The sequence below is a fragment of the Scyliorhinus torazame genome, chromosome 5 (assembly GCF_047496885.1).
Source record: "Scyliorhinus torazame isolate Kashiwa2021f chromosome 5, sScyTor2.1, whole genome shotgun sequence".
In the NCBI taxonomy this organism is placed as follows: Eukaryota; Metazoa; Chordata; class Chondrichthyes; order Carcharhiniformes; family Scyliorhinidae; genus Scyliorhinus; species Scyliorhinus torazame.
The window spans coordinates 187302236-187446414 of NC_092711.1; the positions used below are offsets into that span (position 1 = coordinate 187302236).

Sequence of the window (144179 nt, forward strand, 5' to 3'; positions counted from 1 at the left end):
GTATGCAACTGAGGGCTTTTGCGAGGCAACAGGTGAGGGAATTCCCGCAGCTCCCGACACAAGAGATGCAGGACAGAGTGATCTCAAAGACATGGGTGGGGGATGGTAAGGTGTCAGATATATATAGGGAAATGAGGGACGAAGGGGAGACTATGGTAGATGAACTAAAAGGGAAATGGGAAGAAGAGCTGGGGGAGGAGATCGAGGAGGGGCTGTGGGCAGATGCCCTAAGCAGGGTAAACTCGTCGTCCTCGTGTGCCAGGCTAAGCCTGATTCAGTTTAAGGTATTACACAGGGTGCATATGACTGGAGGGGGAGGGTGGAGGAGGGGGAGCGAGGGGGGAAGGGAGGGGGAGGGGGGGAAGGGAGGGGGAGGGGAGGGGAAGGGAGGGGGAGGGGAGGGGAAGGGAGGGGGAGGGGAGGGGAAGGGAGGGGGAGGGGAGAGGAGAGGGGAGGAGAGGGGGAGGGGAGGGGAGGGGGGGGGAACCAGAAGGACTCTCAGGGATGTTAGTGTACAAGTATAATATGTATAGGTTGTTGTTATCGGTAATTGTATACTGGACGGCTGAATTGTATTTTTTGGAGGGTATTTATTTGGGACAAGGCAGTTGCCATTTAGTTTTGTTTTTTTTAATTTTGATGTTGTTTATATATTAGTTATTTCTTGTTTAAAAAAACTGGCCATTGTTATTTATATTGTTATATTACTGTGTGAAAGATACACAATGTACTGTTATGGTTGGCCAAAAATTTTGAATAAAATATATTTTAAAAAAAGAAAAGCACCCTTCCATTGCTACTCTCTGCCTTCTATGTCCTAGCCAGTTCTGTATCCACCTTGCCAGCTCACCCCTGATCCCGTGTGACTTCACCTTTTGTCCCAGTCTACCATGAGGGACCTTGTCAAAGGCCTTACTGAAGTCCATAGACAAAATCCACTGCCCGACCTGCATCAATCATCTGTGACCTCTTTGAAAAACTCGATCAAGTTAGTGAGATACGGCCTCCCCTTCACAAAACCATGCTGCCTCTCACTAATACGTCCATTTGCTTCCAAATGGAAGTCCTTCCTGTCTCGAAGAATTCTCTCCAGTAATTTCCCTACCACTGACGTAAGGCTCACCGGCCTGTAGTTCCCTGGATTATCCTTGCTACCCTTCTTAAACAAAGGAACAACATTGGCTATTCTCCAGTCCTCCGGGACATCACCTGAAGACCGTGGGGATCCAAAGATTTCTGTCAAGGCCTCAGCAATTTCCTCTCTAGCCTCCTTCAGTATTCTGGGGTAGATCCCCTCCAGCCCTGGGGACTTATCTACCTTAATATTTTTCAAGACGCCCAACATCTCGTCTTTTTGGATCTCAATGTGACCTAGGCCATCTACACACCCTTCTCCAGACTCAACATCCACCAATTCCTTCTCCTTGGTGAATACTGATGCAAAGTATTCATTTAGTACCTCGCCCATTTCCTCTGGCTCTACACAGATTCCCTTACCTATCCTTCAGTGGGCCAACCCTTTCCCTGGCTACCCTCTTGCTTTTTATGCATATGTAAAAAGCCTTGGGATTTTCCTCAACCCTATTTGCCAATGACTTTTCGTGACCTCTTCTAGCCCTCCTGACTCCTTGCTTAAGTTCCTTCCTACTTTTCTTATCTTCCACACAGGCTTCGTCTGTTCCCAGCCTTCTAGCCCTGACAAATGCCTCCTTTTTCTTTTTGACGATGCCTCCAATATCTCTTGTTATCCAAGGTTCCCGAAATTTGCCGTATTTATCCTTCCGCACAGGAAAATGCCGGTTCTGAATTCCTTTCAACTGACACTTGAAAGCCTCCCACATGTCAGATGTTGATTTACCCTCAAACATCCTCCCCCAATCTATGTTCTTCAGTTCTCGCCTAATATTCTTATAATTAGCCTTCCCCCAATTTAGCACGTTCACCCTAGGTCCACTCTTATCCTTGTCCACCAGCACTTTAAAACTTACTGAATTGTGGTCACTGTTCCCGAAATGCTCCCCTACTGAAACCTCTACCACCTGGCCGGGCTCATTCCCCAATACCAGGTCCAGTACCGCCCCTTCACTAGTTGGACTGTCTACATATTGTTTTAAGAAGCCCTCCTGGATGCTCCTTACAAACGCTGCCCCGTCCAGGCCCCTAGCACTAAGTGAGTCCCAGTCAATATTGGGGAAGTTGAAGTCTCCCATCACCACAATCCTGTTGTTTTTGCTCGTTTCCAAAATCTGTCTCCCTACCTGCTCCTCTATCTCCCGCTGGCTCTTGGGAGGCCTGTAGTAAACCCCCAACATTGTGACTGCACCCTTCTTATTCCTGATCTCTACCCATATAGCCTCGCAGCCCTCTGAGGTGTCCTCCCGTAGTACAGCTGTGATATTCTCCCTAACCAGTAGCGCAACTCCGCCACCCTTTTACATCCCCCTCTATCCCGCCTGAAACATCTAAATCCTAGAACGTTTAGCTGCCAATCCTGTCCTTCCCTCAACCAGGTCTCTGTAATGGCAACAACATCATAGTTCCAAGTACTAATCCAAGCTCTAAGTTCATCTGCCTTACCCGTAATACTTCTTGCATTAAGGCCACCAGACCCCCTGTTTTAAGCACCATCTTCCTGTCTGCTCTTCCTCAGAGCCATACTGGCCCTATTCCCTAGTTCTCACTCAATGCTTTCACCTTCTGACATATTGCTCCCGTGCCCACCCCCCTGCCATACTAGTTTAAACCCTCCCGTGTGACACTAGCAAACCTCACGGCCAGGATATTTATGCCTCTCCAGTTTAGATGCAACCCGTCCTTCTTATACAGGTCACACCTGCCCCGGATGAGCTCCCAGTGGTCCAGATAACGGAAACCCTCTCTCCTACACCAGCTGTTTAGCCATGTGTTTAGCTGTTCTATCTTCCTATTTCTAGCCTCACTGGCACGTGGCACAGGGAGTAATCCCGAGATTACAACCCAAGAGGCCCTGTCTTTTAACTTTCTGCCTAGCTCCCTGAACTCCTGCTGCAGGACCTCATGCCCCTTCCTGCCTATGTCATTAGTACCAATATGTACAATGACCTCTGCCTGTTTGCCCCCCCCCCCCTTTCAGGATGCCCGCTACCCGGTCGGAGACATCCTGGACCCTGGCACCAGGGAGGCATCATATCTTCCTGGAGTCTCTTTCATGTCCACAGAAGCACCTATCTGTGTCCCTGACTATAGAGTCCCCTAAGACTATTGCTCTTCTGCGCTTTGACCCTCCCTGCTGAACATCAGAGCCAGCCGTGGTGCCACTGCTCTGGCTGCTGCTGTTTTCCCCTGATAGGCTATCCCCGCCCCCCCCGACAGTATCCAAAGGGGTATACCTGTTCGAGAGGGGGACAACCACAGAGGATTCCTGCATTGACTGCCCGCCCCTTCTGGTGGTCACCCATTTCTCTGCCTGCACCTTGGGTGTGACCACATTTATATAACTGCTATCCGCGTCCTCCATTCGCCTAGGTGCATCCAACTGCTGCTCCAACCGAACCATGCAGTCTGTGAGGAGCTCCAGTTGGGTGTACTTTCTGCAGATGAAGCCATCCGGGACGCTGGAAGCCTCCCGGACCTGCCACATCTCAGAGTCAGAGCACTGCACCCCTCTAACTGACATTGTGTCAATTAATTAGTAAATTAAATTTTAAAAGTTTTTTTTTTAAAGTTACTGTTAACTATATATTTTCTAGCACTAGATTTCACTATAAATGTGAAAGCTAAATACAGTGCACTCCGATCTCTGGCTTAGATACCCCTCTAAATTATAATTAAATAATTATGATTAATTAGTTCAACAATGCTTAATTTTTAAATTTAGTGTAGATTCCCAACCAGCCAATCAGGTCACAGATTTACTGTGATGTCACTTCAATTTCCCCCACACACAATTTGAAAAGGTAATAAAAATAAATAAAAATCACTTACCTTCCCAGGTTCTCAGATGCTCTCTGGTTCTCTCCCTGCAGATTAAAAGTTACAGGCCAGAAGGAGAGAACAAAACAGTCGGGAAAAAGCACCTTCTCCCACACTGCACCGAATTACCTCACTGCACCAAATTCCAAATTCCCACTCTGGATGTGTCTCACTCCGGCTGTGTCTCCTTCACTTGTGCAAAGCTTACTGAGTGCGCTTTCTGTCCGTCTTTTATACAGACCTCAGCTAGCCAGGGTGACTCACACTACTTCAGCTTCAAAGAGTCAGCACAAAGATTTTAAAAGAGCTGGATCCAAGAGTAAGAGCAGAGATTTAAAAAGAATGGGAGTGCTGAGACAATGCAAAGATTTAATAAGAGTGGGAGCAAAGAGTCAGTGCAGCGATTTTAGAAGAGAGCTGAAAGTCAGAGCAGTGATGTAAAAAGAGTGGGAGCTGAGTCAGCAAAGCGAGTTTAAAAGAGCACGAGCTGTGAGTCGGAACAGAGATTTAAAAAGAGCAGGAGCTATCAGCACAGTGATTTAAAAAGAGTGTGAGCCGAGAGTCAGCAAAGTGATTTTAAAAGAGCAGGAGCTGAGAGTCAGAGCGAATATTTAAAAAGAATGGGATCAGAGAGGGGGAGCAGGGCGGCACGGTGGCACAGTGGTTAGTACTGCTGCCTCACGGTGCTGACGTCCCAGGTTCGATCCCGGCCCCGGGTCACTGTCCGTATGGAGTTTGCACTTGCTTGCGTGGGTTTCACCCCCTCAACCCATAGATGTGCAGGGTAGATGGATTGGCCCCTTAATTTGAAAAAAATAATTGGGTACTCTAAAATGTTAAGAACAAAAAAGAGGGGGAGCAATGAATCAGAGCGGATAGTTAAAAGAGTGGGAGCCGAGAATCAGAGCGGTGATTTAAAAAGAGCAGGAGCTGATATTCAGCACAGAGATTTAAGAAGAGTGTGTGCTGAGTCAGAATGGAGATTTTGAAAGAGTGGGAGCCCAGAGTCAGAGTGGACATTTAAAAAGATCTGAGCAGCACGGTGGCGCAATGAGTAGCACTGCTGCCTCATGGCGCCAAGGTCCCAGGTTCGATCTCGGCTCTTGGGCACTGTCCATGTGGAGTTTGCATTCTCCCCGTGTTTGCGTGGGTTTTGCTCCCACAATCCAAAGATGTGCAGGGTAGGTGGATTGGCCACGGTAAATTGCCCCTTAATTGGAAAAAAATAATTGGGTACTCTAAATTTAAAAAAAGAAGAGCAGGAGCTGAGAGCCATCACAGAGGTTTAAAAAGAGTGCATGCTGAGTCAGAACAGAGATTTAGAAAGAGTGGGGGCCAGAGTCAGAGTGGACATTTGAAAAGAGCGGGAGCTGAGAGCCAGCACAGCCATTGAAAAAAAGTGGGCGCCGAAAGTAAGAGCGGAGATTTAAAAAAGAGCGCAAGCTGAGAGTCAGAGATAAATTTAAAAAGAGTGGGAGCTGAGAGTAAGCGCAGCGATTTTAGAAGACTGGGAGTGGAGAGTCAGATCAGAGATTGAAAAAGAGCTGGAGCCAAGAGTCAGCACAGAGATTTAAAAAGGCCACATCCTGGAGTCAGAGCGGAGATATAAGAAGAGTGGAAGGCCAGAGTCAGAGCGGAGATTTAAAATGAGTGGCAGCTGTGAGTCAATGCAAAGATTTAATAAGAGTGGGGCTCAGAGTCAGAGCAAAGATTTAAAAAGAGAGCCGAGAGACAGAGCAGAGATTTTAGAAGACTAGGAGCGGAGCGTCAGATCTCCGATTGAAAAAGAGCTGGAGCCGAGAGTCAGCAGCCATTGAAAAAAAGTGGGTGCCGAAAGTAAGAGCGGAGATTTTAAAAAGGGCGGGAGCGGAGACTTGAAAACGAGCGCGAGCTGAGAGTCAGAGATAAATTTAAAAAGAGTGGGAGCTGAGAGTAAGCGCAGCGATTTTAGAAGACTGGGAGTGGAGAGTCAGATCAGAGATTGAAAAAGAGCTGGAGCCAAGAGTCAGCACAGAGATTTAAAAAGGGCGCATGCTGGGAGTCATAGCGGAAATTTAAAAATTATGGGAGGCCAGAGTCAGAGCAGAGGCTTAAAAGAGCATAGCTGAGAGTCAGAGTCAGAGAGATTATTTAAAAAGGGCGGTTGCTGAGTGTCAATGCAGAGATTTGAAAAGAGCGGGTGCTGAGTGAGCGGTGATTTAAAAAGAGCAGGAGCTGAAAGTCAACGCGAAGATTTAAAAAGAGTGGGAGCAGTGAGTCAGCACAGGGATTTTAAAGACCGTGAGTTGAGAGTCAGAACAGAGATTTTAAAAGAGCGGGAGCTATCAGTCAGCACAGTGATTTAAAAAGAGCCGAGAGTCAGAGCGGGAGCTTAGCCAAGAGTCAGAGAGACGATTTAAAAAGACTGGGTGCTGAGAGTCAGAGCAGTGATTTAAAAAGACTGGGTGCTGAGAGTCAGAGCAGTGATTTAAAAAGAGTGGGGGCTGAGAGTCAGCAAAGTGATTTTAAAAGAGCGTGAGCTGAAAGTCAGAGCAGAAATTTAAAACAGCAGGAGTGGAGAGTCAGCAGTGAATTAAAGAGAGTGGAAGCCAAATGTCAGAGTGGATTAGGAAGGTGGTCCTGCAGAGTGGGTGACAGGTGGGCGGAGCTGGAACTCCCAAACTTAATATATTATTACTGGGCAGCGAATGTGGAGAAGGTGCATGGTTGGGCCTTGGGGAATGGGTGGTGGGGGAGTCCTGGTGGGTCAGGGTGGAAGAAGGCTCGCGCAGGGGGTCAGGGTTGAGGGCGCTGGCAACGGCACCGCTCCCGATGGCCCCAGGCAGGTATTCAGGGAATCCGGTTGTGGTGGCTATTTTGAAGATCTGGAGGCAGTGGAGACAGCACTCTAAACTGGGGGCTAGGTCAGGGGGATGCTGCTTAGGGGGAATCATAGGTTCGAGCCAGGGAGGCTGGATGTGAGGTTTCGGAGTGTGAGGAGAGTGGGATTAAGGTAATGACAGATTTGTTCCTGGGAGGACGTTTTGCGAGGCTGGAGGAGCTGGGGGAGAAGTACGGGTTGGCGCAAGAGGAAGGGTTTAGGTACCTGCAAGTCTGAGACATTGCGAGGAAGGAGTTCTCAAGCTTCCCGAAAGCGTCGCCGGCCCCTCTTTGTTTGAGATGATACTGTCAGCAGGGGATTTGGAGAAGGGGGTGGTGTCGGCGATTTATGGGAAGATTTTGGAGGATACGGGATCAAGGCTAAATGGGAGGAAGAGTTGGAGGTAATGGAAGGATTGTGGTGCGAGGTGCTGGGAAGGGTGAATGCTTCAATCTCATGCGCGAGGTTTGGGCTGATACAATTGAAGGTTGTATGTAGGATGCACCTCACAAAAGTGAGGATGAACCGCCTTTTGAGGGGATGGAAAATGTTGCGAGCAGTGTGTGAGGGGCCCCGCAAATCATGTACATTTGTTTTGGTCCTGCCTGACGCTGTAAATATATTAGAGGGAGGTTCGCAACATCATCTCGGGGGGGATTACATGTGGACTTGGAGCCGAGGTCCCCAAGGCCATTTTCGGGGTATCGGACCGGCCCAAGCTGCAGCCGGGTGTGGGTGCAGCTGTTTTAGCCTTCACCTCGCCGATTGCTCACAGGCGGGTCCTGCTGGGGTGGAGGTCAGCTTCTCCACCCTGTGTCTCAGCGTTGCGGGGGACCTGCTGGCCTTGGCCTTGGAGAAGGTGAAATTTGAGCTAAGGAGGGCAACAGAGGGGATCTACAATTCATGGGGTTTGTTTATCATGCACTTTTCGGAACTTGTTGCCATTGAACATTAAGGGGAGAGGGAGGGGGGGGTCTGGTTTTTTTCTTCTATTTTTTAAAAACTTATTGTTTGCGATTTGCGAGTCGAAGTTTCAGGCCGTGTATTGATGAACAACATTTTTGCTGTTGTTTCTTTGTTTGTTTTTCTTTTGTGTTCTGTATGATGAAAATTTGGCCAATAAAACTATTTTTTTTTAAATAAAAAGATTGAGAGCCGAGAGTCAGAGTGTGGATTTAAAAAGAGGGGGAACTGAGTTAGAAAAGCGATTTAAAAAGAGTGGGAGCTGAGAGTCGAAGCAGAAATTTAAAAAGAGCAGCGGCTGAAAGTCCGATCGAGCGCAGATATTTTAAAAGAGCGAGAGCTGACAGTCAGGGCAGCTTTAAAAAGAGCGGAGCCGAGAGTCAGGGAGGCGATTTAAAAAGAGCATGGAGCTGAGTGTCAACGCAGAGAGTTAAAAAGAGCGGGAGTGGAGCATCAGAAGAGATTTTAAAAGTTCGGGAGCGGAGAGTCTTTTTCCTAAAATTTTCTATTTAGGGCAATTTAGTGTGGCCAATCCACCTACCCTGCACATATTTGGATTGTGGAGTGAGACCCACGCAGACACGGAAGGAATGTGCAACCTCCATACGGACAGTGACCCGGGGCCTCGGTACCGTGAGGTAGCATTGCTAGCCACTGTGCCGCCTTGGGAGCGGAGTCTGAGCGGTGATTTAAAAAGAGCGTGAGCTCCCTGCTAGAGGCAGAAAGCGGGTTAGCGTTACCAAATCTGCTGTAGTACTAATGGGTGGCGAATGCAGAGGTGAGGTGTAGCTGGGAAGGAGAAGGGTCAGATTCTGTTAGAATGGAGGAGTCCTGTAGGGAGGGGGGGTCCAGCCTGAGGACCATGGTGACAGCAACACTTCCGCTGGCACTGAGGGGTACATGGAGAGCCCAGTGGTACAGTGGAAACCCGGTGGAACCAGTTTGAGGATACACTTTTTGGTGATGGGGACGTCGGTGCTAACACCAATGTGGGAACCATGGGTTTAAGCCAGGGGAAATGGATGGCATGTAGAGGAGGTGGAGAGAGGTGAGGCTGGTGAGGAATTTATATCTGGAGGAGAGGTTTGCCAGTCTGGAAGAGCTGCGGGAGGGAGTGGAGCTGCCGAAGGAAATCAAGTTCAGGTATATGCAAGTGAGGGACTTTGCGCGGAAGGAATGGAGAGTATACCTTATTGGAGCAGTTCCTGCTCCCGGAAGTAATTTAAAAAGAGCCGGAACTGAAAATCAGAACGGTGATTTAAAAAGAGCGGGAGCAGTCAGTGGGGATTTAAAAGGAGCGGGAGCGGAGAGTCAGCACAGCGATTTCAAAAGAGTGGGAGCCTAGAGTCAGAGTGGTGATTTTAAAACAGCATGATCTGAGAGTCAGTGCAGAGATTTAAAAAGACCAGAGGCTGAGTCAGATCTAGTGCAGAGATTTAAAAAGAGAGGGAGCGGACAGTCAGAGCGCTGATTTTAAAAAGAGCAGGAGCTGACAGTCAGAGCAAAGATTTAAAAAGAGCGGAGGCTGAGAGTCAGAGCGATGATTTAAAAAGAGCAGGAACAGCAGCACCGTCCAAAGCTGCTGTCCGACCTATTGGAATCTCTCCAAATGGAGAAAATCAAATTCACCACCCGAGGGTCAGACGACGGCTTCCACAGAACGTGATAGGTGAACAAGACTTGTGGGGGGGGGGGTGGTGGGGGGGGGGGTGGGGGGGGGGGGTGGTGGGGGGTGGGGGGTGGGGGGTGGGGTGGTGGGGGGGGGGGGGTGGTGGGGGTGGGGTGGGGGGGTGTGGGGCGGGGGGGGTGGGGGGCGGGGGGGGGTGGGGGGCGGGGGGGGTGGGGGGCGGGGGGGAGGTGGGGGGGGGTGGGGGCGGGATGGACCGGGAGAGGGGACAGTTAAGCCTACGAGGAAAGAAAGGCGAACCACGGGAGGGGAGAGGGAAGAGACAAGGAACAAGAGAGGAGAATCAGGGAGGTGGGGGGGAGGCAGGGAAATGAGAGCCGGAAGGAAGGCACGGGATACAATAACAAACAGGGCATTTCCAGGAGTAGGGAACGAGGAGAATAAAGACAGGAGGAACGGCAGAAGTGGTGGCGAGCACGAGACGGCAGCGAGATCCGTCCGGGAGAAGCGACAACACCAAACCCATTCGAGTATTGCCCACTGTAATTGTCTCTCCGGCACCTGAATGTATATTTACCTCCTCGGTCTCCACCCCCCCCCCCCCCCCCCCCCCGCAGTCGTCTATTTATGTGTTGTAAATAATTTTGCCAGTTGTACAGAGTTGCTGCTGTTGAGCTGGTGCACAACACCCCACCAGTTATCCTATTTTACTTTTTATATTGTATTTTTTTTAAACTATTTTTCTTTTCTTTGGTATGTTTGGGTGTGCCCTTCTCTTCTATATGTGTGTGTATATATGTTTCTTATCCTGTGTACATAACGGTAAATATACTTTGTTCAAAAACCCAATAAAAATCATTTATAAAAAAATAAATAAAAAGAGCAGGAGATCCCTGCTGCAGACGCAAAGGGGTTTGGCGTTACTAAATCTGCTGCACGTCTAATGGGCGGTGAAGGTGAGGCGGTGGTGGGAAGGAGAGGGATCAGAGTGGATTAGAATGGAGGGGTTCTGTAGGGGACCCAGCCTGAGAACCATGGTAACAGCTACACCTCCACTGGCACCGAGTAGGTACACGGAGAGCCCGGCGGTACAGTCCACAATTAGGGTGTGGAACCAGTTGAGGAGGCACTTTAGGATGGAGGGGATGTCGGTGCTGACACCGTTGTGTGGGAACCATGGGTTTAAGCCGGGAGCGACGGATGGCATGTAGAGGACGTGGAGAGAGGTGGGGCTTGTGAGGGTGAGGGATTTATATCTGGAGGAGAGGTTTGCAAGTCTGGAAGAGCTGCAGGAGAGGATGGAGCTGCCGTAGGGAATCGAGTTCAGGTATATGCCAGTGAGGGACTTTGCGCAGAAGGAATGGAGAGGAGTATACCTTATTGGAGTGGTTGCTGCTCCAGAATGTGGAAGGCGAGGGTAGAACTGGGGATATATACGGGTGGCTGGGGAAGCAGGGGAGACCTCAGGTGGTGAGGATTGAGGAGAACTGGGAGGACCGAGAGAGAGATAGGATGGGGAGCGTGGAGCGAAACCCAAAAGATATGCAGTGTAGGTGGATTGGCCATGCTAAATTGCCCCTTAATTGGAAAAAAAATTAATTGGATACTCTAAATTTAATTTTTAAAAGATGTGGTTAGGTTGTTTGGCTATGCTAAATTGCCCGTTTGTGTCCAACGATTAGGTGGCGTTACAGGGGTGGGGTGCTCCTTTGGCAGCTGGGTACAGACATATCTCTGAAGAGACTTTTTGATTATGTACTCTGGAACCCATGTGAAACACATTTGTTCTCTGTGATTTCTGCACTGTAAACCTTTCATTTCTCTTGTCTTTTAGAATGAAAAGGAAGTTGAGACCCTCTTACCTAGTTTTGAGTGTGTGTAAACAAACTGATCCTTTTGAGTTCTTCCTCTCTCAAGGGATTGGGAAATAGTCCACTGCTTATAAAGGAGTCAAATCAAAACCATCTTTTGGTTTACAGGATGGTGAGCGAAGAAGTCAGTGTGGTTAAATTAACACCTCTCCTGTCCCTAACATATCCCAGTAACATTGCTCAACATGACCCTGTCTTAGGGCGGCACGTGGTGCAGTGGTTAGCACTGGACCACGATACTGAGGACCCGGGTTCAAATCCGGGCCCTGGGTCACTGTCGGTGTGGAGTTTGCACATTCTCCCTGTGTCTGCGTGGGTTTCAACCCCACAACCCAAAGATGTTGAGGTAAGGTGGATTGGACACGCTAAATTGCCCCTTAATTGGAAAAAAAATAATTGGGTACTCTAAATTTTTAAATAAAACATGACCGTCTTAGCTCATGCTTCTGAATATTTCATGCACTTTTTAAAATTTAGAGTATCCAATTTTCTTTTTCCAATTAAGGGGCAATTTAGCGTGGCCAGTTGGGTTGTGGTGGTGAGACCAGTAGACACAGGGAGAATGTGCAAACTCCACACGGATAGTGAACCGTGATCGAACCCTGGTCCTCAGCACCATGAGACAGCAGCAGTGCTAACCACTGCGCCATTGTGCTGCCCCGACTTTCATGCATTTAATGCTTATGCGCAACAAGTCTTGTTCACCTATCACCCCTGTGCTCATGGACCTACAAAGACTCCTGGTTCAGAAGCACAAATTTTTTTTAATTCTCATCTTTGTTTTCCTCCAAGGTTGTGACATCCTTCTCTGTAATCTCCTCCAGTCACACACTCTCCGAGATCTCTTCACTCATCTAATTCTGGCCTCTTGACCATTCCTGATTTTAATCGCTTGTGTTGCCCTATTATGTATTTTCTTTTTATTTTATTTTCATGTCAATGTTTGAGCTACTCGCAGAAAAATACTTTTCACTGTACCTTGGTACACGTGACAATAAACAAATCCATCCATCGCTTAACCATTAGTGACTGTTCTTTTGTTTGTCTTTGCCTCAAACTCTGGAAGTCAGAAACTTTGGGAATGCATAACTACATGTCTGTATCTCACTTGCTGTACCCTGACCAGGTGCTGGAAAATGAGATTAAAATGAGCGTCAAGTTTCTCCCTTTTGAATGGTGCAGAAATGATAGGCTCAATGGCCTCTTTCTGAACCGTAAGTTACCCCAAATAAACATGGCCGCTACGCATGCGCATTACCGCATATTGCTCCAACAAAACTGGCCGCCATGCATGTGCCCTACTGCTTATTGGCCATTGGAAACATGGTGGCTGCTAATTCCAGTCTGGAAACAGGAAATAAAACTGCGGCTCCGCCCAGTGTAGATGGCAGACCGGACAGTTCTTTTTGGGATTCATGGTTTACACCAAGTTTACAAAGAACAAAGAACAAAGAAATGTACAGCACAGGAACAGGCCCTTCGGCCCTCCAAGCCCGTGCCGACCATACTGCCCGACTAAACTACAATCTTCTACACTTCCTGGGTCCGTATCCTTCTATTCCCATCCTATTCATATATTTGTCAAGATGCCCCTTAAATGTCCCTATCGTCCCTGCCACCACTACCTCCTCCGGTAGTGAGTTCCAGGCACCCACTACCCTCTGCGTAAAAAACTTGCCTCGTACATCTACTCTAAACCTTGCCCCTCTCACCTTAAACCTATGCCCCCTAGTAATTGACCCCTCTACCCTGGGGAAAAGCCTCTGACTATCCACTCTGTCTATGCCCCTCATAATTTTGTATACCTCTATCAGGTCGCCCCTCAACCTCCTTCGTTCCAGTGAGAACAAACCGAGTTTATTCAATCGCTCCTCATAGCTTATGCCCTCCATACCAGGCAACATTCTGGTAAATCTCTTCTGCACCCTCTCTAAAGCCTCCACATCCTTCTGGTAGTGTGGCGACCAGAATTGAACACTATACTCCAAGTGTGGCCTAACTAAGGTTCTATACAGCTGCAACATGACTTGCCAATTCTTATACTCAATGCCCCGGCCAATGAAGGCAAGCATGCCGTATGCCTTCTTGACTACCTTCTCCACCTGTGTAGCCCCTTTCAGTGATCTGTGGACCTGTACTCCTAGATCTCTTTGACTTTCAATACTCTTGAGGGTTCTACCATTCACTGTATATTCCCTACCTGCATTAGCCCTTCCAAAATGCATTACCTCACATTTGTCCAGGTTAAACTCCATCTGCCATCTCTCCGCCCAAGTCTCCAGACAATCTAAATCCTGCTGTATCCTCAGACAGTCCTCATCGCTATCCGCAATTCCACCAACCTTTGTGTCGTCTGCAAACTTACTAATCAGACCAGTTACATTTTCCTCCAAATCATTTATATATACTACAAAGAGCAAAGGTCCCAGCACTGATCCCTGTGGAACACCACTGGTCACAGCCCTCCAATTAGAAAAGCATCCCTCCATTGCTACCCTCTGCCTTCTATGGCCTAGCCAGTTCTGTATCCACCTTGCCAGTTCACCCCTGATCCCGTGTGACTTCACCTTTTGTACTAGTCTACCATGAGGGACCTTGTCAAAGGCCTTACTGAAGTCCATATAGACAACGTCTACTGCCCTACCTGCATCAATCATCTTAGTGACCTCCTCGAAAAACTCTATCAAGTTAGTGAGACACGACCTCCCCTTCACAAAACCGTGCTGCCTCTCACTAATACGTCCATTTGCTTCCAAATGGGAGTAGATCCTGTCTCGAAGAATTCTCTCCAGTAATTTCCCTACCACTGAAGTAAGGCTCACCGGCCTGTAGTTCCCGGGATTATCCCTGCCACCCTTCTTAAACAGAGGAACAACATTGGCTATTCTCCAGTCCTCCGGGACATCCCCTGAAGACAGCGAGGATCCAAAGATTTCTGTCAAGGCCTCAGCAATTTCCTCTCCAGCCTCCTTCAGTATTCTGGGGTAGATCCCATCCGGCCCTGGGGACTTATCTACCTTAATATTTTTTAAGACACCCAACACCTCGTCTTTTTGGATCACAATGTGACCCAGGCTATCTACACCCCCTTCTCCAGACTCAACATCTACCAATTCCTTCTCTTTGGTGAATACTGATGCAAAGTATTCATTTAGTACCTCGCCCATTTCCTCTGGCTCCACACATAGATTCCCTTGCCTATCCTTCAGTGGGCCAACCCTTTCCCTGGCTACCCTCTTGCTTTTTATGTAAGTGTAAAAAGCCTTGGGATTTTCCTTAACCCTATTTGCCAATGACTTTTCATGACCCCTTCTAGCCCTCCTGACTCCCTGCTTAAGTTCCTTCCTACTTTACGAAGTCTCTCCGCCCACTGGCTGGATCCATCGCTCCCTCCATTTCACCCAGTTACCGATTCCCCATCATGATGTGGAGACGGCGGCGTTGGACTGGGGTGGGCACAGTAAGAAGTCTTATAACACCAGGTTAAAGTCTAACAGGTGCATTTGGAATCACGAGCTTTCGGAGTGCAGCTCCATCATCATGTGACTCACCTGATGAAGGAACTACGCTCTGAAAGCTCATGATTCCAAATAAACCTGTTGGACTTTAACCTGGTGTTGTAAGACTTCTTATTGATTCCCCATCAGATCAGCGTCTCCCCATCGCCATATTCACACTGCGCATGCTCCATTCACAGCCCAGCACCTCATTCACTCCAATTGTTGAGAGGACTAGCCATTCCCGCTCAGTCCTCCATCCAGCCCCCTCTCTTCCTAATGGTCCAGAGCTGCCGTCAATCAGCCTGACATTGTGACACTCAGGCTGACTTGCTCATTATTGGCAACATTTTCTGTTTGGTAATTAGAGCTGGAGATGGATGGTCAGTTGCCCTCTATCCGGGGTGGGGGGATTCACACTCATTTCCCCAGGGCACTGATTATCACTTTTACTGTACGCGAGAAAGTCCCCACCTCAAACCGACTTGGAAACTTTGCGTTTCAAAATTAATCAAACTGGAAAAAAATTAAGAGATTTAGTGAGACAGGAAGATATCAGGTAAAGTTTAACACAAAAACATACGGTGATGCATTTCATTAGTTAATAAACTAAAATGGTCAACAAAGTGATCACTGGCTTCATTTGGGCGGGCAAGACCCCGCGAGTAAGGAAGGTAATGCTTGAGCGGAGTCGGGGAGGGCAGGCGGGCGGGCTTGCGCTGACATCAGGAAGTGGGTGGTGGGGGAGGGGTCGGCATAGGAGGGTATGGAGGCGGCTTCATGCAAGGGCAGCAGTCTGGGGGCGTCTCTGCCGTTTCCGCCGACACGGTACTCCGCCAGCCCCGAGAATCTGGGGGAAATGGAGGATACATGTGGGAGCAGAGGGAGCACCGGTCTGGTCCCCAATCTGTAATATTCACCGGTTTGCCCCGGTAAGCATGGATGGGGGGTTCCAGCTATGGCGGAGAGCGGGATTGAGAGGATGGGGGATATGTTAATAGAGGGGAGCTTTCCGAGTACGAGGGAGCTGGAGGAGAAGTTTGGGTTGGCGAGGGGAAACAAAATCAGGTATCCACAGGTGCGGGACTTCCTACGTAAACAGATGTCAACCTTCCCGCTCCTACCGCTAAGGGGGATTCAGGACAGGGTAGTTTCCAGAGGGTGCGTAGGAGAAGGCAGCGTCTCTGACATTTACAAGGAACCTATGGGGTCAGAGGAGACACAGACCGAGGAGCTGAAGCGCAAGTGGGAGGAGGAGCTGGGAGGAGAGATAGAGGATGGTCTATGGGCGGATGCGTTGAGTAGTCAACGCGTCCGCAACATGTGCCAGGCTCAGCGTAATACAATTCAAGGTCGTTCATCGGGCTCACATGACAGTGGCCCGGATGAGCAGATTCTTTGGGGTGGAAGACAGGTGTGCAAAATGTGCGGGAGGACCAGTGAGCCATGTCCACATGTTCTGGACATGTCCGAAGCTTAGGGGATTTTGGCAGGGGTTTGCAGATGTCATGTCCACGGTGTTAAAAACAAGGGTGGAGTCCAGAGGTAGCGATTTTTGGGGTGTTGGAAGGAGAAAGAGGCAGACGTTCTAGCCTTGGCTTCCCTGATAGCCCGGAGACGGATACTATTAGCTTGGAAGGACTCAAAGCCCCCGAAGTCGGAGACCTGGCTATCGGACATGGCTAGCTTTCTGTTTGGAGAAAATCAAGTTCGCTTTGAGAGGGTCACTGTTAGGGTTCGCCCGGAGGTGGCAATCGTCGGCAGAAGAGGGAGGGGAGGGGGTTAGCTTAGAGTAGGGGATTAATAAAGGTGGAACCTATAAGGGAGGGAGACGGCTTTTGCACTATGTTTATAGTTTCATGTACATTGTTTATTTTGTTGTCGTTACAATACCAAAAATACCTCAATTAAATGTTTATTTTTTTTTAAATAAACTAAATGGTGAAGGTTTATAAGTTGCAGAGGAAAGAGATGGAATATTCTAGTTAACATCTTATCTTATTAATCAAAAGGTTCAAGTTGCAGGTTGAAGATCAGCAACTTTAAAACTTCATTGAGATGTATCAGCTGATCAAGGAGGAGGATTATTGGGGACTTGAGTAATGTCATAAAGCTGTCCCTTTAAAAGGTGGAAAACTGGGATATTCTGTTTCCAAAAACATCCCAACCTATTCACATTGAGAATCCCAAGAAGTAGGCAGCTGATCAAATTGTCAAAGTCTCTGACGAAGTAGCTCCATGAGCTCCTCAAACATATTCTTGGAAGTGATGAGGAGAGGGAGAGTCCTTCAAAAGGAGCTAACTTGCAAGAGATATTTAAATGCTCAGCAGTGTGGGCTCAACACAAAGTTGATTTATTTGATTTTGAGGCAGAATATTAACACATTCTGGGCTGGGCGTTATTAACAGCAGAAATAAACACCAATGAACAAGGTTCATTCCTGGATGTGGTCAGCAGCAAAATTCTTGTGAACTTTCTGGTGTGTCAGGAGGGTGGATGAATCACTGAATATCATCCCACACTCTGAGCAGGTGACTGATCCTCCCCAGTGTGAACTCGCTGGTGTGCACTGAGTTGAGATGACCACCTGAACTCAGTCCCACAGTCAGAGCACCTGTACGGTTTCTCATCAGTGTGAACGCGTTGATGAGACATCAGATCCCAGGAGCTTTTATACCACTGCCCACAGACCGGGCATTTAAAAGATCTCTCCCCAGTGTGAACGCGCTGGTGTCTCAGGAGCTTGGATGAGTCAGCAAATCCTTTCCCACACTCGGAGCAGGTGAACGGTGTCTCCCCAGTGTGACTGCGTTGATGAGTTTTCAGCTCAGATGGATATCTGAAACCTTTCCCACAGTCCCCACATTTCCACGGCATCTCCCCACTATGACTGCGCTTGTGTCTTGACAGGCCAGATGACTGGCTGAAGCCCCGTCCACATACAGAGCACTTGTACGGTTTCTCCCCACTGTGAACAGTGCTTCTTCCTTCCATGTTCAAAGTACAATGATATTCAGGTTATGATAATTTGGCAAATCTGTGGGATCCTGATTTGATGTTTGGTTTAAACTTCCGACAGCAATTTCTCCCCTAATATCCTGTAAAATTGATTTAAAACAGAATAAAACAGTGAAAGAACGCACAAAAACACAAAGGCAGGTTTTGAAATTGAGCTGAATGAATCTGGTCATTTGTGGGACCGGCACAAGGAAAAAGTGATCATAAAAGCTGCTGGATTGTCATTAGAAACCCACTGGTTCACTAATGTCCTTCAGGGAAGGGAACCTGCCACCCAGTCTGGACCTATAAGACTCTGGCCTCTATAACAGGAGAGATAGAGGTGGAGAAGTAGAGGGATTTAAATACCTTCAGCTTGGCCAGAATCTCCAAACTCCTCAACCTCCACCATCTAGAAGGACCGGGGAGCAGGAGTATGTGAACTGAAAGTTCCCCTCGAAGTCCCACATTGTTCTGACTCATCGAGCAAACAGCACCAGATCAGTAGAAATTTCCTTTCAAATATTTTGAAGATATTAGCTCTGACTCCATTCCTCTCCCTGATAAATGTGTGATGTTGAAACAGACTGTTCACAACCAGGGTGAAATATTTCACCTCAAGATGATCATCTAACCACATATACACATCACAAAGACCACCTATTTCCTCCCCCAGTCACAGCTCATTTGTTGGCGAAACTCTCAGCCATTCCTTTATTACCGTTAGACTTTGCTATCCTTTCGAAAAAAAAGTTTCTAAATTTAGAGTACCCAATTAATTTTTTCCAATTGAGGGTCAATTTAGTAGTGTGGCCAATCCACCTACCCTGCACATATTTGGGCTGTGGGGGTGAAACCCACGTAAACACAGGGAGAATGCGTGCAAACCCCACAGTCTGTGACCCAGAGCCGGGGTCGAACCTGGGATCTCAACGCCGTGAGTCAGCAGTGCTAACCCTGACTTGACTATCCGAATGCACTCTGGGCTGGCCTCCCACATTCAACCTCCCTGTGATTCTGAGGTTATCCAAGACTGTGCTGTCCATGTGTTTACTCACACTAAGTCTTATTCACACATCACCCCTGGACTAATTGACCAAAAAGAGGCCCCAAGTTAAGATGCGCTAACTTTTTTAATTTGTTATACTCTCAAATCCCTCCATGGTCTCGTACATCCCCAACTCTGTAACCTCACCCAGCCTCACAATCTTCAAGATACTTTGACTTCCTCCAATTCCGGATTCCTAACAATTCACACTTTTAATTCCTACGTTGCTCCGAGAAAGTTGGCCGTCACGCATGCGTACTACTGCACATTGTTCCCGGTAAAAATGGCGACCGTTAATCCGGGATGTCATCCGGGAAAAAGGCCGCAGTCGTCAAATAGGTGAAAACTTTGAACGGAAACTTAATATTCGTATTTTTCTGCCAACAAAAAATGTTTAGGCAACCTTCCTGCCCACTTTCCGGTTCCATTCTCCCTCACCCACCGGCTACCTCATTTCCTCTTCTGCTCTCCTCGCTCATCCGACACAACCACTCGTCTGTCCTTCCAACATCGAGACTGCGCATGCTCCAGTCAGAGCTCCGGCTGCGCATGCCCGAAGAACTCCAGCCGTGAGGATGGAGCATATTCTGGTTCTCCGGTTCCTCACTGCCATTGAGGGATGATATTGCTGAACTAAATATGATATTCTGTCGTTCCGTTACGATTGGTGCCAAATATATTAAATTATTAAGTTAATTTATACAACCCTTCAAGTAAAATAAGGACGTAAACTCGCATAGTTCCAGGTGACCACAGGCTGCTTTCTCCTTTGACATAGACATAGAATTTACAGTGCAGTAAGAGGCCATTCGGCCCATCGAGTCTGCACCGGCCCAAAGAAAGATTATCCTACCTAAGCCATGTATCCCATCTAACCTTTTTGGACATTGGCAATTAAGCATAGCCAATCCACCTAACCTGCCCATCTTTGGAATGGGGAGGAAACCAGAGCACCCAGAAGAAATCTACGCAGACACAGGGAGAATATGCGCATGTGTGCACAGACAGTGACCCAAGCCAGGAATTGAACCTGGAGCTCTGAAGCAACTGTGCTACCAACTAGTGGTGGGAGGGGGAGAGCTGCCTAGCTGACTGGTGGTGATTTAACCTGAGGATCACCACACCTCAGAGTTAATGTTTCGGATCTAAATGACCCGAGTTCTGGAGAAGAATGATTTAGATCCGAGACAATAACTGTTTCTCTCCACAGATTCTGCCAGAACAGCTGAGTTTATTCAGCATTTATTGATTTTATTTCTGACTTCCAGCAATTTGCAGTATTTTGCTTTTGTGTTAGTTTAACACGATTTGTGGTAACAAATCTGTGTTGAACTTCCTTCATCAGCCCACATTTGTCCAAGTGACCAGGGAGTGCGCTGGGATTGTACAAAATAAAAATACCATATAAAAGCAAATTACTGCGGATGCTGGAATCTGAAACGAAAGAGAAAATGCTGGAAAATCTCAGCAGGTCTGGCAGCATCTGTAGGGAGAGAAAAGAGCTAACGTTTCGAGTCCAATGACTTTGACAAAGAGTCATTGGACTCGACACGTTAGCTCTTTTCTCTCCCTGCAGATGCTGCCAGACCTGAGATTTTCCGCCATTTTCTCTTTCGATAAAAATACCGTGTTGTCTGTAAAACTTCAGACACTTCAACGAGCATATTAATCAAAAGTTTTACCCAGATTTTATTGACGAGGCGAACAAACGACAACACAAGTATAAAATTCAACTAAATTTTCAACACAGTAACAGTAATCCTTAGATTATCCCCAAAATACATCATAATACTACCTGTGCTGAGGACTCAGTCGTGCCATGGGTTCGATTCTGGTGCCTGAATGGGGAGCACATGGCCGTTGCCACACATAGCTAGCCCTGCTTGGTGGGGAGCTCTGCTCGGCGGATCTCTGCAATGTAGCAAGAGATCAAGATGCCATTTTTAAATGGCATCCTGATTTCCGAGGCCCCAAAATGATCCCCAGCCTTCCCCCAGCCCAAACGCACTATGGAAGGGTGCCCGGCCCACGACCCCCCCCAACACCGGGCACCCCTGGACCAATCACACAAGGACACAAAATGCCAGCTTGGCAATTCCAACCTGGCATGCTGGCAGTACCAATGGCAGTTCCACCTGAGCGGTGCCAGTCTGGCACCCAGGCAGCACTGCTAAGGTGCCAGCTGACACCAGTAGAGCCAGGGCACCACCCTGCCCAAAGGGCAAGCTGTTGGGAGCCTTTGATCCCCTGAGAGACCCCCATGAGTGTTGTTCCGTCTGGTCCCTGTGACAAATATAAATTTCTTTACCCGTCAGTCTGGCCTCAATAAAAGTCAAGATGGATTTGCAGGTACAGCATTAGTTATTTTATTTGACTTGCAAGTCTGATTCATTTCACAGAGGCACGGGACACAGAACTAGTCTCCTAGACCCTTGGAAAACGAATGAAGGAGACAAAGGGATTTCTGCAAATACATTCAAATGGCATCAAGTTTCACATACACGATTCCCATAGGTCATCCTATACCCCTCCTGACCTGGCCATACATCCTAATTGGCTCACTTCCAATCCCTTCCTCTGGCCCCCTATGACCCAGCATCCTTTTCTCCTCCTTTGCTGGACACTCCTCCCCCTTGCTTTGCCATGCGTTCTGAAATCCTTTGTCTGTGAACTCACCAGAATGAGACTGGCCTATCTCTACATTACAGTAACTAATATCTCTAAAACAGTTATTTTATATCACATTCGTCACCTGTTTGTGGAGACCAGTGCTGAATGGCGCTCACCCGAGGTTTCCGAGGCAAAGGGGTGTTGCTAACGTTTGGTGGCTCTTAATGTTGCTCGTTGTGTCTTTACTTAATTTGCTCTGTTTCTATAACCTTTGCTCTAGAGTCGGCAGGTATCTTTATGATACCACAATGAGGTTCAAGTTCAAGTGCTGATCAATAACTCAATACACCAGTTAGTACGTTTCAAATCAAAACACATTTATTATACACAGTCAATCACTACTCATGTATAAAACTCTACTTACTAGATTATCTCTAACACTAAAAGGCCTATACTTAGCTTTGGAACTGGCCCACCAGGTCAGGGGAACAAATGGCCTTTCGTTCGATTCTGATTCTGCAGGCTTCAAAGCTGGTATAGACTGGTAGCTAGGAGCGTCTATCTCGTAGCGTGCATTGACTGGAGACTTACTTGGTTGGTGCAGCTACTAGGCAGGTCACTGTCAAGGATTGTGATGCACAATCAATACTCTCGAGACAAAGAGGAGTCATATCTAATCGGCTTTAATCAGCTAGAACTGTACCCAGCAGCGGTGATACAGAAAGTGAAGGCTGCTGGGACGGCATCGGTTCTTATAGCCCGCCTCTCAGGGCGGGGCTATGTACATTATCCAATGGTAGACCCCTCGGTCTAGCCAATGGTCATTCACCTCTCAGGTACTCCAATACCTGGTATTACCACAGGTTATTTCGAGCTGCTGAGAGACCCTGCCAAGAAGGACAAATTGAACTTTGGGACTCTATTTTATAGTCCGCAGAGGCTCCGTGCCCTTTTGCGCGGACCCCGTACCTGTTTCCAAGTGATTGGACTAAGTTCTGATCACTTGGATCGATTTCTCCAATACTGGAGCTGTTCCCTGATCGCTGGGCGGTTCCTAAGTGTCCGTTGGCCTTCCTTTGTCTTGGCCCCTGCTGGCGCCGAGGAGGTCTGGCTTAGCCTTGTTTACTTAACTGTTTCCAATTGTTCCCGGGGATCGCTCATCAATATGTAGATGGTTGTTAGTTTCAGTGCTGTCTGGGTTCCTGCAAGTTCTGATACACAGGAAACTTTGCACCTGCTTGATTTTCCTGCGTTTGACTGAATGTCCCTGCATTCTTAGCGGATCTCCATTTTAAAGTCGGGAAGTGGCCAACCCAGGTGGCTACAGTGGATGAATCCCAAAGCCTCAGGTACCTCGGGAATCTGCACATTAGAGTGAGGCTAACTACCTCGCTCTAATATGCAGATTTGCCAAAAAGTGATTGTGGGCGGGATTCACATTGCAACTTTTTGCAAGATCGTGTTGGATTTCATGAGGCCTGGTGAGTCGGGTAGATTCCAGGAGTGAGGTCTCCCCCACTTTCATCAGCCACAATGCGCTGTGGCGAGCTGCTTTTCTGGCACAGCGTGGCCATTGGATTGTGCTCTTGGTGTTCACACAAGGAATCGGGTGTGCGGTACAGGACACTGGACCTGTACATGTCAGTGAGGCTCCCCAAGATCCATTAGCCATCTGCATGTAGTGTTTAGATGGCTCTGGGGAACAGGAGGAAGGAACCATTTGGGACACAGCACAAGATGGGAGGTCACCCCTACCCCATTCCCCTAGTCACCCAAACCACTCACCTTGGATTGTCCCCCACCTGGGGGCAGGGCTGGGTCAAGATGCAGGAAGCTGCAAGCGGGTAGTTTATCTGTGAACTGGGCAAGGTTGGCGGTGAAGTCTGAGTGACGGGTCTGGGCTAGTATCAGAGCAGACACAGTCACTGCTTTCCTCCGTTTCTTTGTGCATGTTTAACTGGAGTTGTGTTGGTGAAGTTTTCTAAACTCTGCCTCACTATCCCAGGAATGGACGTGGATTGAAGGTTGCTGCGAGTGTTCTTGTTTCTTAGATGACCTGAGGCAGAAGTGAAGTTAGACAAAGTTACTGAGGTAACTGGTACTGAACCCCGAATCTAAGAAAGGATGTGTTGGCCTTGGAGGAGGTCCAGGGGACGTTCACAAATATGATCCTGGGAACGAAGGAACGGTTGAGGACTCTGGGTCTGTACTCGTTGGAGTTTAGAAGGCTGTGGGGGGAATCTCATTGAAACTTAAGAATACTGAGAGGTCTAGATAGAGTGGACATGGAGAAGATGTTTTCACTAGTAGGAGAGACGAGAACCCGAGGACTCAGACTCAGACTGAAGGGACAATCCTTTAAAACTGACATGATGAGAAACTTCTTCAGCCAGACGGTGGTGATTCTGTGGAACTCATTGCCACAGAAGGCTGTGGAGGCCAAATCACTGAGTGTCATTAAGACAGCTTGTAGCCATCTGGGATGGCCAATTTCAGAATACAAAATGGACACTCACAGAGACTATAGGGAAATGTGGACAATACTAAGCAACAAGCAGGCACACAGCCTGAATGTATATCTGGGAAGCAGTCAGCAGACGGAATCGAAACTCTGGGTCGATTAACATATTGATGGCCCATCTCCGAGGAACAAAGGACTAATACTCAGGTAGCCGATACTGTCACAGACATCCCGGCGCCAGTACCCCAACCGAAAGACACAAACAAAGCAAGGCCAATGGCCACCTAGGACACGCCCAGCCATCAGGGCACCCACCCCTTTATTGATTTAGATCGATGACAATGATCAAGAAGCTGCCCAATTAATTGGGACCAAGTTTAAGGCCCGCCTAAAAGCGTTCGAAGCCCCTCCAAGTATAAGAAGGAACCCCCACCAGAGATTCAGCCTCTTGGATTCGGCTCTCAAGCGGAGAGACCCTTCCACCAGCATCACCAGAATCAAGTAAGTTCAAGGTCAACGCTCGCTACCAGACGGACGATCTTAGCTGTACTCCTGTTACCTCAGATCCGAACAACGGCCATTGTTCCTCTGGCCTAAGAGGGCACCCGAAGTTAAGTATAGGTGTTAGTGATAGAGATAGTTTAGCTTATAGTGTTATTGTGCATGAGTAAATCATACTGTGTGTAAATAAATACCATTGACTTAGAACTAACTAACTGGTGTATTGACTCTTTGATCGGTATTCGGGTTGAACCTTGTGGCGGTATCGAGAGATACCTGGCGACTCTGAAAGTATACTCATAATTAGGATTAAGAAAGGTGACCATATTGACCGCCATATTTATAAACAAATAAGTATAGCAACAAGCTAGATAGGTTCTTGATTAATAGGGGGATCGGGGTTATGGAGAGAAGGCAGGAGAATGGGGATGAGAAACATATCAGCCATGATTGAATCATGGAGCAGACTCGATGGACTGAATGGCCTAACTGCTCCAATTGGGCGCGATTATCCCAAACAATTTCTAAGTTAGTTTGTGGCGGGTTTTTCAGAGAGTTTCCCGCCGGCTCTGCCAGTGTGTTCCCCACCGCTATTCAATGACACAATCACTTTTATGGGCCCTGGGGAGTTTCTCACCGGTTTAGGACACACTTAAAATTTTTTTTTACCACTCGGGAGCTGAACTCAGAGATCAGCCCGCTATTTTGAAAGTGTGCCCTGATCTCCAAGTGAGCTTGTGGGTCCACACATCCCACCGATGAGCAATGTCACCCCTCCACACATATGGACTCTACCCTACACCCCCAAGTGAAGACACCCTGCTATGACATCCCTGGGGGTCCCCCCTTATCAGGCCCCCCAAGTCCCCTTACAGCACCCTCTCCCTTCTAGGTACCCCACCCATCACCCACGCAACCTTCCGGATACCTGTACTTACCTGCTCTGCACTCCCCCACCCTTCAAATCCGCCCCCCCACCCTCAATTCATGGGCATGGCCCCTTGGCAGTGTCACCCTGGCAGTTGGGCACCCTTGCAATGCCACCCTGGCACCCGGGCAATGCTGTTACTGGCTTGGCAGTGTCATCTGGGCACCTTGGCAGTGCTAGGGTAGCAGTGCCAACGTGCCAGCCGGGCAGTTCCAAGGTGCCCATATTCCCAGGGGAATTCCTGAACTTACCCTGACAATCCTGGGTCTCCGGTGATCCGGGAGACCCCCCCTGGGTGTCGATCCGCAATGTGGACAGCACTGATAAGTGCCTGGCTGCAGGAACCCTCATGCGTAGGTCGTAAGTAGGTTTATGACCTACTTCTGCGAACATCTTTCGGTCCCGCCCATTTGGTGCAGGTTCGACTCCAACGTTTTGCGGGACTCCGGAGAATCCCAGGAGACACGGAGCCTGTCGGGTGGCTCGCTACAAGCCTCTCCTGGCAATCACCAGCCGTGTTGCGCTCAAGCGAGAGCACAATGCGGCCGGAGAATCACACCATATATCTTATTACGGTCTTATTCGGTGGCAATAGGCGGCCTTACTAATATGCAATAAAACCTCAGCTTGGGGTGAAATATGACACCAAGATTGTGAACAGTATGGTTCAGCCTCAAAGTGAGATGGATGGTATTGAAGTTTAGGGAGTGGAGTTTGTAGCCAATATTAAAGACAATGAGCTCATTCTTACCAATTTTGAAGGAAATGTCTGTTCATCCAGTACTGGATGTCAGACAAGTCAGGATTGTGTGTGACTTGGAACGGAACTTGGAAGTGATGGTTTTCACATATAGCTGCTACCCTGGTCTTTCTAGGTGGTGGAGGTTGAGGGTTTGGGCAATTCTGGTTCAGTTGTAGCTACATAACATTACTCTCTTTCATCCCTGCCTCTCCTATTTTTCTCTCTCACTCCTTCTATAGATGCTGGAATTTTACATAGGCCCTGACTAGTTGGCAGGTTCCCTTCCCCGAATGTCAACAGTGGAGCAGTTACGTTTTTTGATCATTTAACATTTTTAACGGTAAGTGTCTTTTTAATGTCTTTGCATCAGTATTCACCAAAGAGAAGGAATTGGTGGATGTTGAGTCTGGAGAAGGGTGTGTAGATAGCCTGGATCACATTGAGATCCAAAAAGACGAGGTGTTGGGCGTCTTGAAAAATTTTACGGTAGATAAATTCCCAGGGCCTGATGGAATCTACCCCAGAATACTGAAGGAGGCAAGAAAGGAAATTGCTGAGGCCTTGACAGAAATCTTTGGATCCTCACTGTCTTCAGGTGATGTCCCGGAGGACTGGAGAATAGCCAATGTTGTTCCTTTGTTTATGAAGGGTAGCAAGGATAATCCAGGAAACTACAGGCCGGTGAGCCTTACATCAGTGGAAGGGAAATTTCTGGAGAATTCTTCGAGACAGGAGATGGACGTATTAGCGAGAGGCAGCACGGTTTTAAGAAGGGGAGGTCGTATCTCACTAACTTGATAGTTTTTTAGGAGGTTACAAAGATGATTGATGCAGGTAGGGCAGTGGATGGTGTCTATATGGACTTCAGTAAAGCCATTGACAAGGTCCCTCATGGCAGACTGGTACAAAAGGTGAAGTCACACGGGATCAGGTGTGAGTTGGCAAGATGGATACGGAACTGGCTCGGTCATAGAAGGCAGAGAGTAGCAATGGCAGAGTGCTTTTCTGATTGGAGGACTGTGACGAGTGGTGTTCCACAGGGATCAGTGCTGGGACCTTTGCTGTTCGGAATGATTTGGAGGAAAATGTAACGGGTCTGATTAGTAAGTTTGCAGACGACAGATAGGTTGGTGGAATTGCGGATAGCGATGAGGTCTGTCTGAGGATACAGCAGGATTTAGATCGTTTGGAGACTTGGGCGGAGAGATGGCAGATGGAGTTTAATCCGGACAAATGTGAGGGAATGCATTTTGGAAGGTCTAATGCAAGTAGGGAATATACAGTGAATGGTAGAACCCTCAAGAGTATTGACAGTCAGAGAGATCTAGGTATACAGGTCCTGAGAGGGGCAACACAGTTGGAGAAGGTAGTCAAGAAAGGCATACGGCATGCTTGCCTTCATTGGCTGGGGCATTGAGTATAAAAATTGGCAAGTCATGTTGCAGCTGTATAGAACATTAGTTAGGCCACACTTGGAGTATAGTGTTCAATTCTGGTCGTCACACTACCAGAAGGATGTGGAGGCTTTAGAGAGGATGCAGAAGACATTTACCAGGATGTTGCCTGGTATGGAGGGCATTAGCTATGAGGAAAGGTTGAATAAACTCAGTTTGTTCTCACTGGAACGACAGAGGTTGTGGGGCGACCCGATAGAGGTCTACAAAATTACGATTGGCATAGACAGAGTAGATAGTCAGAGGCTTTTTCCCAGGGTAGAGGGGTCAATTACTAGGGGGCATAGGTTTAAGGTGCGAGGGGCAAGATTTAGAGTAGATGTACGAGGCAAGTTTTATACACAGAGGGTAGTGGGTGCTGGAACACGCTGCCGGAGGAGGTGGTGGAAGCAGGGACGATAGTGACGTTTAAGGGACATCTTGACAAATACATGAATAGGATGGGAATAGAGGGATACGGACCCTGGAAGTGCGGAAGATTTTAGTTTAGACGGGCAGCATGGTCGGCATAGGCTTGGAGGGCCGAAGGGCCTGTTCCTGTGCTGTACTTTTCTTTGTGCTTTGTTATTTTTACCACAAATTACCAGAAACATTCAGTTCAATCTTAGAATCCGCCTTTGTGAGTCCTCTTTCATTCCTTTCTTCTGTGTCAAAAGGATTTGCAATTGCAAAACATCACGCCCAACTCAGTAGCTTGATCCTGCCTTCCCCACATTTCCTTTGATCACCTTTTCCCCATGTGCAATATCTAACTGCTTCTTGAAAAAATACAATGTTTTGGCTTCAGCTACTTTCTGTGGTAACCAATTCCACAGGCCGACCACTCTCTGGTGAAGAAATTTGTTCTCATCTCTGTCCTAATTGCTCTACCCCGTACCCTTAGTCTATGACCCCTGATTCTGGACACCCACCATCGGGAATTCTGTTATTGCATCTACCTGTCTAGTCCTCTTAGAATTTTATAGGTTTCTATGAGTTCCCCCCTCATTCTTCTGAACGCCAGTGAATGCAATCGTAACCAACACAATCTCTCCTCAGTTCTACCATCCCAGGAATCAGACTGGTATACCTTTGCTGCACTCCCTCTAGAGCAAGAACATCCTTCCTCAGATAAGGAGACCAAAACTGCACACAGTATTTCAGACATGGGGCAGCACAGCGGCACAGTGGTTGGCACTGCTGCCTCACAGCGCTGAGGACCTGGGTTTGATCCTGGCCCCGGGTCACAGTCATGTGGAGTTTGCACATTCTCCCCATGTCTGCGTGGGTCTCACTCCCCACAACCCAAAGACGTGCAGGGTAGGTGAATTGGTCCTGCTAAATTGCCCCTTAATTGGAAAAAAAGTAATTGGGTAGTCTAAATAGGGCAGCATGGTAGCACAAGTGGATAGCACTGTGACTTCACAGTGCCAGGGTCCCAGGTTCGATCCCCCCGCTGGGTCACTGTCTGTGCGGGTCTGCACGTTCTCCGTGGGTCTGCGTGGGTTTCCTCCGGGTGCTCCGGTTTCCTCCCACAGTCCAAAGACGTGCATGTTAGGTGGATTGGCTATGATAAATTGCCCTTAGTGACCAAAAAGGTTAGGAGGGGTTATTGGGTTACGGGGATAGGGTGAAATTGAGAGCTTAAGTGGGTCGGTGCAGACTCGATGGGCCGAATGGCCTCCTTTTGCACTGTATGTTCTATGTCTATGTAAATTTTTTAAAGTATTTCAGACGTGACTGCACCAAGGCCCTGTATAATTGAAGCAAGACATTCCTGCTCCTGTTCTCAAATCCTCTTGCAATGAAGACCACATAGCATTTGCCTTCTTTACCGCCTGCTGCATCCGCATACTTACCTTCAGCGACAGGTGTACGAGAACACCCAGGTCTCATACATTCTCCTCTCCTAATTTATGGCCATTCAGATAATAGTCTGCCTTCTTCTTTTTGTTGCCAAAATGGATAACATCACATTTATCCAAATAATACCACACCTGCCATTCATTTTCCCACTCACTCAACTTGTGCAAATCACACTGAAGCATCTCTGCATCCTCCTCACAGCTCACCCTCCCACCCAACATTGCATAATCTGCACATGTCGAGATTTTACATTTTGTTTACTCATCTAAATCATTAATATATATTGTGAATAGCTGGAGCCACAGCACCAATCCCTGCGCTACCCACAGTAGCACAGCGGTTAGCACGGTTGATTCACAGTGCCAGGCTCCCAGGTTCGATTCCCAGCTTGGGTCACTGTTTGTGTGGAGCCTGCACGTTCTCCTTGTGGCTGCGTGGGTTTCCCCTGGGTGCTTCGATGCCCTCCCACAGTCCAAAGATGTGCAGGTTAGTGGATTGGCCGTGCTAAACTACCCTTAGTGTCCAAAAAAGGTAGGTGGGTTTACGGGCTTAGGGTGGAGGTGTAGGGCTTAAGTGGGCTTTTCCCCAGGGTAGAGGGGTCAATTACTAGGGGGCATAGGTTTAAGGTGAGAGGGGCAAAGTTTAGAGTAGATGTACGAGGCAAGTTTTTTACGCAGAGGGTAGTGGGTGCCTGGAACTCACTACCGGAGGAGGTAGTGGAGGCAGGGACGATAGGGACATTTAAGGGGCATCTTGACAAATATATGAATAGGATGGGAATAGAAGGATACGGACCCAGGAAGTGTAGAAGATTGTAGTTTAGTCGGGCAGTATGGTCGGCACGGGCTTGGAGGGCCGAAGGGCCTGTTCCTGTGCTGTACATTTCTTTGTTCTTTGTTTGTTCTTTGGGGTGCTCTTTCCAAGGGCCGGTACAGACTCGATGGGCTGAATGGCCTCCTTCTGCACTGTAAATTCTATGTTCTATGTTCTAGTCACTGCTTACCATTTGGAAAAAGACCTGTTAATTCCTATTCTTTGTTTCCTGTCTGCCAACCAGTTTTCCATCTCAAGACGTGACCTCTAATGTCTCGTGCTTTCATTTTACATGCTAATCTGTTACGTGAGACTTTGTTGAAAGCCTTCTAAAAGTCCAAATAAACCACATCCACTGGTTCCCCCTCATCAACTCTACTTGTAACATCCTCAAAGAATTCCAGTTGATTTGTCAAGCATGATTTCCCCTTCATAAATCCATGCTGACTCAGTCCAATTCTGCCATTATTTTCTAAGTGCTCTGCCATACAATCTTTGATAACAGATCCTAAAATCTTCACCTCAGGCTTACTGGTCTATAATTCTGTGTTTTCTCTCTACCTCCCTTTTGAAATAGTGGAGTTACACTGGCTCCCCTCCAGTCAGTAGGCACTGTTCCAGAGTCCATAGAATTCTGGAAGATGACCACCAATGCATCCACTATTTCTACAGCCACTTCCTTAAGTACTATGGGACGTAGATTCTCAGGCCCTGGGGATTAATCAGCCTTCAATCCCATCAATTTCCCCAACACCATTTCTCTCCTAATATAAAACATAGAATCATAGATTTTACAGTGCAGAAGGAGGCCATTCGGCCCATCAAGTCTGCACCGGCTCTTGGAAAGAGCACCCTACTTAATCCCACACCTCCACCCTATCCCCATAACCCTGCAACCCCATCCAAGCTAAGTGCAACTTAGCATGGCCAATCCATCCAACCTGCACATCTTTGGACCGTGGGAGGAAACCGAAGCACCCGGAGGAAACCCACGCAAACATTGATCTCCTTCAGTTCCTCCCTCTCACTAAACTCTGCGTTCCTCAACATTTCTGGTCTATTATTAGTGTCCTCATTTGTGAAGACAGAACCAATGTACATATTTAGTTGCTTGGCCATTTCTTTGTTGTCCTATTTTACATTTCCCTATTTACCTGCATTTGTCTTCACCAATCTTTTTCTCTTCATGTACATATAGAAACTTTAACAGTCAGTTTTTATGTTCTCGTATTCTATTTTCCCCTTCTTAATCAATTCCTTGGACCGCCTTTGTTCAATTCCAAACTGCTCCCAATCTTTTTTTTCAAATGTAATGTATTACAAACATGTATCAAAACAGTAACATATACACCAACATATTCCACAACCTCACAATCCATAGTTGTACAATTTTTCCCCCTATTTACTCGCGATCCCTCTCCCCATCCACCGCGACAAACAGTTCCTCCAACGTTGTCATGAACAATGCCCACCATATCTCGAAGCCCTCCTCCAACCCTCTGAAATCAAATTTGATCTTTGCCAACCGGATAAAGTCACACAGGTCCCCAGCCAGACCGCCACCCAGGGCGGCATATCCGACCTTCAATTCAGGAAGATCCTCCGCCAGGCAATTAGAGAAACAAAGGCCACAACATCAGAAGGGAAGATTGACTAGGTTGGGATTGTTCTCAGAAGAATGAGGGGGGATCTCATAGAGACTTATAAAATTCTAACAGGAGTATGATGTGTTAAGTAAGTTGGTTCAACGTTGACTGCAACTGGAATCAGTGAAACTAGAAACAGGCTTCTGACACAGGAGATGGTCCATTGATAGTTTTATTGAACTTCCTGATTGCTGTATATAGTCTGCTGTGAGTTGACACTCTATCAATCTAACATAACCTCCTACTGGCTTGACCAGATTAACTCTCTACCTGATGGTGATAGTGCTCACTGGCTTGTGCACTCTTACTATCTCAGTATCTGTGTCCTGTAGAGAGAGAGAGAGAGTCTTAATGCCCTGTGTGCTTTATAGTGGTGGTGTCCTGTCTGGTGAATGGTTGTTATGTGTCGTGTGTGTTCATTGGTTATCCTGTGTGTCAATCACTGCCTGTCTGCATCTCATTATATACATGAGTGGCTATTATGACATCGCCCCTTTTTGAGGCAAATTTTGGAACGTGGCGATATATATACATGCATGATTATATACAAGTGGTGAGTGAATGAATAGTTGTACATGGGAAGGTGTCTATCATGCAGATACAGAGCAAACTGAACAAAATTTACAATGTTTAAGTCGAATTCTTGTCGATCGCCTCAGAGGTGGAGGGGGGGACGCCGGCACTTGGACAGGCGGGATTGCTGCCATGTCGGTGGCCTCATGGAGAGGCGGGATCACTGCCAGATTGGTGGCCTCGTGTTGCGAGATGTCCGGAGGAGGCATGATGACATGCGGAGAAGTGCAGCCAGGCAGTGGGCAGGGAACTTTTCGTAGCGTCCTCCTGTTGCGCCGTAGAATGGAGCCATCAGCCATTTGGACAACGAAGGACCTGGGGACAGCCTGCCTGACGACAATAGCTGGGGCTGACCATCCTCCCTCAGGCAACTGAACAGGAACAACATCGTCTGGAGCCAGCGCAGGTAGATCCTTGGCATGAGCATCATACGTGATCTTCTGCTGGTCCCTGGATCGCTGCACTTTCTGCCGCACCTTGAAGCGGTCAAGGTCTGGAAGATGGATGGCTGGAACAGTCGTCCTCAGGTTGTGGTTCATGAGCAGCTGCACCAGAGACAAACCAGTCGACAGAGGGCTTGCCCTGTATGCCAACAGCGCCAGGTTGAAGTCCGAGGTTGAGTTTGCAGACTTGCACAGCAACCGCTTGACAATATGGACCCCTTTTTCGGCCTTCCCGTTTGATTGCGGGTAATGGGGACAGGATGTGATGTGACTGAAGTGGTAGGATCATGCAAAGTCGGATCACTCTTGGCTGTAGAAACATGGGCCGTTGTCACTCATTACTGTGAGTGGTATGCCGTGCCTGGCAAATGTCTCTGCAGGCATTAATCACTGACTTGGACGTGAGGTCCGACAGTTTCACCACTTCCGGGTAGCTGGAGAAATAGTCGACCAAGAACACGTAATCACACCCATTTGCGTGAAAGAGGTCTATCCCCACCTTGGACCACTGAGAAGTCATCATCTCGTGCTTTGCAGTGTTTCCTTGGGCTGAGCTGGTTGAAACTTCTGGCATGTTGTGCAGTTGAGGACCGTGTTGGCAATGCCCTGGGTGATGCCAGGCCACTAGACTGCCTGCCGAGCTCTGCGTCGACATTTATCGACCCCGAGGTGACCCTCATGGATCTGTCTGAGTACCATGGCTTGCATGCTTTGGGGAATGACGATTCTATCTAGTTTAAGAAGGATCCCCTCGACAACCGTTAACTCGTCCTTAACGTTGAAGGACTGGGGGCACTGCCCCTTTTGCCAGCCATGGGCAAGGTGTTGCATCACGCACTGCAGATCTTTAGCAGTTTCTTCACGTATCTGGACAACTCGTTCATCAGTGGCTGGGAGGTTGCTGGCACACAACTGCACCTGTGCCTCGATGTGGCGAATGAAGTTGCCCGGTTCACATGGCATGGTGATGGATGGGGTTAGCGCATGCATGCCGATCAGCTTCTTGCCCAGTGTATAGACGAATTCAAAGCCATATCGGCGGAGACGAAGAAGAATTCGCTGCAGCCGAGGTGTCATCTTATTTAAATCCTTCTGGATTATGTGGACTAAAGGCCTGTGGTCTGTTTCCACCGTGAACTTCGGCAGACCGTATACGTAGTCATGAAACATTCCTGTCAGGAGACCCAGACACTCCTTTTCGATCTGGGCATACCGTTGTTCGGTCGAAGTCATGGCCCTGGAGGCATATGCCACTGGAGCCCAGGACGAGGAATCGTCTCGCTGGAGGAGCACCGCCCCAATGCCGTCCTGGCTTGCGTCTGTGGATATCTTGGTATCCTTGGTTGGGTCAAAGAACGCCAGTACTGGGGCTGTGGTGAGCTTCGCCTTCAGCTCAAGCCACTCCGCTTGATGTGCGGGAAGCCACTGGAACACTTTTTAACGAGATGCCGGAGGGCCGTGGTGTGGGATGCCATGTTGGGAATGAATTTTCCGAGAAACGTTATCATCCCGATGAAGCGGAGGACCGCCTTTTTGTCCTCTAGTGTCTTCTTGGCATTGGTGCCAGCACCTTGTCGGCGTCAGGTTGCACACCTTGCTGTGAAATGTGGTCACCGAAAAACTTGATAGCGGACCGCCCAAACGAGCATTTGGCCCTGTTGAGCTGGAGGCCATTTTCATGAATCCTCTGGAAAACCTGTTTGAGGCGAGCGATGTGATCATCGGGCGTCGTGGACCAGATGATCATGTCGTCCACATAGACTCGCACCCCCTTGATGCCCTCCATCATTTGCTCCATTATGCGATGAAATACTTCAGAAGCTGATATGATACCAAAAGGCATGCGGTTGTAGCAATACCTGCCGAACGGAATGTTAAAAGTGCACAGCTTCCGACTGGACTCGTCCAGCTGAATTTGCCAGAAGCCACGGGAGGCATCCAGCTTGGTAAAGAATTTGGCGTGAGCCATCTCACAGGTCAATTCTTCACACTTCGGGATCGGGTAATGCTCTCGCATGATGTTGCGATTCAGGTCTTTAGTATCAATGCAAAGGCGGAGTTCGCCAGAGGGTTTCTTGACGCAGACCATAGAGCTGACCCAGTCTGTGGGTTCCGTGACCTTTGAGATGATGCCCTGGTCTTGGAGCTCTCGTAGCTGCGTTTTCAGATGATCCTTGAGAGGAGCCGGCACCCGGCGTGGTGCATGCGTGGCATTCGGTTTTAGCAATATTTTGTAGCGATATGGGAGCCTGCCCATCCCATCAAACACACTGTGGTATTGTGTGAGAATGTCGTCTATCTCAGCCTGGAGATTCGCATTGGGCGAGGCCGTCGCCGGTGTCGAGGACATGGCATGAACTCGCTGTACCAGATTTAGGAGTTTGCATGCGTGAGCACCGAGCAGGGATGCCTTGTCAGGCCGGACGATTTTGAATCTTAACGTCGCCTTGATTTCCTTGTGAGAGACACCTAGCTGATACGACCCACTGGCAGCTATGGCATTACCATTGTAGTCAAGGAGCTGGCAGGCTGTTGGAAGAATGCTAGGTTGGTGTTGGATGCTGTTGAGGTCCGACTGTGATATGAGGTTCGCAGACGCGCCAGTGTCCAATTTAAATCGGATGCGAGACTGGTTGACCGTGATGACGGCACACCACTCATCTTCAGGATCCACACTGAGGATCGGAAGGCGGTTGGCAGGCACGGTAGAGACCAACTCGCGTGTGGTGATGATGTCCACCCGATATGGAGACTCGAGGCAGTCAGCATCGGGGTCCGTTGGACTGTCTGGATCAGAATCCTGCATGCCTTGTTGTACGCAGCGGACACGCCTGCGCTGCAGCTGGGATTGCTGGCTGTTGTTCGGTGGAGCAGACCTGCAGAAGGCCGCTCCACCAGTGGCCAGGCTTTCCACACTGTAGACATCGCCTGCCTTTGGCTGGACATTGCCACTTTAAATGGGCGGAGCCACAATTCGGACACGTCATGACGCTGACGTCAGCACGTTCTGTGCGCCATCGTGCATGCGCAGTGCGGTCGGCTGACATTCGCGCATGCACCTCAGGGTCTTTGGCCTCATCGTCCACCCGGTCGTGGCGCGCATGCGTGTGACCCGAGAAAAGCGCACGAAGCGGCCACTCTCCTCGATGCTCAGGCCTTGCATTTTCGCTATGGCCTGCACACGTTCTGCCTCGTGGGAGGCCAGTTTTATAGTTTCTGCCTCCCTGATGCGGGAGTAGCAATTTCTGGCATGCTCATGGACAACCCACATTTCGATGGCGACGAAGAGGGTCAACTGTGTGATTTTGAGGAGCTGCTCCCGCAGGGAGTCGGACCGGACCCCGAATACGACCTGATCCCGGATCATGGAATCAGTCGTCGAATCATAATTACGTGACTGCGCTAGGTTGCAGAGATGGGTCAAGAAGGACTGAAAAGGTTCATCTTTACCCTGAAGCCTCTGTTGGAAGATGTACCGTTCAAAGCTCTCATTCACCTCAATGTCGCAGTGGCTGTCGAATTTCAGCAGAACTGTCTTGAGCTTTGTCTTGTCTTCGCCATCGGCAAACGTAAGCGAGTTATAGATGTGGATGGCATGATCCTCCACAGTCGACAGGAACAGCGCAATCTTTCTGGCATCCGATGCTGCCTCGAGGTCGGAGGCCTCGATGTACAGGAGGAACTTTTGTTTGAAGACTTTCCAGTTGGCGCCGACGTTGCCGGAGATCCGGAGTTGCGAAGGAGGCTGGATCCTTTCCATGCCGCTGGGTAGCTGCTTGCTGGTCATTGCAGATGCACTTGAGGTAGGTTCGTTCGGATTAATAGCACTCTGGTACCATGATGTGTTAAGTAAGTTGGTTCAACGTTGACTGCAGCTGGATGCAGTGAAACTAGAAACAGACTTCTGACACAGGAGATGGTCCAACACTGTTTTATTGAACTTCCTGATTGCTGTACATAGTCTGCTGTGAGTTGACACCCTGTCAATCTAACTGATAACCTCCTACTGGTTTGACCAGACTAACTCTCTACCTCATGGTGATAGTGCTCACTGGCTTGTGCACTCTTACTAGCTAAGTAGCTGTGTCCTGTACACAGAGAGAGAGTCTTAATGCCCTGTGTGCTTTATAGTGGTGGTGTCCTGTCTGGTGATTGGTTGTTATGTGTCGTGTGTGTTCATTGGTTATCCTATGTGTCAATCACTGCCTGTCTGCATCTCATTATATACATGAGTGGATATTATGACAGACTAGACAAGGTAGATACAGTCAAGATGTTACCAATGATAGGTGTGTCCAGAACCAGGGGCCACAGCCTGAGGATTCAGGGTAAACCATTTCGGACAGAGATGAGGAGACATTTCTTCACCCAGAGTGATGAGCCTGTGGAATTCATTACCACAGGAAGTAGTTGATGCTAAAACTTTGAATATATTCAAAAGGTTGCTGGATATAGCACTTGGGGAGAATGGGATTAAAGGCTATGGGGAGAAAGCAGGATTAGGCTATTGAGTTGGATGATCAGACATGATCGCGATGAATGGCGGTGCAGGCTCAAAGGGCCAAAAAGCCTCCTCCTTCTCCTATCTTCTGTGTATCTATGTATCGGCTCCGGCTTTTCCGATACCCCAAAGATTGCCACCATTGGATCCGTCCTGACCTCCACACCCACAATCTTAGACAACGCCCCAGTACCTCTCCAACACATCACAACCCCAGAAAATGTGTGCATGATTACCCAGCCCGCACTTCTTGCACTCACCAGCCACTGCTTGAAAGAACCAGCTCATCCTCTCCCGAGTCATGTACACCTTGTGCACTAACTTGAACTGAATCAAGCTCATCCTCGCGCAAGAGGAGGTTGAATTTAACCTACCCACCACCTCACACCACTCACCCAACTCCTCCTACCACTTGCTCCTAATCCTCACCACTTGCACGCACCCCGCCCCCAGTCCACCAACCACCATATATGTCCCCAATCATACCCTCTCCCAACTTGACCGGAAGCAGCAGTTACTCCAATAGAGTATATCCCTGCAACCTCCACTTTTTCTTACAGTGTCTCGCACTTGCATAAACCTAAATTCACTCCCTCTAGCAACTCAAACCTCTCCCACATCTCATCCAGACCCGCAAGCTGCCCTTCCAGATATAAGTCCCTCACCCTCTCCAGTCCTGCCTCCCTCCACTTCCCATACATCCCATCCATCTCCCTGCCTCAAACTTGTGGTTCCCGCACAATGTCAACACCGACATAACCACCAACTTAACATTTAACTTTATCCGGAGAAGACCACAAATCTCTCCAATATTCCCGTGATCCTACACTTACTCTCCAGTGGGTCCGACACAAACAACAACAGATCGTCGGGTACAATGATACCAAGTGCTCCCTACTTCTCACAATCCCCTACCATTCCGCTGACCCCTGAGGGCCATCGCCAAGGGCTCAATCACCAGCACAAACGGCAGCAGCAACAGCAGACACCCCTGTCACATATCTCTGTGCAGACCAGAACTCGGTGAACTCGCCCCATTTGTACACACACTTACCACCAGAGATATGTGTAACAAGCACACCCACGCCACAGACTTCGGGCCAAACCCAAACCTACGCAGGACCTCAAATAAATACCTCAACGCCACCTGATTGAAAGCCCTCTCTGCGTCCATAGAGACAATGACCTCCAGCACCCGCACCAGTGATGGCATCATAACCACATTTAACAAACTCCTGATGTTGCTGGAGAGCTGCCTGCCTTTACAAAATCCGTATTGTCCTCTGCCGCCACCCCTGGCACACATCCCTCAATCCTTCCCGCCACCAACCTAGCCAGCACCTTCGCGTCTGTGTTCAGCAAGAAAATGTGCCGATATGACCCACACGCTAACGGATCCTTCCCCTTCTTCGGGATTAGCGTGATCGACGCCTGCGTCAGTGTCTCTGGCAGTTCCCCTTCTCCAATGCCTCACGAAACATCCCCAACAAATGTGGTGCCAACTCCATTGCAAACGCCTTATAGAACTCTGCCGAAAAGCCATCTGGCCCCAGGACATTCCCCGACTTCATGTCCCTAATGTTATCAATCACCTCCCTCAGCCCCAGCGGCTCCTCCAATACCTGCTTCCTTTCTTCATCCGATTTTAGAAACTCCAATCCATCCAGCAACTGCCCCGTGTCTCCTTCGCTCCACCCAGCTCCACTCCGTATAGATTCTCATAGTACCCCTGAAACATCTCATTTATAAGACCATAAGACATAGGAGCAGAATTAGACCACTTGGCCCATCGAGTCTGCTCTGCCATTCAATCATGGCTGATATTTTTCTCATCCCCATTCTCCTGCCTTCTCCCCATAACCCCTGATCCCCTTATTAATCAAGAACCTATCTATCTCTGTCTTAAACACACTCAGTGAATTGGCCTCCACAGCCTTCTGCGGCCAAGAGTTCCACAGATTCACCACCGTCTGGCTGAAGAAATTCCTCCTCATCTCTGTTTTAAAGGATCGTCCCTTTAGTCTGAGATTGTGTCCTCTGGTTCTAGTTTTTCCTACAAGGGGAAACATCCTCTCCATATCCAGGCCTTGCAGTATCCTGTAAGCTTCAATAAGATCCCCCCTCATCCTTCTAAACTCCAACGAGCATAGACCCAGAGTCCTCAGCCGTTCCTCATATGACAAGCTGTTCATTCCAGGGTTCATTCTTGTGAACCTCCTCTGGACCCTTTCTAAGTCCAGCACATCGTTCCTTAGATAAGGGGCCCAAAACTTCTCACAGTACTCCAAATGGGGTCTGACCAGAGCCTTATACAGTCTCAGAAGTACATCCCTTGTCTTGTATTCTAGCCTACTTGACATGAATGCTAATATTGCATTTGCCTTCCTAACTGCCAACTGAACCTGCACGTTACTCTTCAGAGCAAGGACTCCCAAGTCCCTTTGTGGTTCTGATTTCCGAAGCATTTCCCCATTTAGAAAATAGTCGATGCCTCCATTTCTCCTTCCAAAGTGCATAACCTCACACTTTTCCACATTGTATTTCATCTGCCACTTCATTGCCCACTCTCATAGCTTGTCCAAATCCTTCTGCAGCCCCCCTGTTTCCTCAACACTACTTGTCCCTCTACAGATCTTTGTCTCATCTGCAAACTTACCAACAGTGCCTTTGGTTCCTTCTTCCAGATCAGTAATGTATATTGTGAAAAGTTATGGTTCCAGCACAGACCCCTGAGGCACACCACTAGTCACCAGCTGCCATCTTGAAAAAGACCCCTTTATCCCCACTCTCTGCCTTCTGCTAGTCAGCCAACCCTTTATCCATGCCAGGATTTTACCCTTAACACCATGGGCTCTTAACTTATTTAACAGTCTCCTATGTGGCACCTTGTCAAAGGCCTTCTGGAAATCTAAATAATTCATGTCCTCTGGTTCTCCTTTGTCTAACTTCCTTGTTACCTACTCAATGAACTCTTCCAGATTTGTCAGACATGACCTCCCTTTGACAAAGCCATGCTTACTCAGTCCTATTTTATCATGCACTTCCAAGGACTCGGCAATCTCATCTTTAATAATGGACTCTAAAAGACGGCTGTTGAATGTGTCGATGAATCTGATACCGGAGGTGGTGGTGGCCATGGACGCGGAGAAGGCATTTGATCAGGTGGAGTCGCGGTACGTGTTCGAGGTTTTGGGAAGGTTTGGGTTTGGGCCGAGATTTGTGGCATGGGTACGGTTGTTGTATGTGGCACCAAGGGCGAGGGTGAGGACGAATGATATGAGCTCACAAAGCTTTGACTTACACAGGGGTATGAGGCAGGGGTGCCCGCTGTCACCGCTGCTGTTTGCGCTGGCCATAGAGCCATTGGCGATGGCTCTCAGGGGGTCGGCAGAGTGGCAGGGGATTGTAAGAGGTCAAAGGGAGCATCGGGTGTCGCTCTCTGCCGATGACCTGTTGCTGTATGTTTCGGATCCCCTGGAGAGTCTGGGAAGGATTATGGGCCTGCTGGGGAGGTTTGGAGGGTTCTCGGGTACAAGCTGAATGTAGGGAAAAGCGAGGTATTCCCGCTGAGTGAGCTGGCATAGCGGGCTAATTTAGGGGGGATGCCATTTACGGTAGCGAGGGATAGGTTTAGGTATTTGGGGATTCAAGTAGCGAGGGAATGGACGGGGCTTCATAAGTGGAACTTAACGAAGCTGGTGGAGGAGGCTAGAGAGGATACACTGTACTTAACGCTGGCAAGGAGGATCCATGGTGAAAATGAATATTCTGCCGAGTTTCTTGTTTATCTTTCAAGCTCTCCCAATCTTTATACCAAAGGCCATTTTTCGGAAAGTGGACACGATCATTTCTGACTTTGTATGGGCGGGGAAGGTGCTGAGGGTGGGGAGAACTCTGCTACAGAGGCAGTAGTTGACATTGCCGAACTTGCTTCATTATCATTGGGCGGCGAATGTGGACAAGGTGCGGCAGTGGTGGGAAGGAGAAGGGGTAGAGTGGGTTAGGATGGAGGTGGAATAGTGTAAGGGGTCTAGTTTGAGGGCTATGGTGACGGTAGCATTGCCAATGGCTCCAAGTAGGTATTCAAGGAGCCGGTGGTGCAGTCGACATTGAAGATATGGAATCAGTTGAGGAGGCATTTTAGGGTGAAAGGGATGTCGGCGATAACGCCGCTGTGCGAGAATCATGGGTTTGAGCTGGGGGGGGAGGGTGGGGGGGGGGGGGCGCGGGGGGGGGGGGGGGGAGAAGCAGGGAGGTGAGCGGGTGGTGAAGATCAAGGAGAAATGGGAAGCGGAGTTGTGAGGGGAGATCAATTGGGGAGTATGGAGTGAGGCACTGTGTAGGGTAAATGGGTCCACCTCCTGTGCAAGGATGAGCCTGATACAGTTTAAGGTGGTACACAGGGTGCATATGACTCGGGCGAGAATGAGTGGGTTCTTTCAGGGGGTAGCAGATGAGTGTGAGAGGTGTGGGCGGGGGCCAGCAAATAATACGCACATGTTTTGGGATTGCGAAAAATTGGGAAGGTTATTGGCGGGTGTGTTAGCCAGAATAGTGCAGGAGGAGGTGGACCAGACCCTTTGGTGGCAATACTTGGAGTCTCAGAGAAGCCGGAGCTCATGGAGAGGAGGAAGGCCGATGTCTTGGCCTTCGCCTTTCTGATTGCTCGGCGGCGTGTTTTGCTGGAAGGATAGCGGCTTGGTTGGGTGACCTGTACGACTTCCTGCGATTAGAGAAGATAAAATATGAGTTAAGGCGCTCTTCGGGGAGGTTGAGGAAGGGTGGCGGATGCTTGTGACCGTGTTTGAGGAGCTGTTCGCCTTGTGGGTGAAAGAGGAAAAATCTGTACAGACTGTATAGTTGATTGGAGGGAAGCATGTTTCCCGGGGTGTTTGTTTGTTCGCTGTAACCTGTTTTCATACATGTTTGTAATAAAATATGTTAAAACAAAATAATGGACTCTAAAATCTTCCCAATGAATGAAGTCAGGCTAACCAGCCTATGTGTCGAACATAGAACATACAGTGCAGAAGGAGGCCATTTGGCCCATCGAGTCTGCACTGACCCACTTAAGCCCTCACTTCCACCCGATCCCCATAACCCAATAACTCCTCCTAACATTTTTGGTCACTAAAGGCAATTTATCATGGCCAATCTACCTAACCTGCATGTCTTTAGACTGTGGAAGGAAACTGGAGCACCCGGAGGAAACCCACGCACACACACGGGGAGAACATGCAGACTCCGCACAGACAGTGACCCAGCGGGAAATCGAACCTGGGACTCTGGCGCTGTGAAGCCACAGTGCTACCAACTTGTGCTACCGTGCTGCCCACACTATGGCCTGTACTACGACCACTGGCTGTTCATCCTCCCCCTTCAGGATGTCCTGTGTTCGTTCAGAGACATAGTATCTTCTCCAGCTCTTACACTTCCTCCCCCTTCTCCTTTAAAATTTCCCTGGACGCAGCCTGCCTCCTCAGCTGGTGAGCCGCCATGTGACATGCCTTCTACCCATATTCGTATTGCACCCCCTCACCCTCCTTAGCTGCCCGACTGCTTTCCCTGTCGTCAAACTGCACCTGCAACCTCTTCCTCTCTGCCAGCAACTCTTTGGTTGGGGCCTCCACGTACCTCCTGCCCACCTCAACTATCTCATCCAGCAGCCGTCCATACTCCTCCCTCCTCCTCCTGTCCCTGTGTGCCTTGAACAAGATAATCTCCCATCAGTCCACTGCCTTTAACGACTTTGAGAATGTGGCCGACGACACCTCCCCATTCCGATTGATTTCCGCATACTCCCCGATCACCGACCTCATCTTTTCACAAAACACCTTGGGCGGGATTCTCCACTCCCACGCCGAAGTGGCTGCGCCGTCGTGAACACCGTCGAGGTTCACGACGGCGCGGAACGGCCCCGGGCCCAACCGATTCAGGCCCTGACAATGGGCCAGGATCGGGGCCGGTGCCAACCCGCGCATGCGTGATTGCCGTCCTCTCTAAGTCCGCCCCGCAAGAAGATGGGGGACGGATCTTGCGGGGCCGCGGAAGGAAGGAGGTCCTCCTTCAGAGAGGACGGCCCGACGATCGGTGGGCACCGATCGCGGGCCACCCCACATTCCAGGTGAAGCCCGGTGCAGGATCCCCCCTCGCCTCCCCACAGGCCGCCCCCCCCAGCGTTCACGCACCGCCCACAACTGCAGCGACCAGGTGTGGACGGCGCCGGGGGGAACCCGCCGTTTTGGCCTGGCCGCTCGGGCCATCCGGGCCTCAGAATAGCGGGGGAGCCGGAGAATCGCCATTTTGGGTGTCTCCGGCGATTATCCGGCCTGCGGCCCGCGAAACTCGACCGGGCCATTCCCGCCGCTTGGGAGGGCGTCGGACCGGCGTCCCCGGAAATGTTGGCGGCCCAGGCGATTCTCCCAACCGGCGTGGGAGTGGAGAATCGCGCCCACCATCTGCCATTAAACTCAAATCCAGCCTCCATCCCAGCCTCTGAACCTGCCGCTCATTGAGCCTCACCTCCAGCCAATGCAGCGCATGATCAGATATCACAATTCCCGCATATTTCGCTCTCAACAGCATCGCCCAGCTCACTACAAAGAAATCAATTCTCGAGTACGCCTTATACACGTGTGAGATGAAGAAGTACTCCCTCCCCATCGAGGTCTTAAACCTCCACAGGTCAATCATTCCTATCCGCTCCATAAATCCTCCCAACTCCTTCACCATCTTCAACCTCCCCATTGACTTGGGGCTTAACTTGTCCACCCTCGGTTCCAACACGCAATTAAAATCTCCACCCAGAATCAATTGGTGCGTGTCCAGATCCGGGATTGCTCTCAGCAGACCTCTCACAAATCCCACATCATCCCAATTTGGCGCATATACATTGACTAGCTCCTCCGGCATCCCCTCCAGCACACCAGTCACTATCACATATCTTCCCCCTGGGTGCCGTACTTACTTGGCCCTGACAAACCCCATTCGTTTGTTCAACAAAATGGTCACTCCCCGCGACTTTGAGTCAAACCCTGAGTGGAATACCTGTCCCACCCATCCCTTCCTCAACCTAATCTGGTCCTTCACTCGGAGGTTCATCTCCTGTCAAAAGACCACCTCTGCCTTTGCACTCCTCAGCTGCACAAAACCCAGGACATCTTAATCGGCCCATTTAGCCCCCGAACGTTCCACATTACAATTCTTACTGGAGGCTTCACCTCCACTCCCCTCTACCGTCCGCCATCATTCCCCTCCGGTTCTGCCTCCCCTAACACCACCCTATATTAGGGCCCCCCTCTGTCCATGACCAGAGTCTCCAACTCTGGCACATTGCAACCCCCCTCGCCCCACCTCTTTGGCCTCCTCCCCCACCTCACCTCCATTCACCAACATTACCTGCCAGCATGGTAGCTCCCACTCGAAGGCCCCCCATGCACACCATTCCACCTCTCCCCACCCGCAGAAAAAAAACAAAGTCACAACCCACCCCTCCAAAAGAAAAACACCACAGATGACGGGGCGGGGGAGGGGGTGCAGTTACCCCCATACAAAATTAGAAACTTATAACTCCCAAAATATAATCACATGAACAAACAAAAGAACCCTCCCCCACGTCAGCAACATACAACAACCCTAATCTCCAATCTTTACAGATGCAGCTCCTCCATCTATTGCCAACTCTCAGTTTCCCCCCAGTTTTTGTTTCCTTATAAAGTCATTAGCCTCTTCTGGCCTTTCAAAATAGAGCTCCCAATAGTACCCACTTCAAAAGTGACCCACAGTTTTTCAGGGTACAGCACCCCAAACTGGATCTGCCTTCGGTACAACACCCCCTTGGACCTGTTAAATCTTGTTCACATCTTTGCCAGCTCCGCACCAATATCCTTCCCATTCACAGTGTTGTTTTTCCCTGTCCCTTTTGTTGCTAACTTTTGGTTGGTTCAATTGGCTCTGTTTTATAACCTTTGCTCGCGAGTCGCCAGGTATTCTTATGATACCGCCACGAGGTTCAAGTTCAAGTACTGATCAATAACTCAATACACCGATTAGTAAGTTTCAAATCAAAGCACATTTATTATACACAGTAATTGCTACTCGTGCACAAATTCTACTTCTACAACTAACAGGCCTATACTTAGCTTCGGACTGGCCCACCAGGTCGGGGGAACAAATGGCCTTTCTTCGGGTTCTGAGTCTGCGGGATTCGAAGTTGTTACGGACTGGTAGCTAGGAGCACCTATCTCGTAGCGAGCGTTGACTTAAGACTTACTGGATTTCGGCTGGTTTGCGTTGCTGAGTGACCCGGTCAAGAAGATCGATTTGAACTTGGGGGCTTAACTTTATAGTCCCCAGGGGCTTCCCGCCTTTCGGGGCGGACCCTGTACCTGGTTCCAAGTGATTGGACTTTGTTCCAAACGCTTGGTTCGATTTCTCCAATACTGGAGCGGTTCCCTGATCGATGGGCGGTCTTGAGGTATCCATTAACCTCTTTTGTGTTGGCCCCTGCTGACGCCGGGGAGTCTGACTTGGCTTTGTTTATCCCAAATGTTTCGATTGTACCTGGGGATCGCTCATTAGTATATAGATGGCTGCTACATTATTATGCAGATGGCTGCTTGTATCGATGCTGTCTGGGCTTTTGCAGAGTTTAATACACAGTAAACTTGCACCTGCTTGTTTCTGCCTGTGTTGGCTGAATTTCCCTGCAGCCTTTGCTGTTCTCCATTTTACATCGGGAGTTGGCCAACCCAGGTGGCTACACCTTGTAGGATCTTCTCCTCTGTGAATTTGTGGATCCACATGATCACCACCTGCAGCTGCTCCCCCCACTCTCGGCCTCTGCTTTAAAGACCTGTGGGTTCTGTCCACCTCTGGGGCCTTGTTCAGCACTCCCTGTTCCACTAGCCCGATTAACATCCTTGGTACATATTTTGTGGAGCTTGTTCCGTCCATACCTTCTGGCAGCCCAACAATCCATAGGTTCTGCCGCCTGGGCCTGTTTCCTTGCTCCTCCACCTTTCAAAAATATATTTTTTAGAGTACTCAATTATTCAAAGTACTCTTGCACCTTTGACTTTGTCTCTATATATGTTTCTGGAACTTACCTCTTCATTCACCTGAGGAAGGAGCTGTGCTCTGAAAGCTAGTGATTTGAATCAAACCTGTTGGACTTTAACCTGGTCTTGTAAGACTTCTTCATGTAATTTAGTCAGAGTTAATTTGTCCACACTGTGCATGGACACTGAAGAAGCTCCTGCTACTCTTTCAATATTGTTTTTCTTAACTCAGAGTTTTCAAAAGAAAATTGAACAAAATCTGAAATGCAAATGTGGGTGTTGATGAAAGGGGAAGATATTGGGCTGGATTCTCTGTTCCTGTGTCTATGTGCTGTTGCCAAAGGAGGATCCGTGAAGTTCCACGTCAGAAAAATCGGCGCCACACCCGCACCAATTCTGCTACGGGTGAGGGGCTAGCACCAGCGCTGCGTGGAACACCAGCAGAACACATGAAAAATGGTGCGGGGATCACTGAGTCGGTGATGGACACGCACAGGGCTGACAAGCTGCAGCCGTGCGTACACTTACATCCCCCACACACACATCTGGTTGAAAAGATGGCAGTGGTTGTGCTGGACCGCATCCCCGACCACCCGACTTCACAGTCCAGCTCCTAGCCACCCCCCACTACTACCCCCGGCCCTGGCAGAAGCCCCCCGGTCAGCGGCACGACTGTCAGCGAAGTATGGCGGTGCTGGACATGGTCCGTACGCCCTCTCTCACTCACTCTGCAACCACCACGCCGAGGTTCACAACTGTTGAGAGCACACGTGACGGACCGCACCGGGGGGGGAGGGGGGGGGCGCCGGCCGGGGGGCGCATAGCGTACCACTGGAATGGACAGTGCCAGCTAACGGTACACCTGGCAGCAGGGCTGGGCTTCAGGGCCAGAGGCTCCCACGGTGCCAGGCCAGGGGTGCGGGGATGGGGGAGTGGGGAGGAACATAAGCGGCCAGAGTCCGCAGTGCCAACCGGGTCACTGTGTAGCCCTGCGGACCTAGTTGGGCAAGGGTACGCACATGCTAGCATGTTGGCCTTTCACCCCCTGCAGACAATGGATTTTGGAATTCAACCACCAATAGTGGCCTTACTCCTAGTCGCCGCACCCCTGTGGGATACACTGAGGCTGTATGAGCTGGAGCTGTTGGAGGAGGAAGATGCAGCAGCCTCCACTGAGGATGGAGAGCCAGCCACCCAACAGGCCGAGGAGTAGGAGGTTCAAAGGAGGCGCTGCATGAGGCCTTGAGAGTACCGACAACATCTGTCATTCAAAGGCCTGCCAGACTGGGCATGCTGTCGAAGACTCTGACTGAGCAGAGTGGCAGTGCGATATATCTGGCAGATCATGGCACACCTGGCACCTTGGGGGAAAGGGGGAGTGCACCCGCTTCCAGTGGCTGCCAAGGAGTCCTTCCAGGCAACGAGTGGGGACCTGTCAGAGGTCTCAAAGACATCGGTGCACAGGTGCATCCAGGCCATCACGAAGGCCCTATATGCGCAGTCAGCACAGTACATCCATTTCAATGTGGACCGAGCCCATCAGGATACCCCGGCAGCGGGGTTCGTCATCATTGCCAAGATGCCCCCGAGTCCAAGGGGTGATTGACGGGATGCATGTCGCCCTATGAGCACCTTCAGATGAAAGACCACTCTACACAAACTGAAAGGGGTTCCACTTAATGAACGTGCAGCTGGTGTGTGTGACCATCAGACGAACATCATGCATGTCTGTGTCTGATACCCAGGCAATATGCATGACGCCTTCATCCTGGCACACTCTATGATTCCCAGCCTCGTTGAGGCGCACTCCTGGCTTGGGTGTTGGCTCCTGGGTGGCAGGGGTTATCCGCTATGGTCATGGCTGATGACACCTATCCGGAGACCACAGACCGATGCATAGACCCACTACTATAATGCACATGCAGCGACCAGGGGCATGATCGAGCAGTGCATTAGCATCCTGAAGATACGGTTCAGGTGTCTGGGCCGCTGTGGAGGGGCCCTCAAGTATGGCACTGGGAGGGCTGCCTGCATCATGGTGGCCTGCTGCATTCTCCAGCACATTGCGCAGCAGAGAGGTAACATGCTGGAGGAGGAGGATGAATGCCAGGCCTCGCCCAACAAGAAGGATGTGGGTGAGAGGGAGGATGGCCAGGGCATGTGACCCAAGCAGGCACAGGAGACCGCACAATGCATGCTCCAGGACCAAAGTGCACTGGACGCTCTGATCGCCTCCAGGTTCATAGACTAAGGGGGGACTGGCCAGGGACATGGATACAACATCACCGCCCCCCCCCCCCCCCCCCCCCCCCCCGCCAACTGCAACCTCCTCCATGATACAAAGAACAAAGAACAAAGAAAAGTACAGCACAGGAACAGGCCCTTCGGTCCTCCAAGCCCGGGCCGACCATGCTGCCCATCTAAACTAAAATCTTGGACACTTTCGGGGTCCGTATCACTCTACTCCCATCCTATCCATGTATTTACATATATATACATATATATGCTGCACTATGGAGTGCGGGACCTGCTTTTAAAAATAAATTTAGAGTACCCAATTATTGTTTTTTTCCAAGTAAGGGGCAATTTAGTGTGGCCAATCCACCTAACCTGCACATCTTTGGGTTGTGGGGGTGAAACCCACGCAGACAGGGGGAGAATGTGCAAACCCCACACGGACAGTGACCCAGGGCGGGATTCGAACACGGGTCCTCAGCGCCGCAGCCCCAGTGCTATCCACTGCGCCACATGCCGCCCGGGACCTGGGTTGACAGTAACACCGGGTATGGCCCATGGGATGGAGGATGATGACAACCTGCTCTGCGTTGAGTTCTGGTGCTCCTCATTGTTTAACATTGTCTGACTCCTGCCCACGGTTGTACTTTCCACTCTCCACCTGGGTGATCCTCGCATGCGACAGGGCAATTCCATCACACAGCCCATTGATTCCTTGGGGTGGTAGAAGTGAGGACGGTGGTGGGGTGGGGGGATGGTGGTGGGACACCGGATCGGTGAGTGCTGGGTGATCCACGGTTCCCGAGCCAAGCCCACCCTCAATGTCTGCCCATTCCCTGCCACTGCACCCACTCTGCGGCCAGCTCAGACCAGCGCGTCCTTCATACCCTTCTGACAAACCATCGAGGCAGATTGTACCATTGTGCACAGGTGTTTAATGTGAAAACATATATACAGATTTGTGCCCTAGCCCCTGGCACTAAACTGTGCCCTGAAGCGATGCTAACTTAACTGGTGTCTACATTCAGGCCTTACAGGCCCTAACTCTACATCTAGGTGGGTCACCAGGCAATACATCCTGCTGTGATTCCCGCCCAGCGACGTGGGTCCCTTTGGCGGCCGTCTTCTGGGACAACTGGGTCTGGATGGGCCCGGTTGCTGTTCAGTTGTCTGAGGTGGCAGGGGGGGCCATGTGCTACCATTATTGATTTAGGCATTTTATATCTTATCCCTATGTCTCCGATTATAGTCGGATGATATAAACTAATTAAATATCTATTAAATATATTTCCATTGAATGGAGGAGCTGTTACCCAGTATTCGCGGCAAATCATGGCAGGGCAGCATGGTAGCACAGTGGGTAGCACTTGCTTCAGAACACCAGGGTCCCAGGTTCGAATCCCGGCTTGGGTCACTGTCTGTGTGGAGTCTGCACGTTCTCCCCATGCCTGCGTGGGTTTCCTCTGGGTACTCCGGTTTCCTCCCACAAGTCCCGAAAGACGTGCTTGTTCGATGAATTGAACATTCTGAATTCTCCCTCAGTGTACCTGAACAGGTGCTGGAATGTGGCGACTAGGGGATTTTCAAAGTAACTTCATTACAATTTAATGTAAGCCTATTTGTGACAATAAATATTGTTATTTATTTTATTTAAAAATCAGAATGTTCCCTGTCCTCACTGCAGGATCCTCTTGCGCACGCGTACCGGCGCATTGTGGAATGAGCATACGCATGCGCAATGTATGTACGGTTGCTGCAGGATGGGGAGTATCTCGGCTGCACAACTCGAGTGAAATACAGGATTTTAGGAGGGTAATGAAGTAGGTGTCGTGGATGGACAAACTTTCTAAACACCCAGTGGTGGACTGAATACTCAAATAAGATCCGATCGGTGCCCCGTACGCACCAAACGGGACACCGGCAACAGCTGCCTGAGTTGGAGGCCCCGAGTTAACGGCCGCCATCTTTATAGGGGGCAATGTGTAGTAGGGCGCATGCGCAGTCATACAGGCAGCCGGAGAAGAGGGTGTTGTGAATTTCTATCTTGGACTGACCGATTTTGTAATATTCAATGGCAGGATATTAGGAGAGGGGGACTGACAGTCAAACCAAAATCACATCAAAATCTGATGGAGTTACTAGATTAATCAAAACCTGGATATGATCTGTCTCTGAGTGTAAGTATAAGTTTCCAGGTCATTACCACTCTGTAAAATGTCTTCCTCGCATTCACCCCTGTGGACCTTGCTCAAAATTTTAATTCTATGTCACTACAGGAAACAACTTTTCTTTACTAACCTTATATAAAATTCAGGACCGTCCCATCCTCCATGATGTTCACCCAGTGTTCACTGCCGTCAGGGCAGCATGGTAGCACAAGTGATTATTAGCACTGTGGCTTCACAGCACCAGGGTCCCAGGTTCAATTCCCCGCTGGGTCACTGTCTGTGCGAAGTCTGCACGTTCTCCCCATGTCTGCGTGGGTTTCCTCCGGGTGTTCCGGTTTCCTCCCACAGTCCGAAGATGTGCAGGTTAGGTGGATTGGCCATGCTAAATTGCCCTATGTTACCAAAAAAGGTTAGGAGGGGTTATTGAGTTACAGGGATAGGGTGGAAGTGAGGCCTTAAAGTGGGTCGGTGCAGACTCGATGGGCCAAATGGCCTCCTTCTGCATTGTATGTTCTATGTTGTTCACTGGTTTGCACAGACATCATCACACACCGCCAATTGCACAGTGACCTCAAAGACGATACTTTGAGTCTGCTTTCTTACATCTTTGTAGAAACTTAATGTCAGTGTCTATATGCGCGATCTTCTTGGTCTCCACTTTGAACCGGCAGTTTGCGGTTTTGATGGTAGCATCGTCATGCATCTTTGACTTTGTCTATATATATGTTTCTGGAACCTACCTCTTCATTCACCTGAGGAAGGAGCAGTGCTCCGAAAGCTAGTGATCTGAAACAAACCTATTGGACTTTAACCTGGTGTTACAAACAGACAATGAACAAAGAAATGTACAGCACAGGAACAGGCCCTTCGGCCCTCCAAGCCCGTGCCGACCATGCTGCCCGACTAAACTACAATCTTCTACACTTCCTGGGTCCGTATCCCTCTAATCCCATCCTATTCATGTATTTGTCAAGATGCCCCTTAAATGTCACTATCGTCCCTGCTTCCACCACCTCCTCCGGTAGCGGGTTCCAGGCACCCACTACCCTCTGCGTAAAAAACTTGCCTCGTACATCTACTCTAAACCTTGCCCCTCTCCCCTTAAACCTATGCCCCCTAGTAATTGACCCCTCTACCCCGGGGAAAAGCCTCTGACTATCCACTCTGTCTATGCCCCATATAATTTTGTAGACCTCTATCAGGCCCCTCAACCTCCTTCGTTCCAGTGAGAACAAACCAAGTTTATTCAACCGCTCCTCATAGCTAATGCCCTCCATACCAGGCAACATTCTGGTAAATCTCTTCTGCACCCTCTCTAAAGCCTCCACATCCTTCTGGTAGTGTGGCGACCAGAATTGAACACTATACTCCAAGTGTGGCCTAACTAAGGTTCTATTCAGCTGCAACATGACTTGCCAATTCTTATACTCAATGCCCCGGCCAATGAAGGCAAGCATGCAGTATGCCTTCTTTACTACCTTCTCCACCTGTGTTGCCCCTTTCAGTGACCTGTGGACCTGTACTAGATCTCTTTGACTTTCAATACTCTTGAGGGTTCTACCATTCACTGTATATTCCCTACTTGCATTAGACCTTCCAAAATGCATTACCTCACATTTGTCCGGATTAAACTCCATCTGCCATCTCTCCGCCCAAGTCTCCAAACAATCTAAATCCTGCTGTATCCTCTGACTATCCGCAATTCCACCAACCTTTGTGTCGTCTGCAAACTTACTAATCAGACCAGTTACATTTTCCTCCAAATCATTTATATATACTACAAACAGCAAAGGTCCCAGCACTGATCCATGTGGAACACCACTGGTCACAGCCCTCCAATTAGAAAAGCATCCTTCCATTGCTACTCTCTGCCTTCCATGACCTAGCCAGTTCTGTGTCCACCTTGCCAGCTCACCTCTGATCCTGTGTGACTTCACCTTTTGTTCTAGTCTACCATGAGGGACCTTGTCAAAGGCCTTACTGAAGTCCATATAGACATCCACTGCCCTACCTGCATCAATCATCTTAGTGACCTCCTCGAAAAACTCTATCAAGTTAGTGAGACACGACCTCCCCTTCACAAAACCATGCTGCCTCTCACTAATGCGTCCATTTGCTTCCAAATGGGAGTAGATCCTGTCTCGAAGAATTCTCTCCAGTAATTTCCCTACCACTGAAGTAAGGCTCACCGGCCTGTAGTTCCCTGGATTATCCTTGCTACCCTTCTTAAACAGAGGAACAACATTGGCTATTCTCCAGTCCTCCGGGACATCACCTGAAGACAGTGAGGATCCAAAGATTTCTGTCAAGGCCTCAGCAATTTCCTCTCCAGCCTCCTTCAGTATTCTGGGGTAGATCCCATCAGGCCCTGGGGACTTATCTCCCTTAATATTTTTTAAGACACCCAACACCTCGTCGTTTTGGATCTCAATGTGACCCAGGCTATCTACACACCCTTCTCCAGACTCAACATCTACCAATTTCTTCTCTTTGGTGAATACTGATGCAAAGTATTCATTTAGTACCTCGCCCATTTCTTCTGGCTCCACACATAGATTCCCTTGCCTATCCTTCAGTGGGACAACCCTTTCCCTGGCTACCCTCTTGCTTTTTATGTACGTGTAAAAAGCCTTGGGATTTTCCTTAACCCTATTTGCCAATGACTTTTCGTGACCCCTTCTAGCCCTCCTGACTCCTTGCTTAAGTTCCTTCCTACTTTCCTTATATTCCACACAGGCTTCGTCTGTTCCCAGCCTTTTAGCCCTGACAAATGCCTCCTTTTTCTTTTTGACGAGGCCTACAATATCTCTCGTTATCCAAGGTTCCCGAAAATTGCCGTATTTATCCTTCTTCCTCACAGGAACATGCCGTTCCTGAATTCCTTTCATCTGACACTTGAAAGCCTCCCACATGTCAGATGTTGATTTGCCCTCAAACATCCGCCCCCAATCTATGTTCTTCAGTTCCCGCCTAATATTGTTATAACTAGCCTTCCCCCAATTTAGCACATTCATCCTAGGACCACTCTTATCCTTGTCCACCAGCACTTTAAAACTTACTGAATTGTGGTCACTGTTCCCGAAAGAACAGTTGTAAGACTTCCTACTGTGATCAAATTCTGTATCATTTTAATTCATTTTGAGCAATGTGATTGTTAACTTTGTTTTTGTTTCCACAGATACAAGCAATATATTGACAAACCCCAGTTTCCTGTGGAGAAGATATTTGACCTATTGTACTGCTGCAGTCCATGTGATGAAGGTGCTCCCACAATGCTGTTAGGTACCGAGTTACAGGTTATTCGCCCAGCAATGGTGAAGGAACAGTGATAATATTTCCAAATCAACATATCGTACATATGTTGCATATCGTACTCTTAATGCAAGATAATGGTCCAAGGCCTTACAGAAAGGCTGCAAAGTGAGGTTTGACAGAAAACTGAGAGATTAACCACTGACATTAGAGCAATTGAAATCAGGAATGTTTAGGGGGTCAGAATTAGATGCACAGGTATCTCGGAGGGATGTGAGGCTGGAAGAGATTACAGAGATAGGAAGGGGTGAGACCTTGGAGAAATCTGAAAGGATAAGAAATTTAAAATGTTAATATTGCTTCAGCTGGGACCTCTGTAGGCCGGTGATGGGTGAACATGACTCCACAGGCAGACTCCCGCTGGCAGTACTGCCTCCAGCAGGAAAACCTACCTTGCAAAGTCCTGCACCTACATATACCTAATCCCTTCTCCCCGCGCCAACCTATACTTCCTCTCCCAGCTCCTCTAAACTCGCAAATCATTCCCCTAGAAAGAAATCCTTAATTTCCTTGATCCCTCTTCTCCCTTCCCCAAAATCTTGCATCCCTGGCTCGCACCCATGATTCCCCCTATTCCGCATCCCCCCTAACCTGGTCCCCAGCCTAAAGTGCTGTCTAAACTTCCTACAAATATTCGACATGGCCACCACCACTGGACTCCACAAGTACTTTCCTGAGGCCATTGGGAGTGGCGACGTTGCCAGCGTCTGCAACCCCAATCCCCACAAGAGCCCCCCTCCATCTTTACTGACAGAGCCCCCGCTCCTTGCTTCAGCACCGCACCTTCGCCGTATTTGCTGCCCAATAGCGATAAAGCAAGTTTGGGAGGCCAACCCCCCCTCCTACCCCCACTGCCGTCCCCTCTGCAGTACCACCCCCCTGATCCTGCCCACCCCCCAAACAAACGAGGAGATCAGCCTGTCTCCGCCTCCCCACCCCGCCACCACCACCCCACCACCACCACCACCACCAAAGAAGGACTTGGGCAAAAAGACCAGCAGACATTGGAACAAAAACAGGAATTGTAGTAAAACATTAATTTTAACTGCCTGCACCCAGCTCACCAATGACAGGGAGTTTGTCCCACTTCAGTAAATTGGCCTTCACCCTCCCCGCCAAACTAGTGAAGTTAAACTTCCGAAGCTCTGCCCAATCCCGCGCCACCTGTACTCCCAGATACCTGAAGTGGATTGCTGCCAAGTGGAATGCAACCCCCTCCCCCCACTAACTCCAGACAGCATATAGGGACACTCTGTATTCCCCCCCCCCCACTATCCCTTTCCACAAACCCCAAGCTCCTCAGTGCAATGCCCAAGGATTCAATAGCCAATGCTAACAGAAGGGGGGACATGGGACATCCCTGCCTTGTACCTCCGGTGCAGTGTTAAATACCCTGCGTTTGTGTTGTTACTGCACACACTCGCCATCGGCTCCTTATACAGCAGCCTCACCCACACCATAAAATTTGGCCCAATCCAGAATCTCTCCAGTACCGCCATCAAGTAGCTCCATTCCACCAGATCAAACGCCTTCTCAGCATCCAACGCTATCACCACCTCCATCTCCCTTCCTCCCACATTCAACAATCTCCTCACATTCAAGGACAACTGTCTTCCCTTCACGAACCCCATCTGGTCCTCCCCGATCACCTTCGGGAGACATCCTTCCAACTTTTGGAATACCTTTGCCAGTGTTCTGGCATCTACATTCAGCAGAGATATGGGCCTACATAGCCCACACTCCACAAATTCCTTGTCCTTCTTTAACAACATCATGCAAGCCTGCACCATCATTTGCGGCAAGACCCCCCCCCCCCCCACTTGCCCACCTTTGTGGCAAGACCCCCCCCCCAACAGAGCCTCCTCCATCTTCTTCAGCTGCTCTCCTTGATCCCACACCTCAAATGACATCTTCGATACTGCCAACTTTACTGGGGTTATCACCTCCTCCACTCTTTCATCTCAGCCATCATCTCCTTCCGCAGCATCTCCATGTGCTTCGGAAACTGCTTCTCAAATTCCCCTGCCACCACCTCGGTCAGAGTTTTCATTGAGAGGGGAGGAACCCCACCCAGCAATCCACCCTTCACCATCTTCCTCTCCGTTGGACTCACCAACTCACTCGACGGCAGACTTGCACTTGCCCCCTTTCCAGTGCCGTTCTTCTGGGTCTTCGACATCTCCCACCTTCCTTCTACCTTCTACACCAGCTCATTCAAAAACTACCCCTGAAACCGGCATTAAAGTCCAAAAGCCAGAGCCTTGAGCAGGAGTCACCTAACGTGCGACCTCCACCTACATGCTGCCAATGGAAGTCCTTGCATTAGGATAGTTAAGTCTAGAGGTAGTCAAAGGAATGGATGAGAGTTTCAGCAGCAGATGAGCTGAGACTGGGGAGGAATCGGGCGATGTTACTGAGGTGAAAATAAATGGTCTTGGTGATTATCTGGATTTGTGGTTGGAAGTTGTTGGGGTGAAATATTTCACACTGGTTGTAAACAGTCTGGTTCAGCCTTGGACGGTTGGTGGTTAGGGAGTGAGGTTTGTAATGGTGATTGAAGACAATGATTCAGTCTTCCCAATATTTAAATGGAGGAAATGTCTGCTCATCCAGTACTGGATGTCAGACAGGTCAGGACAGTGTGTGACTTGGAGGGGATCTTGGAGGTGATAGTGTTCACATACACCTGTCGCTGAATGAACGCTACAGAATGAATCATTACAAAAGGTCCTTCTAGGTGTTGGAGGTTGAGGAATTGGGAGAATCTGTCATAAACTGATTGTGTTGTAGAAATATGAAATCTTTCTCCTTTACCCCTTTCCATGGCTAGCTCTCTCTCACTCTCTCTTAACCTTGTTATAGATATAATAATTATAAATGTAAGCAAGCAGATTCATCAGATATTAAAGTAATAATGAAAAAGGTCCTATTCCCTTAATCCCGAGTGTGAGATTTTCTGCAATCGGAACCGTTGCTGGAGTCAGTCTACAACAATCGAATGAATTTAAGAACAAATCTAAAGATTTAATTTTGAGTTGTGATGTTTGTGATGAATTTTGGGGTTATATAATTAACGGGAATGTTTCTGGAATATTTGAAAGATGCTCATTTAATCAATAGTGAACCAGCCCTAATTACGATCCTGTTACAATGAGGGACCTGTTCTGTTTCCAGGAAATTATATTTTTAATTTATTCCTGAGAACTGGACTTTGTGTAACAGTCTTGTCAATGTTTCTGAATCAAGGTATTGTGTCCAGTAGGATAACACAACTTGGGGCTGAGTATTTTGTTTATTAGTTTTGTGGTTTACTTATCAGAGCTAGTATTGTTGGGGGTGTGCGAGTGTCATAGAATATCAATGTTCTGGGTTGGTTATTGTTAATAAAAAGCCCTCTCCATCTCCCCCCAATTCTAAAACCCTCCTCTCCCTGCCTCTACCTCTCCCATTCTCTCCCATTCCCCCCTCCTTGTCTCCCCATCTCCACTTCTCTCACTGTCTCTCCCATTCCCCTCTCACAGCCTCTCCATCTCCCCTTCTCTCTGTCTCTCCCACTCTCCTCTACATAAGACCATGAGATATAGGAGCAGAATTAGACCATTCGGCCCATCATGTCTGCTCCACCATTCAATCATGGCTGATATGTTCTCATCCCCATGCCTTCTCCCCCAAACCACTGATCTCCTTGTTAATCAAGAACACCAAACTTCAAGAACAAGGAGTAGGCAATTTAGCCTCTTGAGCCTGCTGCACCATTCAATACGATCATGGATGATCTCACCATTGCCTCAACTTCACTGTCCTGCCCGTTCTCTGTAACCCTTCAACGCATTACTAATTAAAATCTAACTCCTCCTTAAATGTACTCACTGTCCCAGCATCCACCACACTTCGGGGTAGGGAATTCCACAGATTCGCGACTCTTTGGGAGAAGTAGTTTTTCCTCATCTCTGTTTTACATTTGCTACCCCTTATTCTGATACTATTTTATTTTAAATAAATGTTTTATTGAGGTATTTTCTTTGGCATTTTAACAGTAACAAAATCAACAATATAGATAACAAGAGAAATATATACATAGTGCAAATTCCGCCACCCCCTCACACAGGTCCTGCCCTTACCTATCCCCCTAACCTACACTAACCTAGCCCCCCCCCCTTTCTGCTGACGATTAATTCTCTGCGAGGAAGTCGACGAATGGTTGCCACCTCTGGGCGAACCCGAACAGAGACCCTCTCATGGCGAACTTAATTTTTCCAGGCAGAGGAAGCCAGCCATGTCTGATAGCCATGTCTGATAGCCAGGTCTCCGATTTCGGGGGCTTTGAGTCCCTCCATGCCAGCAATATACGCCTCCGTGCTACCAGGGAAGCAAAGGCCAGAACATCTGCCTCTTTCTCCTCCTGGATTCCCGAGTCCTGCGATACCCCAAAAATAGCCAACTCCGGACTCATTGCCACCCTTGTATTTAATACCGTGGACATGGTGTCGGCAGACCCCTGCCAAAATCCTCTCAGTTTTGGACATGCCCAGAACATGTGGACATGGTTCGCAGCGCTGCGGGTCCTTGTCCCTTTTCAAAATGAGCAAGATCATGGCCTGTGACATTGTCTGGGGTAAAACTCCTCTTTCCTTGGCCTCGTTAAAGACTTTCAGTAGTACCGGCCCCAATATTCCAGAGAACCTTTTTTAGAACTCAACTGGTTACCCGTCCGGCCCCGGGGCCTTCCCCGACTGCATGGCCTTCAAGCCCTCCACTACCTCCTCCAGCCCGACCGGGGCCCTCAGCCCTTCTACCAGCTCCCCGTCCACCTTCGGGAAAGTCAGCCCATCCAAGAAGTGTCTCATCCCCTCCGGCCCCCTCAGGGGGTTCCAATCTATACAACCTACTATAAAAGTCCCGAAAGGTCCCGAACTAAGTTCCCATCCCCATCAACCACTTTCCCTATTTCCCTAGCTGCCTCCCTCTTACTGAGCTGCTGTGCAAGCATCCTACTGTCCTTTTCCCCGTCCTCGTAAACCGCTCCCTTCACCTTCCTGAGCTACTCCACTGCCCTACCTGTAGTTAACAAACTAAATTCCGCCTGCAGCCTCCGGCGTTCCCTCAATAGCCCTGCCTCTGGAGCCTCCACGTAAGAATATAATAAATAGGAGCAGGAGTAAGCCATCTGGCCCCTCGAGCCTACTCCGCCATTCAATGAGATCATGGCTGATTTTTTTTGTGGACTCAGCTCCACTTTCCGGCCCGAACACCATAACCCTTAATCCCTTTATTCTTCAAAAAACTATCTTTACCTTAAAAACATTTAATGAAGGAGCCTCAACTGCTTCACTAGGCAAGGAATTCCATAGATTCACAACCCTTTGGGTGAAGAAGTTCCTCCTAAACTCAGTCCTAAATCTACTTCCCCTTATTTTGAGGCTATGCCCCCTAGTTCTGCTTTCACCCGCCAGTGTGTGGCCTCACTAACACCTTATACAATTGCAGCATAACCTTCCCAGTCTTAAACTCCATCCATCTAGCAATGAAGGACAAAATTCCATTCACCTTCTTAATCACCTGTTGCACCTGTAAACCAACTTTTTGTGACTCATGCCCGAGCACACCCAGGTCTCTCTGCACAGCAGCATGTTTTAATATTTTATTCCGACCAAAATGGATAACCTCACATTTGTCAACATTGTATTCCATCTGCCAGACCCCAGCCCATTCACTTAACCTATCCAAATCCCTCTGCAGACTTCCGGTATCCTCTGTACTTTTTGCTTTACCACTCATCTTAGTGTCGTCTGCTAACTTGGACACATTGCCCTTGGTCCCCAACTCCAAATCATCTATGTAAATTGTGAACAATTGTGGGCCCAACGCAAACCTCCTATCCACTCGTAGGATCTCTCTTACCAGTCGGTCCGTTTCTGCCTTTTCCGTCCTGTCCCTGTGAGCCCAAATCAAGATCAGCTCCCCTCTCACAACTGCGTTCAGCGCTTCCCAGACCACCGCTGCTGAGACCACCCCCGTGGTGTTTACCTGCAGGTAGTTAAGCAGGCACTTCCTCAACCTCTCGTAGACTGCTTCGTCTGCCAACAGCCCCACATCCAATTTCCATTGCGGGCGCTGCTTGCCATCCATACTAACCTGCAGGCCCACCCAGTGCGAAGCATGGTCCGAGATCGAAAAAAGAACAGACAAAGAAAAAGGTCCCAATATAGGCCAACATATTGTCACTGAGTCCAAAAGTTCTCAAGCTCCCACCAGTTCATTTCTTTTTGCATAGTACAACGCCTCATCGTGCAACTCAAAATAATGGTGTTGGTCTTCATGCGTAACCCACAGGCGCGCCGGGTACAGCAGGCCAAACGTCACCTGCTCCTCAAAGAAGATCGCCTTGACCTGATTGAAGCCTGCCCTTTTCTTCGCCACCTCCACGCTCAGGTCCTGGTACACCCGCAGAATGCTATTCTCCCACTTGCAACTCCGCGTGCGCTTGGCCAACCGCAGAATGCATTCCTTATCCAGGAACCTGTGGAATCTCACCACCATTGCCCTTGGAGGGTCCCCCGCCCGCGTCTTCCTGGCAAGCGCCCGATACGCCCTGTCCATCTCCAGCGGTCGGGGGAATGCCCCCTCCCCAAGCAGCTATTCGAACATACTCGCCACGTATGCTCCTGCATCTGCTCCCTCAGCACCCTCCGGAAGCCCGAACATTCTTAAATTCTGTCGGCGGGACCGGTTCTCAAGGTCTTCCACCTTTTCCAAGAGCCTTTTCTGCTGCTCTCAAAGCATCCCCACCTCCAGCTCCACAGCTGTTTGGTGCTCCTCTTGTTCCAGCAGCGCCTTCTCCACCTTATGAATCGCCCGGCCCTGGGCGCCCAGTCTGCTTTCCAGGCGATCAATTGACTCCTTGATCGGGTCCAGGCATTCCCGCTTCTGTCTGGCGAAACGATCCTGAATGGCCTGCATCACTGGATCCGCTGCACGCTGCGCTGCCAACCCAGGGGTCCGTCCCTTGGCCATACTGTCTCCCGTTACAGCTTCAATAGCGCTCGCTACTGGCTTCTTGTTCCTGCCCTTTCGCACATTTCTGATCCTTTTTTCCATAAACCAATGCGAGGAAACAGTGCCCAGCTGCCTCAGCCAATTAAAACTGCAGAAAAGTCCGGGGGAAAGGTCCAAATGTCCAACCAGAGCGGGAGCCACCAAATGTGCGACTTACTCCCCCATAGCTGCCACCAGAAGTCTCCTTATTCTGCCACATGACCTCTCATTATAGAATGCCCCACAGGAGGAGGAAGCTTCTGCACCACATCTACTTTATCCATATATTTTATCATCTTATGTACCTGAATTTGATCTCCCTCATTCTTCTAAACCCCTCCTTTCCCTGCCTCTCCAACACCCCTTCTCTCACTGTCTCTCCCACTCTCCTTTCCCTGTCCCTACAGCTCCCCTTCTCTCTCTCTGTCCCTCTTGTCACACAGAGATTTCTAGCCAGAGGATTATTGCTACTCTACCATTGAATCAGCGTCAGGCTGAGATGGAGATACTTCTGGTTTCTCAGAATATGGGGCGTTGAAGTTGAATCCAAGATCAGCTATTATTGTATTAAATGGCAGAGCAGGCTCGACTGGGAGTTAAGTCTTCTCTTGTTCTTATTTCTTAAGTTCTTATGGAGACCAGGGGGCGGGGGTCTCCGCCGGCGGGATTCTCCGTTTTGCCAACGCCCGGGGCTTTCCCGACGGCGTGGGGCTGCCCCACAATGGGAAACCCCATTTACCGGCCGGCGTAACGGAGCATCCCGCCGGCGGGTCGGGGCAGAAATGTGGTGCGGTGGGGCAGAGAATCCAGCCCCAGGGTCTTTGATCCAGATTGCATGTCAGGTTCCTTGAAGGACATTCGTGAACCAGTTGGGTTTTTACAACAATCCAGCAGCTTTCATGGTCACTTTTTCCGAGTGCCGGCCCCACAAATGATCACATTCATTCAGCACAATTTCACAACCTGCCTTTGTGTTTTTGTGGGCTCTCTCTCACTCCCTTTTTTCTGTTTGAAATCAATTTCACAGGGCATCAGAATGGGAGGATTTACAGTCAGGAAACCAAACATTACATCAGGATCTGAGAAAATCACCCAATTTATCATAACCTGAGTACTATTGGATTTTGAACATGGAAGGAGAAAGCACCGTTCACAGTGGGGAGAAACCGTACACATGTTCTGTGTGTGGACGAGGCTTCAGCCGATCATCTGACCTGTCAAACCATAAATGCAGTCACAATGAGGAGAAACCGTGGAAATGTTTGGACTGTGGAAAGAGATTCATTTACCCGTCAGCGTTGGAAAAACATTGGCGCAGTCACACTGGGGAGAGGCCGTTCACCTGCTCCGACTGTGGGAAGGGATTCATTCAGTCATCACAACTGCTGACCCACCAGCGAGTTCACACTCATGAAAGACCTTTTAAATGTCCAGACTGCGGAAAGAGCTTTAAAAGTTCTGGGAACCTGGTGACCCATCAACGTGTTCACACTGACGAGAGACCGTTCAGGTGTTCTCAGTGTGGGACTGGGTTCAGGCAATCTTGTCATCTCACTGTACACCAGCGAGTTCACACTGGGGAGAGGCTGTTCACCTGTTCTGATTGCGGGAAGGGATTCTCTCAATCTTCAACCGTGCTGAGACACCAGCGGGTTCACACAGGGGAGAGGCCGTTCACCTGCTCCCAATGTGGAAAGGGATTCACTCAGACATCCCACTTACTGACACACCAACGAGTTCACACTGGGGAGAGACAATTTGCCCTCGATGTTGGAAGAGAGTCGATCACCCATGACAACTGCTGAGACACCAGTGAGTTCACAAGTAACTACAGTGATTGGATTTTGTTGCCAATCACATCCAGGACTCAACCATGTTCATTGGGATCTATTTCTGCTGACTCCAGCCGTGGGTGACTCTCTGTGTGGGGTTTGAACATTCTTCTTGTGTCTGCCTGTGAGTTTCCTCCGGGTGCTCCGGTTTCCTCCCACAGTCCAAAGATGTGCAGATTAGGTGGATTGGTCATGCTAAATTGTCCCTTGGCGTCCAAAAAGGTAGGTGGGTTATTGGGTTCTGGAGATAGGGTGGGGTGTGTGTGTGTGTGGGGACGAAGACAAGATAGGGTGCTCTTTCAGAGGGTTGGCACAGACTTGATGGACCGAATGGCTTCCTTCTGCACTGCCGGAATTCAATGAATTCAAAATATGTATTAATATTCTGGATAAAAGTCAAATAAATCAGCTTTGTGTTCGATCTAAAATGTCTTTTTAATATTTCCAACACAAGTTATTTCCTTTTGAAGGCCCCTTCCCCTCCCATCATCCCCTCCATCCTCACCTCCAACAACCAGTGTGAGAGGCTCATGGAGCTTCTTTGTCACGAAGATTGAGACAATCCGATCAGCTGCCTCTGCTGCTTCCCTCCCTTCCGCCTGATTGACGGCAGTTCTGGACCAATTGGAAGAAAGGGGGTGGAGTAGGAGGAATAAGCAGGAGAGGCTGGCCCTCCAACCAATCGGAGTGAATGATGGGCGGAACAAGACATGCGAGTTCACAAGACCATTCACCTGCTCTCAGTGTGGGAAGGAATTAATTTGTTCATCTAACCTGCTGACACACCGGCGGGGTCACACTGACAAGAGACATTTTAAATGTCATGGCTGTGGGAAACACTTTAAAAGTTCTGGGGAACTGATGTCCCATCAACGTGTTCACACTGATCAGAAACAGTTCAGGTTCTCTCTCTTTGGGACTGGGTTCAGGTCATCCCAACTCACTGCTCACCAGGAAAGTCACACTGGGGAGAGGCCGTTCATCTACTCCGAGTGTGGGAAGGGATTCACTCGTTCATCCCACCTACTGACACACCAACATGTTCACACTCTCAAGAGACCTTTTAAATACCCAGAATGCGGGAAGTGGTTTAAATGTTCTGGGAACCTGATGATCTATCAGCATGTTCACACTGACATGAAACCATTCAGCTACTCCAACTGTGGATCAGGGTTCAAGACATCATCTGGGTTCAAGTGCTCATCTCAACTCGCTGCTCACCAGGAAACTCACACTGGGGAGAGACCGTTCACCTGCTCCCAGTGTGGTAAGGGATTCACTTGGTCATTCCATCTGCTGACACAACTGCTAGTTCACAAATAAGTAGTGATTGGGTTTTGCTGTTAATCACATCCTGGGCTGAACCATGTTCATTGGGGTCTGCTTCTGCTGATGTTCATTAACTCCAGCTCAGTTACAGTGGGTAATGTTCTGCATAAAAATCAAATAAATCATTTTTGTGTTAATTACAAAGTGTCTGGTCTATTTAAATATCTCAGAATGTCCAATTCACCTAACAAACGCGTATTTCGGGATTTGTGGGAGGAACCGGGGCATCCGGCGGAAACCCTCGCAGACATGGGGAGAACGTGCAGATTCTGCACAGACAGCGACCCAAGCCGGGAATCGAACCTGGGACCCTGGTGTTGTTAAGCAACAGTGCTAACCACTGTGCTGCTGTGCCATCCTGCACATGCTGTGTTATATTTGACCTCAGGATTTTCCGACGACACAGGGAGGTAGAGAGAAAACTGGGTATTAGAGATCAGCAAGCCTGACATTAATAGTGGAGAGAATTCTAGAATCCATTATCAAATATTTTATCGCAGAGCACTTAGTTATCAGTGGTAGGGTTGGTCAGAGCATGGATTTATGAAGGGCAAATCATGCTCGACAAATCCACTGGAATTCTTTGAGGAGGTAACTAATAGAGTTGACGAGGGGGAACCAGTGGTTGTGCTTTATTTGGACATTCAGAAGACTTTTTAAAAAATATTTTAATTAAGGCATTTATATATATGAAATGAAAAAATGAAATGAAAATTGCTTATTGTTACAAGTAGGCTTCAAATGAAGTTACTGTGAAAAGCCCCTAGTCGCCACATTCCGGCGCCTGTTCGGGGAGGCTGGGACGGGAATATCCACACATAGGGCAGCACGGTAGCATGGTGATTAGCACAGTTGCTTCACAGCTCCAGGGTCCCAGGTTTAGAACATAGAACATAGAACGATAAAGCGCAGTACAGGCCCTTCGGCCCACGATGTTGCACCGAAACAAAAGCCATCTAACCTACACTGTCTGGCTGTGTGGAGTTTGCACGTTCTCTCCATGTCTGCGTGGGTTTCCTCCCACAGTCCAAAGATGTGCGGGTTAGGTGGATTGGCCATGCTAAATTGCCCTTTGTGTCCAAAAAGTGGGGGTTACGGGGAGAGGGTAGATATATGGGCTTGAGTAGGGTGCTCTTTGTAAGGGCCGGTGCAGACTCGATGGGCCGAATGGCCTCCTTCTGCACTGTAAATTCTATGATTCTATGACATCAAACACAACCAAAACCATTCTGGCCACCATCATATGCGCCCTATGAACCACTTTGAATTGAATAAGGTGAAGCCTAACACACAAAGAGGATACGTTCACACTCCTCAAAGCCTCCTCTCATAACCCAGCCTCCACCTCCCTCCCCAACTCTTCCGTTTAATTTCTCCTATCGGAGCTCCCTCCCAATCCATTAATTCCTTATAAATATCCGACACCTTATCTTCGCCAATTCCTGTTTTCCACATCGCCTTGTCCTGTAGCCTCGGAGGCGGCAGGTCAAGAAAGGATGACACTTGCTTCCAAACATAATCCCGTACATGTAAGTACTGGAACCCAGTCCCTCTGGGTAGCTCATACTCCTCTTCAATTTCCCCGAGGCTCGAGAAGCCCACCAATAATCTTTTATTGTCACAAGTAGTATGGAGTTACAGTGAAAAGCCCCTAGTTGGCACATTCCGGCGCCTGTTCAGGTAAGCTGGTACGGGAATTGAACCCGTGCTGCTGGCCTTGTTCTGCATCACAAACCAGCTGTCTAGGCCACTGAGCCAAACCAGCCCTTTTAGGTCCCCAAACCGCTCGGTCCCGGCCCGCCGCCACCCGCGGAACCCCTTGTCCAACCCCCCCAGTACAAAACTATGATTCCCATAAATCAGTACCCAGACCGAGCCACCCTCTAGTGCTGCCACCACTGTCCTCACACCCTCAGGGCCGCCACCACCACCAGGCCCGTGGATTGCAAGCCATCAAGAATGACAGAGGCACCATCAACAGTGCCCTAAACTAGTCTGACAAGAGGCTGCCTCCATCTGCTCCCCCACTATCCACTTCCTAATCATGGCTATATTTGATGCCCATTAAATATGGCAAGGCTAGCCGCACCCCCCCCCCCCCCCCCCCACACTAATCCAGCAGCACTTTCTTTACCCGTGTGGATTTCCCCACCCACACAAACCCCAAAATCAGGTCACGGATTTTCCTAAAAAAAGCCTTTGGCATATAAATCGGAAGTTTCTGAAAAACAAATAAAAACCTTGGAAGCAGTGTCATTTTCACAATTTGCACCCACCCCGCCAGCGACAGCGGGAGCACGTCCCATCTCTTAAAATCCCCCTTCATCTGCTCTACCAACTGCACCAGATTCAATTTGTGCAGTTGTTCACATCCCCGCGCAACCTGAATGCCCAAGTAGCTAAAGTTCGTCCCCACAACTTTAAAATGGTAGCTCGTCCAGCCTGCCCTCCTGCATGGATCAGGAAGACTTCACTCTTCCCCAAGTTTAAATTATACCCGGAAAACTGGCCGAATTCCTCTAAAATGTTCATGATCCCCCAGATACCTCCCAATGGGTCCGAAATGTAAAGCAGCAGATCGTCCGCGTATAGCGAAACTCTATGCTCCACCGCTCCCCCGCATTATCCCTTTCCAACTCCTAGACGCTCTAAGCGCCATTGCCAATGTATCTATCGCTAAGGCATAAAGCAACGGGGAGAGTGGGCACCCCTGTCTTGTCCCACGATGCAATCCAAAACACCCGAAACTCACCCGATTCTTCCTAACACTCGTTACCAGCGCCTTGTATAACAACAATCCACAAACCCCTGCACAAACCCGAACCGTCCCAGAACTTCCCACAAATATTCCCATTCCCATTCTATCCGATCAAAGGCCTTCTCTGCATCCATAGTGACCTCCACCTCCTGTTCCACCGGGGGCATCATAATCACACTCAATAAGCGCCTAACGTTCGCCGACAGATTACGAACCCCATCTGGTCTTCCCCTATCATGCCCGGCACACGTCCTCAATCTGCAAGGCCAAGATCTTTGCCAACAGGTTGGCATCCACATTTAGCAGCGAGATTGGGCGGTCGGACCCATATTGCTCTGGGCCCTTATTCTTCTTCAAAATTAAGGATATCAAAGTCTGCGATAACGTAGGGGGAAGCTCCCCCTTCTCCCTCACCTCATTCTATGCCCTTACCAGCAGGGGTCGTAGATCCCCCGAAAACCTTTTGTAAAATTCTACTGTGAATCCATCTGGGCCCGTGTCCTTCTAAGCCTGCATCGCCCCCATGCCCTCCAAAACCTCCACCAGTCCAATGGGTGCCCCAGCCCCTCTACCAGATCCTCCTCCAGTTTAGGGAACTCCAAACCATCCAGAAATTGCCCCTGGGGGCTCCAATTCATATAACATCTTATAAGATTCCTCAAACACCCCATTCACCCCCACAGGGTCCAAGACCGCCCTTCCCCTCCCATCCTCCACCATTCCGAACTCCCTCACTGCCTCCTGCTTTCTAATTTGTGGGCCAGCATCCTGCTCGCCTTCTCCCCACATTCATACACTGGCCCCCTGGCCCTCCGTAACGGCCCCACTGCCTTCCCTGTGGATGCCAACCCGAACTCCATCTGGAGCTCCACATATCCTTGAATGGCAGCCCTCATCCTCTTTATCTGCTAGCAACAGCACAACTAATCTCTAATGCGAGCGCTTACCCCCCCCACGCGCGCACTGGGTGGACCTGCAAGTGGACCAGAGGGGGGGCCCTCTGGTCCACTTGCAGGTCCACCCAGTGCGCGCGTGGTCAGAGACCTCGAATACCTCGAGTCGACCACCCCCGCCAGCAGTGCTTTGTCCACCACAAAGTAATCGACCCGCGAATAACCCTGTATACATGGAAGAAGTATGAAAATTCCTTCGCCCTCGGTCTCCCGAACCTCCACGGATCAACCCCATCCCCGACCGTATGCACTCCATGCACCCTTTAGATCCTTTGCCACTGCCGGCACCCTCCCCGATCGAGGACTCGATCGATCCAATCTCGGCTCGACAACCACATTAAAATCCTCCCTCCCCCCATAATCAACCTGTGCGAGACCAGGTCTGGGATCTTCCCCAACACCCGCCTCATGAATTCGATATCATCCAAAGTTGGGGCATACAAGCTCACCAGAACCACTGGCATCCCCTCCAATTTCCCGTTCACCATCACGAATCTTCCCCCCCCGGATCTGCCACTATATTTCCACCTCAAATGCTACCCGCTTATTTATTAGTACCACCACTCCCTGCGTCTTCATATCCAACCCCGAGGGAAAAACCAGTCCAACTCACCACTTCCTCAGCCTTCTCTGGTCCCCAATCTTCAGATGTGTTTCCTGTAGAAATGCCACATCCGCCTTTAAGCTCCTCAGGTGTGCGAACACGTGCGACCGTTTGACTCGCCCATTTAGCCCTCTCACATTCCATGTGACCAGCCTGGGCGGGGGGCACCCTACTCCTCTGACCTGCCATTCGTCCATAACCCTTCATGGGCCAGCCCCCAGCCTGCGTCCCGCAACCCACCAGGCCCACCCTCGGATAGCCACTATCACCAACTCCCTCCTTATTGCACATCAACAGCCCCACCTCCCCTAACAAAACAACAATCCGATCCTCCTCTAAAGCTTTAACCACCTGTTCGCCTCCCCACTGAGCTCCCATAAACTAGCTCGCCCAGCTAACCTGGCAGCCCCCATCGATGGCGCTAAGCATCTTACCCCCCACTGATTCCCCCACCACCACCAGCTCGCACACTGCCATAGTGCAAACAACAATAACAATGAAAAGAAGAAAAATAAGTGTGCTTACCATCCTCCCACCAAAGAACTCCATAAAAAACCTAAACAGCCCCAAAGAGAAAAAAAGTTCTCAACTATTCATCCAAAAAAGAACTCAAAGCAACACAACAAAAAGAGTGGCAGGGAGAACCAACACCACCTCACATTTCCTCCAAAGTTCACTGTCCTCCATCTCCTGCCAGTTCATTGTCTCTCAGAAACTCCATTGCTTCCTCCGGTGTTCCAAAATAATGCTCGCGGCCATTGTGGGTCACCCAAAGGCGGGCCACATACAACATCCCAAACTTCACCCCCTTCTTAAAGAGGGCAGCACTGACCTGGTTGAATCTGACTCTCCTCTTTGCCAGTTCCGCCCCCAGGTCCTGATATATCCAGAGCTCATTACCCTCCTGGGTACATCTCCTCTTCTGCCTGGCCCACTGCAACATCTTCTCTTTATCCAAAAACCGGTGTAGCCTCACCACCATCGCCCTCGGCTGCTCGTTAGCCTACAGCTTCCTCATCAACGCCCGGTCGACCTTCAGGGGCCGGTCAAAGGCTCCTCCCCCATTAGCTGCTCCAACACCTTGGCCACATAAGAGCCTGCATCCGCTCCCTCAATTCCCTCTGGCATCCCCACTATTCTCAAATTTTGCCTCTACGAGTGGTTCTCCAAATCCTACATTTTCCCCTTGAACTGGTTAAGGGTCTCCCTCAGCATCCCAACATCGGCCGCCAATGAGTTAAGCAGCTACTCCTGCTCCCTCCATCGCCTCCTCCGCCTTCTGGACCGCCTGGCTCTGGGCCTCCAGCCTCAGCTCCACAAGGTTGATCCCTGCTTTCAGCGGGTCGACCACCTTCGCCATGTCCTCCTGAGCCTCCCTCCTCTGTTGGCTGAACTTTTTGTTCAGAAAGTGCACCAACTGTTCCCTCGACCATTGGGCTGGTAGGGCCGACCCTTTACTCTCCACCATCTTCCCTTGTGTCACACGAAGAGTTTTTTGTTCTTGCAGCTCATTTCTTCTAAGCCCACTTCTGGTCCACGGATCCAACCACCAACCTCACCAGTGGAGTACAGCTTCCCCCCACCACCTCTGCACCTTCTTTCTCCAAAGCATCCATTCGGCAACCAGGGAAAAGAACTGAAAAAACTGCCTCAAGCGGGAGCTGCCAAATGTGCAACCACTCACACCATGGCCGCCGCCGGAAGCCCGTTCAGAAGGCTTTTGACAAAGTCCCGCATAAGAGATTTGTGCGTAAAATTAAAGTGCCTGGGATTGGGGGTAGTGTATTGAGATGGATAGAAAACTAGTAGGCAGACAGGAAACAAAGAGTAGGAATTAAGGGTCTTTTTCAAATTGGCAGGCAGTGACTAGTGGCGTACTGGAGGGATCGGTGGAGGACCCCAGCTATTCACAATATATATTAATAATTTAGATGAGGGAACAAAATGTCATACCTCCAAATTTGCAGATCACACCAAGTTGGGTGGGATGGTGATCTGTGAGGAGGATGCAGAGATGCTTCGGTGTGACTTGGACAAGTTGAATGAGTGGGCAAATGAATGGCAGATGCAGTATTATTTTGATAAAAGTGAGGTACTTTGGTACCAAAAAAGAAAGCAGATTATTATCTGAATGGCCATAAATTAGAAGTAAATGTACAAGACTTGGGTGTCACTGAAGGTAGGCATACAGGTACAGAAAGTGGCAAAGGCAAATGGTATGTTGGCCTTCATTGCGAGAGGATTTGGATGTCTTGCTGCAATTATATAGGGCTTTGGTGAGGCCACACCTGGAATACTGTACAGTTTTGGTCTTCTTATCTGAGGAAGGATGTTCATCGTCTAGGACTAGATAGGGTAGAAGTAGGAAGGATGTTCCCGATGGTGTGTGTGTTCAGAACCAGGGGTCACAATCTGAGTATATGGGGTAGGCCATTTCAGACAGAGATTAGGAGAAATTTCTTCACGCAGAAGATCAAAAAACAATACAGCACAGGAACAGGCCCTCCAGGCTTGTGCCGACCATGGTACCTGCCTAAACTAAAACCGTCTGCACTCACGGAGTCCGTATCTTTCCATTCCCACCCTATTCATATATTTGCCTAGATGCCCTTACATGCCGCTATCGTACCTGCTCCCACCACATCTGAGAGTGGCGAGTCTGTGGAATTCATTACCACTGTAAAGATCAAGAGGAAGGCTCGAGGGCAGGTAGAAGTTGAACCGTGAAGTCACAGCCTGCAGTTAAGGGATTGGCTGGTGACTGGTAAGTAGTTTTTCTTTTATTTTCCCTCGGGTGTTATCGTGCAGGGCGCAGAGGTTGCAGAGTGAGTGCTTGCTGAGAAGGGGAGTGAATAACAGGTAAGCTCTTTCTTTCTTTTTTTTTATCTAGAGGGGATGGCAGGGATGGTAATGCAATGTTCCTCTTGCAGAATGTTTGAGGTGAGGGATGCCGTCAGTGTCCCTGCTGATTTCATCTGTGGGAAGTGCACCCATCTCCAGCTACTCAGAAACCGCATTAGGGAACTGGAGCTGGATGAACTTCGGATCATTCGGGAGGCAAAGGTGGTTATAGCTAGAAGCTTCAGGGATGTAGTTACTCCGAAGAGTAAAGATAGATGGGTGACGGTGAGAGGGACTGGGAGGAAGCAGTCAGTACAGGGATCCCCTGTGGTCGTTCCCCTTAGTAACAAGTATATCGCTTTGGATACTGTTGGGGGGGGGGGGGCCTACCAGGGGTAAGCCATGGGGTACAGGTCTCTGGCACAGAGTCTGTCCCTGTTGCTCAGAAGGGAAGGGGGGAAGAGGAGTAGAGCATTAGTCATTGGAGACTCCATAGTTAGGGGGATAGATAGGAGATTCTGTGAGAACGAGAGACTCGCGGTTGGTGTGTTGCCTCCCAGGTGCGTGATGTCTCCGATCGTGTTTTCGGGATCCTTAAGGGGGTGGGGGAGCAGCCCCAAGTCGTGGTCCACAGAGGTACCAACGACATAGTTAGGAAAGGGATAGGGATGTAAGGCAGGAATTCAGGGAGCTAGGGTGGAAACTTAGATCTAGGACAAACAGAGTTATTATCTCTGGGTTGTTACCTATGCCACGTGATAGCGAGACAAGGAGGTCCCACAAAAAACAAAATCCAGGGAGGGCTAGCCCTCCCAAACCTACAATTCTATCACTGGGCGGCGACGGCCGAGCGAATAAGGGATGGATCAAGAGCCAGAAGCCGAGTGGGTGCGCGCGGAAGAGGCCTCCTGCATGGGGACCTCCCTCCAGGCCTTCGCCATGGCAGCACTCCCATCCCCACCCAAAAACACTCCAGCAGCCCGGTGGTGGCAGCCACCCTCCAATCCTGGAACCAACTACAGCAGCAATTTGGCCTGACCAAAATGTCGGATAAAGCTCCCATCTGCAACAACCATAGGTTCACACCAGCACTGACTGACGCCACCTTCAAAAGGTGGGGGCAGGACGGAGGGACACTGACAGTCAGGGACCCATACATGGATTGCAGGATCGCAACACTAGACGAACTGACAGAGAAATTCCAGCTAGCCAGGGGGAATGAGCCAAGGTATCTACAGCTCAAAAACTTCCTGCGAAAGGAGATAAGGATGTACCCACAACCGTCACGACAGTCACTATTGGAAGAACTACTGGACGCAAGCATACTAGATAAAGGAAATTGGAGTGACATGTATGACCGACTGATAGAAAGGGCCGACACCGTACTGGATGCAACAAGAAAGAAATGGGAGGATGGCCTGGGGATTGAGATAGGGTGGGGACTCTGGAGCGAAGCACTGCATAGGGTCAACTCCACCTCCACGTGCGCAAGGCTCAGCCTGACGCAGCTAAAAGTGGTACATAGAGCCCACTTAACAGAACAGTATGAGTAGGTTCTTCCCGGAGGTGGAGGATAGATGTGAATGGTGCCAAGGAGGCCCGGCCAACCACACCCACATGTTCTGGTCTTGCCCCAGACTTGCAGAGTACTGGACAGCCTTCTTCGAGGCAATATCCAAAGTGGTGGGGATGAGGGTGGAGCCATGCCCGAAAGTGGGTTTCGGACCAGCCAGATCTATTCCTGGGGAGGAGGGCAGACGCCCTTGCCTTTGCCTCCCTGATCGCCCGCCGTAGAATCCTGTTCGGCTGGCGGTCAGCAGCACCACCCAAAGCTGCAGACTGGCTGTCCGACCTCTCGGAATCTCTCCAAATGTAGAAAATCAAATTCGCCATCTGAGGGTCAGACGACAACTTCCACAGAACGTGGGAGCCATTCACGCAATTGTTACTGGACCTGTTTGTGGCCAACGAACAAGTGGAAGAATAGCCAGGTAGCTAAGAATCGGGAAAGTCGCCAAAGCATGAGAGGGAAAGACCGGGGGGAGGGGGGGGCAGCTAGACCTAAGAGGAAAGAAAGGCGAATCACAGGGGGGGGGGGGGGGGGGGGAGAGAGAGAGAGGGAAGAGACAGGAACAAGAGAGGAGAACCAAGGAGGTGGTGGGGGTGGCGGGGGTCGAGGGGGGGGGGGGGCAGGGAAATGAGAGCCGGAAGGAAGGCACGGGATACAATAATGAACTTGGCATCTCCAGCAGCAGGTAACGAGGAGAATAAAGACGAAAGACGGGAGGAACGGCAGAAGCGGAGGTGAGCGCGAGACGGCAGCGAGATCCGTCCAGAAGCAAGCGACAACAGCAACACCATACCCATTCGAGTATTGCCCACTGTAATTGTTTCTCCCGCACCCAAATGTATATTTACCTCCCAGTCTCCACCCCCCCCCCCTCCCTCCCACTAAGTCACCCACTTATGTGTTGTAAATAATTTTGCCAGGTGTACAGACTTGCTGCTGTTGAGCTGGTGCACAATACCCTACCAGTTATTCTATTTTATTTGTTATAGTATTTTAAAAAATTTACTATTTTCTTTTCGTTGGTATTTTTGGGTGTGCCCTTCTCTTCTATATATGTGTATATATATATATATGTCTCTTATCCTGTGTACATAACGGTAAATATACTTTGTTCAAAAACCCAATAAAAAACATTTGTAAAAAAAAGACTTGATGATTCCAAAACATTTGTGGACAGCCCCACATTCACTCCACCCGCACACAGAAACGTGAGATCATCCAAAACTTAGCTGCCCATGTGCTTTTTCACACCAAGTCCCGTTCACCCATCACCCCCTGTGATCTCTGACCTACACTAGCTCCTGGTCAAGAAATGCCTCCATTTTAAAATACACATCTTTTGTGAGGGCCACAAAGAATCCAGCACGAGTCGAAGGATAGAAAGAAATAACATTTACAACACATATATATATATATATACAACAGCAGCAGCAACTTCCTTGCCAGTTCCTCTAGCCAGTTCCAAACTGGCCAGCTTTATTTATGCAGGAAATCTGCTAATGATTTCTCCACCCACCTCATTGGGGAAGCTCATATTCCCAAAGGATTGTGGGATTGCCATTAGTCCCCAGCCAGTGGTAAGCAGGCAGGTTATAACAACATCCTTGTTTTCAAATCCCTCCATGGCCTCATGAATGAAAATCGCTTATTGTCACAAGTAGGCTTCAAATGAAGTTACTGTGAAAAGCCCCTAGTCGCCACATTCCTGTGCCTGTTCGGGGAGGATGTTACGGGAATCCCTCCCTATCTCTGTAATCTCCAGTCACACAACCCTCTTGATATCTCTGCTCTCTTCTGTCTGGCCTCCTGAACATCCCTAATTTTAATTACTCCACCATTGGTCACCATGCTCGTGTGAAGCTCTGAAAATTCATTCCTAAACCTCTCCATATCTCTCTTCTGATTAAAGATATGTGGTTAAAATCTGCTTCTCCAATTAATGTTTTGTCCATTTACCCAAATATTGCCCCATCTGACTCAGGTCAAATGTTCTTTATGAGAATCCTCTGAAGCACCATGGGATATTTTGTTACATTAAACATGTTTTACAAATACTAGCTGTTACTGTTTCATGCCAGCCAGTTTGTGCACAGTAAGATTCCACAAACAGCAGTCAAACTAGCTGATTAATCCAGTTTATTGGGTGATGTTAGTAAACACAGGAATGTTCGTCCCACTGCATCAGGAGAACTCCCCTGTGGGCAGTATGTGGAGTTGTTGAGCTCTCCTGAGCTGAGAGTAGAGCTGATTGAGCTGTCGGGGCTGCAGTGAACCTTGAAGAATCGCCCGGTGGGATTTTTCCTCTTCATTCACTGATTCCCAGCTGAAGTTGTTTCTGTAGCAAAATAGTTCCACTTTGAACATCGATCCCAATTTAATCTTTGGAGTAAAATCTGCAACTTTAAATCAGCTGTAAAAGGGAACAAAAGTTCTTGTGTTCATTCAGCATCTTTCACCCCTCAGAACATCCCAAAGTAATTCACAATCAATCATGTCATTTGGAAGGAAGAATGAGGAGAGGCACTATAAATTAAATGGTCCAATTTTAAACCGAGCGCAGGAACACAGTGACCTGAGAGTATGAACACAAATCTTTGAATGTGACAGGACAAGGTTTTTTTAAATTTAGAGTACCCAATTCATTTTTTTCCAATTAAGAGGCAATTTAACGTGGCCAATCCACCTACCCTGCACTTCTTTGGGTTATGGGGGTGAAACCCACGCAGACACAGGGAGAATATGGAAACACCATACAGACAGTGACCCGGGGACGGGATCGAACCTGGGACCTCGGCGCCGTGAGGCAGCAGTGCGCCACCATGCTGCCCCTGTGACAGGACAAGTTGATCAAGCCGTTTAAATGTAAAACTAATGGTTACGAATGGAGACATGGAGGACAAAAGCAAGGAAGTTATACAGAATCTTTATAAAACACTGATTAATCCACAGCAGAAATACTGTTTAATTCTGAGCCCCACACTTTCAAAGCACAGGGCTAAATCGCTGGCTTTGAAAGCAGACCAAGGCAGGCCAGCAGCACGGTTCAATTCCCATACCAGCCTCCCCGAACAGGTGCCGGAATGTGGCGACTAGGGGCTTTTCACAGTAACTTCCGTTGAAGCCTATTTGTGACAATAAGCAATTTTCATTTCACTTCATTTAATTACAAAAAGATGTCACGGCCTTGGAGAGGGTGCAGGGAACATTTCCCAGAATAGTATCAGGAATGAGGGGGTTACAGTTCTATGGAAGGACTGGAGAAGTTTGGATTGTTCTCTTTAGAACAGAGCAGGTTAAGGAGTGATTTAATAGGGATGTGGACATTGCTGAGCAGTTTTCATCCACATCGGGAGAAACTGTTTCCATTGGCAGATCACAGCTTTAAAATAATTGGGTAAAAATTCAGGATGGAGATGAGATTATTTTATTCAGTGAGTTATAATGATCGGGAACACATTGTCTGAATGACTGGTGGAAGCAGATCCAATCGTCACTTTGCAAAGTGATTTCGACTGATCGCTCTTTACATGGACGGGGTTCACAGATACACAGAGCACTCAGCTGCCTTGGCAACACACACTCCATTTGTTGGTTCGGGGGCTTGAGTGAAACTTTCCACTTTGAAAGTGTCATCATTCATTCATAGTACATTAGGCTGCACCTGCAAACTTGTCTCTCACTCCCCCAGTGAAGGGGAACATATGTGCAAGGATGGGTCACTTCAAGAAGCCCTTTGCTGATTTTTCCTCTCAAAAGCCGATTTATAAACCTTATTTCTAGTGTTTATAAGTCAATCGTTTATTCAACTGTCCATTAACAAGGGGCAGATTCAAGATAATATCTCATATTTCCATTGGATGTCCATGAAGTCAAAACGTTTCCACTAAAATGTGATAACCATTGACTTAGATTCATCTCCCCACCTGCAGATCATTTTACACAATTCCAAATTATTGGCTGTCGTAAATACATCTGCTTCAAACAAAAGTTTATGCACGGACTTTGAAAATTCTCCAACTCTCTGTTTACCTGCATCCATCTTGTGGATGTTTCCTAAATGATTCTGCATCCTCATCAACTTAGTTTGTCCTTTCTTAACCTCTTTACAAATCCCACTGAGTATAGACTCATAATCCCCGTCACCCTCTTCTCTAATCCCCAAGTTAACTCTCACACCCAGACCGCCTGTTTTCTCTGTCAGACTGTCTATCAGTTGTTCTCTGTACAATCAATGCGATTGTAAACTCCTGACTTCACTTAGGAACCTCTCCATTCACGTTTAACTGAGACTGTTGCTTCTCAGGACTATGATCTCGACCACTGTGATCCCACTTCTAACACCACTTGTAGGATTTTGGTCCGGGGGTCACAGATTATCTGAAAAACGGTTGAGTTCAGAAGTGATTTTAAAGATGTTTATTGAGAAGCAACAGTTTAAATCTGATGCGGAAGATAAACACACGACCTGTGACAGGTGAGAACGGTATACCGGTCCCAGAGGACAAAGGGATGGATGGCGCAGAGTGAGAGCTGGTCTCTATAGCTGGCAGCAGCAGTCTCCTCTGAACGGTTAACTGGTGTGAGCCAGAGTGTGGATGTTGGGCTGAAGCCAGTGCGGATCACTTCACAATCTCTTTACCCAGACAGCCTGGTTTAACCTTTACACAAACAGTGGGTTTACGTATGGGTCATGAGATCCAATCGCATCGGGATTAGAAATGTATTGTTTCAGGACCTGTGCTAGAGACATGTCCATGGCAGACATAACAGGCCTGTTCCGTGTCTGTCAGCCAGCCAGCTCGTATGGAAGCTTCCTTCATGAGAGAGAGTGAGCTATTTCTATCATATTCCATAAATTTCTGAAGATGTTATAGGGTTATTAAACAGTGATTTCTGACAGTGCGTTACTTGGATTGAATTTATTTCCATTCCCGTGGTGAGGGGATTTTGTTCCATCCGGGAGGGGTAACATTTGGCAACTCTCAATTCTCCACCAATTCCCATTCCCCTTCTTTCTATTGGATAATGGAGGTGTCAGTGTGTAATGTTCAGGGTGGCAAGGAGGCACAGTGGTTAGCACCGTGCCTCTCTGCGCTGAGGACCCTGGCTCGATCCCGGCCCCGGGTCACTGTCCGTGTGGAGTTTGCACATTCTCCCCATGTCTGCGTGGGTTTCGCCCCCACAACCCAAAGATGTGCAGGGGAGGTGAATTGGCCACACTAAATTGCCCCTTAATTGGAAAAAACAATTGGGTACTCTAAAAAAAAATTTAAAACTGTGTGTAATGTTCAGGTTAGTAAGAATTGTCAGCAAAGATTAATCAGCACTTTCTAACTGGTGATGTTAATCAGTAGTACCTCTCAGAAACTGAATTGTAGAGTTCATGCCAAAGATCAATTTAGGATTGAAGTAAAAGTTCAGAATCTTGTTGTAAATTAATTTCTGAGAGTTCCTGAATTATGGGGAAAGATCACAGATAGCGGTTCTTAAAGGGACACTGCAGCCCCGAGAACACAATCAGCTATAGATCCAGAATATTAAACTCCATCCAGTTACTGGGATTAGTAACATCAGCAGAAACAAACCAGAACTGTCAGAATGAACATGGTTCAGTCCTGGATGTGATTAACAGCAACAATAACAGCAGAATCCAATCCCTGCAGTCACCTGTGAACTCGCTGGTGTATCAGCAGGTAGGATGACTGAATGAATCCCTTCTCCCAGTCAGAGCAGGTGAATGGCCTTTCTCCAGTGTGAACTCGCTGGTGTACTTTAAGGTGGAATGAAGACCCGAATCTCTTTCCACAGGAAGTACAGCTGAACAATTTCTCCTCAGTGTGAACCCGCTGGTGCTTCAAGACCTCAGAGGATCCAGGATTCCACGTTCAGGGCAGATGAACGGTCTCTTCCCCGTGTGTTTTCGCTGGTGTGTTAGCAGATTTGATAACTGAGTGAATCCCTTCCCACATTCAGGGCAAGTGAATGGTCTCTCTCCAGTGTGAACTCGGTGATGTGTCAGCATGTTCGATAACTGAGTAAATCCCTTCCCACATTCAGGGCAAGTGAATGGTCTCTCTCCAGTGTGAACTCGGTGATGTGTCAGCATGTTCGATAACTGAGTAAATCCCTTCCCACATTCAGGGCAGGTGAATGGTCTCTCCCCAGTGTGTTTTCGCTGGTGTGTCAGCATGTTCGATAACTGAGTAAATCCCTTCCCACATTCAGGGCAGGTGAATGGTCTCTCCCCAGTGTGAACTCGCTGGTGTGTCAGCATGTTCGATAACTGAGTAAATCCCTTCCCACATTCAGGGCAGGTAAATGGTCTCTCCCCAGTGTGTTTTCGCTGGTGTGTCAGCATGTTCGATAACTGAGTGAATCCCTTCCCACAGTCAGGACAGTTGAATGGTCTCTCCCCAGTGTGTTTTCCCTGGTGTGTCAGCATGTTCGATAACTGAGCGAATCCCTTCCCACATTCAGGGCAGGTGAATGGTCTCTCCCCAGTGTGTTTGCGCTGGTGTGTCAGCATGTTCGATAACTGAGTGAATCCCTTCCCACATTCAGGGCAGGTGAATGGTCTCTCCCCAGTGTGAACTCGGTGGTGTGCCAGCATGTTCGATAACTGAGTGAATCCCTTCTCACATTCAGGGCAGGTAAATGGCCTCTCTCCAGTGTGAACTCGCTGGTGTGTCAGCATGTTAGATAACTGAGTGAATCCCTTCCCACATTCACGGCAGGTGAATGGCCTCTCTCCAGTGTGAACTCGCTGGTGTGTCAGCATGTTAGATAACTGAGTGAATCCCTTCCCACATTCAGGGCAGGTGAATGGCTTCTCTCCAGTGTGAACTCGCTGGTGTACTTTAAGATCGAATGAAGACCTTAATTTCTTTCCACAGGAAGTACAGCTGAACAATTTCTCCTCAGTGTGAATCAGCTGGTGTTTCAAGACCTCAGAGGATCCAGTGAATCCAGGCCTCTCCCCAGTGTGTTTTCGCTGGTGTGTCAGCATGTTCGATAACTGAGTGAATCCCTTCCCACACTCGGAGCAGGTAAACGGTCTCTCTCCAGTGTGAAGTCGCTGGTGTACTCTAAGGTTGTTTGAAGACTTGAATCTCTTTCCGCAGAAAGTGCAGCTGAACGGTCTCTCCCCAGTGTGAACTCGCTGATGTGTCAGCAGGTCGGATAACTGAGTAAATCCCTTCCCACATTCAGGCCAGGCGAACAGCCTCTCCCTGGTGTGTTTTCGCTGGTGTGTCTGCAGGTGCGATAACTGAGTGAATCCCTTCCCACATTCTGGGCAGGTGAACGGCCTCTCCCCAGTGTGAGTGCGCCAATGAATTTCCAGTAGAGATGGATAATTGAATCCTTTCCCACATTCCTTGCATTTCCACGGTTTCTCCATGGTGCGGGTTTCTTTGTGTCTCTCCAGGTTGGATGGGCAGCACAGTGGTTAGCACAGTTGCTTCACAACTCCAGGGTCCTTGGTTCGATTCCCAGCTTGGGTCACCGTCTGTGCGGAGTATGCACGTTCTCCCTGTGTCTGCGTGGGTTTCCTCTGGGTGCTCCGGTTTCCTCCTACTGTCCAAAGATGTGCAGGTTAGGTGGATTGGCCATGATAAAATTGCCCTTAGTGTCCAAAAGGGTTGGGTGGCGTTATTGGGTTACGGGGAAATGGTGGCGGTGTGGGCTTGGGTACGGTTCTCTTTCCAAGGACCGGTGCAGACTTGATGGGCCGAATGGCCTCCTTCTGCACTGTAAATCCTAAGATTCTATGATCAGCTGAATCCTTATCGACACACATAGGACACGTGTAGTTAAACGCCGCTGTGAATGGTGTGATGTTTTTTCAGACTGTGTATCTGGTTAAAGCTCTTGCCACAGTCTGGAACACTCACTCAGGTGTGTGCATCTCGGTGCTTTTTCAGTCACACTGATGTTTGAAATCTTTTGCCACAGACACACACTTCTCCTTCCAGATTCAAAGGCTGATAAAATTTAGGTCCTGATGAACCAAGTGACTCTCAGATCTTGATGTGATGTTTGGTTGGAATTTCCGATCTGCAAATCCTCCTTCCCAATTCTCTGCAAAAGGAGTTTACAAAAGTCATCATTGTCAGTCCAGAACAGAACTTCAGAACAGACAATTCCAATTTCTATGGAACAGATTTTCCTCTCGTGGTCCACCAAAGCTAAAAATCCCTGTTCTGCAAACTCTCCCTCCACCCTGTCCTGAAATCCAAACAAACTTTGAGACAATATATTTTTTGAACTTCATGGAGGGATCCCCCCTCAAAAGATGGCTGCCGCACATGCGCTCCCTTGTCCATTGCCCCATAAAGATGGCTGCCGCAAATGCGCTCCCTTGTTCATTGTCCCAATAAAGATGGCTGCTGCACATGCGCCTTCTTGCTTATTGCCCCCGATAAAGATGGCGACTATGAAGCTGTGCCTGTTTCGGTGGAAAGGCATCGGACCCCCCCACTCCCACCAAAAACGTCCTCATTGATGATTCTGGGACCGAGACCCTGAATTTATGAAGCCTCACAACCCACCAGGTCTATCTCTGCTCACGGGTTTATATTCGGCTTTGGATCCACACTCCGTCTTTGTAAAACCCACATTTCAAATCCGCTAGTTCAAACCCTCATCGTCTGTCTCCACGGGCTACACATGTCCAGCTCACAATGATTGACGGCAGCTCCGTTCCAATAGGAGGGACGTGAATCGGAGGATCCAGCGGGAGTGGTTGGTCGTCCAACCAATCAGTGTGAAAGAGGGACGGGGCTTATCTTGGATCTCCCTCATTGGCTGAAACCTTGTATCATTCTGAAAGTTGATTGGTGTCAAGCTCCAGGATAAAAGTAGACCTGTTTGTGACTTTAAACTGATGAAACCCTGTGGATGAGGAACAAACATTTCAACATTTGTTACTGAAATGTGACACCATGATGGAGCAATGTACAAACATTGGACCTCACGAGTAGTGCTTCAAAAGCTAGTGATTTGAAACAAACCTTTAGACTTTAACCTGGTGTTGTAATACTTCTTACTCCGTTAGAACAAGGAGAGTTTTTGGTTTCAATAAATGAACCGGCAAGAAGGGTTAGGACAGGTTAGGGAGAAGGTTCATACTTTCAGAATCAGCTTTCAGAACACTGACGATAAAGCAACAACTGACCTCAGAGACAATGCCTTATTGTCTGTGTGGAGAGGATGTACTGTCTGAGAATATTATGTGGAGATGCCGGTGTTGGACTGGGGTGAGCAGTGTGGTAAACCACTGTAGTATATTATGTGTACTGTGGTAAACGGCTACTGTATTACATGTAATGTGGTAAACCACTGCCTGATGGCTCCTCCTCCCCTCAGGCTCGCTATATAGGTTGCTGGTCTCCGCCTCTGCCCCAGTTTGGGATCAGAGGCTAGGAAGCTTTCTGTTTAGCTTATTATTATGTTCACTACTCATCTTGTGTTCATTGATGGCACATCAATTTAATAAGCTAAACTTCTAAGATGAATTAATCGCTCAAGCCTGATGGCCTGGAGCTGGACCCACAGGCAGCCGACATCATTGCAACATTCGAGCACTGGCTAAGTTGCTTCGAAGCGTACCTTGGATCCTCCACCGAAGACGTCACCGACCTCCAAAAGCAGCAAATACTCAACGCACGGGGGAGCCCGGAAGTTTTCCGTCTCATCATATACGGAGGCAATAATGCTGCTGAAGGGTCAATATGTAAAGTCTGTAAATGAGGTGTATGCTAGGCACCTTCTTGCCACGAGGAGAATCACAAGCCGAATTCCTGTGTGCCTTGCGGGTACTCGGCCAAAACTGTGCTTGCCAGGCGGTATCAGCTACCCAACACGCGGAGCTGTTGATCAGGGACGCCTATGTTGCAGGCATTAAATCGAACTACATCTGCCAGCAATTGCTAGAAGGGGGTACACTCGGCCTCCCAGTGACAGTGCAGCTCTCAAACTCGCTGGAGGTGGCTTTCCAGAATATGGAGGCCTACACCTCCGACCACGCGGCACCCTCGTGAACCTCGCTATCATCCGCCTCGAGAGAGGCGCAAGCCTGTGCCGCGCAGCAGCCCGCCAATGCCGGAAGCCCGAAGTGTTACTTTTGCGGCCAGGGTAAGCATCCCAGACAACGATGCCCTGCACGGAACGCAACTTGCATCGGGTGTGGGAGGAAGGGCCACTTTGCGAAAGCATGCCAGGCCCGATCTCTCCCTAAAACTCCTAAGCCCAGCAGCACTGCCTGCTGCCTGTCGGGGCCACCCCCATCTGCCGCGCCACCCGCCATGTGCGACCCGTGGGGGCCGCCATCTTCGATTTTGCCCGCCACACGTGACCCATGGGGGCCACCATCTTTGATGCCATCTCCGATGCCACGCGCGACCCATGAGGGTCGCCAACTTGGGACCACTCCGCAGCCTCCCGGGAGCCCTGCTCACCCAGTTGTATGCTGGCTGCCACTACCTCCGACCGGCCCACCCATCACCTTCCGAAGCTCGCCTCCATCCCACTTGACCAGTCCCGGCCTCATCACCTCACAAAATCTACGATGACCGTCCGGATCAACGGGCATGAGACAGCCTGCCTTTCCGACTCCGGGAGCACAGACAGCTTCATACACCCAGATACGGTAAGGCGCTGCTCCCTCCCAATTTTACCCGCGACCCAGAAAATCTCCCTGGCTTCCGGATCACATTCAGTAGAAATCTGGGGGTACTGTGTCGTGACCCTAACTGTACAAGGCATAGAGTACACTAACTTTCAGCTCTACGTCCTTCCCCATCTCTGCGCTGCCCTATTACTGGGGCTCGACTTCCAGTGCCACCTCCAAAGCCTTATCTTAAAGTTCAGTGGACCCCTGCCCCTCCTCACCGTCTGTAGCCTCGCGACCCATAAGGTCGCCCCACCCTCGCTCTTCGCTAACCTCACCCTGGACTGTAAGCCCGTTGCTACTAGGAGCAGACGATAAAGTGCCCGAGCCATGGCCTTTATCAGGTCAGAGGTCCAGCGACTCCTACGAGAGGGGATCATTGAGGCTAGTACCAGCCCCTGGAGACCCCAAGTGGTGGTCATCAAGACTGGGGAGAAGCACCGGATGGTCATCGACTACTGTCAGACCATCAACCGGTACACGCAGCTCGATACGTACCCCTCCCCCGCATATCTGACATAGTCAACCAGATTGCGCAGTTTCGAGTCTTCTCCACAGTTGACTTGAAGTCCACGTACCACCAGCTCCCTTTCTGCCCGGAGGACCGCCAATACACTGCCTTTGAGGCAGACGGCCGCCTCTACCACTTCATCCGGGTCCTCTTCGGCATCATCAATGTGGTCTTGGTCTTCCAGCGAGGAATGGACCGAATGGTTGACCAGTACGGGCTGCAGGCCACATTCCCATACTTAATGTCACCACCTGCGGCCATGACCAGCAGGGCCATGACGAAAACCTCCGGCACTCCTCCACACCGCTAAACTCCTTAACCTCACCTACAATAAGGAGAAATGCGTTTTCCGCACAACCCGCCGAACCATCCTTGGCTACGTTGTGGAAAACGGAGTCCTAGGGCCCGACCCCATGCGCCCCTGGAACTACCCTTCCCCCACTGCCCTGAAGAGGTGTCTGGGGTTCTTCTCTTACTATGCCCAGTGGGTCCACAATTATGAGGACAAGGCCCGTCCACTTATTAAATCCACCATTTTTCCCCTGACGGCTGTGGCCTGCCTGGCCTTCAACCGCTTCAAGGCAGATATTGCCAAAGCCGCAGTGCACGCCGTGGACCAGTCCATTCCGTTCCAGGTGGAGAGCGATGCATCGGACTTTGCCCTGGCCGCTACCCTCAACCAGGCGGGCAGGCCCGTGGCTTTCTTCTCCCGTACCCTCCATGCCTCCGATATTTGACGCTCCTCCGTCGAAAAGGAAGCCTAAGCCACTATAGAAGCTGTGCGACATTGGAGGGCATTACCTGGCCGGCAGGCGATTTACTCTCCTCACTGACCAACGGCCGGTTGTCTTCATGTTTAATACACAGCCGGGCAAAATCAAGAACAAGATTCTGAGGTGGAGGATCGAGCTCTCCACCTACAGCTATTTTGTATTGACCGGGGAAGCTCAATGAGCCCCCAGATGCCGGTTCCCGCGGTACATGTGCCAGCGCACAAGTAGACCGACTTTGGACCCTTCACAATGACCTCTGTCACCCGCTCCCAGCCCCCTATTCTCCCGCCCCCGGGGGGCTAGGAGCGGTGTTGCGTCATTTACGCATGCCGGGCCCTGGAGCCGCGTAAATTACGTCACCCGCGCATGCGCGGTTGCCGTCCTCCCCGAGGCCGCCCCGCAAGATGTCGTCGGATGGATCTTGCAGGGCGGCGGAGAAAGGAGGTCCTCCTTCAGAGAGGCCGGCCTGCCGATCGGTGGGTACCGATCGCGAGCCAGACCCCATTTGAGGCCCCCCCCCACAGGCCGCCCCCCCAGCGTTCCCGCGCTGTTCACGCCAGCAGCGACCAGGTGTGGACGGCACCGACGGGAACCCGTCGTATTGGGCAGGCCGCTCGGCCCATTCGGGCCGGAGAATCGCCGCTCGCCCGTTGCAAACGGCGAGCGGCGATTCTCCCAGCGGCCAGCCGTGATTCGCGCCGCGCCGGTTTGGGGGGTGGTGGGAGAATCGCGTGCGGGCGTCAGGGCGGGACACGCGCGGAGCCCCGGCGATTCTCCAACCCGGCGTGGGAGGAGAGAATTCCGCCCGTGATTCCGAGTCGAGTATCTGTTCAGTGATGCTTACTGAGTGCTAAATATTAAACAGTTAAACCGGTGGGCAGCATGGTGGCGCAGTGGTTAGCATTGCTGCCTCATGGCGCCGAGATCCCAGGTTCGATCCTGGCTCTGGGTCACTGTTCGTGTGGAGTTTGCACATTCTCCCCGTGTTTGCATGGGTTTCGCCCCCACAACCCAAAAATGTGCAGGGTAAGTGGATTTGCCATGCTACATTGCCCCTTAATCGGAAAAAATGAATTGCGTACTCTAAATTTATTTTAAAAAGCTGAAACCAGGGAGATCTCCCCTTCTCTTCAGAATAACATCAGGAAACTGTTATAGGGAGGGCAAATGCGCTATAGTTGAACTTCACATCTGAAAGATGGGACCGCTGACAGTGCAGGGCTCCATTAAGCTTGGCTCTCCGAGTTCAGGGCTCTCTCAGGGTGAGGCACCCTCGGTGTGGGGCTCGCTGCCCGCAGGTCTCCCGCAGTGCAGGATGGGAATATCAGCCTAGATTTGATGCTGTTTCTGGATGTGAATGCACAACCTCTTGACTCAGTGATGAAAATGTAACCATTGAGCCACAACTAATAACTCATCATTACTGTAGATTATTGCAGTTCTCACATCTTCAGTTACTCTCATGGACAAGTGTAAGATTTTAGTCTGGGACTCTCAGATTACCCAAAAGGGAGTGACATTTATTGGTGATTTTAATACCTTTTATGAAGCAACAGTTTAGATATGATACACAGAAAAGACATACAGCCCATAACAGGTCCTGGATCAACGGGATACTGATCTCCGGGGCTGGAGGTGAGTCTCCTCGGAATGGTTGAGTGGTCCCAGAAGAGGAGGATGCTAGGGTCATTAACTGGTGACGGCAGCCTTCTCTAAACGGTTAACTGGTACGAGGCAGAGTGTGGGTATTGGGCTGAAGCTAGTATGGATCACTTCAAAATTTCTTATTCTCGTGAGCCTGTTTTAACCTTTAGACAGTTAAGTATCACAGTGGTTAGCACTGTTGCTTCACGGCGCCAGGGTCCCAGGTTCTGGCTTGGTTCACTGTTTATGCGGAGTCTGCACGTTCTCCCTATGTCTGCGTGGAATTTCTCTGGATGCTCTGGTTTCCTCCCACAAGTCCTGAAAGACGTGCTTGTTAGGTGAATTGGACATTCTGAATTCTCCCTCTGTCTACCCAAACAGGTGCTTGAATGTGGCAACTAGGGGCATTTCACAGTAATTTCATTGCAGTGTTAATGTAAGCCTATTTGTGACAATAAAGATTATTTTAAAAAAAGATCCAATCAATCAAGGTTAGAAATGTCTTGCTTCAGGATCTGTGCCAGAGACATGTCCTTGGTAGAGATAAAAGGCCTGTCCTGTGTCTGTCAGCCAGCAAGCTGCAATGGAAGCTTTTTTCATAAGTCAGAGTGAGCTATTTCTAGAATATTCCATACATTTCTGAAGATTTTATAAGGTTATTAGACAGCAATTTCTCACATTCTGCTACTTGGATTGAACTTGTCTCCATTCACGTGCCGAGGGATTTCAGTACCTGGTGGGAGGGGTAACATTTGGGAACTCTCGATTCTCCAGTTCCCATTCCCCTTCTTTCTGCTTGATAATGGAGGTGTCACTGTGTGTAAGAACTGTCAGCAAGGATTAATCAGCACTTTCTAATTGGAAATGTTAATCAGTGCAACCGCTCAGACATTGAATTGTGGAGTTCATACCAAAGATCAATTTTGGATTGAAGGAAAAGGTCGGAATCTTGTTGTAAACTAATTTCTGATGGGAGTTCCTGAATTATGGGGAAAGATCACAGACAGCGGTTCTTGAAGCAGCACTGCAGCCCAGAGAACACAATCAGCTATAGATCCAGAATATTAAACACCAGCCCAGTTACAGGGATTATTATCAACAGAAACAAACTCCTACTGTCAGAAAGAACATGGTTCAGTCCTGGATGTGATTAACAGCAGTAATAAGAACAGAATCCAACTCCAGAGTTAATTGTGAACTCACGAATGCGCCAGCAAGTTGGATGACTGAGTGAATTTCTCCCCACACTCTGAGGAGGTGAATGGCCTTTCTTGAATATGAACACGCCGGTGTCTCAACAGGTGGGACAACTGAGTGAATCCCTTCCCACAATTGGAACAGATGAATGGTCTCTCTCCACTGTGAACTCGCTGGTGTGCAGTGAGGTGGGATGAAGACCGAAATCTCTTTCCACAGGAAAGACAGTTGAATGGCCTCTCCTCAGAGTGCGTTCGTTGGTGCTTCAGCAGGTTAGAGGATCCACTGAATCCTTTTCCACATTCAGGGCAGGTGAACGGTCTCTCTCCAGTGTGAACTCGCTGATGTGTTAGCAGGTGGGACAACTGAGTGAATGCCTTCCCACACTCGGAGCAGGTGAACGGTCTCTCCCCAGTGTGAACTCGCTGGTGACGTAGCAGGGTGGGGAACTGGGTGAATCCCTTCCCACACTCGGAGCAGCTGAACGGCCTCTCCCCTGTGTGAATTCGCTGGTGTACATTGAGGTTGGATGAGGACCTGAATCTCTTTCCACAGGAAGTACAGTTGAACGGCTTCTCCTCCGTGTGAATTCGCTGGTGCTTCAGCAGGTCAGAGGATCGAGTGAATCTTTTCTTACAAACAGGGCAGGTGAATGGTCTCTCCCCAGTGTGAACTCGCTGGTGTGTTAGCAGGTTGGATAACTGAGTGAATGCCTTCCCACACTCAGAACAGATGAACAGTTTCTCTCCAGTGTGAACTTTCTGGTGTCTCAGCAGGTTTGATAGCTGAGTGAATCCTTTCCCACACTGGGAGCAAGTGAACGGTTTCTCCCCAGTGTGAATTATCTGATGCTTTCGCACATCAAAAGACCGAGTGAAGCCTTTCCCACAGACAGGACAGGTGAACGGCCTCTCCCCAGTATGAATCCGCTGGTGTGTCAGCAGCTGACATGATTGGGTGAATCTCTTTCCACACTCCGAGCAAGTGAATGGTCTCTTTCCACTGTGACGGCATTGATGGTTTTCCAGCTGGGATAGATAATGGAATCCTTTTCCACATTCCTCACATTTCCACGTTTTTTCCATGTCCTTGTGTCTCTCCAGATTGGATGATCAATTGAATCCTTGTCCACACACAGAACGCGTGTACAGTTCCACCCCACTGTGAATGGTGTGATGATTTTTCAGGCTGTGTAACTGGTTAAAGTTCTTTCCAAAGTCAGTTCACTGGAACACTCTCACTTGGGTGTGTGTATGTGTCTCAGAGCTTTACCAGTCATCCTGATGTTAGAAATCTTTTCCCAAACACAGAACAGACAAACATTTCTCTTTCGACATTAAAAGACGATGAAATTCAGGTACTGATGAATCAAGTGACTGTCAGATCTTGATGTGATGTTTGGTTTGAGTTTCCAGTCTGCAAATCCTCCCCTCCTAGTTCTCTGTAAAAGAAGATTACAAAAGCCATCACTGTCAGTGCAGGACAGAAATTCAGAACAGACAATTCTGGTTTCCTCTCTTGTTCACCCAAAGCGGCAAATCCCACACACTCTCCCTCCTCCCTGTGCTGAAATCTCCAAAGTTCTGGACAATTATTTCCGTATCTTTTTAACAATTTGATACAACTAGAGTTAACGATAAATTTGATCATTCACTTCAGTCATTACTCGTGACATTGATATGAAACCCCTTGACCAACCATACAGAATAGCAGACGTTAACCTTTTCAAAACATACTGTGCGGACATTTAATGCGCGATGGTGAAGGTGGTTTCTCCAAACCTCCCTGGATTTCCTTCCTTCTTTCTCTCCGTCTTTAACTAAGTTAAACCTGGGATCAGTCGCATGGTCCATTCAGATTTCTGGTTCTCTTCCTGTTGATTAATTAACTTTAATTAAATATTGAGAAGACTGAAGACATCGTTTTCAGTCCCTGCTCCAATCTCCATTTACTATATCCCGGCTCCATCCCTCTCCCTGGGAACACTCTTGAGATGAAGTCAGTCTGCTCACAATTTCTGTGTCACAATTGAGCTCATTGCCCCTCTAAAGATGGATGCCGCACATGCGCTCTCTTGTTCATTGCCCTCTCAAGATGGATGCCGCACATACGCTCTCAATCATTGCCCCCGATAAAGCTGGCGACCGCATATGCGCTGTCTTGCTGACTGTTCCAAATAAAGATGGCGGCGGTTATCTCGGGGCCTGTTTCCGATGAAAAATCTTCTTTGGCCCCCACTTAGTCAAACGTTTCGCCAATTGCTCATTTTTGAGGATTTGGCCCGACACCGTTAGTTAATGAGGCCTTTTAGCACACCCACCGGCACTGTCGCTGTTTAAGTGGTTCATTTTCGGCTCCGGATCCGGTCTTTGCAAAACCCACATTTTAAAACCGCTCGCTCAAGTACTCACCGTCTGACTCCCAAGACTGCACATACTCCAGCTCACAATGATTGACGACGACTCCAGACCAATAAGAGGAAGAGCTGGAGGACCCGAGCGGGAGCGGTTGGTCCTCCAACCAATCGGAGTCAATGAGGGATGGGTTCGGGCTCGGGCTGGGTGAGAAACATGAGCAGTGCAGATGCTGGAGTGAGGGAATTAATTGAACATCTGGATAAAATTCAGCAAAGAAATATGATGCGATGCTTCTCATAAATTAAAAAAGTTAAAATATGAATTCAATGGTAAATATTTAGAAGGTGAAGAGGAACAGAACAGTGAAGATTCCAGCTAACACCTTATCTTCTTCATTTTGCAAATTCAAGACTCAAGTTTCAGCAACTGTAAAACCTTATTAAGCTGGTCAGATTCTCTCGGTGGAACATTGGGCTCCCTGTCTCCAGTCCCGGCTGCCCCCTTACATCAGAATCCCCTCATTCACTTTTATATCCTGCAGTGATCCAGCTCTGACCCCTGACTCTTTGTCATCCTGTCTCCAAACACATTCTACCATGTTCACACTGAGAATCCCAGGGTGGAGAACTGGGACATCCTGTCTCCAAACACATCCTCACCCTGAGGTATAGATGGAGAGAAGGGAGAGCCCTTCGAAAGGAACTCCTTTGTGTTAGAGATATTAAAAAATACTTGACACACTGTGTTGAACACCAATCTCATTTATTTGACTTTGCCTAGAATATTAACATTTGGATTTATTATCATGTGTACCAAGATACAGTGAAGAGTATTGTTTTGCATACCGTCCAGACAGATTGTTCCATACATTTGGCTTGAGTTTATTAACATCAGCTGAAACAGACACCAATGAGCATGGTTCATTCAGGGTGTGATAAACAGCAATATCCAAGAGTGTACTTGTGAAGTCACTGGTGTATCTGCAGATTGGATGACTGAGTGAATCCCTTCCCACACTCAGAGCAGGTGACTGGTCTCTCCCCAGTGTGACTTGATGTAAAGTGACTTCAGATAACATCTTGAACCCAGTCCCACAGTGAGAGCACCTGAACGGTCTTTTAAAACGCTTCCCAGTCTGGGCATTTAAAAGGTCTCTCTCATCAGTGTGAACTCGCTGGTGTGTCAGCAGGTTGGATGTCTGAGTGAATCTCTTCTCACACTGAGGCCAGGTGCATGGTCTCTCCCCATTGTGAACACAATGGTTTATAGTGAGGTGAGATGAATTCTTGAATCCAGTCCCACAGTGAGAGTACCTGAACGATTTCTCATTGTGTGAAAACATTGATGGCTCATCAGGCCACCAGATCTTTTATAGCACTTCCCACAGTCTGGAAATTTAGAAGTTCTCTGTCAGCGTGAACTCGCTGGTGTAGTGTGAGCTCAAATGATGTTTTGAGCCCAGGGACGCAGTGAAAGCACCTGAATGTTCTGTTGTCAGTGTGAACATGTTGATGGATCATTAGATCACCAGATCATTTATAACAGGGCAGCACGGTAGCATAGTGGTTAGCACTGTGGCTTCACAGCACCAGGGTCCCAGGTTCAATTCCCTGCTGGGCCATTGTCTGTGCGAAGTCTGCACGTTCTCCCCGTGTCTGCATGGGTTTCCTCCGGGCACTCCGGTTTCCTCCCACAGCCCAAAGACGTGCAGGTTAGGTAGATTGGCCATGCTAAATTGCCCTTTGTGTCCATAAAGGTTAGGAGGGGTTATTGGGTTACGGGGATAGGGTGGAAGTGAGGACTAATGTGGGTCTGTGCAGACTCGATGGGCCGAATGGCCTCCTTCTACACTGTATGTCTATGTTCTAACATTTCCCACAAAAGGAAATTTAAAAGGTCTCTCCCAGTGTGAATCATAGAATTTAAAGTGCAGAAGAAGGCCATTCGGCCCATCGAGTCTGCACCGGCTCTTGGAAAGAGCACCCAGCACCCTACCTAAGGTCCACACCTCCACCCTATCCCCATAGCCCAGTAACCCCACACAACCAGGTAACCCCACCCAATACTAAGGGCAATTTTGGACACTAAGGGCAATTTATCATGGCCAATCCACGTAACCTGCATATCTTTGGACTGTGGGAGGAAACCGGAGCACCCGGAGGAAACCCACACACACACGGGGAGGATGTGCAGACTCCGCACGGACAGTGACCCAAGCCGGAATCGAACCTGGGACCCTGGAGCTGCGAAGCAATTGTACTATCCACAATGCTACCGTGCTGCTGAACCCGCAGGTGCCTGAGCAGGGTGGATAACAGGGTGAATACTATTCCACAGTCCAAGCAGGTGTATGGATTCTCCGCAGTGTGAATGTGCTGGTGTGTCAGAAAGTGGAATAACTGAGTGAATCCCTTCCCACAAGTGGTGCGTTTTCAGATTCAGAAGTGAGTGAATCCCTTTCCACAGTCCCTAAATTTCCAAAGTTTCTTCCTAGTGTGGCTGCATTTATGTTTCGACAGGCCAGATGATTGGCTGAAGCCTCGTCCACACACAAAACGCGTGTACGGTTTCTCCTCACTGTGAACGGTGCTTTTTCCTTCCATGTTCGAAACCCAATGATATTCAATTTACGACAAAGTGCACGATTTGTCAGTTCCGGATGCGATGTTTGGTTTCAGTTTCCCGACTGCAAATCCTCCCCTTCTAATATACTGTGAAATTGATTTAAAACGGAAAAAAGCGATTGAGAGGGAACCCACAAAAACACAAAGATAGGTTGAATTACTCTGGTAATTTGTGGGGACAGCACTTGCAAAGTGATGCACGATCGATTACGACGAGACGAGAGTAGAATGTAATCGAGGCTTTATTACACAGAGATGTGTGGCCTCCTACAGCAGCTTACAAAATGGCTGCTGTTCGGAGAGCACACACATTTATACTCCGCCTACTGGCGGAGCCAGCAGGCAGGGATCTACCCCCGTACCTGTAGTACAGGGGCCTTACCGTAATACCCATAGATACAATATAATACAACAGTGGTGACTACTACACAAAGATTGACCATGAAAGCTGCTGGTTTGTTGTAAAAACCCCATTGATTCACTAATGTCCTTCAGGGAAGTGAACCAACCACCCAGACTGGACCTACATAAGAATCTGACTCCATGAGAGGAGCATAAGAGCAAGAGAGCAAAGAGAGACACAGGGCAAAGAAAATAGATTTTCTCTCTATTTACGAATAGAACAGCAATTTAACAGATTCTTGTAAAGCCTCAACTTCCACAACCAGGAAGGACCAGTGTAGCAGGTAAATGTAAGCACCATCACCTCCAAGTTCTCCTCCAAGTCGCATACCCTTCTGTCTTGTCTGAAATCCAGTAATGTTTGAGCAGAAAAATCCTTCATTCCCTAGACACTGACTTGATCCCTCTCCCTGAGAGCTATCTGAGGTTGAACGGGCAGCACGGTAGCATAATGGTTAGCACAATTGATTCACAGCTCCAGGGTCCCAGGTTCGATTCCCGGCTGGATCACTGTCTGTGCGGAGTCAGCACGTTCTCCGCGTGTGTGCGTGGGTTTCCTCCGGGTGCTCCGGTTTCCTCCCACAGTCCAAAGATGTGCAGGTTAGGTGGATTGGCCATGTTAAATTGCCCTTAGTGTCCAAAATTGCCCTTGGGGTTGGTTGAGTGGGGTTATTGGGTTATGGAGATAGGGTGGTGGGCTTGGGTAGGGTGCTCTTTCCAAGAGCCGGTGTAGACTCGATGGGCCGAATGGTCTCCTTCTGCACTGTAAATTCTATGATCTATGAACCAGACTCTTCACACCTTGGTGAAATATTTCACCCAAAATGAGCTTCCAACCACAAATCCACATAATCTATTTCACCTCAGTAACACTGCCCGCCTCTACCCCAGTCTCAGTTAGACTTGACTATCCTAACACACTCCCGGCCGGCCTCCCACATTCAACCTCCCTGTAATCTTGAGGTCATCCAACACTCTGCTGCCCATGTATTTACTCGCACCAAGTCATGTTCACCCATCACCCCTGTGCTCACTGACTTGTATGTCAGGCTCTGGGTGAAGGAGTGCCAACTTATAAAATCTTCATCCCTGTTTTCAAATCCCTTCATAATCAGTCTCTATCATCTCTTCCAGCCTCCTCATCCTCTGAAATATCTGTGATCCTCTCATTTCAGCCTCCTGAGCATTTCTGGTTTAAACTGGTTCATCTTTAGCAGCCACACCTTCATCTGCCAAGGCTGAAAGCTGGACAATTTCCTCCATTAATCTCTCACTCCCCCTATATCATTTTCCTGCTTTCAGACACTGCTTAATTCTCTCTCTTTTCGTAAACATTTGTCCATCTGCCCTGATATCTATTCATGTGGCTCAGTGTCAAAAAATTTCTTTTGAACACTCCTGTGAAACAACTTGGAAAATTCTATTCCACGAAAGGTGTTACTGAAATACAAATGTAAGACAGAAAGTGTCAGGACAGGTTGAGAGAGTAGTTTACAGTATCCTGAGCTCTTTAAACAGGATTCACCTGAGGAAGGAGCAGTGCTCTGAAAGTTAATGATTCAAAACAAACCTGTTGCACTTTAACCTGGTGTTGTAAGACCTCTTACTGTGCTCACCCCAGTCCAATGCCGGCATGTCCGCATCATTTATAAACAGGGATATTTTGTACAATATGAGGAGGTTATATTAAACAGGGAAAGAAAAGCAATGGTTTGGCCACAATCGGAATATTGTATCCAGTTCTGGGCTCCACTCTTTAGGATGGTTATGATGGAATTAGAGAATGCAGAAAAAACTCGCCAGAATTGTTTGAGGTGTGAGCAGCTTCAGTCAGGTGGATAGATTGGAGAAGGTGGGTCTGTCCTCCTTGGAGAGGAGAAGGTTGAGAGGAGATTCTGATAGAGCTATTCAAAATTAAGACAGGCTGGAGGGAAAACTACTTCCATAGGTGGAAGCAATGTGTACCAGCTTGCACAAATTTAACGTAATTGACAAACGATGCAATGGCGATTGTTATAGCACTAACGGGATCCACAGGGATGCCCAATTGATCGCCCCATAGGTATATTTTCGCTTATTGGCAGTTCCTTTGTATAAGAAAAACAAAGCAAGTACAGAACCATAACACAAAACAGTCAACAGGTAAAAACACAATAAAGTGACCAACATGTCACCGAACAAAAAGACAACCCAAACTACAGTGCAATTATGTGCGGCACAGTGGTTAGCACTGCTGCCTCACAGTGCCAGGGACCCGGGTTTAATTCCGACCTTGGATGACTGTCTGTGTGGAGTTTGCACATTCTCTCCGTGTCTGCGTGAGTTTCCCTCCGGGTGCTCCGGTTTCCTCCCACAGTCCAAAGGTGTGCAGGTTAGGTGAATTGACCACATTAAATTGCCCCTTCGTCTGTGGTTACAGGGAAGGGGATTGGGTGAACTTTTGAAGGTCGGTGCAGATTCAAAGGACCAAATGGCTTCTTTCTGCACTGTAGGGATTCTGTGAACATAAACCAGTGAACAGACAATTGTCATGTGGATGTACCTTTAAGAAATGGGTGTTTATAAAATAACTGCAGTGATATCAGTGTGTGGGTGGAGCTGGGCTGTCTTTCTGTCTTTTACTTTCATTTTGTGCTGAAAAGCTGCTTTGTGGCTCAGTTTTTGGTTTCGTTTTCAGTGTTGGAGAGCTGCATTCAAAGCAAGAAGATGTTTTCATCTCTCTCTCTACAAGCTAAAGAATGTCTTCAGCTGACTTGGTGATTTCAAAGTAATACATGTTTCTGTAGAGAATTTAAATCTGCTGTCATTGATGAGGATAATGAGCCTCAGCATCATAGTCGAAGGCTTGGTGGGGATCTATTTAAATAAGGCAACACATTGCCAAGGTTTGATGAGAAGGAGGTAGAAGCCTTTTTCATTTCATTTGAGAAGGTAGCTAAACAAATGAAATGGCCACAGGACATGTGGGTATTACTAATTCAAACAAAGTTGGTAGGTAGAGCTCGTGAAGTATTTGCATCACTATTAGAGGAGGTATCTTGGATGTATGAGGAGGTGAAAAAATCCACCTTAGGTGCATATGAACTAGTGCCTGAAGCCTACAGACAAAGGTTTAGAAATTTAAGGATAGAACCTGGTCAGACATACATGGAGTTTGAAAGGATCAAACAGAGTAATTTTGATAGGTGGATAAGGGCTTTGAAAATAGACCAAACGTATGAAGCTCTCGGAGAAATTATACTTTTGGAGGAGTTTAAAAATTCAATTCATGATGTAGTGAGAACTCATGTGGAAGAGCAGAGGGTTAAAACTGCGAGGTTAGCAGCAGAAATGGCAGATGATTATGAATTAGTTCATAAATCAAAGTTTGGTTTCCGACATCAGTTTCAGCCTGTGAGGGATAGAAACTGGGGAAACGAGAAATACTCAAGTGGTAGAGGTCAAGATGATCTGATGAGAGATAACAAGGAGAGTGTACCTCAGATTAAAAAAGAAATCCAGGCAGGTGGAAGAGAAATGAAAAGTTTAAAATGTTTTCACTGTAATAAACTAGGCCATGTAAAGTCACAGTGTTGGTGGTTGAAGACAAGCACTGGGAAGGCTGATGTGGTAAATCAGGATAAGACCGTGGGGTTTGTTAAAGTGATAAAGGAAAGCCCAAGTGAATCGAAGGAGGTGCAAACGATTGTACAGTCTGATCAAGAGGTGATTGACAAGATGCTGCTAGATCTCTTTGAAGAATTTACTTGTGTGGGTAAAGTTTACTCATTTGTATCGGGAGGAGCAGGTAAAGAAGTCACAATTGTAAGAGATACGGGAGCTAGTGAACCTTTGATGGTAAGAGATGAGGAGTTATGTAGAGGAGGAATATTGCCAGAAAAGGTTGTAATATGTGGAATTCAGGGTGAGAAGAGTAGTGTTCCATTATGTTAGGTAAGGTTGGAAAGTCCACTGAAGAGTGGTGAAGTGGTAGTAGGAGTAATAGAGAAACTATCTTGTCCAGGAATATAGTTTATCTTGGGTAATGATATAGCTGGATCGCAGGTGGTAGTGATGCCTACTGTGGTTGATAAGCCAGTGGAAAATCAGACAACTGAAGTGTTGAAGGACGAGTATCCTGGGATTTTTCCAGATTGTATAGTAACAAGGTAACAAAGTCACAGGTTAAGACAAGAGGAGAAATCAGAGAGTAAAGATAAGGCTGAAGTGCAATTATCAGAAATGATTTTTGATCAGATGGTTGGAAAAGAACAGGTGGAGGATGAGGCGGAAACATTTTAGTTCAGGAAAATTGGCAGAATTACAACAGAAAGATAGAGAAATAAAACGGACCTATCAGAAAGCATACACGGAAGAGGAATCTGAGTGTATACCAGAGTGTTATTACCTCAAAAATGATGCCTTGATGAGGAAATAGGGACCTTTACATACGCAGGCGGATGAAAAGACGTTCATCAAGTGCATTGCCGGTAGGGTATAGAAAGGAGGTGTTGCGAGTAGCACATGAGGTACCAGTGGGAGGCCATTTGGGAGTAAGAAAAACTCAAGCTAAAATCCAAAAACATTTTATTGGCCTGGACTACATAAAGATGTAGTTAAATTTTGTCGATCATGTCACACATGTCAAGTGATAGGAAAACCTCAAGCAGTGATAAAACCAGCACCCTTAATACCCATTCCAGCATTTGAGGAACCTTTTACAAGGGTCTTAATTGATTGCGTAGGACTGCTTCCTAAAACGAAAAGTGGGAATCAATACCTTTTGACTATAATGGATGTGTCTACTAGGTTTCCAGAGACCATCCCAGTACGCAATATTACAGCTAGAAAGATTGTAGAGGAGTTACCTAAATTATTTACTAGATATGGACTACCCACAGAAATACAATCGGATCAAGGATCAAATTTTACCTCATGGTTATTCAAAGAACTTATGGATAGCTTAGGAATAAAACAATTTAAATCAACTGCATACCATCCAGAATCACAGGGAGCATTAAAAAGGTGGCATCAGACATTAAAGACAATGTTGAGGGCTTATTGTCAAGATTATCCAGAGAATTGGGATAAAGGAATTCCATTCGTACTGTTTGCAATTAGGTATGTACCTAATGAGTCAACCAAATTCAGTCCTTTTGAACTAATTTTTGATCATGAGGTAAGAAGACCACTTAAACTGATTAAGGAAAAATTGGTGAGTGAGCAGTTGAAACTTACATTATTGGATTATGTGTCAAATTTTGGGGAATGATTAAATAGAGCAGGGGAATTGGTTTGACACCATTTAAAGATTGCACAACATGTGATGAAACGGGTAGCGGACAAGAAAGCAAAAGTTCATAGTTTTGCCAGTGGAGATAAAGTTTTAGTATTATCACCAGTGGTAGGTGAACCTTTAAAAGCAAGGTTTTGTGGACCTTATCAGATTGAAAGGATATTAAGTGAGGTGAATTATGTGGTAAGAACACCAGATAGAAGGAAAACTCATTTGGATGCGTCATGTGCATATGCTTAAAAGGTATTTTGAAAGGGAAGGAGAGCAAAAGGAGGATGTTTTAATGATTCTAACTCAAAGTGAAGAACCAAATCCAGATGACTTTGAATTGGACATTCTTCAAATTAAATTTGAAAATGAGGATGTTCTTAAAAATTGGGATAAATTGTTGAGTTTCCTTCCAGAGGAAAAACAAACTGATCTGAAAGAGTTATTGATATCACATGGGCAAGTTTGTGGACTTAAATTGGGAAGTACGAAAATGGATATACATGATGTAGATGTGGGAAATGCTGTTCCAATTAAACAACCTCCATATAGACTTAACCCTTTAAAATTGGCAAAGGTTAACAAAGAAATTGAAAGTATGCTCAAAAATGACATAATTGAAGTGGGTTGCAGCCAATGGAGCTCACCCATAGTGATGGTACCGAAACCGGATGGTACCCAACGGTTGTGTGTGGACTATAGAAAGGTGAGTGCAGTTAAAAGAACGGACTCTTATCCTATCCCACGCTTGGAGGATTGCATTCAGAAAGTGGTAGAATCAGCTTTTATTTCCAAACTGGATTTACTTTAAGATTACTGGCAGGTATCTTTATCCGAAAGGGCGAAGGGGATTTCAGCTTTTGCTACTCCAGATGGTACATACCAATTCAAAGTTATGCCATTTGGCATGAAAAACGCCCCAGCCACATTTCAACGGTTGACTAACAAAGTTGTTTCAGGATTATCCAATTGTTCAGTTAACGATCGACGATCTGGTAATTTTTAGCCAGACATGGAAAGAACATTAGAAACTCTGATGGAGTTATTCAATCAACTTCAGGAGGCGGATTTGGTAATAAACTTAGCCAAAAGTGAATTTGGAAAAGCCGAAGTCACTTTTCTTGGCCATACAATCGGACAGGGTCGAATGGTCCCACGGTGTGAAAAAAGTTATTGGGGAGTTTTCAATACCCTCGACATGAAGGGAAATAATGCGATTTCTTGGCATGAATGGATTTTACCGGAAATTTGTGCCAAATTGTAGTAGTGTGGTCGCTCCACTGACGGACTTGCTAAAGAAGCGTAGCAAATTTCAGCGGACAGCGGAGTGTCAACAGGCCTTTGATGGCCTGCAGGCTGTGTTAACCACTGCTCCTGTGTTAGCCATCCCAAATTATACAGAACCATTCAAAGTGCCAGTTGATGCAAGTGATGTGGGCGTAGGTGCGATGCTTCTATAAGAAGATGATGAAGGACTAAGAAATTAAATACACACCAGAAGAAGTATTCAACGATTGAGAAGGAGCCTTTGAGCTTGGTGCTGGCTTTGCAACATTTTCACATTTATGTGACCAGCAATCTGTCTGGCACAATTATATGTACTGATCATAATCCATTGACGTTTTTGGAGCGATTCTGGAATAACAATGCCAGACTGTTTTGATGGAGTTTATTGTTACAGCCATTTCATTTAAAAATAATACATGTGGCAGGACGAGAAAACGTGATAGCTGATGCTTCGTCATGAATGTGATGAAGAGAAGCAGGTTTGGTGGAGGAAGAAGAACTAAAATGGACTATGTTATTATACCTGTTTGCTCGTTTTGTTTTGTGAAAAAAAAAAAGTATTTCTTAAAGGAAAGTGAAAAGGTGAAGAATGAAACCATCTTGAAGTTGATGGGTTTTTTTTTCTTGTGGGGAGGTGTCATATGGATGTACCTTTAAGAAATGGGTATTTATCATATAGCTGCAGTAATGTCAGTGTGTGGGTGGAGCTGAGCTGTCTTTCGTTTTGAGCTGAAAAGCTGCTTTGTGGCTTTGTTATTGGTTTCGTTTTCAGTGTTGGAGATCTGCATTCAAAGCAAGAAGATGTTCTGATCTCTCTCTACAAGCTAAAAAATATCTTCAGCGCACTTGATGATTTCAAAGTAATACCTGTTTCTGTAGAGAATTCAAACCTGCTGTCTTTGTTAAAAAGGGTTTAACTTATGGATGTTGCTCCGAAAGTTATTAAGGGTTACATATAGGGTATTGTATCTGTGGGGTTACATGTGTTGTTAGTTGATAAGATGTTTACTTTGTGTTTGTAAAATGTTAACTGGGTTCATAGAAAAAACATTGTTTTGTTTTAAAAATAAAGGTCTCTGTTGCATAACACCTGGAGAGCTAACCCTTGTGCTCCCCATAATCAAATCTATTAAAAGGCGTGGGTCAGGTGAACTCCATGATATACTTTGGAGTTTTCTAAATCCTGGCCCATAACACAATAACATAATGAAGGTACCAGCATGGGCAGCATGGTGGTGCAGTGGTTACCACTGCTGCCTGAAGGCGCTGAGGTCCCAGGTTCGATCCCGCCTCTGGGTCACTGTCCATCTGGAGTTTGCGCATTCTCGCCATGTTTGCCTTTTCTCATTAGAATGGAGAAGGATGAGGGGCGACTTGATAGAGGTTTATAAGATGATCAGGGGAATAGATAGAGTAGACAGTCAGAGACTTTTTCCCCGGGTGGAACAAACCATTACAAGGGGACATAAATTTAAGGTGAAAGGTGGAAGATATAGGAGGGATATCAGAGGTAGGTTCTTTACCCAGAGAGTAGTGGGGGCATGGAATGCACTGCCTGTGGAAGTAGTTGAGTCGGAAACATTAGGGACCTTCAAGCAGCTATTGGATAGGTACATGGATTACGGTTAAATGATATAGTGTAGATTTATTTGTTCTCAAGGGCAGCACGGTAGCATTGTGGATAGCACAATTGCTTCACAGCTCCAGGGTCCCAGGTTCGATTCCGGCTTGGGTCACTGACTGTGCGGAGTCTGCACGTCCTCCCCGTGTCTGCGTGGGTTTCCTCCGGGTGCTCCGGTTTCCTCCCACAATCCAAAGATGTGCAGGTTAGGTGAATTGGCCAATGATAAATTGCCCTTAATGTCCAAATTGACCTTGGTGTTGGGTGAAGGTGTTGAGTTTGGGTAGGGTGCTCTTTCCAAGAGCCGGTGCAGACTCAAAGGGCCGAATGGCCTCCTTCTGCACTGTAAATTCAATGATAATCTATGATTAATCTAGGACAAAGGTTCGGCACAACATCGTGGGCCGAAGGGCCTGTTCTGTGCTGTATTTTCTATGTTCTATGTTCTATGTTTGCGTGGGTTTCGCCCCCACAACCCAAAGATATGCAGGGTAGGTGGATTGGCCATGCTAAATTGCCCCTTTATTGGAAAAAATGAATTGGGTACTCTAAATTTTTATTTATTTTTAATGAAGGTACCAGTATCCAAATCAACCACCCTTCCCCTCCTGTCGTCCCGGCATCTGGTCACCTGACACCACCCAGTACATAGTACAGGCGACAGAAGGAAGAGAGGCAGTAGTTGCATCTCACTCGCTGCCTTTCCTCACTTCAGGCAACAGAAGGAAAAGAGATGGCAGTCAGGCAGAAAAACAGCTTCCAAGTAGTAGCAGCAGCTTTGGGGCACTCTACCTCGTACTCCCACTCTGGCAGCTTCCCAATCGCAGACTCTCAAGACAGGAAGAATTATTACCTCAAAGCTACACTAACATAGAGCATAGCACGAGTGAGAAAAACATCCTTCAAGTCAGTAGCAGATCAGCCAAATCCTCCCCTTGCCTCATGCCAGGTCAAAGAAGCAGAATGGGCAACATCGAGCAGACACAGTCTCAGGGAGGTGCAGTAGTACTAAGTCACTCCTCCTCTCTCTCTCTCTCCTCTGGCAGCCCCAGCCGCAGACTCTCAAGGCAGGAACAGTCATTACCTGAAGCTACACCAAAACAGAACATAGCAGAGGAGGTGAGAAAGGCATCCTTCCCCCTTCTTCAGTCTGGTAGTATGCCAGCCAAATCCTCCCCTTGCCTCACTCCAGGTCAAAGAAGCAGAAGGGGCAGCAGCAGCAACCAGAAGGCCTTCAGGCAGTTTTGCAGCAAAAGCAGGAACACAGAGAAAACACCACCAATTTGTGGAATACAAACTCCCCAGATAGGGGACGGAGGCCAAACTCGGTAATCCTCCGAGATAAAAGCTGGCCCAAGAGGAAGCCAGCATCTCAGGATGGCTGTGTTGCTGAGTTGCTGTATTTCATACAATAAGTAGGAAATAAACAACTTTTTACTCACCTTTTCAGGACTCCTCAATGACTACAACAGCGGCGTCAGGAACTGTGTTCGGATCTGGCATTCACTGCCTGAGATAGTTACAGAGGCAGATCTCATCCTGGCTTTCAAAAGAGAATTGGATCATTATCTGGAGAGGGTAAGTTTGCAGGGATAAAGATTAAAGGAGGGAGATTGGCGCTGGGTGAATTATTCCTGCAGAGAGCTAGCACAGCCACAAAGACCTGAATGGCGTCCTGCTGTCCTGTAATTCTAATGGGACAGGCCGATATCAGATTAAATTTAACACTGAGAGATATGAGGTGATGGATTTCACAAGTAGGAAAAGTTAAAATATGAAGTAAATTGTAAAGTTTTGAAGGTGCTGAGGAACAGTAAAGAGGTGGGAGATTCTCACCATCTTAGTGATCAGCAGGTTCCAGACTCCAGTATCTGCAACTTTAAAACCTTATGAAGAAATATAAGTTGATCAGATTCTGTCATCTACCGTATCTGATATTGATCCATCAATCAGCGTAAACATGCAAGTCCCATGTGTCCACAGTCACTTACACGAGGCCAGCCCACAGGATGGAACCTCGGACTCTCTGAGCATGATCTCGGTGTCTTCTGGCCCGACTGCCCCTTACACCTGGATCCCCTCACTTTTATACCCCCTGTACAAAGAACAAAGAAAAGTACAGCACAGGAACAGGTCCTTCGGCCCTCCAAGCCTGTGCCAACCATGCTGCCCGTCTAAACTAAAATCTTCTGCACTTCCGGGGTCCATATCCCTCTATTCCTATCCTATTCATGTATTTGTCAAGATGCCCCTTAAACGTCACTATCGTCCCTGCTTCCACCACCTCCTCCAAAGCGAGTTCCAGGCACCCACTACCCTCTGTGTACAAAAACTTGCCTCGTTCATCTCCTCTAAACCTTGCCCCTCGCACCATTAACCTATGCCCCCTAGAAATTGACCCCTCTACACTGGGAAAAAGCCTCTGACTATCCACTCTGTCTATGCCCGTCATAATTTTGTAGACCTCTATCAGGTCGCCCCTCAACCTCCGTCGTTCCAGTGAGAACAAATCTAATTTATTCAATCTCTCCTCATAGCTAATGCCCTCCATACCAGGCAACATCCTGGTAAATCTCTTCTGCACCCTCTCTAAAGCCTCCACATCCTTCTGGTAGTGTGGCGACCAGAATTGAACACTATACTCCAAGTGTGGCCTAACTAAGGTTCTGTACAGCTGCAACATGACTTGCCAATTTTTATACTCCATGCCCCGGCCAATGAAGGCAAGCATGCCGTATGCCTTCTTGACTACCTTCTCCACCTGTGTTGCCTCTGTCAGTGACCCGTGGACCTGTACACCTAGTTCTCTCTGACTGTCAATACTCTTGAGGGTTCTACCATTCACTGTATATTCCCTCCCTGCACTAGACCTTCCAAATGCATTACTTCACATTTGTCCGGATTAAACTCCATCTGCCATCTCTCCGCCCAAGTCTCCAAACGATCTAAATCCTGCTGTACCCTCTGACAGTCCTCATCGCTATCCGCAATTCCACCAACCTTTGTGTCGTCTGCAAACTTACTAATCAGAGCAGTTACATTTTCCTCCAAATTATTTATATATACTACGAACAGCAAAGGTCCCAGCACTGATCCTGCGGAACACCACTAGTCACAACCCTCCAATCAGAAAAGCACCCTTCCATTGCTCCTCTCTGCCTTCTATGACCTAGCCAGTTCTGCATCCATCTTGCCAGCTTACCCCTGATCCTGTGTGACTTCACCTTTTGTCCCAGTCCCGTGTGACTTCACCTTTTGTACCAGGTGATCCTCTTGCCCATGGCTCTTCTTCGTCTTCTCTGCTGGGGTTTGGCAGGAAAAGACAGCTGGAATTTCTCTAATCTGTCATTTACAAGGACACATTCCTGGTTCCCAGCAGCTACTTGTGTTCAGAAATTTTCTCATTTTCCTCTAAATTCCCCTGCCTGTTATTAATTTTAAAAAATATATAAATTAAGAGTATCCAATTATTTTTCTATCCAATTAAGGGGCAATTTAGCGTGGCCAATTCACCTACCCTGCACATCTTTTGGTGTTTTGAGGGTGATGCCCACGCAGACATGGGGAGAATGTGCAAACCCCACAAGGATAGTGACCCAGGACCGGGATCGAATCCGGGTCCTCAGTGCCGTGAGCCTGCTCTTAATTCTGATAGTTTCACAATTATAAGTATAAATATCACACATTATAATCTAATCTATTCCTCACTCTGGTTGCAGTCTATATTGTGGTTAATAACAGACATACTCTGTCCTTTCCGCCGATTTTCCAATGAGCTGCTTCCGGGCAATGGAATGTCTTATCAGTGTTGCCATGGTGACCTGTCTGCAGTGAAGAGCCTGTTTGAGTTTCGAACTCAGACAAAACTTTTCTCTCTCAGAATACACATTATATCAGACGTTTTACCTCAGTGTATAGAATTTACAGTGCAGAAGGCAGCACGGTAGGACAGTGGGGGCAGCACAGTTGGTTCACAGCTCCAGGGTCCCATGTTCGATTCCCTGCTGGGTCGCTGTCTGTGCGGAGTCTGCACGTTCTTCCCTGTCTGCGTGGGTTTGCTCCCACAGTCCAAAGATGTGCAGTTTAGGTGGATTGGCCATGATAAATTGCCCTTAGTGTCCAAAAAGGTGACGTGGGGTTACTGGATTGCGGGGATAGGGTGGAGGCGTGGGCTTGGGTGGGGTGCTCTTTCCGGGAGCCGGGGCAGACCCGATGGCTCGAATGGCCTCCTTCTGCACTGTAAAATCTCTGAATCTATGAAGCAGGTCATTCGGCCCATCGGGTCTGCATTGATTCATAGAATTTACAGTTCAGAAGGAGGCCATTCAGCCCATCGAGTCTGCACCGGCCCTTGGAAAGAGCAGTCCACATAAGCCTGTTAAGCATGTCACAAGGGGTTCAGTTAAGGACAAGTTTGAAATTCTATTTCAACCTGTGATCCCACTTTTCTTTATAAAATTAGTTTGTGGGGGCAGCACGGTGGCGCAATGGTTAGCATTGCTTCCTTACGGCGCCGAGGTCGCAGGTTCGATCGCGGCTCAGGGTCACTGTGGAGTTTGCACATTCTCCCCGTGTTTACGTGGGTTTCGCCCCCCACAACACCAAAGATATGCAGTGTAGGTGGATTGGCCATGCTAAATTGTCCCTTATTTGGAAAAAATGAATTGGGTACTCTAAATCTATTTATTTATTTATTTGTTTTGTTTTATAAATTTAGAATACCCAATTCATTTTTTCCAATTCAGGGGCAATTTAGCGTGTTCAATCCACCTACCTTGCACATCTTTGGGTTGTGGGGGCGAAACCCATGCAAACACGGGGAGAATGTGTAAACTCCACACGGACAGTGACCCAGAGCCGGAATCGAACCTGGGACCTTGGCGCCGTGAGACTGCAGTGCTAACCACTGCGCCACCGTGCTTCCCTGGTACTCTAAACTTATGAAATAAAAAAATAACATATTAGTTTGTAAATCATAGGTTAGGTTAGCACATGATAGTTGAATGGCTGTATAATTTCCCTTCAACAAACACGTCCAGTGAAAAGACTGCGAAAGTATTTTTATAAATTTAGAGTACCCAATTCATTTTTTTTCCAATTAAGGGGCAATTTAGTGTGGCAATCCACCTAACTTGCACATCTTTGCTTTGTTGGGGTGAGAGCCCCGCAAACACAGGGGGAATGTGCAAATTCCACACGGACAGTGACCCGGGGCCGCGATCGAACCTGGGTCCTCAGCGCCAAGAGGCAGCAGTGATAACCACTGTGTCCTTTGTAATCTGAATATCATTGGATTTTGAACATGGAAGGAAAAAGTACCGTTCATAGGGGTGACAAACCATACACGTGTTCTGTGTGTGTACGGAGCTTCTGTCAATCATCTGAACTGTTGAAACATAAGCGCAGTCACACTGGGAGGAAACCATCTATATGTGGGGATTATGGGAAGGGATTCAGTTCCCCTTCCTGGTTAAAATCTCATTCACAATGTGGAGAGGCCATTCAGCTGTTTGGTGTGTGGGAAGGGATTCATGCATTCATCCCTCCTGCTGAGACACCAGCGGGTTCACACTGGGGAGAAACATTTAAATGCCCAGACTGTGGGAAGTACTACAAAAGTTCCAGGGATGGGGGGCAGGATTCTCCGAGCTGAAATCGCAAGCGGCGCGGGGGCAGAGAATGGACGCTGACACGAAATCCAGCACGACGCCACTCCTGCGATTCTCCAGTCCCCAGAGAATTGCCACGAATCAGACACGCGCGGTCTACATAGCACAGGTAGGGGCCCATTGACAGAGGGCCCCGCTGCAATTCTCCAAGTGTAATTGGCCAAGTTCTCGACGGCATGGGTCTCTCATGGTCCTACCCATCGGGAACTCGGCGTGGCGGCTGCGGACTCAGTCACCCTGGTGGGTGGCGGGGGGCCTCACAGACGACCAGGCTAGCGATCGGGGGCCACTGATCCGCGGGCGCGCGCGGTCCCGGGGAGGGCCTTTCATTTTGGTGCCGGCCCACAGTATGGTTCCGCCATGTCGCGTGGGGCAGCCGACGCAGGTCGCCGCCGCGCACATGCGCGGACCCCTGACGGGAAGAGCAGGGCCCCATATCGACAGCTGAAGCTGCGAGGACTACTCCGGGGCCTTGTTAGCTCCCTCCAGGTAGGGGAATCACTCTGGACGTTCTTCAGGAAAGTCCAGAGTGATCCGCCCACGTTTTCACAATGGAGTAGGGACATAGCCCCATTATTGTAGAATCCCGCCCCTGATCTCCCATCGACGCATTCACACTGGCAGGAGACCATTCAGGTGCTCGAACTGTGGCACTGGGTTCAGGTGGTCATCTCAAGTCACTGCACACTAGCGCGTTCACACTGGGGAAAGACCGTGCACCTGCTCCCAGAGTGGGAAGGGATTTAGTCAGTTATCCAACCTGCTGACACCAGTGAGTTTACAATTTCAAGAGATGTTTTATGCCCAGACTGTGGGAAGTGTTATAAAAGTCACGGGGAACTCATGTCCCATCAACGTGGTCACACTGATGAGAGACCGTTCAGATGCTCCCATTATGGGACTCGGTTCAAGACATCATCTGACCTCATTGTACACCAGCGAGTTCACACTGGGGAGCGGCCATTCATCTGCTCCCAATGTGAGAAGGGATTCACTCAGTCATCCCACCTGCTGAGACACCAGCAGGTTCACAAGTAAATGATAGTGATTGGATTTTCCTGCTATCACATCCAGGACTAAACCATTTTCATTGGGTCTATTTCTGCTGATGTTAATGAACACGTGTGGTAATACAATAAAGTCACATAAATCAGCTTGGTGGTTGAGACTTTTGAAAAAAAAATAGGTTACCTGATTTGAAGGGCTCTCCCACTCCCTGTCTCCTCCATCGCCAACTCCAACAACAAGTGCAAGGAACTCCTAGAGCTTCTTTATCTTCTTTATGGAGCATTGATTATCATCCCTTGGCGTTACAATGAAATGGACTGTTGTTATTCCTCTTAATCTATCAATTATGATGTAATCATGTAAGCAAAACCATTTCTCTACTAATACTAATTTCCATCAGCTCCTCACTAACAATTGTGTTTCTCAGAACTTCCGGTACATTATTCATGTTTTCCTTTGTGAAGACAGAAGTAAAGTACGAATTTAGTTCCTCAGCCCTTTCTTTGTTCCCTGTTATGAATTCCCCCATTTCTGACTGTAAGGGGGAATTTGTTTTTGTTTTTATCAATCATTTGTTTTTATCAATCTCTTTAGATTGCCAACTCATCCTCTCTCATTGCACAGCACCCAGTCCAAGATGGCCTGTTATATTTATTGTAAGTTCCTCAATGTATGGTTCAAAACACCAGGCCATATACACTACAGAAATTCCTCCTCTATTGTACTGTGACTAAGTTGAGTCACCCAACCTATATGCAGATCAGTCACCCATAATCACAGATGTTTCTTTCTCACATGCATCTCTGATTTCCTGTCTAATCTATTCGAACATTACCACTGCACTTTGGTGGTCTGCATATGACCCTTACGAATGTTTTTTGCCCCGTGGTGGTTCTTAACTCAACCCAGGTTCCACATCGCCTGTGCTAATAACTTTCCTGAATATTGTATTAATTAGGGCAGCACGGTAGCACAGTAGTTAGCACAGTTGCTTCACAGCTCCACGGTCCCAGGTTCGATTCCCAGCTTGGGTCACTGTCCGTGCGGAATCTGCACGTTCTCTCTGTGTGTGCGTGGGTTTCCTCCGGGTGCTGCGGTTTCCTCCCACAGTCCAAAGATGCGCAAATTAGGTGGATTGGCTATGATAAATTGCCCTTCGTGTCAGGTTAGGTGGGGTTACTGGGTTACGGGGATAGGGGCCGCGCGCAGGCTTGAGTGGGATGCTCTTTCCAAGGGCCGGTGCAGACTCGATGGTCCGAATGGCCTTCTTCTGCACTGTAAATTCTATGATTCTAATATTTTCTATAATCAATAATGCAACTCCGCCACCTTTTCCTTTCTGTCTGTCCTTTCTAAAAACTGAATAGCTCTCAATGTTTAGTCCCCATCCTTGGAGCCATGTCACCGTAATATCAACTATATTTCATCCCTTTACATCTATCTGCACAACTAATTTATCCAATTTATGTTGACTGCTCTGAGCATTGAGGTACAAAATCTTAAGGCTAGTCCTTTTAATGTTCCTTAACCCATCCCTACAGTTTTTTTAGTGTCATTCAGGCAATTATCTAATCTCATTGTACAGCAGCTTAGTTTCTCTGCCTATCAATTTTCTTAATCTCCTTGCTGTGTTTTTCTCTTGTTCTTGATTCCTCCTGCTCTGAATCCTTACATAGGTTCCCATCCCCCTGCCATATTAGTTTAAACCCTCCCCAACTGCTCTACCAAGTACCCCGCCCAAAGACATCAATCCCAGTCCTGCTCAGGTGTAACCTGTCCAGTTTGTACAGGTCCCACGCCCCCCCCAGAACCGGTCCCAATGCCCCTGGAATCTGAAACTCTCCCCGACTCCATCTCTTCAGTCACGTATTCATCTGATATATTCTGCTATTTCTATGTAGCACTGGTTGTAATCCTGAGATCACTACCTTTGAGGTCCGACTTTTCAACTTTCTTCCTAACTCCGTATATTCTGCTTTCAGGACTTCATCCCTTTATTGCCGATGTTGTTTGTTCCGATGTATATCATGACCACTGGCTGTTCACCCTCCAGAATATCCTGTAACCGCTCCGAGACATCCTTGACCCTAGCAACATACCATCCTGGAGTCTTATTTGTGGCCACAGAAATGCCCATCTATTCCCTTTATAATTGAATCCCCAATAACTATTGCATTCCTGCACTTTTACTCCTCCATTCTGCAGCAGAACCAACCGTGGTACAACAAATTTGGTTGATGCTGCTTTCTCCTGGGAGGTCATTCCCAACAGTATCCAAAGCGGTATATCTGTTTTGCAGAATGGCCACAGGAGATTCCTGCACTGCCTGCCTAGCTCTCTTGCTCTGCCTGTTGGTCCCCCATTCCCTTCCTGCCTGTGGAGTCTGACCCTGCGGTATGACTACCTCTCTATACATGCAATCCTCAATACTTTCTGCCTCATGGCTGCTCCACAGTGTCCCCAGCCACCATTCCAGCTCTGAAACTCAGACTTCCTGGAGCTGCAGCTGGAGACACTTCCTGCACATATGGGAATTGGAAACATTCCTGTTCTCCAACATGGAGCAAGAAGAGCAGACCATGTCTTGGAGCTCTCCTGTTTAAAGGTGAAGAAGGATCTTTTAAAGAATGAGACAATAACTGTCCCCCTGTTCAAAATGAAACTAAACTCACTGTTAAGTCCTCCTCAGTAAAAATTTACCCTTTCAATAAATTTATCCTTCTAATGTCAAATAATATTAACCAGGCCCCTTCTTCGCTGCTCCTTGCTGGCACAGTGGTTAGCACTGCTTCCTCACAGCTCCAGGGTCCTGGGTTCACATTTGGCCTCAGGTGACTGAATGTGTGGAGTTTGCACTTCTTCCCTGCGGGTTCCCTCCGGGTGCTCTGATTTCCTCCTACAGGCCGAAGATGTGCAGGTGAGGTGGATTGGCTATGCTAAATTGCCCCTGAGTGTCCAAAAGGATAGGTGGGGTTACTGGGATAGGATGGAGGCACGGGCTTAAGTTGGGTGCACGTTCCAAGGGCTGCTGCAGGCTCAACAGGCCGAATTGCCTCCTTTTGCACTGTAAATTCTATGATAAATTAATCAGCTCTTTTGATTCCTGGTTCTGCTTTCAAATTCATTTCTCCTTTATCCTCTCAGCTTCGCTCCCTAACTGTCGTCTTTTTCAGTTACTTAAGTTTTATCAAATCTCTAAATTCTTCCAGTTTGGATAAAAGGTCAGCAAGCTGAAACATTCCCTCTCTATAGAAGCGTTTGACCTGCTGATTGTTTCCAATATTTTCTGTTTTGAGGTGGGATTTGCAGCATCTGCAGATCTTGTTTTTAGCACACAATGGATCAGTTTTCTCTGACGTATCATTCCCTGTTTAAAGGTGAAGAAGGAACTTTTAAAGAATGAGACAATAACTGTCCCCCTGTTCAAAATGAAACTAAACTCACTGTTAAGTCCTCCTCAGTAACAATTTGAAATATCAAGTTTCCAGGCGGGATTGAAGCGGAAACTTTCTGATGTAAAGTAAAGGTAATAATCAGTGCACTAGAAAAATGAGTGTGAATGCCCCGCACAAAGGGGAACTTACCATCCATCTCTAGCTCTAACTTCCACATAGAAAATGCTGCCAAGAATCAGCACAGTAATAAGTCTTACAACACCAGGTTAAAGTCCAACAGGTTTGTTTCAAACACTAGCTTTCGGAGCACTGCTCACCTGAAAGCTAGTGTTTGAAACAAACCTGTTGGACTTTAACCTGGTGTTGTAAGACGTATTACTGTGCTCACCCCAGTCCAACGCCGGCATCTCCACATCATGGCTAAGAATCAGCAAGTCAGGCTGAGTCTGTGACTGCTCCCACCACGTGAATCCGTCACAATGCCCTGCTGATTGACGGCAGTTCCGGACCAATAGAAAGAGAGGGGCGGGCCTGGAGGACGGAATAGAAGGGGCTGGTCCTCCAAGCAATCGGAGGGGCGGGGCTGAGTGGAGCATGCGCAGTGTTAATAATGGCGACGGGGAGAAGCTGATATGATGTGGAATCGGTAAGTGGATGGAATGACGGGAGAGAGCGATGGAATCCGGCGGATGTGTGCAGAGGCTTTGTAAACATGTTGTGTAATGCGCAAACCACAAAGAGGTGTTTCCCGACCCCCCGTTTGCAATTTTTGCCCAGTCATAGACCAGAGATAACAGCCGCCCTGTTTCCAGCGGCCAATGTCCAGTAGGGCGCATGCGCGGTCGCCATGTTTTTTGGGGGCAATGTTCTTCAATCTGTTTAATGATAGAATGGGAACAACTTGTCCATCAACTGCTTCACACTTTCAGTCACAGTGTCTTATTGGTGAGGCAGAACAACGGTATATTTCCAAGTCAGTGACAATAATTTGTATTGTACCTTTAACATAATAAAACTTTCCAAGTCATTTCACAGAAATGTGCTAAAGTAACATTTGACACTGAGCCACAGAAGGAGATATTAAATAAAAGCAAATTACTGCGGATGCTGGAATCTGAAACATAAAATACTGGACATTCTCAGCAGGCCTGACAGCATCTGTGGAGAGAAAAGGAAGCTAAAGTTTCGAGGCTGGATGGCTCTTTGTCAAAGCACCATCCAGACTCAAAACATTAGCTCCCTTCTCTCTCTACAGATGCTGCCAGACCAGCTGAAATTGTCCAGTATTTTCTGTTTTTGTTGAAGGAGATATTAGGGCTGGTGACCAAAAGCTTGATCAAAGAGGGTGGATTTAAGGACAATCTTAAAGGAGGAAAGTGAGATGGAGATGTTTAAGGACGAAATACCAGAGCTTGTGGCCCAGGCAAATGAAAGAATGGACACCAATGATAGAATGATTAAAATCATTAATGTTCAATAATTCAATGAGTGTAGAGATCTCAGAGGGTGTGGTTAGAGAATATTACAGAGATAGGGATGGTCACAACCAGGGAGGAAAACCGGGATGAAAACTTCAATGAGGACAGAGGTGATGGGTGAAAAATACTTTAGTGTGAGTAAACACATGGGTAGATGACCTCAAGATTACAAGGAGGTTGAATGTAGGAGGCCGGCTGGGAGTGCGTTAGGAGAGTTAAGTCTCGAGGTAACAAAGGAATGGATGAGAGTTTTAGCAGCAGATGAGCTTAGTCTGGAGTGGAGCCGGGCGATGTTATTGAGGTGGAAATAGGCAGTCTTTGTGATGATGTGAATATGTGATTGGAAGCTCGTCTTGGGTTGTGAACAGTCTGGTTCAGGCTCAGACAAAGATGCAGTTGTGTTTTGGGAGTGAAGTTTGTAGCAGGGACTGAAGACAATGGCTTCTGTCTTCCCAACGTTTAAGTGGAAGAAATTTCTGTCCGTTAATGTTCTGGACATCAGACAAGTCAGGACGGTGTGTGACTTGGAGGGGAAATTGGAGGTTGATGTTCACGTATACCTACTACCCTGGTCTTTCAATGTGTTGGAGGTTGAGGGTTTGGGAGATTGTGTAAAGTTCCAGTGTAGATACATGAAATATGTTTCCTTCACCACACTACCACTGCAAGCTTTATCTCTCTGCCATTTTCGGCTCTCATGGATGCCATTAGGTCTGTGTCAGTTCAGGCTGACTCTCTTCCCTGAGGAACAGTTGTGAACCAGTTTGGTGTTTAAGACAATCCAGCAGTTTTCCTGGTCACTTTTGTTCCGGTGCCAGCCCCACAAATTAGATTTATTCAGCTCAATTTCACAAACTGTTTTTGTAGGTTCTCTCTCACTCCCTTTTTTCCTGTTTAAATCAATTTCACAGGGGATTAGAAGGGGAGGATTTACAGTCAGGAAACTGAAATCAAACATCACATCAGGATCTGAAGGAGTTGGCCAATTTATCGCAACCTGAATGTCATCAGATTTTGAACATGGAAGGATAAAGCACTGTTCACAGTGGGGAGAAACCGTACACGTGTTCTGTGTGTGGTCGAGGCTAACGCCAATCATCTGTACTGTCGAAACATAAATGCACGCACAATGGGGAGAAACTATGGAAATGTGAAGACTGTGGGAAGGGATTTGATTACCCATCAGAGCTTGAAACTCATCGACGCAGTCACACTGGTGAGAGACCGTTCATCTGCTGCACATGTGGGAAGGGCTTCACTCAGTTATCCAGCCTGATGACGCACGAACGAATTCACACTGGGGAAAGACCGTTCACCTGCTCAGACTGTGGGAAGGGATTTAGGCGGTTGCCCAATTTGGTGATGCACCAGCGAATTTACACAGGAGAGAGACCGTTCACTTGCTCCATATGTGGCAAAGGATTCGCTCAGTTATCCAACCTACTGAGACACCAGCGAGTTCACACTGGAGACCGACCTTTTAAATGCCCAGACTGTGGGAAATGCTATAAAAGTTCCAGGGAGCTGATGATCCATAAAATTGTTCACACTGGTGAGAGACCGTTTAGTTGTTCTCACTGTGGGAGTGGGTTCAGGCAATCATCTAATCTCATTGTACACCAGCGCATACACACTGGGGATAGACCATTCACCTGCTCCATATGCGGGAAGAGATTTACTGAGTCATCTACCCTGCTGAAACACCAACAAGTGCACACTGGAGATAGACCTTTTAAATGCCCAGACTGTGGGAAATGGTATAAAGGTTCCAGTGAACTGAAATCACATCAACAAGTTCACATCGATGAGAAACCATTTAAATGCCCAGACTGTGGCAAGTGATGTAAAAGTTCCAGGGATCTGTTGTCCCATCAACGTGTTCACACTGACGAGAGACCGTTCAGGTGCTCTCACTGTGGGACTGGATTCAAGTCATCATCTAATCTCACTGTACACCAGCGCATTCACACTGCAGAGAGACTGTTCACCTGCTCCGAGTGTGGGAAGGGATTCACTACCTCATCCCACCTGTTGAGACACCAGCGAGTTCACACTGGGGAGAGACCTTTCACCTGCTCCAAGTTTTGGAAGGAATTCACTCAGTCATCTGACCAGCTGACACACCAGCGAAGTCACGAGTAACTACAATGATTGGATTCTGCTGTTGATCCAATCCAGAATGAACATTGTTCATTGGGGTCTCTTTCAGCTCATGTTAATAAACTCCAACCCAGTTATAGGTGTTAAATATTCTATGTAAAAGTCCAATAAATCAGCCTGGTGTTAAACACACTCAGTATCAAGTCTTTTTAATATCTGTAACACAAGTTGACAAGTTGAGTGAGTGGTGAAATGAATGGCAGATGCAGTATAATTTGGATCAATGTGAGGTTATCCACTTTGAATTCAAAAATGGGAAGGCAGATTATTATCTGAAAGCTGTGGGCAGCACGGTAGCGCAGTGGTTAGCACTGCTGCCTCACGCCGCCAAGGACCCGGCACCAGGTCACTGTTCATGTGGAGTTTGCACATTCTCCCCGTGTCTGCATGTGTCTCACCCCCACAACCCAAAAATGTGCACGGTAGGTGGATTGGCCACACTAAATTGCCCTTTAATTGGAAAAATAAAAAAAATAAAATTAGCTGAATGGCCATAAATTAGGAGAGGGGAATGTGCAATGAGACTTGGTTGTCCTTGTACACCAATCGCTGAAGGTCGGTATGCAGGTACAGCAGGTGGCAAAGAAGGCAAGTGGTATGCTGGCCTTCATAGCTAGAGGATTCAAAATCAGGAGCAGGGATGTCTTGCTGCAATTGGACAGAGCCTTGGTAAGGCCACACCTGGAATATTGTGTGCAGTTTTGGTCTCCTTATCTGAGGAAGGAAGTTCATGTGAGAGAGGGAGTGCAGCAAAGGTTTACCAGACTGATTCCTGGGATGGCAGGACTGACGTATGAGGACAGATTGAATGTTTTAGGATTATACTTGCTGGACTTCAGAAGAATGAGAGGGGATCTCATAACCGATAAAATTCTAAAAGGACTAGACAGGATAAATGTAAAAAGAATGTTCCCGAGGGTGGGTGTGTCCAGAACCAGGGGTCACAGTCTGAGGATACGAGGTAGACTGTTTGGGACAGAGATGAGGAGAACTTTCTTCACCCAGTGATTTGATTTGATTTATTGTCACATGTACCGAAGTACAGTGAAAAGTTTTTTTCTGTGACTAAGGGAATGTGCACAGTAGGTACATAGTAGACAAAAAAAGAATAATCGACAGAGTACATTGACAAATGGTACATAGACAAACAGTGATTGGTTACGGTGCGGTACAAGGGGCCAAGTAAAGCAAATATATGAGCATGAGCAGCATCGGATGTTGTGAATGGTGTTCTTACAGGAATCAGATCAGTCCGAGGGAGAGTCGTTGAGTTCAGTAGCTGTTCCTATGTCTCGACGTGCGGGTCTTCAGACTTCTGTACTTTATTCCAGATGGAAAGGTCTGGAAGAAGGCAAAGCCTGGATGGGAGGGGTCTCTGATAATGCTGTCTGCCTTCCTGAGGCAGCGGGAGGTGTAGACAGAATCAATGTGCGGGTGGCAAGCTTGTGTGATGCGTTGGGCTGAGTTCACCCCATTCTTGCAATCTCCTTATTTTTCTTGCAATCTTGGGCCGAGCAGTTACCATACCAAGCTGTGATGCAGCCAGATAGGATGCTCTCTATGGCAGATCTGTGGAAGTTTGTGAGAGTCAATGCAGACATGCCAAATTTCTATATCTTTCGTAGGAAGTAGAGATGTTGTTGAGCTTTCTTGGCTGTTGCATCAATGCGAGTGGACCAGGACAGACTGTTGGTGATGGTGACCCCCCCAGGAACTTAAAGCTTTCGACCATTTCCACTTCAGAGCAATTGATGCAGGGGGTGGGTGGGGGGGGGGGGGGGGCGGTTGTGCTACGCTTCCTGAAGTCGATGATCAGTTCCTTGGTCTTTCCGACATTTAGAGAGGGGTTGTTTTTGGTACACCATGCAACCAAGTGATTTATCTCCCTCTCATTCTAGAATGCCCCACAAGGGAGAACATTTGATCTATGTTTATTTTAGCAATCCCTTTAGGGCAGCATGGCTAGCACAGCCGTCTCATGTCTCAGGTTCGATCTTGGCTCTGGGTCACTGTCCGTGTGGAATTTGCACAGTCCCCCTGTGTTTGTGTGGGTTTCACCCCCACAACCCAAAGATGTGTAGGGTAGGCGGATTGGCCATGCTAAATTGTCCCTTAATTGGAAAAAATGATTGGGTACTCTGAATTTTAAAAAAATCAATCACTATTAGTATTTTATACACTTTGATAGATCACCTCTCACCCTACTAAACTCCAGCGAGTATAAACCTCTCCTCATACGTCAACTCTTTCATCCGTGGAATCAATCTGATGGACCTCCTCTGAACTGCCTCCAATGTCACCACATCCTTCCTCAAATAAGGAGACCAAAACGGGACACAATACTCCACATGTGGTCTCACCAACACCCTATACAATTACAACAACGCTTCTCTATTTTTATACTTCAATCTTTTTGCAATAAACACTAACATTCCATTTGCCTTTTTAATTATAAGCTGCGCCTGCCTACCGACTTTCTGTGAACAATGCCACCCAGATCCCTCTGCCCAGACGCATCTTGAATCTGCTTTCCATTGTTCCGTGGGCAGCCCGGTAGCACAGTGGTTATCACTGTTGCTTCACAGTGCCAGGGTCCCAGGTTCGATTCTTGGCTTGGGTCACTATGCGGAGTCTGCACGTTCTCCCTGTGTCTCCGTGGGTTTTCTCCGGGTGCTCCGGTTTCCTCCCACAAGTCCCGAAAGACGTGCTGTTAGGTGAATTGGACATCCTGAATTCTCCCTCTGTGCACCCGAATAGGCTGCGGAGTGTGGCGACTAGAGGCTTTTCACAGTAACTTCATTGTAGTGTTAATGTAAGCATCCTTGTGACAATAAAGATTGTTATATAATAATTTGCCTTTCTATTTTTTTGACCAAAATGGATAACCTCACAATTATCTACATTAAACTCCATCTGCCAAATTTTAGCCCAATTTCCTAGCCTATAGAATCTGTCTGTAAAATCTTTATCTCCTCTTCAGTCTGCTTCCCCACCTATTTTAGTATCATCTGCAAATTTTGCTATGTTACAATCTGTTCCTGCTTGCAGATCATTTTTATAAATTTTGAACAGTTGAGGCCAGAAGGCTGACTCCTGCGGCACCCCGCTGGTTACAGTTTGCCAGCTAGAAAAGGATCCATTTATCCCAACTCTCTGCTTTCTGTCAGTCAGCAATTCTCAATCCAATCCAGTACTCTACCCCCAATCCCCTGCGATCTTACCTTCTGGATCTGTCTTTTATGCGGCACTTTATTAAACACCTTCTGGAAGTCTAGATATACCACATCCACAGGTTCCCCATTATCCACCTTTCTGGTTACGTCCTCAAAGAATTCAAGCAAGTTTGTCAAGCATGACTTACCATTCATACAACCATGCTGACAATGGTAGATTGAGCTTTATCTTTCCAAATGTTCAGTCATCTCCACCTTAATGACTTATTCCAGCAACTTCCACCACAGAGGTCAACCTAACCGGTCTTTTTGCCTCTCTCCTTTTTTGAATAGGGGTGTCACATTAGCGTTTTTCCAATCTACCGGGACCCTTCCAGAATCCAGGAAATTCTGAAATATCATAATCAATGCATCCACTATCTCCCCTGCCACATCCCTTAATATGGTAAGGTGCAGGCCATCCCAGAGACGTATGTTTATTAAAAAATCTTTATTGTCACAAGTAGGCTTGTGGGTTGTGAGCACCCAGAGAAAACCCACGCAGACACGGGGAGAACGTGCAGTCTCCGCACAGACATGACCCAAGCCAGGAATTGAATCTGGGACCCTGGAACTGTGAAGCAACAGTGCTAGCCACTGTGCTACCATGCTGCTTTAAATCCATTCGTTTATTCAATACCGCCTCCCCAGTGATGGTTACTGCACCAAGTTCCTCTGCATTGCACCAAATTCCTCTAAATTAACTGTAGTTTTTGAATTTTTTCATTATCTTCTACCGTGAAGACAGATAATCGGAATATACAATATAATTATCTATTAAATACATTTAATATATCGCCATTCAGAATGTGCCCTCATCTCACGACGGGGGCCTGTTGCGCAGGCGCGAGGCTGAGTTGTGAATTGAGCATGCGTGGGATAGTTCGAGAAATGCGCATATGCAGTGTCAGTGCTGCAGAGGCAGGAAGCCGAATTTTAGGCATCAAGCGGAGAGGGACAGCCGGTTGTAGGAAGGCAATAGAGTCGGCGGGGAGGCTTCATAAACACCCAGTGCATGCCGCTAAACCAGAATAAGAACAGTTTGGTGCCGTGTTCGAACCACACGAGGCCGTGGCATCAGCTGCCTGAGCGGAGGCCGCAGTCCACCACCGCCATCTTTAATGTAGAAGGACGCATGCGCAATGAACCTGCTCTGGACAGCAGGAGACAATGTGAATTTCTATCCTGGTCTGTGATGGATTTCGAAAACTCCTTTTACAAGGGTTTACACACACAAAACTCAAACCAACAGAAATGTTGATCTCTTGTTTTCCAAACTGGACCTATGCCACGACTATTCTTTACAGGATACTAGAAGATTTCAGAATTTGATGGTGAAAACATCAGATCAAAACCTGACAGTCACTTGATTCATCAGAATCTGAATGTAAGTGTGCCTGTGGAAAAAGATTCAAACATCTGTGTGACTGGAAATAGCGGTGAGTAATATCATAGAATAGAATCATAGAAAGGTTACAGCATAGAAGGAGGCCATTCGCCATCATGTCTATGCCAGCCCCAGGACACCGAGATCCAAGCAAGTTTGAGAATTTTAAATTGAGTTCCAGTTTAACTGGGAGCCTATGTGGGTCATTGAGAACAGGGTGATGGGTGAGTGAATAGGACTCAGTGCATAGCACAGGGAATTAGATATTGAGTCTGATCAGTGTAGCACTATTGCTTCACAGCACCAGGAACCTCGGTTTGATTCTGGCCTTGGGTGACTGTGGAGCTTGCATGTTCACAGATCATAGAATTTCCAGTGCAGAAGGAGGCCATTCGGAGTAGGCTCTTGGAAAGAGCACCCCACCCAAGCCCAAACCTCCACCCAATTCCCGTAACCCAACTAAGGGCAATTTTGCATGGCCAATCCGCCTAACCTGCACATCTTTGGACTGTGGGAGAAAACCGGAGCACCTGGAGGAGTCCCACGCACACACTGGGAGAACGTGCAGACTCCGCACAGACAGTGACCCAGCAGGGAATCGAACCTGGGACCCTGGAGCTGTGAAGCAATCGTGCTAACCACTATGCTACCGTGCTGCCCATGTTCTTCCTGTGTCTGCTTGGGTTTTCTCCGGATGCTTCGGTTTCCTCTGACAATCCAAAGATGTTTAGCGTAGACCTGGTTAACGGGATATGGCGGGGCCCAAGGTAAATGTCAGGCCCTTTTTTGGAGGATCGGTGCAAATTCGATGGGCCAAATGGCCTCCTTATGCACTGTAGGGATTCTTTGGAGTGTCATAGGTCTGCAGCACAGAGGGTCTCTGTGCTCACCACCCTTTCACGTAGTAAGTTCCAGACTTGCATCACCATCTGGGTAAAAATGTTTATCCTCACATTGTTTTGAAATCTGCCTCTTAACTCTGCGCCCCCTAGTTATTGATCCCTCCACCAAGGGGAAATGTTTCTTCCTGTCTATTCTATGCCCCGATAATTTCATACATCTCAATCATGTCCCCCCTCAGTCTCCTCTGCTCCAAGGAAACAATCCAAGTCTCTCCAATCTCTCTTCACAACTAAAACTCTCCAGCCCAGACAAGATTTTGGTAAATCTTCTCTGCACCTTTTCCAGTGCTATCACATCCCTCCTATAATGTGGATTCCAGAACTGCACACAATACTCTACATAACCAACATTTTACACCGTTCCTGCATAACCTCTCTGCTCTTAAACTCTGTGCCTCGGCTAATAAAGCCAAGTATACCACCTGCCTTCTTCACCACTGGATCCACAAGCACTGCTATCTTAAGGGGCTGCTGTACATGCACATCAAGGTCCCTCTGATCCTTGTTATTTCCTAGGATCCTGCCATTCATCATGTATTATAGAATCATAGAAAAGTTACAGCACAAAGGGAGGCCATTTGACTCATCTTGTCCATGCTAGCCCGAAGACACCAAGTTGCCCTTTCTTTTTTTTCTTTTTTTTTTAGAAATTTAGAGTACACAACTAATTTTTTCCCATTAAGGGACAATTTAGCGTGGCCAATTCACCTCTCCTGCACATCTTTGGTATGTGGGGGTGAAACCCATGCAAACAAGGGGAGAATGTGCAAACTCCACACGGACAGTGACCCAGGGCCGGGATCGAACCTGGGACCTTTGCAAGGTGCCCTTTCTAATCCTACTTTCCCGCACCGATCCTAAAGTTTGGAGGTACTTTTTAAAAGAGTTTAAGGTCTCTGACTCCATCACCAACTCGGGCAGCGAATTCCAGACTCCCACTACCCTCTGTGTAAAAACGTTTTCTTGATGTCCCCTCTACATCACTTATCTTGAATCTTTGTACCTGGTTCTGTATTCCCTTGTCTTGTTTGTCCTGCACAAGTGCATCACCTGACACTTATCCGGACTGAATTTCATTTGCCGCTGATCAGCCTATTGGACCAGGTCTACATAGAACATAGAACAGTACAGGCACTTCGGCCCACGATGTTATGCCGACCATTTATCCTAATCTAAGATCAACCTAACCTACACCCCTTCAATTTACTGCTGTCCATGTGCATGTCCAAGTGTCACTTAAATGACTCTGACTCCACCATCTCTGCTGGTAGTGCATTCCACGCACCCACCACTCTGTGTAAAGAACCTACCTCTGACAGCTCTCCTATACCTTCCTTCAATCACCTTAAAATTATATCCCCTCCTGACAGCCATTTCCGCCCTGGGGAAAAGTCTCTGGCTATCCTTGCCTCTCATCACCTTGTACACCTCTATCAAATCACCTCTCTTTGTTCTTCGCTCCAGTGAGAAAAGCCCTAGCTCTCCCAACCTTTCTTCATAAGACATGCCATCCAGTCCAGGCAGCATCCTGGTAAATATCCACCTGTAATCTAAGGCTATCTTCCTGAATGTTTACCACCCCACCAATTTTCATATCATTTACGAACTTAGTGATCAACCCTCCTACATGCATGCCTAAATATTTTTAAAAATAAATTTAGAGTACCCAATTCCTTTTTTTTCCAATTAAGGGGCACTTTAGTGTGGCCAATCTACCTACCTACCTACCCTGCACATCTTTGGGTTTTGGGGGTGAGACCCCTGCAGTCAGGGGGAGAATGTGCAAACTCCACACGGACAGTGAGGCAGCAGTGCTCTCACTGCGCCACCGTGTCGCTCCACATGTCTAAATCATTGATGTGACCACAAACAGCAAAGGCCCCAAAACTGATCCCTGTGGGATCCCACTGGACACAGTCAGAAAAACAGTCCTCGACTGTCACAAGCCAATTTTAGATCCAATTTGCCATATTTCCTTGGATTCCATGGGAACTTTCCTTCGCTATCAGTCTCCCATGTGGGACCTCATCAAAAGCCTTGCTGATGTCCAAGTAGACTATTTCAAATGCATTTGCATCATCTGCACACCTGGTCACATCTTTGAAAAATTCAATCAAGTTGGTCCGACATGACCTCCCCTTACTGACTATTCCTGATTAATCACTGCCTCTCCAAATGCAGATTATTTCTGTCTTTCAGAATGGCTTCCAATAATACACCTTGGACTGACTGGCCTGTAATTTCCTGGTTTATCTCTTCTGGAATAATGGTATGACATTGACTACCCTCCAGTCCTTCGGCACTTCTGTAGTCAGAGAGGAATTGAAAATTATTGCCAGCACTCCTGTTATTCCCTCCCTTGCTTCACTCAACAGCCTGGGATACATTTCATCTGGTGCTGATTCAGGCTGATTGACAGATCCATATTCACTACTTCCTGACCTGGAGACAGAGATCTGAAAATCTTCTTGCAGGTTGCCTGACAGATGTATGTCTTTATTACTGGACTAAAAATGTTACATGTAGGCTATTCCTTTCCCTTCAGTTCCTGCAAGTCACCAATTCCCCTCCAGAGAAAAGAATGGAAAGCAGCCCCCCCACACTTGCCCTGTGCCCCTTGCAGCTCTCTCCCCTTCTACCGGCGCCGTGTTTCCCTTTGGTGATTTTATTCACCGCCCTCCCCACACCTCTCTGCTCTCCCTTTCCCTTTCTCTTCTTTGCCTGTCCTGGGTCCCCCCCTTTCTCCCTACTGGTTACAAATGGGTCCTGGAACAAGTTGGTGAACAGCCTCCCAAGTTTTGTGGAAGCCTTCCTCCAATCCTCTGATGGCATATTTCATTTTCTCTAATTCTGCCAGATTGGACAGCCAGTCTGCAGCCTTGGGTGCTGCTGATCACCAGCCGAGCAGAAGGTTTTGGTGAGCGATCAGGGAGGAAAATGCCAGGGCGTCAGCCCCTCTCCCCATTAAAAGCTCTGGCTGTCCTGATATGCCCGAAGCCGCCACCAGCAGGTAAGGCTCTACCCTCACCCCCACATGGACATAGCCTCGAATAAGGACGTCCAGTAACCAACGAGTCTGGGGAAAGGCCAGCACATGTAGGCGCGGTTGGCTGGCCCCCCCGGCACCGTTTACATTTGTCCTCCACCTCTGGGAAGAACCCGCTCATTCTCGCCCTGGTTAGGTGCACTCTATGCACCACCTTTAGTTGCGTTCGGCTCAGCCCTGCGCATGTGGAGGTGGAATTTGCACTGTGCAGTGCTTTGATCCAGAGTTTTCCCTCAATCTCCCTGCCTAGCTCTTCCTCCCATTTCTTCCTGTCTCGTCCGGGGGTGAGCATATTTCTTTAACTATCTTCCTACATGTCCACACAGTTTCCGTCTTCTAACTCACCCGCTGTCCAGAAGTGCGAGTCCTGGTATCTGGGGGAATAGCGTTGTTTCCTTGCGGGGGAAGTTTTTGACTTGGTTGTATCTTAGTTTATTCCCTTTCGGGAGCTGGAACTTGTCCATTAGCTCCCCTAGGGTCGCTACTCTGTCTTCTATGTACATATCTCTAACCTACAAAGTACCTTTGTCCTGTCTCCACCTTTTGAAGGAGACGTCCATTGTCGCAGGGGTGAACTTGTTTTTGCAGATGGGGGCCATGGTGGACATCTCGGTCAGACAAAATTGATGTTGCATTTGGTTCCATGTTCGAAGTATGGATACTATCACTGAGCATTTTGAGTATCTGCCTGGAAGGGATGGGAATATTGTCATGGCCAATGCCTGGAGTGATGTGCCCTTGCAGGAATCCTCCTCCATTCTGACCCCTCAGGTTAAGTTTGTAACCTGAGAAGGCTCTGAACTCCTTCAGGAGTTTCATTATTCCTTGCATGCTGAACAGGGGATTTGAGATGTAGAGGAGCAAGTTACCTGCATAGTGTGAGACTCCATGCTCTTTGACTCCCCTTCTGGTGCTGCTCCACCCCTTTGCCACTCAGGGCGATTGCCAGTGGCTCAATCGCCAGGACAAACAGGAGCAGAGACTGCAAGCCACCCTGCCTCGTGCCTCTCTGCAGCCAGAAGTATCCAGAGCGGTTGGTGTTTGTCCGTACGTTCACCATGGGAGCGTTGTACAAAGGTTTTGCCCAGCAGGTGAACCCCAGCACGGTAGCACAGTGGTTAGCACAGTTGTTTCACAGCTCCGGTGTCCATGGTTCGATTCCCGGCCTCGGTCACTGTCTGAGCGGAGTCTGCACGTTCTCCCCGTGTCTCCGTGGGTTTCCTCCGGGTGCTCCGGTTTCCTCCCACAGTCCAAAGATGTGCAGGTTAGGTGGATTGGCCATGCTAAATTGCCCTTAGTATCCAAAAATGTTGGGTGGGGTTACTGGGTTACGGGGATTGGGTGGAGGTGTGGGCTTAGGTAGGGTGCTCTTTCCAAGGACCGGTGCAGACTCGATGGGCCGAATGGCCTCCTGCACTGTAAATTCTATGAGTCAAACCCAAACCGTTCAAGTACCTCTAAGAGTACCTCCATTTGACCCTATCGAAGGTCTTTTTACCTCTGGTGTTCTCTCCCCGGATGGGGTCATGATCATGTTCAGCAGGCGCCTGATGTTCGCTGTTAATTGTTTGCCTTTGACAAAGCCTGTCCATTCTTCCATGATGACCTGTGGCAAGCAACTCTCCAGTCGCCTCGCCAGGGCCTTCGCCAGGATCTTGGCATCAGTATTAAGGAATGAAATGTGTCTGCATGACCCGCACTCCGTCGGGTCTTTGTCCTTTTTAAGGATCAATTAAATCGAGGCTTATGCCATCATTGGCGGCAGGGTTCCGCTTGTTAGTGAGTTGGCGAACATCTCCCGCAGGTGCGGGGCCAGTGTTGGTGCGAATTGTTTGTAGAAGTCTGCCGTGAAGTAGTCCGGCCACGGCGCCTTCCCCAGTTGCATGGTGTTAATGATCTCCATGACATCCTTCAGTTTTAATGGTGCTTCCAGGCCCCATCTCCTTGCAAGGGTTTACACACACAAAACTCAAACCAACAGAAATGTTGATCTCTTGTTTTCCAAACTGGACCTATGCCACGACTATTCTTTACAGGATACTAGAAGATTTCAGAATTTGATGGTGAAAACATCAGATCAAAACCTGACAGTCACTTGATTCATCAGAATCTGAATGTAAGTGTGCCTGTGGAAAAAGATTCAAACATCTGTGTGACTGGAAATAGCGGTGAGTAATATCATAGAATAGAATCATAGAAAGGTTACAGCATAGAAGGAGGCCATTCGCCATCATGTCTATGCCAGCCCCAGGACACCGAGATCCAAGCAAGTTTGAGAATTTTAAATTGAGTTCCAGTTTAACTGGGAGCCTATGTGGGTCATTGAGAACAGGGTGATGGGTGAGTGAATAGGACTCAGTGCATAGCACAGGGAATTAGATATTGAGTCTGATCAGTGTAGCACTATTGCTTCACAGCACCAGGAACCTCGGTTTGATTCTGGCCTTGGGTGACTGTGGAGCTTGCATGTTCACAGATCATAGAATTTCCAGTGCAGAAGGAGGCCATTCGGAGTAGGCTCTTGGAAAGAGCACCCCACCCAAGCCCAAACCTCCACCCAATTCCCGTAACCCAACTAAGGGCAATTTTGCATGGCCAATCCGCCTAACCTGCACATCTTTGGACTGTGGGAGAAAACCGGAGCACCTGGAGGAGTCCCACGCACACACTGGGAGAACGTGCAGACTCCGCACAGACAGTGACCCAGCAGGGAATCGAACCTGGGACCCTGGAGCTGTGAAGCAATCGTGCTAACCACTATGCTACCGTGCTGCCCATGTTCTTCCTGTGTCTGCTTGGGTTTTCTCCGGATGCTTCGGTTTCCTCTGACAATCCAAAGATGTTTAGCGTAGACCTGGTTAACGGGATATGGCGGGGCCCAAGGTAAATGTCAGGCCCTTTTTTGGAGGATCGGTGCAAATTCGATGGGCCAAATGGCCTCCTTATGCACTGTAGGGATTCTTTGGAGTGTCATAGGTCTGCAGCACAGAGGGTCTCTGTGCTCACCACCCTTTCACGTAGTAAGTTCCAGACTTGCATCACCATCTGGGTAAAAATGTTTATCCTCACATTGTTTTGAAATCTGCCTCTTAACTCTGCGCCCCCTAGTTATTGATCCCTCCACCAAGGGGAAATGTTTCTTCCTGTCTATTCTATGCCCCGATAATTTCATACATCTCAATCATGTCCCCCCTCAGTCTCCTCTGCTCCAAGGAAACAATCCAAGTCTCTCCAATCTCTCTTCACAACTAAAACTCTCCAGCCCAGACAAGATTTTGGTAAATCTTCTCTGCACCTTTTCCAGTGCTATCACATCCCTCCTATAATGTGGATTCCAGAACTGCACACAATACTCTACATAACCAACATTTTACACCGTTCCTGCATAACCTCTCTGCTCTTAAACTCTGTGCCTCGGCTAATAAAGCCAAGTATACCACCTGCCTTCTTCACCACTGGATCCACAAGCACTGCTATCTTAAGGGGCTGCTGTACATGCACATCAAGGTCCCTCTGATCCTTGTTATTTCCTAGGATCCTGCCATTCATCATGTATTATAGAATCATAGAAAAGTTACAGCACAAAGGGAGGCCATTTGACTCATCTTGTCCATGCTAGCCCGAAGACACCAAGTTGCCCTTTCTTTTTTTTCTTTTTTTTTTAGAAATTTAGAGTACACAACTAATTTTTTCCCATTAAGGGACAATTTAGCGTGGCCAATTCACCTCTCCTGCACATCTTTGGTATGTGGGGGTGAAACCCATGCAAACAAGGGGAGAATGTGCAAACTCCACACGGACAGTGACCCAGGGCCGGGATCGAACCTGGGACCTTTGCAAGGTGCCCTTTCTAATCCTACTTTCCCGCACCGATCCTAAAGTTTGGAGGTACTTTTTAAAAGAGTTTAAGGTCTCTGACTCCATCACCAACTCGGGCAGCGAATTCCAGACTCCCACTACCCTCTGTGTAAAAACGTTTTCTTGATGTCCCCTCTACATCACTTATCTTGAATCTTTGTACCTGGTTCTGTATTCCCTTGTCTTGTTTGTCCTGCACAAGTGCATCACCTGACACTTATCCGGACTGAATTTCATTTGCCGCTGATCAGCCTATTGGACCAGGTCTACATAGAACATAGAACAGTACAGGCACTTCGGCCCACGATGTTATGCCGACCATTTATCCTAATCTAAGATCAACCTAACCTACACCCCTTCAATTTACTGCTGTCCATGTGCATGTCCAAGTGTCACTTAAATGACTCTGACTCCACCATCTCTGCTGGTAGTGCATTCCACGCACCCACCACTCTGTGTAAAGAACCTACCTCTGACAGCTCTCCTATACCTTCCTTCAATCACCTTAAAATTATATCCCCTCCTGACAGCCATTTCCGCCCTGGGGAAAAGTCTCTGGCTATCCTTGCCTCTCATCACCTTGTACACCTCTATCAAATCACCTCTCTTTGTTCTTCGCTCCAGTGAGAAAAGCCCTAGCTCTCCCAACCTTTCTTCATAAGACATGCCATCCAGTCCAGGCAGCATCCTGGTAAATATCCACCTGTAATCTAAGGCTATCTTCCTGAATGTTTACCACCCCACCAATTTTCATATCATTTACGAACTTAGTGATCAACCCTCCTACATGCATGCCTAAATATTTTTAAAAATAAATTTAGAGTACCCAATTCCTTTTTTTTCCAATTAAGGGGCACTTTAGTGTGGCCAATCTACCTACCTACCTACCCTGCACATCTTTGGGTTTTGGGGGTGAGACCCCTGCAGTCAGGGGGAGAATGTGCAAACTCCACACGGACAGTGAGGCAGCAGTGCTCTCACTGCGCCACCGTGTCGCTCCACATGTCTAAATCATTGATGTGACCACAAACAGCAAAGGCCCCAAAACTGATCCCTGTGGGATCCCACTGGACACAGTCAGAAAAACAGTCCTCGACCACCGCACTCTGCTTCCTGTCACAAGCCAATTTTAGATCCAATTTGCCATATTTCCTTGGATTCCATGGGAACTTTCCTTCGCTATCAGTCTCCCATGTGGGACCTCATCAAAAGCCTTGCTGATGTCCAAGTAGACTATTTCAAATGCATTTGCATCATCTGCACACCTGGTCACATCTTTGAAAAATTCAATCAAGTTGGTCCGACATGACCTCCCCTTACTGACTATTCCTGATTAATCACTGCCTCTCCAAATGCAGATTATTTCTGTCTTTCAGAATGGCTTCCAATAATACACCTTGGACTGACTGGCCTGTAATTTCCTGGTTTATCTCTTCTGGAATAATGGTATGACATTGACTACCCTCCAGTCCTTCGGCACTTCTGTAGTCAGAGAGGAATTGAAAATTATTGCCAGCACTCCTGTTATTCCCTCCCTTGCTTCACTCAACAGCCTGGGATACATTTCATCTGGTGCTGATTCAGGCTGATTGACAGATCCATATTCACTACTTCCTGACCTGGAGACAGAGATCTGAAAATCTTCTTGCAGGTTGCCTGACAGATGTATGTCTTTATTACTGGACTAAAAATGTTACATGTAGGCTATTCCTTTCCCTTCAGTTCCTGCAAGTCACCAATTCCCCTCCAGAGAAAAGAATGGAAAGCAGCCCCCCCACACTTGCCCTGTGCCCCTTGCAGCTCTCTCCCCTTCTACCGGCGCCGTGTTTCCCTTTGGTGATTTTATTCACCGCCCTCCCCACACCTCTCTGCTCTCCCTTTCCCTTTCTCTTCTTTGCCTGTCCTGGGTCCCCCCCTTTCTCCCTACTGGTTACAAATGGGTCCTGGAACAAGTTGGTGAACAGCCTCCCAAGTTTTGTGGAAGCCTTCCTCCAATCCTCTGATGGCATATTTCATTTTCTCTAATTCTGCCAGATTGGACAGCCAGTCTGCAGCCTTGGGTGCTGCTGATCACCAGCCGAGCAGAAGGTTTTGGTGAGCGATCAGGGAGGAAAATGCCAGGGCGTCAGCCCCTCTCCCCATTAAAAGCTCTGGCTGTCCTGATATGCCCGAAGCCGCCACCAGCAGGTAAGGCTCTACCCTCACCCCCACATGGACATAGCCTCGAATAAGGACGTCCAGTAACCAACGAGTCTGGGGAAAGGCCAGCACATGTAGGCGCGGTTGGCTGGCCCCCCCGGCACCGTTTACATTTGTCCTCCACCTCTGGGAAGAACCCGCTCATTCTCGCCCTGGTTAGGTGCACTCTATGCACCACCTTTAGTTGCGTTCGGCTCAGCCCTGCGCATGTGGAGGTGGAATTTGCACTGTGCAGTGCTTTGATCCAGAGTTTTCCCTCAATCTCCCTGCCTAGCTCTTCCTCCCATTTCTTCCTGTCTCGTCCGGGGGTGAGCATATTTCTTTAACTATCTTCCTACATGTCCACACAGTTTCCGTCTTCTAACTCACCCGCTGTCCAGAAGTGCGAGTCCTGGTATCTGGGGGAATAGCGTTGTTTCCTTGCGGGGGAAGTTTTTGACTTGGTTGTATCTTAGTTTATTCCCTTTCGGGAGCTGGAACTTGTCCATTAGCTCCCCTAGGGTCGCTACTCTGTCTTCTATGTACATATCTCTAACCTACAAAGTACCTTTGTCCTGTCTCCACCTTTTGAAGGAGACGTCCATTGTCGCAGGGGTGAACTTGTTTTTGCAGATGGGGGCCATGGTGGACATCTCGGTCAGACAAAATTGATGTTGCATTTGGTTCCATGTTCGAAGTATGGATACTATCACTGAGCATTTTGAGTATCTGCCTGGAAGGGATGGGAATATTGTCATGGCCAATGCCTGGAGTGATGTGCCCTTGCAGGAATCCTCCTCCATTCTGACCCCTCAGGTTAAGTTTGTAACCTGAGAAGGCTCTGAACTCCTTCAGGAGTTTCATTATTCCTTGCATGCTGAACAGGGGATTTGAGATGTAGAGGAGCAAGTTACCTGCATAGTGTGAGACTCCATGCTCTTTGACTCCCCTTCTGGTGCTGCTCCACCCCTTTGCCACTCAGGGCGATTGCCAGTGGCTCAATCGCCAGGACAAACAGGAGCAGAGACTGCAAGCCACCCTGCCTCGTGCCTCTCTGCAGCCAGAAGTATCCAGAGCGGTTGGTGTTTGTCCGTACGTTCACCATGGGAGCGTTGTACAAAGGTTTTGCCCAGCAGGTGAACCCCAGCACGGTAGCACAGTGGTTAGCACAGTTGTTTCACAGCTCCGGTGTCCATGGTTCGATTCCCGGCCTCGGTCACTGTCTGAGCGGAGTCTGCACGTTCTCCCCGTGTCTCCGTGGGTTTCCTCCGGGTGCTCCGGTTTCCTCCCACAGTCCAAAGATGTGCAGGTTAGGTGGATTGGCCATGCTAAATTGCCCTTAGTATCCAAAAATGTTGGGTGGGGTTACTGGGTTACGGGGATTGGGTGGAGGTGTGGGCTTAGGTAGGGTGCTCTTTCCAAGGACCGGTGCAGACTCGATGGGCCGAATGGCCTCCTGCACTGTAAATTCTATGAGTCAAACCCAAACCGTTCAAGTACCTCTAAGAGTACCTCCATTTGACCCTATCGAAGGTCTTTTTACCTCTGGTGTTCTCTCCCCGGATGGGGTCATGATCATGTTCAGCAGGCGCCTGATGTTCGCTGTTAATTGTTTGCCTTTGACAAAGCCTGTCCATTCTTCCATGATGACCTGTGGCAAGCAACTCTCCAGTCGCCTCGCCAGGGCCTTCGCCAGGATCTTGGCATCAGTATTAAGGAATGAAATGTGTCTGCATGACCCGCACTCCGTCGGGTCTTTGTCCTTTTTAAGGATCAATTAAATCGAGGCTTATGCCATCATTGGCGGCAGGGTTCCGCTTGTTAGTGAGTTGGCGAACATCTCCCGCAGGTGCGGGGCCAGTGTTGGTGCGAATTGTTTGTAGAAGTCTGCCGTGAAGTAGTCCGGCCACGGCGCCTTCCCCAGTTGCATGGTGTTAATGATCTCCATGACATCCTTCAGTTTTAATGGTGCTTCCAGGCCCCATCTCCTGTCCTCCCGCACGACCGGCAGAACCATTCCATCGAGGAACTGCTTCATCTTTGTGTCCCCCTCCGGGGGCTCAGAAGTGTACGGCTCTCGGCAGAAGGTCGCAAAGGCCTCGTTAATCTCATCTGGAGCTGTAACTAGCCATTCCTATACTTCCCCCGAGCTATTTTCCTCATGGCTGCCTGCATTCTCAGCTGGTGAGCGAGCAGGGCTGCATGATATCACAGTGGTTAGCACTGTTGCTTCACAGCTCCAGGGTCCCAGTTCAATTCCCGCTTGAGTCACTGTCTGTGCGGAGTCTGCACGTTCTCCCTGTGTCTGCGTGGGTTTCCTCCGGATGCTCCGGTTTCCTCCCACAGTCCAAAGATATGCAGGTTAGCTGGATTGGCCATTCTGAATTCTCTCTGTGTTACGACTTGGGGATTTTCACAGTAACTTCATTGCAGTGTTAATGTAAGCCTACTTGTGACAATAATAAAGATTATTTCAACTGGTCTGGTATCGATGTTCATAAAAGGCCGTCCGTGTCTGGTGGAGCTGATGCACTGCTTTCCTAGTGGACAACAAATCAAAGTCCATTTGTCGCTGTTTCCTCTCCGCCAGTAGTGCCACAATCAGTGAGTACTGCAGAATCACCTCCTGTATCGAGTCGATTAACTATTGCCTGGTTGCCCTCTCCTTCCTATCTTTGAGCGCCCTGTACGCAATAAGGCCCCTCCCCCCCCATAACAACGCCTTCAGTGCCTCCCAATATGTGGAGGGTGCGACCTCTTGATTTTGGTTGCAGGTTATGTACCCGTTGATGGCTTGTGATCTCCGCCTCATGCAAAATGTTCTTGGCGAGGTGGACCATGTCCATCCTCCATGGGGGGGGGGATGTCTCCTACCTCACATTCGCATAGTCTGGAGCGTGGTTGGAGATTCCTACTGCGGAGTACTCCGCTCCTCCTATCCCTGGAAGCTCCGATTTTTCCCACAACGAAGAAGTCGATTCTGGTGTAGACCCCGTGGATCTGGGAGAAGAAGGAGAACTCCTCCCTTGGGTGTGCAAACCTTCATGGGTCCACTGCCTCCATTTGCTCCATAAAATCATTGATTTCCTCGCTGTGTCACCCTGTTTTGGGGCTGGATCTGTCTGTCCGTGGGTCCTATGCGCAGTTAAAGTGTCCCCCCCCCCCCCCCCCCCACACACACACACTTAATGAATCAGTGGGAATCTATGTCAGGAATTTCTGCCATGGTTTTCTTGACAATGTCCGCATTGTCCCAGTTGGGGGTGTACAAATTTACAAACATGACACCGCTAACCATAACATACCGTCGCCCTGGGTCAGTAACCGTTTTTGTCGCCGTCAATGTTGTCCTCTTATTGATTAGTATGGCCACCCCACCATCCCTCATCCTGCAACACACTTGGTACGTCTGTGCTATCTAGCTCTTTCTTACTCACAGTCGGTCCTTCTCCCCCTCTTGGAAGAAGATTACATTGGCCCTCTGGCTTTTTAGATGGGCAGAGACTCTGGATCTTTTCAATGGGCCATTGAGTCCCCCAATGTTTCAGGTGACTATCCAGTGTATTTCTATCTCCACCACCCCCCATCCCCACCGGGAGCGATCTCTGCCTCCCCTGCACACTGTGTTCCTCTCCCCACACTCCCGCTTTTGCACCTTCCTGCTCTCCTTCCAGGCACTTAACGTTCATTTGAAAGCAAGGCACCTTTATCTCGCACAATTGTCCATTTGAGTCCGTTCTCACTGTTGCTTCCCCAGTCCGCTCTTATGTACGAACCCATCCGCCTCACCCGGTGCAGTAAAGTAATTTTCCTTTCCCCAGATGGTTACCCACAACTTGGCTTGGGTACAGCGTCCCAACCGTACTTTACTTTTGTATAGGGCTGTCTAGGCTGTGCTAAATTCAGCCCAGCAATTGGCCAGGTCGTCTCCAATATCCTGTGCACGGGGATCATGTGCCCTTCCCACTTGCAAGATTATGTGTATCTCGCCCAGTTCAGGATATGTTCTTTTTTTTTAAATTTAGAGTACCCAATTAATTTTTTCCAATTAAGGGGCAATTTAGTGTGGCCAACCCACCTTGCCTTGCACATCTTTGGGTTGTGGGGGTGAAACCCACGCAAACACAGGGAGAATGTGCAAACTCCACACGGACAGTGACCCAGAGCCGGGATCGAACCTGGGACCTCAGTGCCATGAGGCAGCAGGGCTAACCCACTGCGCCACCATGCTGCCAAGGATCTGTTCTTTATCTTGGAACCTGTGGAGCTTAGCGATGATGGACCTCGGTTGTTGCCCAGACCCGCAGTGCGGAGGATCTGGTGGCATGACCAGTTCTCCTGGTCCTCCACCATAGAATTTACAGTGGAGAATGAGGCTATTTGGCTCATCGAGTCTGCACCGGCCCTTGGAAAGAGCACCCTACTTAAGCCCATGCCTCCACCCTATCCCCATAACCTAGCAATCCCACCTAACCTATTGGACATTAAGGGGGCCAATCCAACCCTGCACATCTTTGGACTTTCCCCTGAGTGTTTCCTGGGACACAACCAACTTTGCCACCTCTGCTTTCAATGAGGCAATTTGGTCACCCTGGTTGGCAGACGCCTTTTCGAACTCCTGCGCCATCACTTCCTGCGCCTCCATCTGCCACTCCCTCTTCTCCAACTCCTCCTTGATGGAGCGAGAGCAACTACGACCTTCACCGTCGCCGGCATCTCCAACTTGATCACGTCTCTGTATTTAAGCAGCTCCTGTGTCAGCAGCTCGAAGCATTGACTTATTGGCGGGTAGTCCAGCGTGGGGGTCAGCAACCCAGCCCATCCAGCTATGTCCGGCTACACCTCGCTCCGCGTTCCCAATGCCTGTCCTGGCTCTTGCTTAGTTTGCTGTCGTTTTGGCCACCTGGCTAGTTTGTGGGCATCTTCTTTGTGTTGGTGATGTTTGTGGAAGAGGAGGTGGGGTGGGTTTTGCTGGCTTAGTGACCTATTTTCAGGCTAAATGTGCCAAAATCCAAGTTTCCAGGAGGAAAGCCACCTTTCCTGCGACTGCTGAACACATCCCCGCCACCGGAAGCCTGTGTGGTTACTTTCCTTTTTTAAAATAAATTTAGAGTACCCAATTCATTTTCCCAATTAAGGGGCAATTATAGTGTGGCCAATCCACCTACCCTGCACATCTTTTGGGTTGTGGGGGCGAAACCCATGCAAACACAGGGAGAATGTGCAAACTCCACACGGGCAGTGACCCAGAGCCAGGATCGAACCTGGGACGTAGGTGCCGTGAGGCAGCAGTGCTAACCACTGTGCCGCCATGCCGGTTACTTTCCGAATGTTCACAATTAAAAGGGTGGTTTTCACAGGAGCTGACTGACATTTAAGGGGACAGTAAGTTAATATAAGACAGATAAAATGGCAGCATTGTGGCGCAAGTGGTCAGCACGGTAGCCTCACGGCACCGAGGTCCCAGGTTCGATCCCAGCTCTGGGTCGCTGTCCGTGTGGAGTTTGCACATTCTCCCCGTGTTTGCGTGGGTTTCTCCCCCACAACCCAAAGATGTGCAGACTAGGTGGATTGGCCACGCTAAATTGCCCCTTAATTGGAAAAAATGAATTGGATACACTAAATTTAGTTAAAAATAATATAAGACAGATTTGGCCTCTATAGCAAAAGGAATAGAATAAAAAAGCAGGGAAGTGTTGCTGTAACTGTTCATGGCATTGGTGAGATCGCAACTGGAGTACTGTGGAGTGTTTTAGTCCCCTTATTTGAGGAGGAATGTAGTGGCATTGGAGGCAGGTCAGAGGAGGATCACTGGATTGATGCCAGGGGTGAGAAGTTTGTCTTATGGAGAGGGATTGAGCAGTTTAGGCCTCTACTCGCATTTAGAAGAATGAGAGGAGATCTAATTGAGGTATATAAGATGATAAAAGGTACTGACAAAGTAGATGTAGAGCAGATGCTTCCTCTTGTGGGACAATCCAGAATGGGAGGTCACAGTTTTAAAGCAAGGGACAGCAGATTTAAAACAGAGATGAGGAGAAATTACTTCTCTCAATGGGTCGTGAATCTGTCGAATTCATTACCCCAGAGTGCAGTGGATGCCGAGACTTTGAGGAGATGGCCAGATTTTTAATTAGTAATGTGTTAATGGGTTCTGGAGAATGTTCAGGAAAGTGGAGTTGAGGCCGAGAAGAGATCAGCCATGATTGTATTGACTGTCAGATCGGGCTCGAGAGGGCTGAATTGCCTACTCCTGCTCCTCATTCTTATGATCTGTCTGGTGTTGTTATGTGGTACAGAGTAGATATGTTATTTATGGTTCTGTAATAAAGTATTTTTATTTTTAGCTTTGTAATATAGTACTGTAGCTACGTTATATATTTCCACTCACAGTCATTATGGCACAGAAGGAGTCCATTTGGTAACTCAAGTCCATTCTGACTCTCTGTAGAACAATGCAGTAGGTTCCATTCCCCTTCAATATTCCCATTCCCTGCAAGTTTATTTCCTTCAACTGTCCATCCAATTTAATTTTCAAGTCATTGATCTGCTTCCAACATGCACACCACACACCAGCTAAATAAAAAATTTCCTCTCATTCCCCCATGCAGCATGTGATACTCTGCTATATAATTACATCCATTTTCTAGTCCAATAAATACTTTATACATTAACTCAGTGAACATGGATCTCTGAAGCAACACCTTCAGGAGAATTGGGAGGATGTATATTAGGTACAGCAGAGTGTGAATGGTGGGATAGTTTGTAGGATGGAGATTTACAGCTGTTGGGAAATGAGAGAGGAAAGAATGTTCTTTAGAAACTAGAATTGTCTGTTCTGAATTTTTATCCTATACTGACTGTGATGACTTTTGCAAACTCCTTTTACAGGATATCAGATTGGATGTTGAGTCAAGATCTGACAGAGTCATTTGATTCATCAAATCTGAATACCATTGGCCTTTGAATCTATAAGGAGAAATGCTTGTCGGTTCTATCTTTCGAAGAGTTTAAACATCAGTGTGACTGGAAAAGCACCAAGACACTAGGACACCTGAGTGAGAGTGTACCAGCGACTGAAAAGAGCTTTAACCAGTTACAATTTATCACATCGCAGCTGGGAGGAACCTTACACGTGTTTGTGTGTGGACAAAACTTCAACTCATTGCCCAATCTGGAGAGACACTAGCAGACCCGCACCATGGAGAAACCGTGGAAATGTGGAACCTGTGGAAAGGGATTCAGATCACCCTCTGTGCTGGAAATTCATCGACGCAGCCACACTGGAGAGAGGCCTTTCGCCTGCTCTGAGTGTGGGAAGGGATTTACTGAATCATCCCACCTGCAGACACACAAGCAAATTCACACCAGGAAGAGTCTGTTCACCTGCTTGGAATGTGGGAAGGGATGTACTGAGCCATCCCACCTGCAGACACACAAGCAAATTTCCACCGGCATGAGACCATTCACCTGCTCTAATTGTGGGAAGGGATTCACTCGATCAGATAACCTAATGGCACACCAGATAGTTCACACTGGGGCAAGGTCGTTCATCTGCTCTGTGTGTGGCAAGGGATTTGGTGCTTCAAATACTCTGCTGAGACATCAGGAAGTTCACACCGGGGAGAGGCCGTTCACCTGCTCTGACTGTGGGAAAGATTTCACTCGGTCATCCAGCCTGCTGAGACACCAGCGACTTCACACCGGGGAGAAGCCATTCACGTGCCCCACGTGTGGGAAAGGATTCGCTCAGTTATCCAACCTACTGAGACACCAGCAAGTTGAGTGATGACAGGAGTTGGATGCTGCTGTTAATCACACCAAGGATTGAACCACAGACCTGACATTTGAATTGGGAGGTTCGGAGGGTTTCTCTCTGCTGGACTGGCTGGCCTCACAACTTTGCTTGCAGTGGGCTCTTGAAGTCTGCGGCAGCAGATTTCCACTGAAATGATCCACAAAAGCTGATGAAGGACATTTGTTGTATCCTGTATAGTAAATAGTGCGTTCCCAACCACGACAAGGTTGATCTAAATAAATACATTTGTCTCTATTCCATTGAGTCTACACCACAGGGCCAGGCCAGTCGGCTCAATTGGTCTCTGTCAGTATTTATGCTCCACATGAGCCACCACCCACCCCTCTTCATCTCCCCCAGCAGCATATCCTTCTATTCCTTTCTCTCTCATGTATATATCTCACTTCTCCATCAATGTATTCATGCTGTTCACCTCAACCACTGGCAGTGGTAGCAAGTTCTCACCACTCGTTGGGTAAAGAGGTTTCTAATAAAATCCCCATTGGATTATTAAACTCCTGACAATGCACGCAGCATTTGTAACAAAAGGGATGAATTATCAGCACGGATAGAGATAATTGTATGTCCTGATAGACATCAGAGACTTCTAGAAAGGTGACCAAGACTGGGATCTAAATGTTGAAGGGCATTTGACATATTGGAATGGCAGGAAGCTAGGAAAAGATGACAGGGTCACTCTCGTTAATTAGGGATGGATTAATTCAGTACAGAGTGACTGAAAGATCAGAATGTGGGATCAATTTGGTTTGAGATAAGGAATAGTGAAAATATGAGGTCTCCTGTGGGAGTAGCTAATGGGCCTTTCTAAATTCTTATTCTTTTTCAAATATACAGTTCAAGTACTTCATCATTTTCCAGGTCCCAGTCACATACTTTTTTCATTTTTGTGTTTGATTATCTTAATAATACCTCCATAAAACTCAATGACAATACCACCATCTTATCCCTTAAGTTTATATAAACTAAACCTTCTTAAATCTTCATCCAAAGCATTCCAAAGATCACCCCACAAACTGAAATACAGATTTAAAAGTTGTACAAACAACATTTACAAAAGTTGTCTTTTCTACTTCATTCACAATTGCCATCCTTTAAAGTCAACTTTTTTTGCAAATTTTCAATGATTTGTTTTTTGCTTCATACAAAATCATTGCAGTTTTCAATTCAGCTGACTCCCTAAACTTCAACGCCTGTAAGTTTTATAAATCATTTGTTGCTAAGTTTTTTAAAGTTCACTCCACTTAGTATTCTTCTAACTTTTTTCTGTAACATATAGATTAGATTAATATTAGTTTTTTATGTTTTCTACAAACCTCTGAACAATAATTTCAGTATGGAAGAATAAGTCAACAATACAAAATGCACAATCGCTGCCGAGCCAATATAAATTTACTTTTACTAAGGATTCCAATCCTTTTTATAGAATCATAGAATCACTACAGTGCAGAAAGAGGCCATTCAACTCATTGAGGCTGCACTTGGAAAGAGCACCCTACTTAAGCCCACGTCTCTACCCTATCCCAGCTTATCTTTTAGACACTAAGTGGCAATTTAGCATGGCCAGTCCACCTAACCTGCATGTCTTTGGACTATGGGAGGAAACCGGAGCACCCGGAGGAAACCCACGCAGACACAGGGAGAAAGTGCAAACTCCACATAGACAATCACGCGAGACCAGAATTGAACACGGGTCCCTTGAGCTGTGAAGCAGCAGTGCTAACCACTGTGCCATCCAATTTGATTATTTTGTTTTAATATATTTTATATGTGTGTAGGTAAATTAATGTCACATGAATGGTTTTAGTTTAGTGTAAGATTCAATTAACATACTATTATATGAATCTGATTAAAGTTGTAGTCTATTTTAGTTTTAGCATCATGTGACGATTCTTAGCTTCACTTGACAGACAGTGCATCTTGGGATTTTAGACAGAATAGAGTTAACTGTGGATGAGTTGAGTACAGATAATGCCTGAGGACATCTGGTGGGGGCATGTAGGGAGACATCGCACACGAGATAGCACCCGCCAGGGTACTAGATTTTCGGCCTTTTTTGCTCAGTTTCCGGGGTTATTTTTACGAAAAATCCCACTGAATCAATACTTCCCACAGTCGCGCCGGCTGCAACATGCCAAACTTCACCCCCTTCCTTTTTAAAAAAAAAAAAAAAAAATTTTATTGAAAATTTTTGGTCAACCATCACAGTACATTGTATATCCTTCACACAATAATATAACAGTATAAATAACAATGACCTGTTTTATAAACAAAGAATAAATAATATATAACTAAAACTAAAACTAAATGGCAACTGCCTTGTCTCAGATAAACACTCTCCAAAAATATGATTTAACAGTCCAATATACAATTATTTATAGCAACGACCTATACATATTATACATATATTAATAACCCTGAGACTCCTTCTGGTTCCTCCCCCCCCCCCCCCCCCCCCCCGGGCTGCTGCTGCTGCCTTCTTCTTTTCCATTCCCTCTATCTTTCTGTGAGGTATTCGACGAACGGTTGCCACCGCCTGGTGAACCCTTGAGCCGATCCCCTCAGGACGAACTTAATCCGTTCCAGCTTTATAAACCCTGCCATGTCATTTATCCAGGTCTCCACCCCTGGGGGCTTGGCTTCCTTCCACATCAACAGTATCCTGCGCCGGGCTACTAGGGACACAAAGGCCAAAACATCGGCCTCTCTCGCCTCCTGCACTCCCGGCTCTTGTGCAACCCCAAATATAGCCAACCCCCAGCTTGGTTCGACCTGGACCCCCACTACTTTCGAAAGCACCTTTGTCACCCCCACCCAGAACCCCTGTAGTGCCGGACATGACCAGAACATGTGGGTGTGATTCGCTGGGCTTCTCGAGCATCTCGCACACCTATCCTCTACCCCAAAAAATTTACTGAGCCGTGCTCCAGTCATATGCGCCCTGTGTAACACCTTAAATTGAATCAGGCTTAGCCTGGCACACGAGGACGATGAGTTTACCCTACTTAGGGCATCCGCCCACAGCCCCTCCTCAATCTCCTCCCCCAGCTCTTCTTCCCATTTCCCTTTCAGCTCATCTACCATAATCTCCCCCTCGTCCCTCATTTCCCTATATATATCTGACACCTTACCGCCCCCACCCATGTCTTTGAGATTACTCTGTCCTGCAACTCATGCGTCGGGAGCTGCGGGAATTCCCTCACCTGCTGCCTCGCAAAAGCCCTCAGTTGCATATATCGGAATGCATTCCCTTGGGGCAACCCATATTTCTCGGTCAGCGCTCCCAGACTTGCGAACTTCCCATCTACAAACAGATCTTGCAGTTGCGTTACTCCTGCTCTTTGCCATATTCCAAATCCCCCATCCATTCTCCCTGGGGCAAACCTGTGGTTATTTCTTATCGGGGACCCCACCAAGGCTCCCGTCTTTCCCCTATGCCGTCTCCACTGTCCCCAAATTTTCAAAGTCGCCACCACTTGTGGTGTATTTCTTCGGTGAGAACGGCAATGGGGCCATCACCATAGCTTGTAGGCTAGTCCCCCTACAGGACGCCCTCTCCAATCTCTTCCACGCCGCTCCCTCCTCTTCTCCCATCCACTTACTCACCATTGAGATATTGGCGGCCCAGTAGTACTCACTTAGGCTCGGTAGTGCCAGCCCCTATCCCTATCCCTACTACGCTGTAAGAATCCCTTCCTCACTCTCGGGGTCTTCCCGGCCCACACAAAACTCATGATACTCTTTTCGATCCTTTTGAAAAAAGCCTTCGTGATCACCACCGGGAGGCACTGAAACACAAAGAGGAATCTCGGGAGGACTACCATTTTAACCGCCTGCACCCTCCCTGCCAGTGACAGGGATACCATGTCCCATCTCTTGAAGTCCTCCTCCATTTGTTCCACCAATCGCGTTAAATTTAACCTATGCAATGTACCCCAATTCTTAGCTATCTGGATCCCCAAGTAACGAAAGTCCCTTGTTACCTTCCTCAGCGGAAAGTCCTCTATTTCTCTGCTCTGCTCCCCTGGATGCACCACAAACAACTCACTTTTCCCCATGTTCAGTTTATATCCTGAGAATTCTCCAAACTCCCGAAGTGTCCGCATTATCTCTGGCATCCCCTCCGCCGGGTCCGCTACATATAACAACAAATCATCCGCATACAGAGATACCCGGTGTTCTTCTCCTCCTCTAAGTATTCCCCTCCACTTCTTGGAACCCCTCAATGCTATTGCCAGGGGCTCAATCGCCAGTGCAAACAGTAATGGGGACAGAGGGCATCCCTGCCTTGTCCCTCTATGGTGCCGAAAGTATGCAGATCCCCGTCCATTCGTGACCACACTCGCCACTGGGGCCCTATACAACAGCTGCACCCATCCAACATACTCATCTCCAAAACCAAATCTCCTCAGCACCTCCCACAAATAATCCCACTCCACTCTATCAAATGCTTTCTCGGCATCCATCGCCACCACTATCTCCGCTTCCCCCTCTGGTGAGGGCATCATCATTACCCCTAGCAGCCTCCGTATATTCGTATTCAGCTGTCTCCCCTTCACAAACCTGGTTTGGTCCTCATGGACCACCCTCGGGACACAATCCTCTATCCTCATTGCCATTACCTTGGCCAGAATCTTAGCGTCTACATTTAGGAGGGAAATAGGTCTATAGGACCCGCATTGCAGCGGGTCCTTTTCCTTCTTTAGGAGAAGCGATATCGTTGCCTCAGACATAGACGGGGGCAGCTGTCCCCTTTCCTTTGCCTCATTAAAGGTCCTCATCAGTAGCGGGGCGAGCAAGTCCACATATTTCCTGTAAAATTCAACTGGGAATCCATCTGGTCCCGGAGCCTTCCCTGCCTGCATGCTCCTAATTCCTTTCACTACTTCCTCTATTTCAATCTGTGCTCCCAGTCCCACCCTTTCCTGCTCCTCCACCTTGGGAAATTCCAGCCGGTCCATAAAGCCCATCATTCTCTCCCTCCCATCCGGGGGTTGAGCTTTGTATAATTTTTTATAAAATGTCTTGAACACTCCATTCACTCTCTCCGCTCCCCGCTCCATCTCTCCTTCCTCATCCCTCACTCCTCCTATTTCCCTCGCTGCTCCCCTCTTCCTCAATTGGTGGGCCAGCAACCTGCTCGCCTTCTCCCCATATTTGTACTGTACACCCTGTGCCTTCCTCCACTGTGCCTCTGCAGTACCCGTTGTCAGCAAGTCAAATTCTACGTGTAGCCTTTGCCTTTCCCTGTACAGTCCCTCCTCCGGTGCCTCCGCATATTGCCTGTCCACCCTCAAAAGTTCTTGCAGCAACTGCTCCCGTTCCCTACTCTCCTGCTTTCCTTTATGTGCCCTTATTGATATCAGCTCCCCTCTAACCACTGCCTTCAGCGCCTCCCACTTCACCCCCTTCATGTGCAGCACCACGCTTCGCTCGATTGTACCCGGCCCCCCTCTTCGCCACCTTCGCACTCCAGTCCGATATATCCGAACCTCCGTGTTCTCCCACCTGCTGCTCTCCTTGGCCCACCTGAACACACACTCCCGATCGACGAACCGATGGAACCTCACCAGCACCGCCCGCGGAGGCTCGTTAGCCTTGGGACTCCTCGCCAGCACTCTATGGGCCCCTTCCAGCTCCAGGGGCCCCTGAAAGGACCCCGCTCCCATCAGCGAGTTCAACATGGTAACCACATAGGCCCCCACGTCCGGCCCCTCCGGGAGGCCCGGAATCCGCAGATTCTTCCGCCTCGACCAATTCTCCATCTCCTCGAACCGCTCCTGCCATTTCTTGTGGAGCGCCTCGTGTGCCTCCACCTTTACCGCCAGGCCTAAGATCTCGTCCTCATTGTCAGAGATCTTTTGTCGAGCCTCGCGGATCGCCACTCCCTGGGCCGTCTGTGTCTCCAGCAGCTTATCAATAGACGCCTTCATCGGCTCTAGCAGGTCTGTTTTAATCTCTCTGAAGCAGTGCTGGATACCCTCCTGCTGCTCTTCCGCCCACTGCATCCACGCTGCTTGGTCTCCGCCCGCCGCCATTTTGTCCTTCCCTCGCACCTTCTTCGGGTCCACCACCACCTTTTATGTCGCCCCGCTCCTAGTTGAAGCCATATACTGATGGGGAGCTGTTGTAGACTCCTTCCCACACCAGGAAACGTCGAAAAAGTCCCGTTGGGGGCCCTGAGAAGAGCCAAAAAGTCCGTTTTTGCAGGAGCTGCCGGATGTGCGACTTAGCTCCACATAGCCGCAACCAGAAGCCCCTGTGTGAACATGTTGATGGACATCAGTTCCACAGAACCTTTAAAGCACTTCTCATGGTTTAGGCATTTAAAAAGTCTCGTCAGTGTGAACTCGTTGGTGTGCCATCAAGTGTGCCAACTGAGTGAATCCATTCCCACACCGGGAGCAGGTGAACGGTCTAGACCTCCCCAGTGTGACTGCACAATGAGTTCCCAACTCTGACAGGGATTTGAATCCCTCCCCACAATCCCGACATTTCCAAGGTCTCTCCACAGTGATGATTGGTTGAAACCTCATCCACACACAGAACACGTCTATGGTTTCTCCCCACTGTGAACAGTGCATTTTCTTTCCATGTTCAAAATCCAATGATAGGTTACAATAAACTGGGTGACACTGTCAGATCTTGATGTGATGTTTGAACATACATAGAACATAGAAAATACAGCACAGAA

General features: G+C 48.2%; 1 protein-coding gene, 1 long non-coding RNA gene and 1 pseudogene across 18 annotated transcripts; 1 reads left to right on the forward strand and 2 right to left on the reverse strand.

The window, feature by feature from the left end:
* Window positions 1-17102: 17102 nt before the first annotated feature.
* LOC140420811 (uncharacterized) lies at window positions 17103-19350 on the reverse strand. The gene is made up of 2 exons (XR_011946594.1): window positions 19265-19350; window positions 17103-17868 (listed from the first exon to the last, which is right to left on the reverse strand). It is a non-coding gene; the product is annotated as an uncharacterized lncRNA (long non-coding RNA).
* Window positions 19351-75147: 55797 nt separating this feature from the next.
* Window positions 75148-111921, reverse strand: LOC140420800 (uncharacterized). 17 transcript variants are annotated; one of them, XM_072504831.1, is made up of 5 exons: window positions 111837-111919; window positions 108237-108348; window positions 81645-81920; window positions 78696-81107; window positions 75148-75438 (listed from the first exon to the last, which is right to left on the reverse strand). In XM_072504831.1, the coding sequence occupies exon 4, from the start codon at window positions 80425-80427 to the stop codon at window positions 78883-78885; it is 1545 nt and encodes a 514-aa protein (XP_072360932.1). In that variant the 5' UTR covers window positions 80428-81107; window positions 81645-81920; window positions 108237-108348; window positions 111837-111919; the 3' UTR covers window positions 75148-75438; window positions 78696-78882. The 17 variants fall into 17 exon arrangements, 13 of the variants coding, with proteins under 13 accessions (XP_072360932.1, XP_072360931.1, XP_072360930.1 ...); XM_072504830.1 differs by having other exon boundaries at window positions 81578-81920; XR_011946592.1 differs by having other exon boundaries at window positions 80921-81920; window positions 111837-111921.
* A 101-nt stretch (window positions 111922-112022) lies between these two features.
* On the forward strand, window positions 112023-115218 carry LOC140420808 (uncharacterized; annotated as a pseudogene).
* Window positions 115219-144179: the final 28961 nt, after the last annotated feature.

Coding starts and splice junctions, on each gene's coding strand:
- LOC140420800 (XM_072504841.1), bottom strand. CDS start 88,907: ATGGAAAAAACGTGGAAATGTGAGGAATGTGGAAAAGGATTCCATTAT. Junction 79,884..87,910: donor CCACCTGTTGAGACACCGGC/GTGTTCATATTC, acceptor TCGATCTTAAAG/TACACCAGCGAGTTCACACT.